The 110,283-nt window shown below is 39.9% G+C and overlaps 4 protein-coding genes across 5 annotated transcripts; 2 read left to right on the top strand and 2 right to left on the bottom strand.

Annotated features, from left to right (window-relative positions):
- Window positions 1-17,753: 17,753 nt before the first annotated feature.
- On the top strand, window positions 17,754-39,336 carry CTBS (chitobiase). Its single transcript, XM_004622715.3, has 7 exons — window positions 17,754-18,185; window positions 26,392-26,530; window positions 27,234-27,442; window positions 29,278-29,449; window positions 31,557-31,654; window positions 32,809-32,970; window positions 35,490-39,336. Exons 1-7 carry the CDS (start codon window positions 18,018-18,020, stop codon window positions 35,679-35,681), a joined length of 1,140 nt encoding a protein of 379 aa, XP_004622772.3. The 5' UTR covers window positions 17,754-18,017; the 3' UTR covers window positions 35,682-39,336.
- On the bottom strand, window positions 34,849-78,869 carry SPATA1 (spermatogenesis associated 1). Of its 2 annotated transcripts, none has more exons than XM_055138550.1 (14): window positions 78,744-78,869; window positions 74,684-74,851; window positions 72,724-72,830; window positions 71,148-71,265; window positions 66,392-66,445; window positions 66,076-66,307; window positions 62,203-62,326; window positions 61,068-61,134; window positions 53,588-53,693; window positions 52,244-52,369; window positions 49,021-49,199; window positions 44,303-44,401; window positions 36,660-36,744; window positions 34,849-34,983 (listed from the first exon to the last, which is right to left on the bottom strand). In XM_055138550.1, exons 2-13 carry the CDS (start codon window positions 74,735-74,737, stop codon window positions 36,670-36,672), a joined length of 1,341 nt encoding a protein of 446 aa, XP_054994525.1. In that variant the 5' UTR covers window positions 74,738-74,851; window positions 78,744-78,869; the 3' UTR covers window positions 34,849-34,983; window positions 36,660-36,669. The 2 variants fall into 2 exon arrangements, with proteins under 2 accessions (XP_054994525.1, XP_054994524.1); XM_055138549.1 differs by having other exon boundaries at window positions 78,667-78,792.
- A 24-nt stretch (window positions 78,870-78,893) lies between these two features.
- On the top strand, window positions 78,894-86,360 carry GNG5 (G protein subunit gamma 5). Its single transcript, XM_055138551.1, has 3 exons — window positions 78,894-79,115; window positions 82,597-82,738; window positions 85,552-86,360. The coding sequence occupies exons 1-2, from the start codon at window positions 79,035-79,037 to the stop codon at window positions 82,720-82,722; spliced, it is 207 nt and encodes a 68-aa protein (XP_054994526.1). The 5' UTR covers window positions 78,894-79,034; the 3' UTR covers window positions 82,723-82,738; window positions 85,552-86,360.
- Window positions 86,361-86,509: 149 nt separating this feature from the next.
- Window positions 86,510-105,810, bottom strand: RPF1 (ribosome production factor 1 homolog). Its single transcript, XM_004603320.2, has 9 exons — window positions 105,568-105,810; window positions 103,633-103,689; window positions 101,675-101,755; window positions 93,027-93,122; window positions 92,117-92,270; window positions 90,037-90,119; window positions 89,490-89,671; window positions 87,509-87,635; window positions 86,510-86,774 (listed from the first exon to the last, which is right to left on the bottom strand). The coding sequence occupies exons 1-9, from the start codon at window positions 105,793-105,795 to the stop codon at window positions 86,733-86,735; spliced, it is 1,050 nt and encodes a 349-aa protein (XP_004603377.2). The 5' UTR covers window positions 105,796-105,810; the 3' UTR covers window positions 86,510-86,732.
- Window positions 105,811-110,283: the final 4,473 nt, after the last annotated feature.

Here is a 110,283-nt window from a genome sequence, read left to right as displayed (position 1 = left end):
ATGATTATTCCTGCTTAGTCACATTTGTCTTGGTCTCAAGACAGAAAATATCACAAATTGCCCCCTTCTAAGCCATCAAATTGCATCCTGAATGGGAAAGTAGGAATATCTGGTGCCTGTTGCTAACAAATACTTCCAAAACTGACTCCGACTACACCCATGAACATGAAAGAAACACACCACTGAGACTACTGGTCCCATACCTCACTCAACTCAGTGTCACCACGGAGTAGGTTCAAACAGTCACATCTTCCAGCCCCGGGCCCATGGCTCTGCAGCTTACCACCATCAGTGATACGTATTCACAGAGTCTCCTTCATATAGTCCAGGGAGCTGTTTTCTCAAGCTGAATATACCAAGCACTAGTCTGGGCAGCAGCCCCACTGTGGTAGTTCCAAGGAAGCCCGCAGGGGAGATGACCAGCCCAGAGATTTTGCTCAGCACAGCAAGAAACTTCAACTATCTACCCTTGAAGCTCAGTTCCTCGCAAGCTCTTGACCTTGGTCGTGGCTGCTCCAAGAGGAGAAACGAAGCCTCTCAACCCCCTGCTAAAGCTGATCACTTGTGCTTCATGGTCACAGAATAGTCTTGAGACTTGGCAGATGTTATCCAAAGTTTTTCTCCTGACTGCTGAAGTTCCTTGGCTTCAGCAGTTGTTGCCTGCCACTGACAGATGAGGGGGATCAGAAGATGAGGCCTCCCCAGCCAGGAGATTGGGAGTATTTATTTCATTGAGTATTTACTTTCAGGAATCTGCCTTTTAAGTTCTGGAAAACTGTCCAGGGTTCCCCAGCAAAGCAAGTGAGAAAAATGAGGTAGTGGTGCTTGAAGTGTTCAATGTAGTTCCCATGGAAAACGTCTGGCCTGTTTGCTCTGGTTTGTGTATGAAAGGTCTCCTGGAAACCGTCTTTGTCGGGCATGTCCAGAAATGCACTGCACTTTGTCTTACACTCCCTCCTGTCTGGCTCGCTCCCCACCTCTCTCACCTAGTTCCCAAGGCTGTTTTCCTTTCACAGGACAATGGCATAACTAACCCAGCCTTCCTTCCCTAAGAACTCAGCCTTTCTTAGGCCCTTGGGAGACATCTAAGCAAGATGAGAGGCAGGACTGTGAGGTAGTTTAGGAGATAAAGCACTTGCCTTACCCTTGGCCAACCTGAGGTTCAATCCTGGCACTATTTATGGTCCCTTGAGCACTGACAGGAGTGATTCCTAAGCACAGAGCCAGGAGTAAATCCTGAGCACAGGTGGGCCCTAAAACAAGAAAATAGGATTGGAGGGAAGGAAAGGGAAGGAGGGAAGGAAGGAAGGAAGGAAGGAAGGAAGGAAGGAAGGAAGGAAGGAAGGAAGGAAGGAAGGAAGGAAGGAAGGAAGGAAGGAAGGAAGGGAGGGAGGGAGGGAGGGAGGGAGGGAGGGAGGGAGGGAGGGAGGGAGGGAGAGGGAGGGAGGGAGAGAAGGAGAGAGGGAGGGAGGGAGGAAGAGAGAGAGGGAGGGAGGGAGAGAGAGGGAGGGGGAGAGAGAAAGGTCTGTGTTGAGTAGCTCTACCTCCCCCGACTCCCAAGTTCTCCCCTGTGTTTTTTTGGCCAGTATATTCTTTGATCTGGTTATGAAGGTATATATCCAGCAGTGCTCAAGGACTATTCCTGGCATTATGTTAATGGATCACATGGGCAGGGGTTCATATAAAACCAAGACTGGCTATAGACAAGGCAAGTGCTAGTGCCTCACCATTGTATTATCTCTCTAGCTGGCCAGTAAATTCTTTAATACACTACTATGGCTTTGTTCCTATCTCCATAACTCGCTTTGGGTGAGAGGTCTTTTACCATATCACTGGAGTCCCTCTGGATCTGGGTGCCAGTAACCCCTTCAGTGCTGATGTGGAGTGACAACAGCAGTCCCAGTAGTGGGCAGAAGGGGGCGCTCTTCTCCAGTGATCACCCATGCAGAATCCCTGACTCCTGATCCACCCAGCTGAATACTATTCTTGATGTAATTGGCTCAATTTTATATCTGGTGAAAGGGAAGAAGCACTTCTCGGCTCCATTGGAATGGGTCTGTTCTAGTCACCTCATTATTTAAGTGCCTTAGGGCAGCCTAAGCTAGAGTACACTTATGGTGCATCTATCTGCTTTGCCAACTTCTCTCTCTGTAACCAACTGCACTTCAAAAGGAACTCAGGAGAGGGCTTTTCCAGAAACCAACAGCAGAAAGGCTAAGCCCAGTGCCCCTGCAGGGTTTCCAGTGGCAATAAGTGGGGACCCAAACAGGACCTTGACTCTGCAGGCTTAGGGGCAGAGAACAGCAGAGCCTGCAAGACTCACCCTGGACACTTGTTAGGGGTGTAAGGAAGCTGATGACCCTCCTCTGTGAACCTGGCTTACACTTATATCTTTTATTTCATTTTTGCAATTCTGGGGATCAGATCCATAATCCAGGCCTGACACATGAGAGCATGCTCTCCACTGTTGAGCTGGAACCCCAGCTCATGTCTTTTTCTCTTAAGGGAAGGCTCATTTCTAATGTGAAAACTCTCACTTTAGGTAAACTACTGAAGTAAACAGGCAAGTTAAAATTCCTAACAGGATATTTTAAAAAAAAATTTGGGTCACACCTGGCAGTGCTTAAGGCTTACTCCTGACTCTATATGTGGGGATCACTCCTGGCAGGCTAAGGGGATAATTTGGGGTGCAGGGATCAAACCCAGGTTAATCACATGTGAATCTAGCTCCCTACCCACTATACTATCACTTTGGCTTCCCCAACAAAATGTTTTTAAAGATCATTTCTAGGATCTATTTCCTCCCTGGCACATTTTTTCACTTTGTCAAGTGTGGAGGCCTACCTCCCTTTTCCTCTGTACCCTCTGGAGGAATTTGGGCATAAGGGAAGGGGCAGACGACAGGTGCCCTGGCAGTTTGTTGAATCCCTGAAAGGGCTTAATCTGCCCTTTTACAACAGTCTGATCAGATGATGTTTAACGGATGCAATTCTCTTATGCTTGAGTGCATATTGTATGAATAGCCAACATATACACAAATAAGAAAAAAAACTACCTAAGTTCATGGAAAAAAAAATCTGAATATTCAGCCAACTCAAAGCTAGATGTCTGTTTTCTTGGTGCCCCATTATGTGTAAATATATGTGTGTTACAGATTGCTTCTGTGTGCTAACCAATTCAGGACTTGGCTTCTGAAATTGATCAGGAGTGTCTGTCTGGTCACTTAATATTTATAAAGGTTTAGGAAAGAATCTCTACAAATCATCCTCTGGAGAGATAACCATTACACCACTTCTGAGAAATGTAGGAAGAATGTTAATTTTAAGTGACTCATTTAACATACAAGTAACAACAATGGGCCTCAGTCCCCTGACCTTGGGAGAGCCCCCAATACGGCAGCATTAAGAAGGACAAACAAGGAGAGACTGATAAAATCTCAGGGCCGAACTAGGCTGCCAAAACAAAGAAGGACTAAAATGACTGTTTTCACTTTTAATGTACGTACACTGGCATCAGAAACATCCATCAAGGACCTGATGGAAGGTCAAGCACAACGTCATTGGATTGACTGAGAGGAGAAGGCATCGATCACATCATGCCGTTTTTTTTGTTGTTTTTTTTTTTTTTTCTTTTTGGGTCACACCCAGCGATGCTCAGGGGTTACTCCTGGCTTTGCACTCAGGAGTTACTCCTGGCGGTGCTTGGGGGACCATATGGGATGCCGGGGATCGAACCCGGGTCGGCCGCGTGCAAGGCAAACGCCCTACCCGCTGTGCTATCGCTCCGGCCCCATCATGCCGTTTTTGACACTGGAGAAGAACTCTTCCTCGGAACATGCGATAGTAGAGGTGTCGGTGGTATCTGTGTCCTTGTCAATACGAACTTTGCCATGAGCATTAATTCATTCAAATGCCTAACAATCCGAATCAGATACTTATGCTTGAATTGATGTGGCTCATTGCCAGCAGTTTCTATCTTGTCTACACACCAACATCCAACTACAACGAAGAAGAAATTGAGAAGTTCTACATGGGACGGGAGAAGTCCTATAAAAAAGACCACACCTTCTACAAGGTCATTGTCAGTGATTTTAATGCCAAGATAGGATCTAAAAGTCACCCGAAGAACTCCACATTGGGACCCATAGCCTAGAATGGAACAAATAGGAACTGTCTGAGTTCATCATGTTAACCAAGACCATGCATGGTAACGGCAGATCCGGGAGGCTGAATCTAAACACTGGACATGGGAGTCTCCCTGGGGACAGTTCCACAATGAAATTGACCACATCATATTCAATCGACAGTTTTGCCCTACCAATGTTGCTGTTGTCCCAAAATTTCAAATGGGATCAGATCACTGTCTCCTTCATGCGAAATTCTGTTTCACAGAATGGGGAGAAAGGGCTGCAAAGTTTGAGAACTCCCAGAACAACCACCAACTGGGAGCTCTTTAGTACTACTGCAGCAATATGGGAAGATGCCGTTGTTGACAACATCGACGAGGAATATGATCGACTGGTTCAGCACCTCCATGATTGTGTGAGGAATGCAGAGAGAGAGAGAGAGAGAGAGAGAGAGAGAGAGAGAGAGAGAGAGAGAACCACAAAAAGTCGCCTGTCTTCAGAAATTCTCAAGTTCATTCGCCAATGTGGTCTGGCGCAAGCCTCAGGCAATCCCAAGCTAATGTCCAAGCTCACAAAGCTGTGCAAAGAAGCAATAAAGGAAGACCTCAAAGAAAGAAGAGCAGCAGAGTTGGCTGATGTGGCAGAAGCTGGGAAAAGTATTCACAACACCAACCTGTCCTTCACCAACTATAAGACCAAGATAACTGCCCTCTGACATCCTGGTGGATATATCGCATCTTCCAGAAGGGCAATGGAAGAGGTTATCCATGACTTCTACTTGGATCTCTTTGATAGCCACATTCACCTGCCCACATACTCAATTCCACAGGATGGGAATGTCGTTCCCAGCGTTCTCCCTTTCAAAATCCAACACACCATTTCTTCAGTAAAGAAGTGTATAGCACCCACTCCAGACAAGGTCAGACCCGAACACCTGAAGAATCTCCTGCCAGTACTTGTCATTACACTGGATCAGCTCTTCACATGCTACCTGTCTGAATGCAAGGTTCCATCCTTATGGAATGCCAGCAGAATCATCTGTTGTACAAGAAGGGAGACCAATGACATCGGCAACTATCACCCTATCTGCCTGTTGTCTGTCTTCTACAAGTTATTCACTCCAGTCATCGTGAATAGGATTAGCAGAACACTAGACGAAGGACAACCATGTGAGCAAGCCAGGTTTCAAAAAGGATACAGCACAATTGACCATATCCACCTGGTGAACAAGCTCATTGAGGTTTCACGAGAGTTCAAGAAGCCGCTCTGTCTAACGTTCATTGATTTAAATAAGGCCTTTGATTCTGTTGAGACTGAAGTGGTCATCGAAGCCCTAGCCAAACAGGGCGTTCAAACTCAGTACATCAGGATCCTCTGTGAGCTCTATTATGGATTCACCACCAGGATCTCACCATTCTACAAAGAAGTGATGATCGACGTAAAGAGAGGGGTTCGTCAGGGTGATACCATTTCACCGAAACTCTTTAGTGCCACCCTCCAGAACATCATGTGATGACTGGAATGGGAAGGAATGGGAGTGAAGATAGACGGTCAGCAACAACACCACCTCCGCTTTGCTGATGACATCGTTCTCATAACACCAAATATCAGCCAAGCGGCACGAATTCTGGCCGACTTTGACCGTGAGTGTGGAAAGGTTATATTGCAGCTGAATCTCATGAAGACAATGTTCATGAGAAACAGACTAGTTACTGATGTTCCATTTGCCCTCGATAGAATGAACATCTCTGAAGTCACCAGTTATTATGTGTACCTAGGTCGAGGACTCAACATGACAAATGACCCAGCATCTGAACTACACAGGAGGAAGAGAGCAGCATGGAACACCCTCAAGAGCATTGAAGAAGTGGTTAAGAGGACAAAGAACCTCCAGCTCTAGGCACATCTTTTCGACTCCACTATTCTTCCTGACTAACATATGCCTCAGAGACCTGGGCCCTATGAAAACAGGATGAGAATGCTATTCCGGTATCCCAAAAAGGAATTGAAAAAGCTGTGCTTGGAGTATCATGTTTCAAGCAAGTGAGAGAAGGAATCCAGAGTTCCAACCTCTGTCGACGATCAAGAATCAGGGACACTGTCTCATTTGCCAAGGCATCAAAAATCAGATGTGATTTAGAGATGATCGCTGGACTAGAGCTGTTACCGACTGGATTCCATGGGACGTCAAAAGACCACATGGCTGCCCACCTACGAGATGATCAAACTTCTTTGTCAAGACCCTGAATGAACCGTTTGATGCTCTTCGTGTTCCTGGAGGGAGCAGATGCCATTGGGCTACACTAGCATGTGACAGGGACGAATAGAGACATTACTGGCGCCTGCTTGAACAATTCAACGGACAACAGGATGACAAGTGATACATGTGATTTAACATACAAACAGCTTATTGTCTATTTTGAAATTCCAGGATATAACATTTCCAAACAGTTTCTAAATTCAACTCTCTGGTAGGATGTGAAAAGCATCATGAAAAAGAAAGATTCTAAATACATAAAGGAGAATGAGCATGTTCTCCACTCGAGACATTTAGAGCTCACTGAAAGGGTATCTCTCTCTCCTCTCTCCCTTTCTCTCTCTCTCTCCCTCTCTTCTCTCTCTTTCTCCCCCTCTCTCTCTTTCTCACATGGGGAACAGTCACACCTTTGAGTAAATACTCCTCTCTCATTTCCTATTAGCGATGGTGCAAGGACAGGGAGGTGAAAATTCTTCTAGTCTACATTCCAGTCCTGGCCTTTTCATGACCAAGCTGGCAACCCTTGGGTAGGTTGTTCAATTTCTATAAGCCTCAGTTTTTCTTTTATTTATTTATTTATTTATTTATTTGGAGGGTGAGGTGGGCTACACCCAGCAGTCCTCTGAGGCTATTCCTGGCTCTGTGGTCAGGAGTGACCCACAGCTATTCTTGGGGGAACATATGTGGAACTAGGGTTGGCCACACGCAAGGCAAGTGTCTTTTTTTTTTTAATTTTTTATTGAGTCACCATGTGGAAAGTTACAAAGTTTTCAGGTTTAAATCTCAGTTATACAATGCTCGAATACCCATCCCTTCACCAGTGCTCATATTCCACCACCAAGAATCCCAGTATAGCTCCACCCCGCCCCCTCACACCCCAAACCCCCCCACGCCCCTAGCCCCCCCACCCTAAGCCCCCCTGGCCTGTGTAACTAATAAATTTCACTTTACTTTCATTTTGATTGCATACAATATTTCAACAAAACTCACTATTATTGTTTGGAGAGTCTCTCCCCTAAAGTCAGACCTGCTGAAAAGGAAGCATTAGATAATTTGTTTTCCATTGCTGAGGATGAAGAGGTATGAGGTCAAGTGACCACACTTAGCGGCCTCTCAGTTTTGGGTTTCTGTAATTTAGTATTTTAGTAACTAAGTCCAGAGAGATATCTGCCAGAAGTTGCATCGTTGCCAACTTGTACTTCTCAGTTACATTATATTCCACATATGAGTGCAATCTTTCTATGTCTGTCTCTTTCTTTCTGACTCATTTCACTCAACATGATGCTTTCCATGTTGATCCACTTATATGCAAATTTCATGACTTCATGTTTCCTGACAGCTACATAGTATTCCATTGTGTAAATATACCAGAGTTTCTTTAGCCAATCATCTGTTTTCGGGCACTCTGGTTTTTTCCATATTGTGGCTATTGAGAACAGAGCAGCAATGAACATGGAAATGCAGATGTCATCTCTACTATACCTTTTTAAGGCAAGTGTCTTAACCCTCTACTATCTCTCCAGTCTCTGCATCACCGTTTTTCAACTACAAAGACCACTCCAGCTCAAGTCTTTGATTGGCAAGTGTAAAAGTGCCACTATATTTTGAAGACATTGACAAATTCAGTGTTCTGTCACATCACCATCAAGCTGTTCCTGGAACTAGCTCTGAGGTTTCAGCAGTGATATTAAAAAAACAAAAACAAAAAACCAAAAAAAAACATTAAGAGCTTTTAATGAAAAAATCTAGAATCTGTGTACATACACAGCTTCTAGATTCAGATGAGTCCCATAAGCACGGTGAAACCAGCAGGAATGGTGTTTAAAAGTGGGTTTAATAGCAAATTCTTCTAAGCCTGTTTCCTAAATTCATATGACCTCACAAAAAAGGAAGAAAAGAGGGCAGGAAGGGAAGGTAGGAAGGAAGCAAGGAAGGAAGGAAGGAAGGAAGGAAGGAAGGAAGGAAGGAAGGAAGGAAGGAAGGAAGGAAGGAAGGAAGGAAGGAAGGAAGGAAGGGAGGGAGGGAGGGGGGGAGGGAGGGAGGGAGGAAAGGAAGGAAGGAAGGAAGGAAGGAAGGAAGGAAGGAAGGAAGGAAGGAAGGAAGGAAGGAAGGAAGGAAGGAAGGAAGGAAGGAAGGAAGGAGGAATTCGTTCTGTATTTCTGGCCAGATATCAGCAGTAGGAAAACAGCCAAGGATTAACAATAACTTTGTGGACAATAAAGGAGAAATGAGAGCTGCCTAGGAGACCCACTCATCCAGAAACCTCCCTTTAAGATTTCTCAAATGGGTATGCAAGATAGCATGCTTCAGAGGACTAGGTCCCACAGACCTCATATCCAGATTTCTAGCATCCCCCAGAGTACATGTCTTGTCTAAACAAAATGCTTCCCTTCCCTTTTTTTCCAAGTTGCTTTGGATGCAGTGGCAGTACAATGGTTCACTAGGAAAGCCTGACTTCTTATTAATGTCCTAGCAATAGACTCTAATTTATATTGAAAACAAGCAAGCAAACAAACAAAAAATTCCAAGTAGGGGTAGTTTGGAAAAGAGGCCTGTCTATAAAAATCCACTTTACAGAAAAGCAAGTGGCACAAAACTTCGCTTCTGGGCTTGCCAGCATCCCAAATGGGCATAGACTTAATTTGATGGTCTGCATTCTCCCTTACGAGGAGTGTATCGCCGGAAGTTATGAAGGAAACAAAATGGCCTGGGGGACAATTGGAACCGGTTTCCTAAAGGAAGTAGTAAATGCACAATCTGAGACTTAAGTGTCTTGCTAGGTTTGGGTTGGGGGCCGGACATTCTCAGTTCAAGGGACATCCACAAAATATAGGATTGCTTTGTGTTAGTTTTGTTTATATATACTCATAGTGTAGTAGTTTTCATAGCAGAGAATATTTAATGCTTTATATAGGTTCAATTTATACTTGAAATGTTAGCTCATTGCTTCAAGTATGGCGTTCTTTTTTTTTTCTTCTTCTTTTTGGGTCACACCTGATGATCTTGGCTCTGCACTCAGGAATTACTCCTGCCGATACTCAGGGGACCATATGGGATGCTGGGAATCAAACCTGGGTTCGGTCATGTGCAAGGCAAACGCCCTACCTGCTGTACTACAGTTCCAGCCCCCAAGTATGGCATTCTTCACTGTCACTGTCACTGTCATCCCGTTGCTCATTGATTTGCTCGAGCGGGCACCAGTAACGTCTCCATTTTGAGACTTGTTACTGTTTTTGGCATACTGAATATGCCACAGGTAGCTTGCCAGGCTCTGCTGTGCGGGTGAGATGCTCTTGGTAGCTTGCCGGGCTCTCCAAGAAGGGTGGAGGAACTGAACCCAGGTTGGCTGCATGCAAGGCAAACGCACTACCTCTGTGCTATAGCTCCAGCCCATGGCATTCTTATATACTAGAAATACAGCATTTGAACAGCATCTGTAAATTTTTTTTTTTTTTTTTGCTTTTTGGGTCACACCTGGCAATGCACAGGGGTTAATCCTGGCTGTGCACTCAGGAATTACCCCTGGCGGTGCTTAGGGGACCATATGGGATGCAGGGAATCGAACCTGGGTCAGCCGCATGCAAGGCAAACGCCCTACCCTCTGTGCTATCGCTCCAGCCCCCTGCATCTGTAAATTTAAGATGTAAAATTAAATAAATGAGATCAATGGAGAATATTTCTTAAAATTAAATTTAACATATGTTTGTGTTAATTGTTTTGGATTTGGCATGTGCAACCTTTTAACACGATTGATTGCAAAGCAAATTAGTGTACTTTAATTCTCTTATTTATAATTCATTTGACATGATACTTCTGTCATTTCTTCTAATGATCTATAGATATAGATCTATACATGATCTATATATACTACTTCTGTCATTTCTTCTAGTGATCTATAGAAATAAATGCAAAAAATAATTCATGTTTTCCTCCTGGTAATGTGACCTCATCAAAATTCCAGAATTCTCACCAGATTCCTGCCAATTGGAATTCATATTCTCACACAAACAGAAGGTAGGTCCTAATCTTTAAGTGAGTTGTAATTCTGCAAGGAGCTGATCTTCCATCAATGAAGAGAGCAATCTTTAGCTAGGATCACCCTGGCAAAATAGAACAGGAATGTAAGGAATGAACAATCAGAGCTATTCAATCTTGTTTCTCTTTCACACCAGAGCAACTCGTGGTTCTTCCCCCCCCACTTTTTCTACTGGATGGGAATATGAGAAAACAAAAAACAGCTACAAGCCCGTGGAGAGTAACATTTTTTGGTAAAGAATTTTCAGGTAGTATTTAGAGAGTATCATGGTGAGTGAAGTTAGAAGGAGAGGAACAAATACAGAATGGTCTCTCTCAGAAGCGGGATATAAAGAAACAGAGCAGTAGAATAACAAATGTCCAAAGGCAACAGAAATTTGGAACTGACTTTTCAGTAAGAAGCTTACCATGGGGGGATGAGGATTAGAATGGGGGAAGGGAATACTGGGATAATGTAAGAAGGAAGAGGACTCTGAGAAAGCGTGCTGCCGGAATGATCTGGAATGATGCATGCAAGAAACCCCACCATCAACAGTATTGTAAACCATAGTGTCTAAAGTAAAATCAATTTTTTTTCAGGTACTAAAAAATAAAATTCCACAAATTTTTGAGGCTGGCAGAATGGATAAATGGTAACACTCAAGAGTCCCCAAGAGAACTTCAAGAAGTGTGAAATAAATCTGGCTTCCTATAAGAATTGATATTTAAAATAACCTTTTCAAATATGAGAAAGTAGAAATATACTATTTTTGTTTCAACTTCAGCATCTTCTCTTGAAAGAGCTGGATGGAGATCTTTGGATTATATTTTGGTTCTAGAACATATATTTACATCATTTAAAATTTTATGGGCAGGACAAGAAAAAAACATCCAATCCCATAAGAAAATGGGGTGAAGAACAGAAACTTTCTCAAAGAAGAGATTCGAATGGCTAAAAGGCACATGAAAAAATGCTCTTCATCACAATCATCAGAGAGATGCAGATCAAAACAACAATGAGATATTATCTCACACCACCAAGACTGGCCCACATCCAAAAGAACAAAACAACCAGTGTTGGCATGGATGTGGGGAGAAAGGGACTCTCCTTCATTGTTGGTGGAAATGCTTACTGGTCCTATAATGACAAATAAGAAATTGCAAATAAGAAACTGTATGCAATGAGAATTATGGAACTGTAATGAGAACTGAGACACTGAAACCAAACCCAAGGTCAGCCAGAGAAGGGAGGAAGAGTTTTGGGTGTTTTTTTTGCTTTGTATGACCCTAATCAGGTAGGATAAAGGCTCACCAGATGAATGGAAAAACATGAAGCCCACCAGACTTAGGGGAATGCATGGAAGGTGACACATGAAGATCACACCAAATGGGCAAGAGGTACTGACACAGATGTTTTTTGTTTGTTTTGGGGAGAGCACCTGAAGGCTGGGAAAGACGCTTCATTGTTTTCTTTTTTGTAGATTATAGCTCACTCCTGGAAATAAAAAAAGAGACCCTCTCAGCAGACGGGGCTCCAAGTCTTTTTCTTTTTTGACTTGGGGTTCTCAGCGTTGAGCCTCTAATAAACTCTTTTTTTTTTGGCTTTTTGGGTCACACCTGGCGATGCACAAGGGTTACTCCTGGCTCTGCACTCAGGAATTACTCCTGGCAGTGCTCAGGAGACCATATGGGATGCTGGGAATCGAACCCGGGTCGGCAGTGTGCAAGGCAAATGCCCTACCTGCTGTGCTATCGCTCCAGCCCCCTAAACTCATTATCTTTCTTAAAAAATTAATTTTTTTTTTTGCTTTTTGGGTCACACCCAGCAATGCTTAGGGGCTACCCCTGGCTCTGTACTCAGGAAGGAATTGCTCCTGGTGGTGCTTGGGGGACCATATGGGATGCCAGGGATTGAATACGGGTTAGCCACGTGCAAGGGATATGCTGTACCTGCTGTACTATTGCTCCAGCCCCTTTTTGTAATTTTTAAATTTTATTTTATAAAGTTGTTCACATTAAATGATTACATTCACTATTTCAACAGCAATCCCACCACTATTACATCTTCCCACCATTATTATGTTGAATTTTCCTACAACCATTCAAGCCTGCCTGCCACAGGCAGATGCTAGATAATTTATTTTCTATTGCTTATTATGAATATGTTGAGAGGTTGCGGGGCTGCAAAAGTGGCCGTGCACTCCTGGAATTCTAAAATTATAAATGATTGGGGTTTGGAGACATCTCTGTAGGGAGCCAATCCATTCTGAGATTCACTTGGGAGTCTTTGGATCAAGGCCAATGACAGGCTTATAAGGCACCTGGAGGCAGTCCATGGGCATGACAGCCAGGACCCTGAAGGGGCAGGGAGATGGGAAGGGACAGTCCATCCCAGCTGCAATGTGACCTGGAGTCGTCAGTCCCTGGTCCCTTGTACCTGGGTTTTTTTTTCTGGAAGTTTGTGGCTGTCTGGGGTTCATTTGTAGTAGGTGGAGAGAGAATATCTGCTCCATCTGAGCTGCCCCCATGAAATTGGCTAGGCACGAGGTCTAGAGAAATCTCTGGTGAGCTGCTGTCTCCTGGAATTCATTGCTGTAAACTCACTATCTTATTCTGAGCTGTCTCTCTCTCTCTCTGTTCATTCATGTCTCTCACCAGCACAACAACCCAGTCTTTCTGGAAAACAATACGAACGTTTCTAAAAAATCTACAAATTGAGCTCCCATTTTGACCCAGCAATATCACTTCTGGGAATATGCCCTGGGGGCCCAAAACCACACAGTAGAAACACTACCTGCACTCTTATATTCACTGCAGCACTATTAACCATAGCCAGAATCTGGAAACAACCTGAGTGCCCAAGAAGATGAATGGATAAAGAAACTATGGTACATCTACACAATAGAATACCACGCAGCTGTTAGGAAAAATGAAGTCATGAAATTTTCCTCTAAATGGATGGATATGGAGAGTATCATGCTGAGTGAATGAGTCAGGAGGAGAGGGACCGGTATAGAATGACTGCATTACTTTGTGGTATACAAAAAGTCTATATAGTAGAAGACTAATATCGATGGCCAGGGAAAACGGGTTAATCATACTGGTCAATGGTTGGATCTAAAAAGTGTGTGTGGAGCTGAGGGTAGGTAAGATAGAGAAGAGACCAGTATACAGTATGACAATAATAGCTGGGAATCATCATGCTGAACAAGAACTGAGTGTTAAAAGTAAGTAAAGGGTTATTCTTGATATGACAACCTTTCAGTATCTATATTGTAAACCACAATGCCCAAAAAGGGAGGAGAGAGAGAGAGAGAGAGAGTGTGTGTGTGTGTGTGTGAGAGAGAGAGAGAGAGAGAGAGAGAGAGAGAGAGAGAGAGAGAGAGAGAGAGAGAGAGAGAGGAAAAGTAAAGTGTCTGCCATAGAGGTAGGCAGGGGGTGGGGAATAGGGGTGATGGGAGGGAGCCTGGGGACACTGGTGCTGGGAAATGTACACTGGTGGAGGGATGGGTGTTGAAATACTGTATGACTGAAATTCAGTCATGAACAGCTTTGTTAGGGTTTACCTCACAGTGATTCAATAAAAAAGTTAAAAAATAAAAAGAAAATTGGGAAAGAAAACTTGCTAAGGATAATTGAATTTATGAGTCTCAAAATTGACAGTAATAAAATGACTTTTATAAACATCAAAAATAAATAAATAAGTCAAATTTTGTGGGTAGGTAGGGTATTTAAAATAAACCTAATCTCATATGCTGTAATTAGTAACTTAATTGTTATTATTTTATTGGGTCTATGGTATTACATTTCTTTTTTTGGGGGGGGTTCTTTTTGGGTCACACCTGGTGATGCACAGGGGTTACTCCTGGCTCTGCATTCAGGAATTATCCCTGGCGGTGCTCAGGGGACCATATGGGATGCTGGGAACTGAACCCAAGTCTGTCTCGTGCAAGGCAAACGCCCTATCCACTGCGCTACTGCTCTACCCCCAGTTATTACATTTCTTTTATAGTCATCAAAGGAATTTATTTTTAATTTTTTAATTGAGTCACAAGATAGACCCATGCATCAAGAAAACAAAACCGAAACAACACGTGAAGATCCAACACTTTCAGATCAGGAGAAAGGAACCAAAATATTTTCCCCTGACAAACTTGTAACAACAACAAAAAAGTACCTCTGCTCCCTCTCACCCCCCCTTACCATTTTGCAAAGAAAAACAAGAAAAACAAACAACAAAATTAAGTGAATACTTCATCACTTGAAGCTGTTTGGAATAAAGTTTTTACCATTTTATAGCTTTTTTTTAGGCACCAACACCATCCTTGGCAAAATAAATAAATAAATAAATAAATAAATAAATAAATAAATAACGTGTATTTTTCTTTTTAAAAAAGAAATTTTGAATTTTGTGACTTTGTGAAGGTTTCTTTAAGATGTGCATTCCTTTCTGCTTGCTCAAGTAAATGTTTTACTACTGGGACCTTGGAACATTTGTCATTTCTTCTCACAATGACAGAGCACACAGTTAAATATAATTTGTTAATAATATACTACATAACATAATGCTTTAATGTTCTGTGAGTTGGCACCTTATGGGAGCTTTCCCATAAAAAAAAAAATATAACCCTCATTTTATTCAGGTAATAGCAAAGCGAATGGTGAAGAGGTTTGAGGTACACTTGCCTCAAAATATATCCTGTGAACGCCATTCTTGTGCTCTCCCTCCAGTTTGTCATATAGTAACTCCACGTTCTCACAGAAGGGTTTGTTAGGTTTCTTAAGTTGCGGCTTGTGACCCTAACTGGGGTTGGGGGAGTGAAGGGTCCACAAAAAAATCTTAGCAGCCATAAATGATTACTGAATACACAATGATCAAAAATTAAACATGACGAATCTTAAGTGTGTCACCAAATGCGCACCTGGGCTGCATTTCTCAGTCAATTGGGAAGTTTTAAGCAGACCTGCGTTAGGCCTGAGAAGACAATTCAGTTGTGCTTACAGGGATTTCCTTTGGACTAGAGGATATCCCGCCACTCAGGACCACCATAAGAACTCTGGCTTGCCTGTCACCTTCGACACTGATGCAATAAAAGAGAAGTACTGTTTAAGCATCATCAAATCCTCCTCCACCTCCAACTATTATCTTGGATCCCCTAAGTTTTCCTTTACCTGTCTCCTTTCTACTCTTCTTTTATTGCTAATTTTCCCATTCCATGAAACATTTCCCAGTAGCTTTATAAAGAGTAGATCACGATTCACGAATCACGAAATCCCGTTGATCATTGAGTTGCTCGAGCAGTCTCAGTAACCTCTACATTCGTACTATCCACAGGGTCAGGGGAATGAAATTCAGCTGGTTACTGGCTTTGGCATATGGATACACCATGGGAAGCTTGGGAGGCTGTCCCATGTGGGCAGGAAGCTCTCAGTAGCATGGTAGTTTCTCCCAGAGGGAAAGGTATGTTATGAGATATGGGAGCCGGCTTTTAAGTCTCTGGATGTTGGCCCTTGATGGGATTACACACACCTGGGTTCCTCTGCAGGCACCTTCATGCGTGAGGCTCATCTGAACGTGTGGAGAGCGGCCTTGAGCATGGCTGTGGTTAGGTTCTGGTGGTCTTTGGCCGCCAGGAGCTCTGCTCAGGGTGGGGAGGGAAGCTGGAGCCCCTCCCCTCCGAGGGGACCCAGGGAAGACAGCCAGGTGTGCGGGCAAGAGACTCTCTGCTCAGAGATCTCAAAGAGCAGATAAGAGGTAAATATTATCAAATATTTTTATGACTTTACCACTTGACTTATTTGGCAGAATTTTACAGACTAACTGCATTCCTTTAGAATTCCAAATGCATTGCTTCAATGTCACTAAACTTACTGTAAAGAAATCTGATTAACAGTTTGATTCTTGAATTTTCTTTGACTTTTTCTTTCTTTTACTCTGAAAGCTTTAGTTTAGGCTCTTTGTATTTACATTCTGAAAATGATGTCTTTCAGTCCTGGAATTTTTTAATTGTTTAATTCCCCTCTGGACTGCTCCTCCAGCTTTTTAACCTTTCTTTTTGAGGAATATTTTTGTTTTGCTTTCCTCAAATCTGTTGTTCTTCATTTGTTTTCTTAGTTCCAATTTCCAAGAACCATTATACCTCTTCTTATTACCTCCCCTACTTTTTTCTTTTCTTTTCTTTTTTTCATTGTTATGGCTCCATCATGTTTTGGTTTTGGTTTTCTAAAGCATTCTCCCTGTGGTGAATGTTTCCTCCATACTCCTTTTGCTTTTGTTGAAGGCTCCTTGTTTTCTATTACTGGATTTTTATTGTTTGCGGTCCATGATTAAAAGAAGATAGAAATCAGAAAGAGGAAGTTCTGAGCGGGATGGTGCTTTCGAGTATGAATTTCCTTGCAGGTCCCCCTGATTGGTCAAGAAAGCCTTTACTTCAGTTATCTTTGGTTAGGTGCAAAGTCACATACTTCCCGTATAGATGTATTACTCAAACACAGAATTTATCCGATGCAGAGAATTGAAACTCCAAAACTGGGTGTGTCTTGTTGGGGAGTGTGTGTGTGTGTGTGTGTGTGTGTGTGTGTGTGTGTGTGTAAGCAATTGCCCAAGCTCTCTAAGTCTTCTCAGGTAAATATTATTAAATATTTACCCAACCCCCGAGTCCTAAGGCTCTTGTAACCCCTAAACTTTTTAATTTAAATTGGTTCACTTGGCTTTACTTCACAGTTTTTCCCACCGCTGAACCTTGGGGCATTAACTGCACACTTGCTTTCCAGCGCCAAATTTTTATTGCTGGCACTTCCTTGTCACCGAGAGTTTAGGGGTTTTACTGGAATTTAAACGTGGAAGAGCAATCAGAAGATTGTGTTCAGACCAGCACCTGAAGAACGGAATCATATGACTGTCGCGATCAGGCTGTTGAGTCATCCAAGATTTGGCTTCTTCATTTTTGGGGTCTTTCAATCTTCAGACTCCACGAAACTAACCACGCTGGGGAAGGTGGGGGTATAGGTGAAGTCTTCCGACTACTACAAGTGGTTCGTTGCGCGTCAGCGGCTCTAGTTAGCTGGGGAACACGTGACCTTCTCTTTGATTTACCCGCCAGGTCCCCGGCCGCGCCGCGAGGACGCCACTCGATCCGACTCGCTTCCGTGAGCCAGACCCCGCCCCTTTGGCTATGCCCCGCCCCGCCTCGTCCCGCCCGCCTCTTTCATTTCCGCGGCAGGCCCCGCCCAGTCCCGCCCCGCCTCTTATTTCCATGGCAGGCCCCGCCCCGCTCGCCCCGCCTCCTCGATCTCCTTGGCAGGCCCCGCCCCTCCCCGCTCATTACGTGACAAGCCCCGCCTCACCTCGTCGATCTCCTTGGCCGACCCCGCTCTGCCCCGCGCCCTGTTTCGTCCGGATGATTCCCGGTCCCTGTCCGCCGTAACTAACTCTGTAGGTCCCGCCCCGTCCTGTCCGACTTCGCCCAGCAGCAGGCCCCAGCCCAGGAGCATCCCGCTCCGCCCCTCCCTAGTCCTGGCCGGAGGCGCCCGCTCTGCCGAGCACTAGCCACGCGGCTGTCTTCCGCTTTCTCTTGCCAACCGAAGGCCGCTGGAAGACCGCTGCGGTGGCCTGCTGCCATGGCCCGGCCGTCTCCCGGACCCGGGCTGCTCCAGGGCGCTTCAGGGCTCGCCCCTCTGCTGCTGGCCGTGCTGCTGGCGCTGGCGCTGCGGGCCGGGAGCGGGGCCGACTGCCCGTGCCAGGACCCCGCGCTGTGCCGCCCGATCACCCACCGCCCAGACTTCGAGGTCAGCGCCGCTCCCTCCCCTCCGGGTCAGGCTCTCTTGGCCCGACGCGAGCCCCGAAAAGGGTGGTGTAGGTGCCGGAAAGAGCTCGGATTCTCCCTGAGGCTCCTTTTGCTCCCGGGTTTCTTCTTGCAAACGTGGGAGCTCTGGTTTGGAGAGGCGCAGTCAGGTGCTCCTGGGCTTACTGTAACGAACGGGTTGGCGAGGGGGCGACGTAGTAGTCGGGCAGCACCTCCCAAAGCAAGCCCCTTTCGTGACCCGCACGCTCCTCGGGTTACGGAGATGGAACACGAGTGAGCCCAGGTGGATGAAGACCCACTGGTTTCCAAGAGAATGAGGGTTTAATCTGAAACCCAGCGGTGGCTTGGAAGACTTTTTCACCCCTGCCAGTTCTTGCAGCACCTGAAACGACCCAAGGACGGTGGCAGAATCCGTATGTCCACAAAATGTTCTTTTACCTGCTTAACACTTCGTAAGACCTTTACAGCTTTGATCAGACACACCTTGAGAGGCAAAATGAAAACTCCTTTATTGCCAAGAATTTGGCAGCGACTGGATGCTGTTAGGGAGTGGGAATGGAATGGCTGGCTTAATCCAAAAAGCTATTCTTTTATGTAAATAGGGGCAGTTTCCAATTCTTAACCTACATTATCTTTAAGGTAAGGGATACAAAAATGCACGTTGCTTAAGAGAAGAAACGTGATCCAAGTGTTTATGTAGAACCTGCCTAGTTCTACATAAATGATCAATATCTGAAAGTTTGATATGATTCTCACTTCTTGCTCCCTTAATGCCATCTCCTTGGCAGTTTCAAAGTCCGCCATGCAAGGAAGGAGAGTTTGTTCACTATACATGGTTAATGGCCCTTTTCTCTAGTCTAGTGATCTTTTCTTTCGTTTTTTTTCTTTCTTGGCTTTTTTTGGGTCACACCCGGCGATGCTCAGGGCTGACTCCTGGCTCTGCACTCAGGAATCACTCCAGTGGATGCTCGGGGGACCATATGGGATGCTGGGAATCGAACCCCGGTCGGCTGCGTGCAAGGCAAATGCCCTACTCGCTATACTATCACACCAGCCCACTAGTGATTTTTTTCTGTACTTTTGCAACACAAAGACTAAATCACATTGCTTTTTCTCCCTTATATGGTCAATTGGTTGATGCAGCTTTTAAAAAATTCGATTGCGTTGCAAGTTCACTATTTTTTGTAACACATTTGATTGCAGTTATGAGTTCAAATATAATTGCGTGTAAAAACTATGGCCCACTCTATTTACTGTAAATTTTAATTTTTGGATTTGGGGCCACACCCAGCAGTGCTCCGGGTTTACTCCTGGCTCTGTGCTCAGGTATCACTCTTGGCAGGCTCAAGTAAACATATGGGATGCCTGAGAACTCAGTCGGCAGCGTGTTAAGTCAAATGACCTAGCTCCTGTCACCCTACATGCTGTACTATTGCTCTGGCCCAGTTTTACTCTAATTTTTATTATTTCAGTGGGCAATTTCCTGGAAGTCTGCTCCAAATTTCTAATTTCTAACCTCTAAGCACAGTTTCCCAGGTAAAAGTTAATTTTATAACACTGGACTTAAGAAATAAAATACTATCTAAACATTCGTTGTTTCTTAATCGTCAGTTGGTCCATAAAATATTTTGCCTATTCCTCCCCCCTCCAACCACCACCTTCAGATTTAAAATGGTCAAAGATCAAAGATCAAGGAACACTGATCAAAGATAAGTTACCTGATAACATAGTAGTAATGTTTTCAGTTGTATAAAGCTTATTGCATCACCACCAAAATGCGCATGACCCCCACACCGCTGTACTCAAGAAATTACTCTAATTTAGATTACATATTTATAATAAAGTTGACATTTATAGGTTTGGCGGACATAGTTACCTCACTTTACAACCACTGAAGTGCCCAAGACTGCCCCAGACCTTTTAGCAATGCTTTTTTTTTTATTAGTTTATTTTTAATTAGAGAGTCATCGTGAGGGTACAGTTACTGATCCATACATCTTTGTGCTCATGTTTCCCCCATACAAAGTTTGATAACCCATCCCTTCACCAGTGCCCATTCTCCACCACCAGTAAACCCAGCATCCCTCCCATCCTCCCCAGTCCCATCTCCCCCCACCCCACCCTGCCACTATGGCAGGGAATTCCCCTTTGTTCTCTCTCTCTGATTAGGTGTTGTGGCTTGCAATAAAGGTGTTGAGTGGCCATTGTGTTCAGTCTCTAGTCTGTATTAGGCCTGCATCACCCTTCCCCCACATGACCTCCAACCACATCAAAATAACTTTTTAAGGTTGTGCCGGTGCTGGCTCTCTGAGGTTACACAGGGCTGGCTCTCTGAGGTTACTCAGGTGCTGGCTCTCGGAGGTTGCAAAGGGTTGGCTCTCGGAGGTTACACTGGTGCTGGCTCTCGAAGGTTACACAGGGCTGGCTCTCTGAGGTTACACAGGTGCTGGCTCTCAGAGGTTACTCAGGTGCTGGCTCTCGGAGGTTACACAGATGCTGGCTCTCTGAGGTTACACAGGGCTGGCTCTCTGAGGTTACACAGTGCTGGCTCTCTGAGGTTACTCAGGTGCTGGCTCTCTGAGGTTACACCGGTGCTGGCTCTCTGAGGTTACACAGGACTGGCTCTCTGAGGTTACACAGGGCTGGCTCTCTGAGGTTACACAGGGCTGGCTCTCTGAGGTTACACAGGGCTGGCTCTCTGAGGTTACGCAGGTGCTGGCTCTCTGAGGTTACTCAGGTGCTGGCTCTCGGAGGTTGCACAGGTGCTGGCTCTGAGGTTACTCTGGTGCTGGCTCTCGGAGGTTGCACAGGTGCTGGCTCTCTGAGGTTACTCAGGTGCTGGATCTCTGAGGTTACACAGGGCTGGCTCTCTGAGAGAAAAGGTCGCGGCCGCGCGGCTCGGATCTGTCCCAGTCCCGAATCCTGGAGCCGTGTTAGTAGCTGCTCAGTGTCGCCGGGGTTCCATCCAGAGAAGGTGTGCAGGCGGCACCTCCTCCCTCCGGCTCCCCGGTGTTGCTGGCTCCAATTCGGGTCCGGAGCATTGTCCGGGCCGCGTTGCTCACCAGAATGCCTGCCGCTTCTCTCCCTTTTAGCAATGCTTTTATGTTACTTCCAGTCCACTTAATCATGACGCTCTTTGCGCTCCACACTAGTCCCCGCAACCTGGTATTTTCAGTTCTGTAATCCAGTGCCCAGGGTTTGTCATCACATGGTATTATCCATATCCTTTGTTTCTCTATATACAACAATAAGTGAGACTACCCAGTACTTGCCCTCCTTGTCTTATTTTGCTCAGCATGAAAATGCCTGATTTAATTTTTCTCTTGTGGCTGCATAGTATTCCATTGTGCTTACGTACCATAATTTCTTTCATTTTTTTCTCTTTTGGGCCACACCGAGCGATGCTCGGGTTACTCCTGGCTTTGCACTCAGGAATTACTCCTGGCGGTGCTCGGGGGACCATATGTAATGCTGGGAATCTAACCCGGGTCGGCCGCGTGCAAGGACGCCCTACCTACTGTGCTATCCCTCCAGTCCCATATACCATAATTTCTTTATCCATTTTTTTGCTGTTGGACATTTAGAACTATTTTCATACGCTGGCTATTGAACTAAGTTCTGTTATGAACATAGGTGTTCACATACCATTTCAAATTAATGTGCTTTTTTTTTTTAATTTGGGGGGTAAGTGCCAAGATGGTCACACTCCTACCAACACCTCTTATAGCCTAGTTCTCCCTCCCAGAGAACCTGGCAAGGTACCGAGAACATCCTGCCCACATGGCAGAGCCTGGCAAGCTCTCCATGGTGTATTCGATATGCCAAAAACAGTAACAATGATGGGTCTTATTCCCCTTACCCTGAAAGAGCCTCCAATGTGGCACTGCTGGGCAGAATGAGTAAAGAGAGGCTGCTAAAATCTTAGGGCTAGGACGAATGGAGACATTACTGGCACCCGCTCGAGTAAATCGATGATTGATGGTATTACAGTGATACCGTGATATAGTGAAGTGCCAAGACGTGGAATCACTGGGCTAAATAAGAGTGCTTTTTTTTTTTTTTTTGAGTAATCTGTATACAGTTTCCCAGAGACTGAAGCAGACAACATTCCCAGTTATTTTCTGTGGTGACTACCAACTTATTTTTTTAAAATCAGAATGGTTTTGGCTATTTGGGGAGTATATTTTATGATTCCAACATTCCCAGAAACACTGCATGTTTCTTTTTTAACCACACTCCCACTTGCACACACCAGTTGTTTGCAGCCTTTCTGATATATGCCGTTCTCACTGATGCCAGATGATATTTCACTGACGTTATGATTTGCTTGACCTTAATAAATGAAGGACATACCCTTATTAGCCATCTCTCTGTCCTCTTCATGGAGGTTTGTGTTCATCATCTCTCTTCATTTTTTGATGGGGTTATTGATTTCCTTGTATTAAGCTTTGTAAGTGCTTAATATACTTTGGATATTAGTCCCTTTTTTTATGTACTGTGTGCAAATATCTTCTCCCATTCAGTAGGGTATCTTTTTGTTTTAGCCTATTTCTTTTTTCATGTGAAAAATTTTAATTTGATGTAATCTTACTTTTTGTTTTTGCCAATGGAAGCCAATCATTTAAAACGGCATTGAGTTCCAGAAGGCTGGAGCGATAGCATAGTGGTTGGGCATTCGCCTTTCACGCGGCCGACCTGTGTTCGATTCCTCCGCCCCTCTCGGAGAGCCGGGCAAGCTACCGAGAGTATCGAGCCCACACGGCAGAGCCTGGCAAGCTACCCATGCGTATTGGATATGCCAAAAACAGTAACAATAAGTCTTTCAAGGAGAGACATTACTGGTGCCCGCTTGAACAAATTGATGAGCAACGGGATGACAGTGATTGAGCTCCAGTTCCTGGAAAGTAAGAGCTGTTTTTTGTTTTTTTTTTTTAATTCTGTGGGTTCTGGTGTAATCTTGAGGTTTGTTATCCACTTTGAATTAACTTTTGTGATTGGTGACAGATTACCAATGTATATATACACACATATATGTATGTATATATTTTTTGCATGTAGTTATTCTTTTTCTCAACACCATTTGAAGAGGCTTTCCTTGTTCTACTTTATGCACATAGCTCCTTTGTCATAGAATAACTGCTTATAGGTTTGAGGGTTTATCTTTGGGCACTCGATTTTAATCTACTGGTCTGATAGTCTGTTCTTCCAGTACCATTTTGGGTTTGTTTATTTTTTGCTTGGGGTCCACACTTGATGATACTCAGGACTTCCTCCTGACTCTGCACTCAGGAATTAATCCTGGTGGTACTCAGAGGACAATACAAGATGCCAGTGGTCAAACCTGGGTTGGCTGTATGCAAGGCAAAGTGACTTTCCCACTTTATTATCGCTATGGCCCCTAAAATATCATGTTGTTTGGATTAAAATAGCTTTATAGTATAAAATCAGGAAATGTGATACCTCCCAACTCCTTTTTTAAAAATCAGAATGGTTTTGGCTATTTGGTGAGTTTATGATTCCATGCAAATTTTAACTCCCTGTAATTTAATAACTAAGAGGCACCTGTCTGGTCTCTGTTTTAACCTCAGTGTCACTATTGCCTAATGATATACAAACTGCATATGTTAATGCAATTCAATCAGTTTTTACCAAATCAATTAATTGATATCTTATTTGAATTATTGAATCTGCTTCTAGAATTATTGGTGGGGGAATCAATGCATCAACCACCTTAGAATTTCACGAGTCCTTCTGTAAATTAGGTTTGCCAAGAATCACTTAGTTAATGTAGCATCTATGATTCCAACTGAGTGTCAAGACATTTAAAATTATCTACCGCCTGCCTGTCCTTAGTCTTACATATTCACCTAGTCACAATGTCCTATTACTGCTTCTCTACTATTTTAGTTCAGGTCGCCTCCATCTCTTTACTGGATTTTCCAATAATTTCCTTATTCTCTCTCTAGCTTTAGCATCTCTTAATTAGTTTTTTACTTTAGAAGGGATTTTTCTAAAATGCGTATGTTCTCTTTTTAAAATTTCTCAAGAGGTTTACAAGGCTTTTCATAATTTACCTGTGCCTACCACTCTTTGGTTGTTCACTGCTAAGTCCCTCCAAATTCTAGGTGTTGGCCAAATTCATTGTTTACTTATATAACCACCAAGTCTCTCTCTGCATCCAGGCTCTGACTCTACTGACACTCTTTCTTCCTTGCCAACTTTTCCCTGTTTTTTAGGTCTGGTTAATTTTCCCTGGTGTTGGGGAACAGTTTTTCCCCAATGTGGCCAGACACATTGTGCACAGGGTCCGAGCAGACATGGGCAAAGGATGATGGGCCTTTGGGGAAACCACTTTGGGAGACAGCGGATGGCCGTTCACTTTACTTCCAAATACAAACATATTTTATAGAGGGTCTCCGCTTACGAGGATAGCCCAGTCACATAAAATTTAGCATTATTGACTTACCACCTTTCCAACTCTGCTTTGCCCTGGCCCAGTCCCAATTAGGGCTCGAAGCTGCAGTTAGGAATGACTCACTAAGTGTAGGTGACAATTCCTGGGGGGGGGGTGTGGGATAGTGGGGGGTTCTTGGCTGATACTTGATGATACAAGGTCGGATGTAGGAGAACATGGGGTTTGTCCTTTTAGCCTTGCCACAGGGAGCTTAGGTTTAGACACTCCCGGAGACACTCCCATTCCTTTGTTTATCTGTAAACTCTTCTCTGCACCCTCCTTCCCAACCAGTTAATCACCTTTTCCTAATCAGACTCTGTTATCTTGTAAGATCAGATTCTTCTAAGGACTCTGAATTTGTATTGTAAGTGTCTTTTGCATAGTTTACCTTAAAGCAATGGCCTTTCTGTATGAACACAGGAAGACACTTAATATTACGCTTTGTAACTTGGGAGTCTAGACTCCAATAATATTTACTCCTGGGCATCTGCTTTTTCGACTTAGTTGCCCTTAGTTCCTAGCACCCCAAAAGCAGGGTCCCGACGAGGGACTGACGAGGGACGGAATGGACCCAGGGCAAGCTGTGAGCTACCGTGACATTGAAATGGGCCAGGCCAAAGCGCCACAATACTCAACTATAAGTTGAGGACATGATCATGGACAATGCTGTCATGATTCAAAAGTAATGACGAGATTAGGATCCTGCTGGGGTTAGGAAGACTAACCTGGCCTGAGGACTGTGGTCTGAATTATATAGTGAATGTCCTCAGGAAGAACCAAACCTTAAGGTTATATCTCTTACTGTGCTCATACAGAATAACATTGCTAGAAATATTAGAAGTAGATTTACTACAACTATTTAAGTTGATTACTAGCTCACACCTGACACACCCTTGTTTGGACCCCAACCCTTGAGTGGATTTTCTTAGATGAGATTTCCTTAGATGAGATTTTGTTAATCTCTTCGAGAAATGGTTTTACCCTTCTTTGTTGATTTGTTAATGTCCAACACACCTTTGTGTCACCACCCTATGTAATTTGCTATATAAACTAAGACTGTGGGGCACTGGGGGGGCAGAAGAAGAAGACAGAGGAAGAAGACAGAAGACACAGAAGACACAGAAGTGAAGGAGACAACACAGACAGAAGAAGACACAGAGAGACAGACACAGAGAGACAGAAGAGAGCACAGTGGCACACACATAAGCAGAGCTCAAGGTGAAAGAAGTGAGAGCGAGCAGGGCAGAAAGGGGGATATAGGAAGATCCAGAGAGAGATCGAGAACTGGGAGAGAAGCAGAGAGAAATAAACTGATCGAGCAACCAGTTTGGCCTTCTTCCTTCACCTGCCTCATCATCACCATCAACCTTCCCTGGAGTGGGGAAGCAGCGTGAGAACGCAGGCAGCGGGAGAGATAGAGCCCCGTTGGCCCTCTTCTTTTTTGTGTTTTTACACAGTCGGATACTTGGTGCTTGTCAAATGTGCCCAGACACTCCCTACTGTGTCGCTATGCAGGGACAGGTCCTATTTGCTATCCAGGGACAGATCTTATCTGCTCTGGCACCTGTTGCCATGCTCCACACCCTGGTATCTATTACCGAGACCTTTATTCACTGCTGTACTCTCGGGGCCTACCAGTATTGGACATATGGGTGTTCAGTTAATGTTCTTTTGGGTGACCAGCATGCTTCCTTCTTAGTTTAGTGATGGTACTTACATGCTGTTGTTCTGGCAGATCTTTGTATTTGATGTTGGAAAAAAAACTTGGAAATCTTATGACTGGTCACAGATTACAACTGTGGCAATGTTTGGAAAATATGATCCAGAACTTATGTGCTACGCTCATTCAAAAGGAGTAAGAGTTGTGCTAAAAGGTGAGTTATTTTACCATGTATGTCCAATCAGTTAAGTCCTATATAATTTACTATGCTGACTTTCCAAAAAGTTCCCTTTTCATGTATAGCTGGTGAATATTTCACTATTCACTATAATTATTAATTCACTATATGGTTTTGAGCAAATGTTACTCCTAATTAGCAGGATGACCACTAGTCATAGTGCATAATTTTTTGCTAATTCAAGAATGGTTTTACTAACTATTCATAATTTTCAAAATATTGGAATATTAAAACTAGCATTTTTTTTTCTTTTTGGGGCACACCTGGCTCATGCACTCAGAAATTACTCCTGGCAGTGCTTGGGGGACCATATGTGATGCTGCAAATCGAACCTGGGTCATGCAAATAAAACGTCCTACCCACTGTGCTATCGCTCCAGCCCCTAAAACTAGCATCTTTAATATTCTAATATGAGACAAACTTATGTTTTGTTTCTGGGACACTCTTAGCAGGGCTCAGGGTTTATTCCAGGCTCTGTGTTCGGGGATCACTCTTTCGGGGACCATAGAAAGCGCTAGGGATCAAACCCAGGTTGGTTGCATACAAGAGAAGTTCTATCTCTTCAGCTTGAATGAGACATTTTAAAGACATTTTTATTTCTTTGGACCGTGTTTGTGAAACAATGTTGTTAAACTGTGAATTGCACAAATGTGTACAAAAAAGCTTATTTCTTATATAGGTGCTGTATCTCCAAAGGATATCATTGACCCTATTTTTAGAGCATCCTGGATAAGTCAAAAGCTTGCGTTGGCCAAAATCCAATATATGGATGGAATTAACATAGACATAGAAGAAGAAGTTGATTGTTCATCACCTGAATATGATGCATTAACTGCTTTAGTTAAAGAAACCACAGATTCTTTCCATCAGGAAATTGAGGGATCACAGGTAAAACTTCATTTGCTATTTTTGAAACCTCTTATTTTACTTATAAAAACATGTTTATTAAAGTTAACTAATCAAATCTTAGTTTTATAGTAAAGGGACAGAAAATGATTTTAGTACATTAAATCCTAAAAAAAATTCTTATGGAACTTTTGCTGTTATCATTAAAAAAATTTAAAGAAATTTGTCATGCTAAATCTGTTTTCTATTCAGTCAAAACACAGTACTGGGATAGCTCCATCTACTTGCCTTTTAGCAGCGTTAAAAAATATTAGATAACAGAAACAGCAAGAATAAGCAAGGGCTTAGCAGATCACATACTGCTTTTTAGGAGGATGAAACACTCTTAAGAGTAGAGTGAAATTTGGGGAAACTTTCATTTACTTCACAGACTGAGTTACTTGCAAAGCATCTGAGGCCCAATAAGGCTAAAGTTTAATAGCATCAAGCTAGTCAGAACTATGAAAAAAGGTAACATGCTTCTCTAGTACTACAATGAGCCTAGTTACAGTAGATTATACCAGGATATGAGTTACAAAGAATAAAGTAGTCCCAGGTCAGTGATTCTCTCCCAAATCCAAATCACTTAAGAACCAGGAGTCTTATAAAGAAAAAGAATATTTATGTATGCACTTTTGCACTGTTGTGAACAAACACCCTATGTTCATTGATTTGCTCGAGCGGGCACCAGTAATGTCTCCATTGTGAGACTTGTTGTTACTGTTTTTGGCATATCGAATACGCTATGGGTAGCTTGCCAGGCTCTGCCGTGAGAGCGGGATACTCTCGGTAGCTTGCTAGGCTCTCTAAGAGGGATGGAGGAATTGAACCCAGGTCGGCGGCGTGAAAGGTAAACGCCTTACCCGCTGTGCTATGGTTCCAGTCCTAGAGCTTCATATTTAGTGATAGAAAAATAGATATAGATCTGTTAATAGATATAGTCATAGTTATAATAGACTAGATTATAATCAGTTTTTTATCTTAGAGATTAATAATGGCTTCTCAGAAATATAAGATTAACTATGACAGGAAATATTCATGCCTAGGAGATAAAGACTTATAAAAAGGTTTGAAACTTACCTATGTAGAGCTAATATTTCTCTATTACTATAATATAGCTCCTTTTATAATGGGAAGGATGAATAATGGTGATCAATATGTTAAAACTTCCCTTCATAACCTATTTTGCTGGAAAGCTATTGAAGGAAGCTTTTGTTTATAGTTTCCTCTATCGGAGGATGAAACATTCTTTTTTTTTACTTTTTGGGTCACACCCCTCAATGCTCAGGGGTTACTCCTGGTTCTGCACTCAGGAATCACTCCTGGCGGTGCTCAGGGGAACATGTGGGATGCTGGGAATCGAACCCGGGTCGGCCGTGTGCAAGGCAAACGCCCTACCCGATGTGCTATTGTTCCAGCCCGGAGAATGAAACATTCTTGTTTAAGAGTAGAGTGATTCTCAGGCTGGAGCGATGGAGGAATGTGGGATGCTGGGAATCGAATCCGGGTCCGCCTCGAGTAAGGCAAATGCCCTACCTGCTGTGCTATTGCTCCAGTCCTCCTGGTTATTATATATGTTCAAATATGTCTGGGTGAAAATATATGCCCATTATATAAGTATACATTCAAAATATCTTCCAAATAAATGACAGGTTAGTTCATGAAGGCACAATATATTTCTGAGGAGAGTTCTAGTACTCTGTCATGTGTATATACATTCATGTATGTCAGTTGTTATTTTTTCTTGGATAGTATGAGACATGAGAATATATAATTAATAAAATATGGAATAATATGGATATTTGTTTATTTTTCACAAATTGGTCTGATTGCCACAGGTGACCTTTGATGTGGCTTGGTCTCCAAAAAACATTGACAGAAGGTGCTATAATTATACCGGAATTGCAGATGCTTGTGACTTTCTTTTTGTGATGTCTTATGATGAACAAAGTCAAATCTGGTCAGAATGTATTGCAGCAGCCAATGCTCCATATAATCAGACATTGAGTGGTAAGAATTCACAAATGATCATTCATTCATTAATTCTAAAACCTTTCCAAAACTTAAAAATTATTTAAACATTTCTAAGATATTTGTATAATCTTTACTTTTCTTTTTTTGGGTCACACGTGAAATGTTCAGGGGTTAGTCCTGGCTCTGCACTCAGGAATCATTCCTGGTGGTGCTCTTGGGGACCATATGGGATGCTGGGAATTGAACCTGGGTCAGCTGTATGCCAGTTAAGCATCTTACCTGCTGTACTAGCTCTTGAGCCCCTTGCTTGTATAATCATTTACATCTGAAGAGCTTTCTTAAGACATAAAAATTAATTTGGAGAGATTTTAAAGTTTAAAAAATTCTTGGTCATTTTTACGTAATTCTTCAAAGATCTTGTGGATAGTATATTACAATTAACCTTCTACATCAGATGAAATGCTCATGATTACACAATTAGGACTAAAACATATTATGCAATGGAAATATTTATTTAGGTAGAGTTTCAAGACTTTAAAAAATAACCAATTCAATTTAATAGCAAACACAATTATTAATAATACATAATAATAATATGACTGACTTTGTTGTATATGGTATTTAATATTACACATGATAAATTAAAAATTAATAGTCCTGTTAGATTAAGAGATTCCTCTCATTCATATCTCAACTTTTCATTATTCTTTTAAAAGTTTATATCTTACATTAGTCAGTTGAATAAAAAACTGCTTCCTTTCTTTTGCACTCAGCTGAAAAATTCTAGGGTGGTTGGTGGTGATATACCAATCACCCTAGAATGGTGTTTGATTAATAAATATAAAATTTTTTTCATATAAAGGTAAAATTTTAGAACCTTGTCTCATTTTTATCAAATGTTCGACTAGAGTAGTTTGATCATAAGTATATACTAATTAAAACAAAAAATTATTTGTTATAATTAGAAAGTAATTATTTAAATAAATAAAATTAGTTATTTATTCTCAAATTATGTCTCATGGTATAATTCATATTATACATATAAGTATGATTCATACTATGTTTGAGAAATGATGCATAGTCCACCCATCTCTTAAATATTTAACAACACGAAATAACTTTAATGGCTTTCAAAAAGAAGAAAACTTGGGGCTAGAGTGATAGATAGCACAGTGGTTAGGGCATTTGCCTTGCATGCAGCCGAACAGAGTTTGATTCCCAGCATGCCATATGGTCCCCTGAGCACCGCCAAGAGTAATTCCTGAGTGCAGAGTCATAAGTAACCCCTGTGCATCACCAGGTGTGACCCAAAAAGCCAAACAAAAAAATTAATAATAATAATAAAAAAGAGGAAAACTTAAGCTCAACTTTCTGGATAATCTTGGATCATCTCTTGCTAAGAAACCATTCTGTATCATTGAGCTAGTAAAAAGGACGATAACCAGGAATTTGTTTATTTTTCTTTGTTTCCTATATCTATAGAATATAGAAGATCTCCTACAGAGTAAGGAGGGAACATTCCTTATCCCCAGCTGTAAATCACATGTAAAGGATATTTATAAAATATGGAACAGGTCTTCCTATAAGAATTTCAGAAACCATCCTTGCAAGAAAGTCTAAGACTTACAGAACATTTTTGAAAGTTTAGAATATAGGATATGAAATATACCATATATTCAAAGTTTACACACAGTTGCATGCTTTTCTTATGTGTCCTTGAATACTATACTTTGAATTAAAATGTGGAGTTTTGACTTTAATGTGATCAAATGTTTCTTAATATTTCTTTAATACAAAAAATGGGCCAGAAAGAGATAAGGAATTGTTTTTGTTTTGTTCTTTGGGCCACAACTGGCAAAATCAGGATGTTACTCCTGGCAGCACTTGGGGGACCATATGATCAAACCTGAGTCAGCCAGGTGCAAGGCAAGTGCCTTACCTGCTGAGCTATTGCTCCAGCCCCAAGGAACTGCTAGTTCTTAGAGGATGCCTTTTATCAGAAAAGAGAAATGCTATGTATTATTTTGTATAAATAAGCCTGATTTTATTAACTAAGATTTTGAATGATTGCATAACTTGCCTGAACATATTATTAGATATATAAAAAAGAAAAATTAAGCTTTTTCTGTCCCTGTTTGATTAGGATACGATGACTACATCAAGATGGGCATTGACCCTAAGAAACTTGTTATGGGTGTCCCCTGGTATGGTTATGATTATACCTGCTTGAATCTATCAGAAGTAAGAACAGATAATTTATGTTATTCTTCTTCTTTCTTTGTATTTTGAAAAGGTGTTTAATTTATATAAGTTTTACTTAAAATTTGGACTGGAAGGGCTGGAGTGATAGCACAGCAGGTAGGACGTTTGCCTTGCACGCAGCTGACCTAGGTTCGATTCCCAGCATCCCATATGGTCCCCTGAGCACGGCCAGGGGTAATTCTTGAGTGCAGAGCCAGGAGTGACCCCTGAGCATCGCTGGGTGTGACCCAAAAAAAAGCAAAAAAAAAAAATTTGTACTGGAGCAGTAGCACAGCGGGTAGGGCATTTGCCTTGCACGTGGGCGACCCGGGTTCGATTTTTCCGTCCCTCTCAGAGAGCCCAGCAAGCTACTGAGAGTATTTGATATGCCAAAAACGGTAACAACAAGTCTCACAATGGAGATGTTACTGGTGCCCGCTAGAGCAAATTGATGAACAATGGGACGATAGTGACAGTGCTACAATACTATTTAAAATTAATAAATGTGTGTATTTAACATATGAGCTGTTGTTGTTGTTGTTGTTGTTGTTCCGTTATTCATTGATTTGCTTAAGCAGGCACCAGTAATGTCTCCATTGTGAGACTTGTTACTGTTTTTGGCATATCGAATATGCCATGGGTAGCTTGCCAGGCTCTACCGTGGGAGCTGGATACTCTTGGTAGCTTGCCGAACTCTCCAAGAGGGATCGAGGAATTGAACCCGGGTTGGCCACGTGCAAGGCAAACGCCCTACCCGCTGTGCTATCGCTCCAGCCCTCTGAAATATATTTTGAGACTAAAAATGTGTATTTTTAATTATTAATACTGTTGAAGATTTAAATGTATATCTCCACTTATTAATGAAACTTAAATTTTTATCTCATAAGCTTTATTTAAAATTTATAAATGTGTATTTAACATATGAATTAAAATTTCTGAAATATATTTTGAGATGGAAAAATAGGTTTATTTTTAATTAGTAAATACTATGAAAGGATTTAAATGTATATCTCCACTTATTAATGAAACTTAAATTTTTAGATTAACTATTCATATTTAAAATAGTGTGCATTTTATGTCTAATAGCTCATTACTTTTCTGATTTTTTATGTCTAATTAATCACTTGTAACATGAAGATTCTTTTCATTTTTAGGATCATGTTTGTACCATTGCAAAAGTGCCTTTCCGGGGGGCACCTTGTAGCGATGCTGCAGGATATCAGGTGCCCTATAAAGTGATTATGAAGCAAGTAAATAGTTCTGTTTCTGGGAGCCAGTGGAATACAGACCAGCAGGCTCCTTATTATAATTATAAAGTAAGACTTTTCACAATTTATAAACATTCAATTTTTACAATTACATCTCTGCAATTACACATTTGATATGAAGAATTTCCATCAGTTTTCTTTTAAGTACAACATAGAGAGTTCTGTTTAGATGCACTAACTTGCCTTTGAATACAAATCTCCAGGACCTTTACTTCCCTGGTGAGTAGTTCAAGTAATGCTAATAATGGAACTGCTACACACAGGCCACTTGTCATTTTACATGGTGTTATAGAAACATAGCAATCATAAACAGGATTTCCTTAATATTTTACTATTATGTTTAATGACTCTGGCTTTTGAAAGAGCTTTGGGTAAATAGGTGTCTAGCTCTAAAATTCCCTATTATTTCAAATTTCAAAACTCAGACAACCTATGTGACATGCGACAAATTATAAATAATGTTAAAAAATAAAAACAAGGATAAGAGATAGTATAATGGTTAGAGTGCTTGCCTTACAGGTAGTTGTCCTGGATTCAATCCCAGGTATCACATATGGTTCCCACCAAGAACACCAGAAATGATCCCTGTATCCATAGGTAGGGGTATACCTTGAGCACAGCTGGGTGTTCTCCCCCCAAAAAAAAACCCAATACATTTAAAAGTATTACTAATACAAACTTGAAAAGATAGAATAAATGATTTGCAATTCTCCCAGCTAGTGTTTGTTGTATAGGAAATGTAATGCCAAAGAGGCAAAGAAAAGTTACATTTCTTACACTAACATTCAGTATAATAAAAAATTTTTTTTGAGAAGCAAACTTAATGTTGGTATGGGCTACTTCTAGCAGTGCTGGAAAATCATGTGATGCCAGGGATGGAACCTGGACTCCTGTATGCAAAGCATGCACTCAGCCCTCTGAGCTCTGTGTGTGTGTGTGTGTGTGTGTGTGTGTGTGTGTGTGTGTATACACACATATATTTTTTGGGGGCAGGGGGCTACGTTTTGGTCATACTTGGCAGTGCTCAGGCTTACTACCCATAAATTTTTTTTTTAAGGAACTGGGAAAATAGTTCAAAGGACTAAAGTGTATACCTTACATGCATGTAGCCCAAGTTCACTAACTCCCTGACTACATATGCCCCAATTCCTGCCCCCAGCACCACCATATGTGGCATTGGTGGCTTCTGCTCCTCTACTGGGCATTAGTAATAATGTATCATGGGCCAGAGCACCAAGTGCCCTGTGCCTGCTAAGCACTACTTGTCACCTCCCCAAAAGGACCCCAAACATTTTATAACACAAAAATGTAAGTACATACTATCTTTGAATTTACTTTGGATGATCATTACTATAAAAGGAATCTGGATGATCATTACTATAAAAGGAATCCTAAGGTGGTATTTTATAAATTAATTTGAACAATTGCTTATATTTCTTATTAATGGCATGGTATTATTTTAAAATGGCTAGAATCTACATATTTAATAAATTTAATAAAGTTTCATGGGTATATATAAATGTCAGTAAATTGTTATTAGTTTGGTTTTGGGCCGCCACACCCGATGACACTGGGGGCTTCCTCCTGGCTGTGTGCTCTGTGCTCAGGGATCATTCCTGGTGAGGCTTAGGGGATCATCTGGTGTCCCAGCAATCCTCCCTACAAACTGTACTATCATTCACTCCAGCCCCAAGTCAATTATTTTTAAGCATAAGTCATTCAGTTTTAGCTTCCGCTACTCCCTTTCTGCTTCTTTCCTCTTTTACTTCTTATTTAATAACTTGTAAGCTTTCTAAAGGAGAGACAGGAAATCATAGGGAGAAGTGCTTTACAGGGTAGAAGATGAGAGTAAAATTATATTCAAGTGGTCTAGTGTAAAGTTCTTGATTAGGGTATGCAAAAATTAACCACAGAGTCCAGTTCTGATAGGTTCTTGGAATCATTTATTTAAGACATACAAAAGGACATATTTTTCTCTTCCAATGTTACTCTTTTTTTTTTAATCTGGCTGTCATCAGAAACAAAATCACATGTTGACCTAATAAGGAGCATTTCCAGGTGCTGTAAGGAATACAAAGAAGTATATAAGTTGGTTTTAGAAAACTAAGAGTAGTAATCCTTTTTAACTTTGGGGCATAACAAAATTATCTAATGAAACACGATGCCCAGAGCAAACAAATATACTAGCCTGAAAAATTCTAATTTAGTAGGCTTCATGTAGTATGAGTGCCAGGAATCTATTTTTAAAAGCCCCATAAGTGATGTGGATATACATCTTAGGTAATAATCAGAGCAAGAGAAGAACCTTAGGACAAGAGAACAGCCTTAATTAGAGCATAATAGTAGACTCTAGTGCATAGTCTCTTCTGTTGTAAAAGTGCCACAAGCAATGATATTTAGAAAGTATCATATACTGATACTGATAGAATCATGGAGCCAGAGAGTCATTTGCCCTAAAATTTTTATGTCATTGAATCCTTTTTCTAGTTGTTAGATTTAAGAAGCTTTTCCCCCTATTACTGTAGGTAATATTTTAAAATTTTCATCTTTCATCTTTATTTATATAGGATCATTCCGGCCATTTTCATCAAGTATGGTATGATAATCCTCAAAGTATTTCTTTAAAGGTAGCATACATAAAGAATCATGGCTTACGGGGCATTGGCATGTGGAATGCAAACTGTCTTGACTACTCTGGAGATGCTACAGCCAAACAGCAAACTGAAGAAATGTGGCAAGTCTTAAAACCAAAACTGTGACAGAGATGAGCATCTTTTGTCAAACTACTGGAATTTTTAAAATTTACAATTTATACAAGTGTATATAGTTTCATATTGCTACATACTAGTATACTCAAAAGCAGATGAAAAATACTTTGAACCTGAAAATAAATTTTACTTAAATATACATTTTATATAGAAATATAAGCTTAGGATACATTAAATATTATAATTATGTTTGGATTATGTGTACTGGAGCGATAGCATTTGATTATGTAATTATAAAACCTAGTTAATTGTGTATGTATTTCAAGGTATAGTTACACAATTATATAATTGTACAACTATACATGAATGTATATAATTATGAGTATTAATATATAATTAGGAAAAATTGTCCTCAGAATGTTGTGCAAAAACATTTACCCCTGGTATTAAAATATATGCTTAAAATAATATACTATTTGAAAATATATATGAAATTTGAAGTGAAAACTTGTTTATAATCAGTTTTTTTAAAAATAAAATCTGAAGAAACAGTTTGCTCTATACTATAAAAAAAAAACAACAACTCTAAATTTATTTTTAGGGGCTTCTTAAGCATTGTTCAGGGTGCCTGATAGTGCTTGAGAGCAGAACGTGGTGGTATTCATCCAATGATGTCAGAGAACCATATGTGAAGCTGGGGTCAGGTGCAATTTCGGCATGCACCTTAACCCCTCTACTAGCTTTCCAGTTCACTATCTCTAAATTCAAGCCTGTAATTTAGTCTATTACAGTTTTACATCTAAGTTTCTAAATCTAAATTTCCTGAAACACTTTTTTAATATCCACATGAAAAGTGAAATATGAAAGATTTATAAAGTATATTTATAAATATAAAATATAACATCTAAGGATGAATGGAGAGGTTATATTTTATAAAACATAAAATATATACTCTCTTAAGAACAATAGTGAAACAAATATGTTCTGTTATTTAGTATTTTTGACAATAAAAGTTTTGAATTAGCATACCTGGTTGAAATTATGAAAGAGTATTTGTCTTCTGTGCCAGTTCAGCTTTTAAGTTGCGTAAATTGGAAACTCCTTGTTTTCTCATCTACAGAAAGAATTACCTTTCAAAAATGCATTTTCATCTTCCCTTCTAAAATTACATAATTGTCATGCAAATATGTACTTATTGAAACTCCTTTAACTATCTTCTCCCATTTGCCTCCAATGTCTTCATTCCCACTGAATTACTATAATTAATATGTAAGTTATAAATCTGGTTAAATAAGCAGATTTATTTACTGAGAAGTGGTCTATCTAATAATTTCATTGATTTAGCATATAGGCATAATAAAATTAAACTTCTGAAAAATTAGAGTGAGAAAGAACTTTAATTTTTGCTAAAGCATCAGAATCTGTTGTGATTAAGAAATAAAGAGGAAAAATCACCCCCCAAACCCTTATTTCCCAGGCTTTAGAAACTGAGGAGGTAGTTAAATATACTGTTTACTATGTAGCAAGCGCTCTTACAAGTGTAGAAACCCTTTGATTGTTAAAAAAAAAACCACTTTTGAGGAAGTGATATATATTTGAGCAAATATAAATATACATTTATATTTGCTATTTGGGTGACACCCAGCGATGCTCAGAGGTTACTCCTGACTCTGGACTCAGGAATTACTCCTGGCGGTGTTCGGGGGACCATATGGGATGCTGGGAATCGAACCTGGGTCGGCTGTGTGCAAGGCAAACGCCCTCCCCACTGCACTATATCTCCAGCCCCGAGGAAGACATTTTTGATACCATTTTTTATCTCCATTTTAGAGCTGATGGGCTAGCCTAGAGGAAACTGCTCAAGGTATAAAATTTGCACAGCCAGGATCCAAAATGAAACCATCTACTACCAGATCCCTTATTATTCCAAGTACTGTCTAAGAAAACTTAGCTTCATGGAGGAATTTGTTAGGAATGAGGATTTGTAGGCTTCACCCTTGACCTAGAATAATATCCTAATTTAACAGAATCTTCAAATTTCATTAATTTTGCAATGCACTGCTTAGCTGTACTATGTTGGATGTCCCACATCTGAGTCAGGATAGCTTTTTTGCCCCTTAATTTCTAATCTTATAGGTAGTTTTGGACTAACCACTGGAAGTTAATACTAATATCTATCATTTTTACTACGTATCAGTTAGGCAATATGGTTAAATTTTTTTTTCTCAATCTATAAGCAGAAAACTTGACTGAAAATTTTGTCTTGGGTTTCCATTTTTGTAGTAATATTTTAATGGATCACAACCTTTCAAGTCTTACTTCTAAGGCTATTTATGGTAAGACCTAATATATACACAATACAGAAGAACATTGAGCAAGTCATAACTGAAGACTCTGGGAGTATTTATTACTTATTGTACCAACACAACTATACTTAAGTATGCAAGTTTTCAGGTGTCTATTTAGTTTGTTTGGATTTTTCTTATTTATTTATTTATTTATTTATTGATTGATTGATTAATTTTGGGGTCACTCCCAGCGATGCTCAGGACTTATTCCTGGCTCTGCACTCAGGAAGTACTCCTGGTGGTACTCGGGGGACCATATGGGATGCCCAAGATCGAATCTGAGTTGGCCGCATGCAAAGCAACACCCTACCCCCCTGTACTATATCTCCAGCCTGTCTCTAGGTTTTTGTTTTGTTTTTCTTTTTAGGTCACACCTGGCAATGCACTGGGGTTTCTCCTGGCTCATGCACTCAGGAATTACTCCTGGCGGTGCTCAGGGGACCACATGGGATGCTGGAATCGAACCCGGCAAGGCAAATGCCCTACCTGCTGTGCTATCACTCCAGCCCCCGTCTCTAGTTTTTGAAAACATAAATTTATTCACAAAAACAATTATTTGGGTTCACACTAAACTATATTAAATAATTTATATTTTGTTCAAAAATTGACTTGTGTCCTTCCCAGTTTAAGTATCTCAGAGTTGAGCCAGAGCTCACCCATGAGGATGCCAGTTAATAAGACTCTAGAGCGCCACTGTTCAGTACAATAATCATTTCTCACCTGCAGCTATTTAAACCGAAAAAAAAAATGTTCTAAATAAAAATTCAACACCTCTGCTGTGCAACAGGCTATACTTCAAGTGCTCAAAATCCTTCTAGTTGCTGCTGTGTCAGACAATGAAGGTAAGCAGCATGTTAAAGAATATTGTAGAAAGTTGTACTAGCATGTTCTGATTCCAGAAAGAGATCATTAATCTGCATTATAAAACTATTTTGATAAAGAGTGAATTAAAGCATTCATATAATTACCGGTATTATTTACTGTTTGATGTGAAAATATAAAATCCCACTGGAAATGGAAATTTTCTCTATAGAACTGAGTTTATATGGATGGGGAGGTTTTGGGAGGGGCCCCGTGAGATACTGGTGGAGGGAGGCAGGCATTCTGGTGGTGGGTGTGGTGTTGGAATGATGTATGCATTTTAGGTAGAATTAACAGTATTGGAAATCCTTGTGCCTCAATAAAAATGGCAAATAGTTGTTTGGTTTTTTTTTTTTTTGCTTTTTGGGTCACACCCGGCAATGCTCAGGGCTGAATCCTGGTTCTGCACTCAGGAATCACTCCTAACGGTGCTCGGTGGACCATATGCAGTGCTGGGAATCGAACCGGGTTGGCTGCGTGCAAGGCAAACGCCCAACTTGCTGTACTATCACTCCAGCCCCAGCAAATAGTTTTTTTAAAAGTGTAATTCTCCTCTGTACTCTTAAACAAAAGAGCTGTTTAAGACATCTTCAGTGATTACCCCTGTGTGATAATTACTAGGTGATCATCCAACAAGTAAAGCATTCCCAGTATTCTTACTATACAGAAAATCCTATAGGAGAAACAAAGTTATCTAAGACAGGCTTTGTTCTGAGCAAAATTGTTCTAACATCCAGTGAAAAACCTATTATTCATATGTAAATAAATACATAGGGGCTGGAGCAATAGCACAACGGGTAGGGCACTTGCCTTGAACACTGCCGACCAGGGTTCAATTCCCAGCATCCCATATGGTTCCCGAGAGGCACTGCCAGGAGTAATTCCTAGTGCAGAGCCAGGAGTAACCCCTGAGCATCACCAGGTATGACCCAAAAAGCAAAGAAAAAAAAAAAGGAAAACACACACACACATATATATATACACATACATACATACATACATACATACATATATGAAATATACAAGAGGATAAGAGGAAGAAAAGCACAGTGATTTGTCTATTAATGAATAGCTCTAATCTAGGAAAACAATTTCTTTTAAAACATATATTATTTGTTGTTTTTTTTTGGGGGGGAAAGGCCACACTGAAGCAGTGCCTAGAGAGCTGTTCCCAGCTCATTGTGCTTGGCTACTCTGGGAAGATCCTGCAAGGTGGGCTCTCATGAGCTACATTTATACTGATTCATAGTGCCATTTTCCTTAGTTCCTTAGTAGAACTTCCTCATTAAATCCTTAGTAAAAATTTTCAAAAATTTTATTCCTTGAACTCCCATTTGATTCAGCAATGCCATTTCTGGAATATATGCTGGGGGCCCAAAAACACACAGCAGAAACACCATCTGCACTCCTATGTTCATTGTAGCACTACTGACCATAGCCAGAATCTGGAAACAACCTGAGTGCCCCAAAACAGAGGAATGGATAAAGAAACTATGGCACATCTATACAATACCATGTGTACTGGTAATCCATGAATACCATGCAGCTGTTAGGTAAAACAAAGTCATGAAATTTGCCTCTAAATGGATGGACATGGAGAGTATCATGCTGAGTGAAATGAGTCAGGAGGAGAGGGACAGATATAGAATGACTTCATTCATTTGTGATATTCATTTGGGGAGGGGAGAGAGAGACAGACAGACAGACAGAGACACAGAGAGAGAGAGAGAGAAGAGAGAGAGGTCCCTGCCTGCCTCTATGGCATGGAATGGAATATGGAATGGGGAGTTGGGGGGTGATGGGAGGGAACCTGGGGACACTGGTGCTGGGAAATGTACACTGGTGGAGGGATGCTGTTGGAATACTGTTGAAATATGTACTTAAGTATATATATATATAAAATATATGTATGTATGTATATATATATCACTTCACTTGTATCACTTGTAGCACCGTTGATCTTCAATTTGCTCGAACGGGAGCCAGTTATGTCTCCATTTGTCCCTGTCGCAAACTAGTGTAGCCCAATGAAATCTGCTCGCTCCAGGAACAGGAAGAGCCCCAAATCATTCATTCAGAGATTTGACGAAGAAATCTGACCATCTAGTTGGTGGGCGGCCACGAGGTCTTCTGATGTCCTGTGGAATCCAGTTGGTAAGAGCTCTTGTCCAGTGGTCGTCTCTGAATCGCATTGCATGACTGGCCTATCTGATTTCTGATGCCTTGGCAAACGAGAAGCATCCCTAATTTTTGACCGTCGACGGAGGTCAGAACTCCGGATTCCTTCTCTCACTTGAGTGAGACATGATATTCCCAGCATAGCTCTTTCGATTCCTCTTTGGGATACCCTAATAGCATTCTCATCCTGTTTTCGGAGGGCCCAGGTCTCTGAGGCATATGTTAGTGCAGGAAGAATGGTGAAATTGAAAAGATATGCCCGGAGTCAGAAGTTCTTCGTTCTCTTAACTACCTCTTCGATGCTCTTGAATGCATTCCACTCTGCTCTCTTCCTCCTGTGCAGTTCTGGCACCAAGTCGTTCCTCATGTTGATTTCTCGACCCAGGTACACATAGCTGCTGCATTCAGAGATGTTTGTTCCATTGAGAGCTAATGGAGCTTCAGGGACCAGTTTGTTTTTCATGAACATCGTCTTGTTGAGATTCAGCTGCAATCCGACCTTCCCATACTCATGGTTGAAGTTGGTCAGCATTTGTGCCATAGAAGACCTGATGGTGCAAGCGCAGAAGATCAAGTACGACATCATTGGTCTGACCGAAACGAGGAGATATCAATCATATCACGCCATTTTCGACACTCGAAAAGAATTGTTCCTCAGAACATGCGACAACAGAGGCGTTGGTGTGTTGGTGTCCTTGTCAACACGAACTTGGCCATGAGCATTGATTCATTCGAATACCTAACAACCTGAATTGGACGATTCACACTTGAATAGATGTGGCTCCCTGCCTGCAGTTTCTGTCTTCATCGTCTATGCACCAACTTCCAACTACGATGAAGAAGAAATTGAGAGGTTCTACATGGAACTGGAGAAGTTCTATAAAGAAGACCACACCTTCTACAAGATCATTGTTGGTGATTTTAATGCCAAGATAGGTCCGAGAAGGTCGCCCAAAGAACTCCGCATTGGGACACATGGCCTAGAATGGAATGGTCAGAGTGAGTGACTGTTTGAATTCATCATGTCGACCAAGACCATCCATGGTAACTCATAGTTCCAGAAGGCTGAATCTAAACGCTGGACATGGGAGTCTCCTGGTGGACAGTTCCACAATGAAATTGACCACATCATATTTAATCAAAGGTTTTGCCTGACCAATGTCGCTGTTGTCCCAAAATTCCAAACGGGATCAGACCACCGTCTCCTTTGTGCGAAATTCTACTTCACAGAGTGGGGAGAAAGGTCTGCAAAATTTAAGTCTAAGAAGACAACTCCCAGAATGACCACCAACTGGGAGCTCTTTGGCACTATTGTAGCAACGTGGGAAGATGCCGTCCTTGACAACATCGATGAGGAATACGATCGACTGGTTCAGCATCTCCATGTCTGTGCGAAGAATGCCGAGAGTGAGAAAGCCACAAACAGACGCCTGTCTTCAGAAACTCTCGAGCTCATTCGTCAATGTGGTTTGGCACGAGCTTCAGGCAACCACAAGCTAACATCCGAGCTCACAAAGCTGTGCAGACATTCGATTAAGGAACACCTCAAAGAGAGAAGAGCAGCAGTGTCGGCCAGTGCAGCAGAAGCCAGGAAAAGTATTCGCAATGCTCGCCTGTCCTTCGCCAACTACAAGACCAAAATGACTGCCCTCTGACGTCCCGATGGATCTATCACATCCTTCAGAAAGGAAATGGAGAAAATTATTCACGACTTCTACTCAGATCTCTTTGACAGCATGTCCATCTGCCCACATACCAAATTGTGCAGGATGGATATGTCGTTCCCAACTTTCTCCCTTCTGAAATCCGACACGCCATTTCGCTGGTAAAGACGCGAACAGCACCTGGTCCGGACAAGGTCAGACCCGAACACCTGAAGAATCTGCCGCCAGTACTCATCAATACACTGGCCCAACTCTTCACACGCTACCTGTCTGAATGCAAGGTTCCGTCCCAGTGGAAAACCAGTAAAACCGTTCTGTTGTACAAGAAGGGAGACATCCACGACATCGGCAACTATCGCCCAATCTGCCTGCTGTCTGTCGTCTACAAGTTATTCACTCGTGTCATTCTGAATAGAATAGGCAGAACACTAGACGAAGGACAACCATGCGAGCAAGCCAGGTTCCGAAGGGGATCCAGCATGATAGACCATATCCACACAGTGACCTGACTCATTGAAGTTTCGCGAGAGTTCAGGATGCTGCTATGTCTAACATTCATCGACTTAAAGAAGGTCTTCGATTCTATTGAGACTGAGGCGGTCATCGAAGTCCTGGTCAAACAGGGCGTTCAAACTGAGTATATCAAAATCCTCTGCGAGCTGTTTTGTGGATTCACCACCAGGATCTCACCATTCTACAAGGAAGTGATCATTGATGTAAAGAGAGGGGTGCGGCAGGGTGATACCATTTCACCAAAACTCTTCAGTGCCGCCCCTGAGAACATCATGCAACTACTGGAATGGGAAGGAATGGGAGTGAAGATAGATGGTCGGCAACAACACCACCTCCGCTTCGCTGATGACATCGTTCTCATAACACCAAATATATATATATATGTATATACATACACATACATATATACATATACATATATATGTGTATATATATATATATATATAAAGACTAATATCCATGGCCAGGGAAAACAGGAGCTAGGAGGACTGGTCAATGGTTGGGACTAACTAAAAGTGGGGGGTGGGCTGAGGGTAGGTAGGTAAGTTAGAGAAGAGGCTAGTATGACAATAGCTGGGAATGATCATGCTGAATAAGATCTGGGGTTTTTAAGCAGGTAAAGGGATTTTCTTGATAACCTTTCAGTACCAATACTGCAAACCACAATGCCCCAAAGGGGTGTGGCATTGGGGTGGGGGGTAGAGAGACAGAGACAGAGAGAGAGACAGACACACAGAGAGGCAGAGACAGAGAGAGAAATGTCCCTGCCATAGAGGCAGGCAGGGGGTGGGAAGTTGGGGGTGATGGGAGGGAACTTGGGGACACTGGTGCTGGGAAATGGACACTGGTGGAGGGATGCTGTTGGAATACGGTATGACTGAAATCTAATCATCAACAGCTTTGTAAGGATCTATCTCACAGTCATTCTATGAAAAAGTTAAAAAGAACTTTTATTCTTGCATTTGGTTTCATGTATGCTCTTTCTTGCTAGGGTTGTTTTAGAAATAATTCCTACTACACTTATGCTATTAATACCCCAAATTAGAATTCCAAAATATTTTATTTCAAGATAAATTTTATAAATATAATAAAAATAAATTTAAATTACCTTTGTTTCTATTATAAGTTTCATTTTGTCAGTATCCAATTTTCTCTTAAGCTGGTCAATTGCATGTTGTAACTCAGTGATCTTGATTATAAAATAATTCTGTGTGGGATATGTAAAGATATCTTTATTTAGAATAATTCTATAATTTAAATTTATTTTCTATTTATTTTACTCCCTGCCCCCCATTTTTTGGCACCACCCTGCTGTGCCCAGGACTTATTCCTGGTTTTGCGCTCAGGGCTCATCCCTGATGGTATTTGGGGAACCATATGCAGTGCCAGAGACTGAATCAGGTCCACTGTTGGCAAAGCAAGCACCTAAACCCTGTACAATCTTTCCGACTCCCCATTTTTATTTTTAACTGCCTATTGAAACAAACTATGAAAAAAAGATACAAACTATGATAAGTATTATATGAATAAATCATAAATATAACTTATTCCATTAAAATCAGCATATTGCTTTGGAGTAAATTATATTTATTTCATTGATTTTTTTTTTTTTTTTTTTTTTGCATTTTGGGTCACACCCGGTGATGCACAGGGGTTACTCCTGGCTCTGCACTCAGGAATTACTCCTGGCGGTGCTCGGAGCCATATGGGATTCGGGGAATCAAACTCGTGCAAGGCAAATACCTTACCTGCTGTGCTATTACTCCAGCCCCTCAATTGGAAAATGGCACTGTGGCACTGTCATCCCGTTATTAATCAATTTGCTCGAGTGGGTACCAGTAATGTCTCCATTGTGAGACTTGTTACTGTTTTTGGCATATCCAATATGTCACAGGTAGCTTGCCAGGCTCTGCCGTGTGCCGGGATACTCTCAGCAGCTTGACCAGCTCTCTGAGAGGGATGAAGCAATCGAACCCAGGTTGGCCATGTGCAAGGCAAACACCCTACCCGCTGTGCTATCGCTCCAGTCCCAATTGGAAAATATTTTTTAAAAAAAGGTTAAGTAAGTCAAGCAGAGGCTTAAGGTTAATTCAGCTGATGTTTATCAAATAGCACCTACAGACCAGGTAGTCACCTGAGTAGAAATGGTGTTGACATTTTGTAAGAGTTGGAGAAGGATAGGTGTGAAATGTAGCTCTCTTCTTTAATTGCTGAAAAACCCAAGCTAGAAATGTTTTCCTAAGTCTCTTGTTTAGAATACTTGGAGCAATACTCTCCTCACAACTCTCAGAAGTTATTTTCAGAGATGCTTTTGTAAGCCTCCTAGCATCTCAAGGAAAGGAGGATGTAGCATATAAAAGGGTCACTGTCACAGTCACTGTCATCCCGTTGCTCATCGATTTGCTCGAGCGGGCACCAGTAACGTCTCCATGACGTGAGACTTGTTACTGTTTTTGGCATATCAAATACACCACAGGTAGCTTGCCAGGCTCTGCCATGCGGGCGAGATACTCTCAGTAGCTTGCCGGGCTCTCCGAGAGGGGCAGAGGAATTGAACCTGGGTCAGCTGTGTGCAAGGCAAACGCCCTACTGCTGTGCTATTGCTCCAGCCCATAATAAAGGGTAGAATAATAAAAATGATAAAAGAAGCTTTAGATTTGAAAGGCTTTACAAATTGATGTAATGCTTTATGTGCTGAATCAGATAAGAATTACTTTGAAATACATAACAGGGGCTGGAGTCATAGCACAGCGTGTAGGGCGTTTGCCTTTCACATGGCCGACCCGTGTTAGATTCCCAGCATCCCATATGGTCCTCCGAGCACCGCCAGGAGTTATTCCTGAGTGCAAGAGCCAGGAGTAACCCCTGTGCATTGCCGGGTGTGACCTAAAAAGCAAAAAATAAATAAACAAACAATTAAATAAATAAATAAAATAAAATACATAACAAACAGTATTTTTATGAGAAAACCTAGTTAATACTAGAAAACCTATTTAATACATAAAGGCTTTTTAGGTTGTTTGTGTTCAGAAAAGTTTATAAGGTAAAATGGTCAATACAGAAATATTTTAAAACTTAAGCTACCTCTGTGAACTTGATAAAACAAGATTTTTTAAAAAGTATAATTTATGTTAAAAACTGTACCAGTCAATATGGGCAAACTATAACAAGCCTATTTGGGTTTTATATAAAATTTATGTAAAACAACACAAGTGTTACTCTTCGTAACAGATTAATAGTTATTAGAAGTAGGAAGGACTGGAGTGATAGCACAGTGGTAGGGCTTTTGCCTTGCACGTGGACAACCTGTGTTCGATTCCTCTGCCCCTCTCGGAGTGCCCGGCAAGCTACCGAGAGTATTGCGCCCGCACGACAGAGCCTGGCATGCTACCCGTGGTGTATTCAATATGCCAAAAACAGTAACAACAAGTCTCACAAGGAGAGACACTACTGGTTCCCGCTTGAGCAAATTGATGAGCAACGGGATGACAGTGACAGTGACAGAAGTAGGAACTGTGGGTAGGTATGGAGGAAATGGGTTAAAAGGCACCGACTTCCAGTTATAAGGACAGTAAATTATGGGTACATATGATTTACTATGTCAATTATAATTGAAAATACTAGGATATATATTTGAGGCTTTGTTAGAAGGTATATCTTAAAAGTTTTTACCTGAGGATCTCATTTATCTGTTGTATACAGAAAAATAACAGGTGAGAATGCATATTATCAAAGAGGGGCTATCCAAATTACCCTTGACCCTGATCACAAAAATTATAGGAACACGTAGGAAAAGAAATGGAGGCGGAGGAGAAGAAGAGATGGATGGGAGGTAAGAGGGATAGGGGTCAGAGGCCTTGAGCATACTGATGGTGCAGAGGTGTGGTGTTTGTGTACATCTAAACTACAGTGCCAACAATACTGTGAACATGGAATTCAAACTTAAAAATGTGCCTGTCAAGGAGGCAGGATGGGGGATGAAGGGAAACTGGCAACACTGGATGTGGAGTGGTGTTGGAACATTGTATGCCTGAAACTCAACTATGAATAACTGTGGATCATCCCTGTCATCATCACTGTCATCCCATTGTTCGTCGATTTACTCGAGCAGGCACCAGTATTGTCTCTATTCCTCCCAGCCCTGAGATTTTAGTAGCCTCTCCTTACTCGTCTTTCCCAATGATTGGAAGCTCTTTCAGGGTCAGGGGAATGAGACCTATTGTAATTGTTTTTGGCATATCGAATACACCACAGGTAGCTTGCCAGGCTCTGCCTGTGCGGGCGGGAGACTCTCAGTAGCTTGCCAGGTTTGAGAGAGAGAGAGAGAGAGAGAGAGAGAGAGAGAGAGAGAGAGAGAGAGAGAGAGAGAGAGAGAGAGAGAGAGAGAGAGAGAGAGAGAGAGAGAGAGACATGTATATGTATGTATATGTATATATACATATACATATATTGATATATATGTGTGTGTATATATATATGTATTACTCTCTGATTTGTTGCCTACTATCTGAACTCCATCAAATATGGTGTGGTAATTATGGAAAATGGGTAGGAAGTGTCTTATAATGTGTCTGGAAAGCAGCCTGGGCCTGCAGTGTGGCTGTGGTTGGGTAGTGGAGGTTGGCTGCCAGGGCTGGGTCCCTTGGGGCAGGGAGGCTTCTCACCCACCCCTCTTTGGGGCACCCTGAGTGAAAACAGCCTGGCGCGGAATCCGGTGGCATGGCTATGGGGGCCTCATTTTATACTCCTGTCTGGGAGGAGCAGACTGTGGATCAAGGTTCCTTAATATTTAATTTAAAAAGTTCTAATTCATTATAAGAACTAATTTTATAACTGTGTAATATGAATTAAACTTATTGTGGTAATTATTTAACATATACATATACCAAGTCATTATGTTGTATACCTTAAACTAATATGTAAGTTAAATATCAATAAAATCAGAAAAATAGAATAGTAAGACTTTAATATTTCAAGGTGCCCAAAGTTAAAGTAATACTATCACTTATAGGTGACTTCTGGAATTTTTATTATTTATAATTATTAATCAATATACTATAATTGTTAATTATGCGATGGAATTACTCAAAAATAAACTTTCATGTTTCTGAACCTGTTAAGATTCAAAACTATATGAAAAAAATCTTAGTATGATTTAAACTTTATTTAAAATAATAATGCCTTGAAATTTTCTAAGTGTTTTAGCCTCCACCCTCAACTAAAAGAAAGAATGTAGAGAGTGACCACTGTTAGTCCTAGGCCATAGCACACTGGATCAGGCATTCAATCTCTTTCACAGGACAAAAGTGATCTGTCCCCGGTACAGAACAGATCCTAATTTGTCTACATTAGTTAGTACACAGAATTTCCCAATATAACGACTATCAATCCAGTGATAAGCCTACTTGGTCTTTATCCAGAAAGGAAAATGTTATCTATTCTAGGACAGTGTTTTTCAACCTGTGTATAGCTGTGAACCAGCATCGGTTCACAAACTAGTGGTTAAAAATGACTATTCTCAGAGTTTAAGAGAGATTCTTCCATAGTTTTGGAGGTATATAGCTTTACTAATCATTGGTAACTATTGCTCCTGTGAAGAAAAAGTTTTATAATAATATTAACACCAAAAAACAAGGACTAGGAATATCAGACTTACTTCTGCAAATATCAGAAGTACCTTAGTATGCTTTGCATAAATTTTCCTAAGGATTAAGCCAGTTTAAATAGGCTGAAGCGTCCAACATATGATAATGCTAAACATTATAAAACATGTATTTTCAGTCATTCAGTCAGACTTCTCTAATTGAATAACACATTTAGTAGTACCTTGGAGTCTGTAGTGTTTGCCAGATTCTTTGGTCTCATCTTGATCTCCCGGGCTTCAAGCTGCATTAGCAATTTTTTGTAGAAAAGTTCCAGATCTTCTCGAAGTTTTGTTACGATCTCTTCCAATGATGCCGTCACTTTCTTTGTTTCAAAGTACTTTTTTTTCCAATCATCAGAGTCTACCGGTCCCCCCAAAATTAAATGCTATAGTTTGTATCTGATAAAAGGACAACTTTGTTTTTAAGATGAAAGGATTCTGAAGGGTCTGGAGTGATAGTATAGGCTCTTGCCTTGCAAGCGGCCTACCTGGATTTGATCCTGGCACCTCCCCATATGGTCCCCCAAGTACCACCAGGAGTAAATCCTGAGTGCAGAGCTAGTTGGAAGCCCTGAGCATCGCTAGGTGTAACCCCAAAACAAAAAGAAAGAAAGAAAGAAAGAAAGAAAGAAAGAAAGAAAGAAAGAAAGAAAGAAAGAAAGAAAGAAAGAAAGAAAGAAAAGAAAGGATTCTGGAGTTAAACATTTATCTTCTTACTTTCTTATATGCTGAAGAAATTAGAGATAAAAAAAGAAATATTTTTTGTATAATAAAAGATCCTGCCTAAAAATACAGTAAAATAGATTGTTCTAGGAAGCATGACCATGTAAAATAGTGATGGATCCAGGAAGCACAACCATGTTCTCCTTTAAGCTTGGAATTTAGTCATAAAAAATACTACTTAAAAAATACTTCTGCTACCAGAAAGACAGTACAGGAGTTTTATCTTATTGACCCTCATTTGAATCCCAAAAACCATATATGGTCTCCAGCGCAAAGAGCCAGAATTCGTCCCTTGAGCACCACTGGGTATAACCCAAAAAACAAAACATAACACCACCTGAGTCTACTTAAACCAAGGTTTTGAATTTTTGTTTAAGGCAGTTCCATATGGCCCTTCTAATTTTGGAGGAGTTTATAAATGGTATATTTAATTTCATTTCTAAATTAAATTTTATATTAATTTAATTTTATATACTGATAATATCTCATTTCTCTTTTTCCTTTTGTTAGTCCTGTTAGAGGTTTATTAATTTTACTAAAATTTAAAAAAATATTGTATTTTCATATTTTGTTTCCAATTTTGTTGACTTCTGCTCTTTTCTATTTAATTTTTCTCTTTAGTAGGGTTTATTTTGTTATTTCTTTTCTAGTTTTTTTTGGGTAAAATCTTAAATAATTTGAGAACAGTCCTTTTTAATAAAGTATAAAATTTAACACTATAATACTGCTCTAAAAAGTTTAAAATATTTCTTTTTGCTTTTTGAGGCACATCTGGGCTATGCTCAGAGATTACTCCTGGCTCTGCACTCAGGAATTACTCCTGGCGGTGCTTAGGGGGCCATATGAGATGCCCGGGATTGAACTTGGGTTGGCCGAATGCAAGGCAAATGCCTTACCCGCTGTACTAATTGCTCGGGCCCCAAAAGTTTAAAATATTTCTAATGCTGGCATTGGAGAGATAGTACAGTGGGTAGGGTGCTTGCCTTGCATGTGTCCGTTCCTGATTTGATATCCATTATCCCTGAGCACAGAGCCAGAAGTAAGCTGCTGGGTGCGGTTCCAAAACAAATACAAAATTCTAATTCTTCTTGGGAAGCTTTTGTCCTCCTTTACCCTTGGAACATATTATATTGTTTAATATTTTTTTTCCTGCAATTTGTTTACAGTTTAATTCTAGTATGGTAGAGTTAAATTCTACCATATATAGAATTTTTCTAAATAAAATTATCTAAAGATTTAAAAAGAAAACTTGAAAATAAAACCAAATAACTAGAGTAGATAAGTTGTTTTATTTACTTGTTTATTTTTTTCATTACACAGTTCATAATAGTGTTGTATGTTTGGTGCTCAACGTTACTGCACCATTGCCATCAAACTGCTCCAAATCCTCCACCACTGTCCCTAGGTTCCTTCTTATCACACCATCACTACCCATCCCCTTGACTATTGTTACAGTTCAGAGGTTTGCTTTCATTTAACCTATCCACTTCTTTTCCTTATATATGAGTGAGATCACCGAGGATTTGTCCTTCTCCTGCCTTGTTTTGTTTTACATGACTCCTCTAGTTGTAGCTAAAGCAGGTATTTCACTAGGTGCATGCATATATGTATATACATTTGAGTATGTATATGTATGTATGTTGCAATTTATTCACTCATCTGTTGTTGGGTTGTTTCCACATTTTGGCTATTTTAACTAGTGCTGCAGTGACCATAGCTGAGTAAATAACTTTGTAAATTGATTGCTTGTTTTGTTTTTCGGAGAGATACCAAAGGTGGATTAGTTGGATCACATGAAGGTTTTTTTGTTGTTGTTATTTTTTCCTTTTTTTATAAAGTCTCCTTACTGTTTTTCATAGAGGTTAAACTAGTCTACAATCATCCCATCAATAGTAAATGAGTTTTCCTTTTTCATTATCCCTACCAGTAAAGGCTGTTACTGATTTAGATAGGCCATTCTAACTGGTGTAAGAAGACATCTTATTATCATTTTAATTAGTATTTCCTTGATAGTGATGATAAATTATTTTTTCATATACCTATCGACCACCTCTATGTCTTCTTTTAGAGAATGTGTCAGCAATTCTGCCCCCTTTTTTATGATTTGGTTCTTTTTGTTGTTGAGTTTTTTTGAGTAATTTGTATCTTGGATTATTAGCCCTCTGTTCAATGTTTTCGCTCATTCGGTTCTGTGTCTATTTTAACTATTGTTTCTTTGGGTAGAAATGTTTTAGTTTGATTAAGTCCCATTTGTTTATTTTTTGCTTTTATTTTTTTTGCAAATGGAGTTGAATCTCTTAAGTCAGAAACTTGATTTTTAAAATACACTTTTTATGTGGTTGGGGAGATGCCTCAAAGGGCAAGAGCACATGCCTTGTCCACAAGCCTGCACTAGATAGCCAAGTATCACCCCCAGGTGCACAGAGCACTCTTTGGGAGCTCCTCCCCTCCCCAAAGAAACACAATCAAAAGGAAATAAAGTACACTGTGTGATATTTCTTTTAAAACCATTTCTTTTGATCATTAAGCCTAGCAATTATACCAAGTAAACAGTATATCACTTAATTATTATAAAGTAGCAAATATTCCTTAATTTTATTATGTATTCAGAAAATGAATTATGTAAATAAGTTCTTTAAAACTTTAGTTTTCTTTATAGTGATAATATATAATAAACTTTACCAAGAAGTTGTTTCAATGTGCTTTGTTCAAATAGTTTTTCAACTTTCTTTATTAGTTCTTCTTTAATTCTCTCCAGTTGTAGTCTTTCTTCCTTTAACTGATTAATTTGTTCAATAATATTCTCTCCTAAAACAATTATATAACCCACACTCATCAAAGTCTGACTGCTAAAATGGTTTATTTAAATACAAAGTGCAAACTTAAAAATGCCTAAAATGGCAAGAATAAGCTTTACCTAAAACTCTGCTTTGTCACAATATAACATTTGACATTATGGAAAATGAGGGCACATTTTATTTTCTAAAAGTGGATATATATAAAGTAATTTAAATATACGTAAATAATATAGTAATTCTTTTCTATATTTATACATATGTATAGAAATTGATTAAAATTCAAATATTTAAACTTTGTGGGTTAGTGTTTTTTGTAAACTTGTCAATGGGCCCATAATTGCTATACTTAAGTCTTACATGAAATGTATATTTAAAATTTTTTTTTTCTGGGGTGTGTGTGTGTGTGTTGGGTGGAGTGTTTCCCACACACAGGGAACACTTCTGGTGTGATGGTATGGGAACATGAGGTGCTAAGGATAAAATCTAAGTCTTTGGTATACAAAGTATGTTCTCTAGACCTCTGAATTACCTCCTGGCTTGAAAATATACATTTTAAGGTATGGCTATTATCAGATATGATATTCGTGATTAAGCATACATACTAATCACACAAAATACATGCACTTAAATATTTACTTTTGTGGCTGAAGAAATAGTACAGCAGGTAGGACACTTCCTTTTTATGCATTAAACTCTGGCTTCTATCTATGGCAAGCCTGAATTCTACCAGGAGTGATTCTTTTTCTTTTCCTGCTTTTTGGGTCATACCCGGTGATGCACAGTGGTTACTCCTGGCTCATGCACTCAGGAATCATTCCAGGTGGTGCTCATGGGACTATATGGGATGCTGGGAATTGAACCTCGGTTGGCCAAGTGCAAGGCAAACACCCTACCTTCTGTGCTGTTGCTCCAGTCCCCCAGGAGTGATTCTTGAGTGCAGAGTCAGGAATAAACCCTGAGTACACCAGGTATAGCCCCAAAACAAAAATAAACAAAATAAATAATTCACCTTTATGGTAAAATATACATAAAGTCTATCATTATAATCATTTGTATGTCATGTATAATTCAATGGCATTACATGCATTAATAATGTTGAACAAATATTACTACCATCCATTTCCAGAACTTTTAAAGTCCTTTTTTTAAATCAAAATTGAAACCCTCTACCCATTAAATAATCACTATCTATTAACATTATTTAACTCATACACTCATCTGTACTTACTTGAACTCTGTGATAAAGAGTTATCTCCTGGAATAGAAATATGTACAGAAGGAAGTGAAGGAAAATCAGTAACATCTGGTAGGACGACACACTCTTGTTTACTTATCTGTAAAACATGAAAATCAATAAAATTTAGTAAGGTGACACATTAAAATTCATCTATCTAAAGGCATTTGGTAGAGTACAACAGTTTTACACTAAAAAAAATTATATGGTGATGAATTCCTAAGTCTGTACTTTTTGTTTGTTTGTTTGTTTGTTTGTTTTGTGTCACACCTGGCATTGCACAGGGGTTACTCCTGGCTCATGCACTCAGGAATTACTCCTGGCAGGGCTAGGGGAACCATGTGGGAATTGAACCTGGGTCGACCACGTGCAAGGCAAATGCTCTACCTGCTGTGCTATCACTCCAGCCCCCTAAGATTATATTTTTAACTATAACTCTTGTTTCATAGTCTTCACTATTATTTGGGCATTATTACAGGAACTTTAAATTGAAAATAAATAATAATTCATTACTCTTTTTGAAATACAATTCCCTCTTTAAGAAAATTCTTTCTAAGATTTTATTTTTGGTTTTGGGGCCACACCCAGGGGTTCTCAGGCTTATCCCTGGCTCTGCACTAGGGATCACTCTGGGCGACCTCAAAGACCATACAGAGTGTGAGGGATCAAGCCCAGGTTGGCTGCATGCAAGGCAAATGCTCTACTCGCTGTACTATCTCTCCAGCCCTGTCTAAAGATTTTAGATCTTAGTTACTAAGTATAACATTTAAAACTTTTTGAGCAATATTGATCACTTATATTTGTTCAGAAAATGGAAATTTTCCATTCTCAAAATACGTATTTCATTCTCCTAGACTTTATCTACTTATCTCCTCTGTATTTGCATCTATATCAACTTCATATCTCTTTGTATTATTTCTTTTTAAATAAATGGCCTTGATATTTTTATATTAATACTTTATAGATCTGAAATTGTTTTATTTATTTATTTATTTTTTGCTTTTTCCAACACACCCGGTGATGCCTAGGGGTTACTCCTGGCTCTGCACTCAGGAATTACCCATGGCCGTGCTCAGGGGACCATATGGGATGCTGGGAATCGAACCCGGGTCGGCTGCATGCAAAACAAGCGCCCTACCTGCTATGCTATTGCTCCAGCCCCTGAAATTGTTAATTATGTTAGTTTTCACTTCTGTAATGTTATTCTCACTACTGTAATATATTACTTTACATCTATCACCAAGTCCTTAATCTTAACTTTATTACTATTTCTAAGTTTACCTTACTTTTCTAACTTATATGGTCAGATTCCAACAGACAATGGCAACCTCCTCAATTAGAGTTTCTTCACATGTTCTCCCAACTATTATAAAATAAATAGCCACCAATTATTTATGTCTACAGAATACCTAGAATATAGAATCCTTAATTTATACATACTTTCATTTACATTAAAGTGGAGGAAATGAACAGTGAGACTAGCAGAGTGTGCTCAGAAGTCCGTATCTGAGAAAAGTCAGATGTTATTATGATGTAGAGAGCATAAGAAGTAGATAAAATACAGACAATATCAGCTACTATTTACTATATGAGAGGGCCTTGCATGCTTTGAAGAAATTCTAAGACTACAGGCCCAAGATCTGGTAAATCAGAGCACTTCCTATGAGGGATCCAAAAGAAAGGGTTTGTAAAAGGTAGGGGTGAAAAGGACTAATTGGGAATTTATGGGAGTTTATGGGAGAAAAAAAGTGTGGAAAGTGAGAGGTGTTTATTCAGCATTTTAAAGAAAAAAGTGGCCAATATATTTCATAACTGCTGGATTTCTAGTAGATAAGAATCCAAAGAAAACAAGCTACTCCCCCATTTATTAATATAAGGGGCCAGAAATATGGTTCAAGTGCAGAGTACATGCTCAGTATGTACAGGGCTTCAGTTGGTCCCTGGCACCACATGCCCATTTCTCCTCTTCAAGCACTACTCGGAGTGGCCCTGCTGGACCCCAAACACCTTTGATGCAAGCACTACTAGATGTGGGTGAGACTAATAAAATGACATGTAATAACATACATATGCACAATATATAATTATCATCATCATTCTATTGATTGTCAATTTTCTCGAGAGGTCTCAGTAAGTCTCCATTCATCCTAACCCTGAGATTTTAGAAGCTTCTCTTTACTCATCCTTTCCAACAGCGCCGCATTGGAGGCTCTTTCAGGGTAAGGGGAATGAGACCCATCATTGTTATTGGTTTTAGCATATGAATATGCCATGGGGAGCTTGCCAGTCTCTCCCATGCAGGCAGGAAACTCTCGGTAGCTTGCCAGGTTCTCCAAGAGGGAGAACAAGGCTATAAGATGTCTAGCTTTATAACATATATGTCTGCATTTCACCGTAGCAGCAGGAGAGGGTGCTCCTCATCTAAGAAACAGATGAGACACCAAAACACCAGTCTTCTTATGTAAGGTTGCCAATTACTGCTGAAGAGAAAAATCCAACACAAATAAACATGGACAACATCTATAATATTATACACTAGCATGCAAACAAAGTTACTTAAAATAAAACCCTCAAAGTTGAGAACTAAAAGCAAAATAAAACAAAGAGGCGATCATAAAGTAGGGGATAGCTTAACAATATTCCCAACATAGATCACATAGATCAGATATAAATAATCAACATTTGTTGTTGAAAATTTCAAGGCCTCAGAATAAATTCTACAAATAAGAATTTAAAAGTTTCAGAATAAAGATGGAATGACTGGCATTGTACAGATGGTTCAAGGGGCTAGAATGAATGTTTTGCATGCAGGAGCCCTAGATTCAATCTCTGTCACTCTATGGCTTCCCAGCACTGCTGGTTATTTCCCAAGAACCAAAAGGAAAAACCAAAATGAAGATGTGAAATGGAAACTACCAAACTAAGAAGTTTTTTTTGAAATAAAATCATAAAAAATTAACAATGTATCAGGCATTCAAGAAGGAACAGATATTAAAAAATAGAAAACTAAGAGAAACAAAAAATAAAATAATGAAGTAAATAGCTGACAAATTATGAAAGGTAAAGAAGATATAAGGTAAGAGCAATCATGCTACCTGAAAAACAAAACAATGAAAAACATCAGCTAATAATTTACATAGAAAATTATAATTTTAGAAGGTACTTTTAAAGTAAGAACAGTCTTTTTTTTTAATTAGTGAATCACTGTGAGGGTACAGTTACAGATTTATACATTTTTGTGCTCATGTTTTCCCCACACAAAGTTCGAGAACCCATCCCTTCACCAGTGCCCATTCTCCACCACCAGTAAACCCAGCATCCCTCCCATCCTCCCCAGTCCAGTCTCCCCCCACCCCACACTGCCACTATGGCAGCGTATTCCCTTTTGTTCTCTCTCTCTTATTAGGTGTTGTGGTTTGCAATAAAGGTGTTGAATGGCCACTGTGTTCAGTCCCTAGTCTACATTCGGCACGCGTCACCCTTCCCCCACATGACCTCCGACCACATTTTACTTGGTGCTCCCTTCTCTGAGTTGCCCAGAATGAGAGACCAGCCTCCAAGCCATGGAGACAGCCTCCTGGTACTTATTTCTACTATTCTTGGGTGTTAGACTCCTATTGTATTATTCTATATTCCACAGATGAGCGCAATCTTTCTATGTCTGTCTCTCTCTTTCTAACTCATTTCACTTAGCATGATACTTTCCATGCTGATCCACTTATATGCAAACTTCATGACCTCATTTTTTCTAACAGCTGCATAGTATTCCATTGTATAGATGTACCAAAGTTTCTTCAGCCAGTCATCTGTTCTAGGGCACTCAGGTTTTTTCCAGATTCTGGCTATTGTAAACAGTGCTGCAATGAACATAGAAGTGCAGATGTCATTTCGACTATACTGTTTTGCTCCTCTGGGATATATTCCCAGCAGTGGTATTGCTGGGTCAAATGGAAGCTCAACCACTAGTTTTTTGAGAATCATCCGTATTGTTTTCCAAAAGGGCTGAACTAGTCGGCATTCCCACCAGCAGTGTAGAAGGGTCCCTTTCTCGCCATATCCTCTCCAACAGTGGTTGCTTTTGTTCTTTTGGATGTGTGCTAGTCTCTGTGGTGTGAGGTGGTATCTCGTGGTTGTTTTGATCTGCATCTCTCTGATGATTAGTGATGTAGAGCACTTTTTCATGTGCCTTTTGGCCATTCATATCTCTTCCTTGGGAAAGTTTCTGTTCATTTCTTCGCCCCATTTTCTGATGGGGTTGGATGTTTTCTTCTTGTAGAGTTCAACCAGTGCTTTATACACCATTGATATCAACCCCTTATCTGATGGGTATTGTGTAAATATCCTTTCCCATTCTGTAGATAGTCTTTGTATTTTGGTCACTGTATCTTTTGTGGTGCAGAAGCTTTTTAGTTTAATGTAGTCCCATTTGTTGATCTCTGTTTCTACTAGTTTGCTTAGTTCTGTGTCATCTTTGAAGATACCTTTATCTTCAATATCGTGGAGGGTTTTGCCGACCTTGTCTTCAATGTACCTTATGGTTTGTGGTCTGATGTTGAAGTCTTTGATCCATTTTGATCTGACTTTTGTGCATGGTGTCAGGTCGAGGTCTATGCCCATTCTTTTGCATGTGGTTGTCCAGTTGTGCCAGCACCATTTGTTAAAAGGCTTTCCTTGCTCCACTTCACATCTCTTGCTCCCTTATCAAAGATTAGATGATCGTACATTTGGGGTTGTGTGTAGGGATATTCCACCCTGTTCCATTGGTCTGCGGGTCTGCCTTTGTTCCAGGGAGTATTGCCATTTTGACAATATTGATTCTCGCTATCAATGAGCAAGGTATATGTTTCCATTTCCTCATGTCTTCTTTTATTTCATGGAGTAGCGTTTTATAGTTTTCTTTGTAGAGGTCTTTTTAAAGTAAGAACAGTCTTGATTTCCATAGTGAAAGGGCCCATTGTGGATATAGAAAAACCTAGCCTACAATACCGACAAAGATAGCCTGATAAAATGACTACACATTAAAGGAACTTTTTGGTCAGCCCTTCAAAATATCCAAATCAGTTTTTAACAGAACACATTGGCATTATAATTTTAAAGAATAATATGAAAACTAATTATTGTTTTAAATAAATATGAACCAAGAGGATCATTTAAAGAGACTCAAGGGGAGAAAAATCTCAGATAAGGATGTTATAACCAATTAAACGAACCTATCGGGTATCTAGGTTTTCAAACCAGAAATAGCACATTTTTTCTACAATGGGCCAGAAAGAAAGTCAGCTAGGCTTTGTGAACTAATTATGATCTCTCTGATAATTCTTTTCAAGCACAGATGAAATTAAACAGTTTTACTTAATGAAATTCACTTACTGTAATAAGAGAAGAAAAACTGATAATTCATACACTAAAAAAATAATTTACAAAATGTAGAAGCATCAAAGAACTATCCTCCAAAATAGCACTGTTGCACTGTTGTCCCGTTGTTCATCGATTTGCTGAGTGGGCACCAGTAATGTCTCCATTGTGAGACTTGTTGTTACTGTTTTTGGCATATCGAATATGCCACGGGTAACTTGCCAGGCTCTGCTATGCGGGCAGGATACTCCGGATTGGCTGCGTGTAAGGCAAGTGCCCTACCCACTGTGGTATCTCTCCAGTATCTCTCCAAAATAAAAAAACAAAACACAAAACACTCCTGCTATTCAAAAAGCTACGAAAGCAACCCAATTATAAATGCTAAAAAAAGCATTTATAATGCTTAATAAATCATTTAAAATAAGGGTGGGGTCAATAAAATACATAAACCATAACCAATTATATCATTAATCATGGAAATTAAACCCAAACCACAGCGAAATAGCATTAAGCATATATATGACAAGTTTTAAAAATAGATAAAATTATTGAATTCAGCAACAAAAGAACAATTACTTGCCAAAGATAGAGTGCTTCTACTTCAAAAACCAATGACTGAGATATAACTGAACTATAATTACAAGTCCTGGTAGTTATTCTCCTACCAGGAGAATACTCCAATCAACAGATTTCAATATTCCAATCAACTACACATCAATTGCATTTGATCAGCTATACATTAAAACACATGTAGTAATACCCATCATAATATTACTTTGATCACCTATGAGCTTTTTACTTTGCACCCAACTCAAAAGTTGGTGGTCATTTAGATTATTTGATTTTTTTAAAAAATGAAGTAACATATTAAAATCTCTCCCAATAACCAAGAAATCTATCAAGTGATTAATTCTAAATGGCAGCTGAGGCACAACACCAAAACCTGGTTTTAATGTTCACTTTCATGTTCTGGATCATGAAGATCATGTTCTGGATCATGAAATTTCACTGAAATGACAGCATCCTGAAATTTTTTTAATATATCTTTTATTATTTAACTTTTAAATTGCAAGTTAGTAGGCTTTGAGCCATACTTGGTGGTTGGTCAGGTCTTACTCCTGGCCCTATGGTTAGGAATGACCATGGCTGTGCTTGGGGACTAAAACTGCCACATGCAAGGCAAGAACCCTTTCCTTTAATTTTCTCTCTCTCCCTCTCTCCCTCCCTTCGAAACAGCACATGCAATGCAAGAACCCTTTCCTTTTATTTCTTTTTCTTTCTTCTCTCCTTCCTTCCTTCCTTCCTTCCTTCCTTCCTTCCTTCCTTCCTTCCTTCCTTCCTTCCTTCCTTCCTTCCTTCCTTCTTCCCTCCCTCCTTCCCTCCCTCCCTCCTTCCTTCCTTCCTGAAACAGCCACATGTAAGGCAAGAACTCTTTCCTTTAATTTTTCTTCCTTCCTTCTTTCTCTTCCTCTCTCCCTTCCTCCCTCCCTTCCTCTCTCCCTCCCTCCCTCCCTTCCTTCCTTCCTCCCGTCCTCCCTCCCTTCCCCCCTTCCCTCCTTCCTTCCTTCCTTCCTTCCTTCCTCCCTCCCGTTCTTCCTTTCTTCCTCCCTCCCTCCCGTACTTCCTCCCTCCCTCCCTCCCTCCCTCCCTCCCTCCCTCCCTCCCTCCCTCCCTCCCTCCCTCCCTCCTTCCCTTCCTTCCTTCCTTCCTTCCTTCCTTCCTTCCTTCCTTCCTTCCTTCCTTCCTTCCTTCCTTCCTTCCTTCCTTCCTTCCCTTTCCTTCCCTTCCCTTCCTTTCCCTTCCTTTCCCTCCCTCCCGTCCTCCTGGGTCACACCCAGCAATGCTTAGGGATTACTCCCAGCTCTGCACTCAGAAATTACCCCCTGGCAGTGCCAGGGGACCATATGGGATGCCAAGGTTTGAACCTGGGTCGGCTGTGTGCAAAGCAAATGCCCTACCTGCTGTACTATCACTCCAGCTCCTTTTTTAATTTCTTGAAGTATATCTCCCACATGATTACCTCTAAGATTAGAAAACTTAGACATTACTCATTAATGAGTTATTTCAAAATCAGTATAATTATTTCTTGCAATGCAAAACTTAATGTTTCTTATCATACCTGGTTGTCTTCTTTGTCTTCTCTAATGACACAAAGTCTATCATCTTCATTCTTCAAAAAAGAAGCACTTCAAAGAAAGGATAGATTTATAAGTGATATTAAAACAAAAAATCATGAATATTAGCTCTTTCTATTTTATATATCACTTACTATTTTGTCAACACAAAAAATTAACAATTATAAGGAATCCTGAGACCATCATATTATCTTTTAGAATCATTGATTAGCATAAGCTGTATTTAGTATAGATAATAAAATTAAATTTTCTTATAGTTAAAATCAAATCAACGTCCCATTATCTTTAGCAAGATGAAATAACTGATATTTTAATTTTAATTTTTTAATTTTTTTACCATTTTGGTCACACTTGAATTTACTCCTGGCTCATGCACTCAGGAATTACTCCTGGCAGCAGTCGGGTGACCAGATGGGATGCTGGGAACCGAACCTGGGTTGGTTGTGTGCAAGGCAAATGCCCTACCCACTGTATTATTGCTCCAGCCCAACTGATATTTTTATAAGCATGTTTTGTTTACAGTTATTTTGTGAATAACTATTTTTAGAATCCCTTAATTTCAAAGACTTATTTTGTCTAAGTACTAATTATAATAGACAGTATCCAAATGTGAAAGTCAAGCATACTGATTAGTTTATTTATAATGAAGAATTGGAGACAGAAAAATAAGTTCCAAGAAAAGCAAAAACAAATAATTTTCTGTTATGAGGCTGCCCTTGGAGGAAAAAAGAATTACAGCAGAATAAAGTAAAGCAATAAACTAAACCTCATTTATGCTGAAGAAGATAGACCAGAGATAAATCAAAGGGCTAGTACATAAACTCTTCATTTAGGGCAGACCTTAGTTTGATCTCTAGCACGACCTGCCCCCTGCAACACTACTAAGAGTGTTCTTCTCAGAGCTGGCAGAAGTCCACAAGCACTGCTGGGTGTGTCCCCAAATGAAAAATTTACTAGCTGTTATACTGAAGAAGACTACTGGTATAGATCAGAAAAATGTAGTTTTAATGAAGCAATCACTAGCTTCACTCTTGTCTTTGTCTAATGAGGTATCTTTACAATTATTAATATCTCACTTTTGATGATAGTTTATGACATTTGGAAAGAGTATCAAATTACCTGTTTTCATTGCTATCATTTTCATCTTTTGAATCTTCCAGTGATCCGAGCAATTCAGAATTTTCACTTTGATTTTCTCCAGCCTTGTTTTCTTTTGAATTATCTTTCCCCTCAGCAGATTCTTCTGTACATTCATGTACATGCAAAAAAATTTCATGGCATTAAGAAAACACTAAAACAAATATTTTATTACATATTATAACCTTGCCTTCTGGTTCAGAATCTCTACAATTTTTACTATATGTGCCATCAGCCAACAATTCACAAAGTGAATATTATGAAACATTAAGGTTACAAGAAAGGAGAATTCTTGTTATAATTCAGTTTGCGAAAATCTAGTTTAAGTCACCCTAACAGGAATAAAACACATAAACACCCAAAGGATGTCTCTGTTTTTATGTATAATGTGAATCTACAAGATAGGAATAAATAGGGCTTTACTCAAACTTACGAACTTCAGAGTTTCTGCCAAAAGCATCTTTTGAAATAGTATTTTGAGAAACCTTCTTTGAAAAGTGATGAAATAAATATGTAGCATTTCCTATCATTTTCTATTTCAGTTCACAAATATCCCTTCATTATTTCAGGGGGCACACACAATGGTGCTTGGGCATACTTTTGGCTGTGTGCTCAGGGGTTGCTCCTGGAAATTCCTGACAGACCAAGGATTGAACCCACGTCTCCCACATCAAAACCATGAGCTCAACCCACTGAACTACTTCTCTGGCTATTCCTTTATTTTAATGGAACTTTCAAAATTACAGAATCTGTCTTTAAAACATTAATGCTGGGCTGGAGCAATAGCACAGCGGGTAGGGCGTTTGCCTTGCACGCGGCCGACCCGGGTTCGATTCCCAACATCCCATATGGTCCCCTGAGCACTGCCAGGAGTAATTCCTGAGTGCAGAGCCAGGAGTAACCCCTGTACATTGCCGGGTGTGACCCAAAAATTAAAGAAAAAAAACCATTAATGCTAAGACACTAATGTTCTACAGGTGATATACAAGCAAAAGATTATCAAGCTTGATGATGTTAATGCATTGGTTTTTCTCTCCTTTATCCCACTGGAGAAAGTTTTTACTTAGACAAAAACAAAGTACTATTTGAAAAGCCATGTCACAAAGCTTGTGACAATCTTTTACAAAGTGAAGTCCATACAGTTTAGTTTTAGATAGATTACTACCTCTGAAATTATGACATAGTTGGCACTGTATCATACTCTCACATGAAAATCTGAGAACAATGCAAAAAAAATAAAACAAAGTAGTAATTATCTCTATTAGGAACTGAAGAGGATATTAGGACCAGAGAAGAGAGAGACAGCTTAGGACCAGAGAAGACAGAGACAGCTTAGAAAATTCTGATAACAAAAAAGCATGATCTTAAAAACAATTATTAAGCTTCTATGAAAATAACAGGACAAATGTATAAAATTGAGAAAAATATTACAATTCTATTCATAATGACATAAACATAATACAGGAACAAATAAATTATACAAAGGAATTATTACAAAGGAATTGTATAACGATGTAGCTCTATATTTATTAATATTAAATGCCTGATATATTCTAAACTGATTTTACAAGCAAATTTCATTTCTTTGTGTATTCTTTTTCACATTTTATATGTCTTCATTTAAAGAAATAGCATTATGAATAAGAACTAAAAAATAAAAACTGGACTAGTATATACCAAAATTCTAATAAATTATATCTGTTTTTTTTTTTTGGGGTCACACCCAGCGATGCACAGGGGTCACTCCTGGCTCTTCACTCAGGAATTACCCCTGGCGGTGCTCAGGGGACCATATGGGATGCTGGGATTAGAACCCGGGTCGGCTGTGTGCAAGGCAAACTCCCTACCCGCTGTGCTATCGCTCCAGCCCCCTAATAAATTATATCTGAATGGTGGAATTATTGACAATATTTATCTTATCCCTCTGAAGGCAGAGGAGAAGGGCCTTCTAAGTAGCATTTAGAGAGCCTTGGGGAACACTGTCACTCATGCTCATCCAGTCTTTGTGGTCTGAGAGTTCAGTGCTTGGCCAGACACTGCAATGCTGGTTAGACCAGTCCACCTAGTGGTTCTCAGCAAGTCATGTAGCTCTTAAGAATTGAACTCAGGAACTGGTTCATGCAAAGCACTCACTCAAGTCCGTTGAGTTATTTTCTTTCCTTATTTTCTTTTTCATACTTTCTAATGTCTCTAGAACAATTTTTATAGGGCTACTACTACCTGGGTAGAGAGGAGGGTAGGGCTCCTGCCTAGCAATTCTCAGCAGGGCCCTGGGTGCAGGTCAGTTTGGTCTTCTGACGCAGAGAAGTTCTGGTCCAGTAGTGCTTGAGGATATCTGAGCTAGAACGAGCAGTGCTCAGAGAGTGAGACAGCCATAAGGTGCCCAGGATCAAACTCAGGGTTCCCATATCCTAGCCATGTGTTCAATCCGTGGCCTGTGTGGTCCCCTTAGCATCTTCAGGAGTGACTGCCAAATCTGAGTATGGAGTAGCCCCTAAATCCCCTGATTTATGGCCAAAAAAACCCCACTTCAGCCGCTCACTTACTTATTTTGTGTTTAATAAACCATGCCACTCCTGAGCGGCAGGAGTGGCATGGTCTCTCTCTCTCTCCTGTCATGTGCGTTCGGTGGCCATGAGTGGCTTACCCCACCCTGGCCTACAGTGGCCACCAGCAGACGCATGAAGGAGGGAACAGGACTGGTCAGTTGCCATTTATTCCATTCTCCCCACCGCCTGTTCCAGTCTCCCTAAGCTCCCCATTCCAGTCTCACACTGCCCCTCATTTCCATCTCCTTGGGTCCCCCATGCTAGTCTCTCTGTGCTCCATCTCGCCGCCTTAGTCTAGTACTCAACCTCCAAGCATTGAGGGTAGCAACTACACCCCAGTGAGGTACCACAATCAACATATGAAAGCCCTTCCTTCTGAGGGAAGATCTCCTGCAGCCAGGATATCCATTCAAGGGTGAAATACCACCTACGGGTGTGTTTCTCCTTTCCTTAGTTCAACAATCATTTAAACATTCATCTTAATTCTACTTTGTAATAATATTAGTCATTTCGTATGGACACAATTAAGAGATACATTAAACTTGTAGGGTGGCTCTCCTGGGGACACCTCGCTCAGATGCCCAGGAGTAAATATTATTCGGAGACAATTAATTCCCAAGTTACAAAAGCATAGCATTAACTGTCTTCCTGTGTCTATACAAAAAGGATATTGCTCTGAAGTAAACTATACAAAGAACATAAGGGAAAGAGAAAAGCAATAGTTTACTTACAAATATAAAATCAGAGATTTCTAAGGAATTTGACTTTACAAGTCATAGGTATTGCTTAGGGGAAAATGGTGATTTACTGGTTGGGGAAGCAGAGCACAGAGAAGAGGTTAAAGATAAACAGAGGAATTGGAGTGCCTCAGGAGCACTGTGATGGGTATAACGCAATAAACCTAAGCTCTCTGTGGCCAAGGAAAAATGACAAACCAATGTTATCCTACAGTTTTGGTTTGACATTATTTTCCTGAATAAGATATTTCTGGATACATGATCATGAATACCAATGTTAGTGCAATAATCTCCTTTAGACATAATTTTATCTGGAACTATTATAAAACAAGTAAAAATAGTAGAGTTCATAAAGTGTTGTATTTTGATTTGGCTTTTATGTTAGAATAACACTTAATTCTATTTCTCCCCCTAGGCAAGAACATTATTTTAAGCTCCAGACTGAACTGTAGTTTTTCTTTTCTACTGTCCATAATTGTAAAATTAGATTTGCCCAGAATTTGCTAACAGATCTGGATACTACAATGTACTATAATAAACTCTGTCTTCCCAATTGCAGTTGAAGTCACCTTCTTCCCAATTCTCGTGAAGAAGTTCTTTCACAATACTTTCTAAAAGACTGGGCTCTGTTCCAGGTTCTTCATTTGACAAAATTAGGTTAAATGGTTCCTGGATTATTCCATCATCTTCGGCAACATTATTATTGAGCTGCTGGTCATCTAAAGAAACTGTTGTTGATGCTGAAAAAACGTTTCCTAAATGATCCACTATAGGAAGCAAATATAACTCTGGTTGAAGAGCCTAAAACACATAGGAAATTGTTTTGTAATTTGAAATACAGTAACTTGAAAAATCAGCATAAACTTAAAATCATACATTACATACATGTGGAGGAGCAAATGATTTAAGTTTCAGTTCAGACTCCTGCTTTGTCTTCACCTAGAAATAAATGAATAAAAAAAGTATGAAAACTTTCACATTTTAAAATTGCTTTTACCCCTATTGTTTTCCTGAAGAATGTATATGTAATTTGATGTGATAATTAATTCTAAAAGCTGATACTAAGTCTAGATTCTAAAAAACATAAAATGAATTCTATTTCCATTCATTGTACTAAAAATAATGCTACCATATACTTTAATAATAATTACTGTTTTTGCTGGCATGGACTATGTAAAGACACTGTTCTAAAATATATAGACTATATTAATCCTCACAATTTCATGTGATAAGCACAAAAATATTAGTTCAAAATAGTAAGACTGAGGTAACTAGAAGTTAAATGATGGGTCTAAGATTTTAAAACTAGAGGTTTCCAAAGTGGTAGCCTGGCAAGCTACCGAGAGTATCCCGCCCGCATGGCAGAGCCTGGCAAGCTACCTGTGGTATATTTGATATGCCAAAACCAGTAAAACAAGTCTCACAATGGAGATGTTACTGGTGCCCTGTCGAGCAAATCAATGAGCAACGCGATGACAGTGACAGTGATTTAAAATCAGGTAATCTGACTCAAGTATCCAATCTTATAATTGTCTGAGATTGATATTTAATAATTTTACATATAATACAAAAGAACAAAATGCTGATATGTTTAATTTTTCCCCCCAATTACAAATAACTAAGTTGAAGACCAGCAAATAAATATTTGTATTGTGCCATACTAGAGTTCAATGAAAAAAGTTCAAATTTGCTAGTTGTTACCAAAAAAATCTCACAAAACACTCTCAGTACTAAACAGCATTATTTAGTACCGGGGTTGTACTTAGTATAAAATAAATGGCATTTAGAAAAAAAAAATAAACATTCCACTCCAAAATAGTACTATTGCAGTTACAGTAAATATCACCTTGGGGTGAACTGCTTTGTTTTCCACTATCATTATTTAACTTTTCAGTAAGTATTTACATGATGCTAAGCACCTAGTCAGACGCTAGTTATAACATAAAGTTCTTGCACATGGAGGCTACAGTCTAATGGCAGATCTTAAACAAATAATTAGTAGATAATTAGTACATTTATAACAATATACTAATTATTAGCACAACATTAATTAGAAAAAAATAATGACACAGTATCTTAACTAAAGTGGAGGAGAAAGTACTACCTGTTAAAGAATTTAAAAATGGAAACTCTAGTGGCTGGTGATATAGTATTGGGATTAAGATGTTTGCTTTGAATATAGCTGGGCCAAGTTTGATTCCCGACACAGCATATAGTTCCCTGAGCACTACCAGGAGTGATCCCTGAGCACAGAGCCAGGCAGGAGTAAGCCCTGACTACTTTTGGCTATGGCTCAAATTCTCCCTCAAAATTAAAAAAATTTTTTTTTTTCTTTTTGGGTGACACCCGATGATGATCATGAGTTATTCCTGGCACTGCTCTCAGAAATTACTTCTGACAGTGTTCGGGGTGGGGACCATATGGGATGCTGGGGATTGAACCTGGATCAGCCACATGCAAGGCAAATGCCCTACCCATTTTACTATTACTCAGGCCCCCTCAAAATAAAAAATTTTAATTAAAGAAATAAACTTTCCGTTAAAATGCAACAATAGAAACCTTGGGCCCAGAGAACTAGTGCTCTGGTTACAGTGCATGCTTTTAAATGTATAGTCATGAGTTCAAATCACTGATGAGCACTGCAGTAATCCCCAGCAAGTACAAAACCATAATTTACATGTTTCACGTAAGAGTACAAGTCTTAGAGAACACATGTGCACATACTACAACTGAATGAGTGTAAATCTTGGTGAGCACCTCGCCAAGTGTGTAAGCAGTGGGACCTTATCTGTGACCTGCAGTGAACAACTTTAAAAAGATATAAAACACCACTGCCAGACATGTGTAATCCACTGCTCATTGCATTACCACCACCGACAACAAAGGGGTGGGAAGAAGAGAACAAATATAACTAAAAAAAAAATACCATCTCCTATCTCTCTGCCCCTAAACTCTTAAGATCTGAAGACTTGTTAAATTAAGAATTCCAGCTAAGAAATCTCCCTACGTAGGGAGCTGGTGCGATAGCACAGCGGGCAGGGTGTTTGCCTTGCATGCAGCCAACCCGGGTTCGATTCCTAGCATCCCATATGGTCCCCTGAGCACTGCCAGGAATAATTCCTGAGTGCAGAGCCAGGAGTAACCCCTGAACATAACCGGGTGTGACCCAAAAAGCTAAAAAAGAAAAAAAAAATCTCCCTACTTAAAAAAGCCTTCTAGTAGGTTATAGAAACTACAAATTGAAGGGTTCAATAAATACCAAAGAGATGCCAGCATCTGCCGGGAGCCAAAATGTCAGTATAGCCTGACCTGCAATTAAGGACCTAACTCTTTTTTTGAAAAATGTCCTTACATTAAGAAATTAACCTCTTCGGTGTGGTGTCCGCTATTTTATGGGACTTTTTAGCAGGTATGAAGTTGGTGGCGCGGGAAAAAAATTATGTGCTTTGAACTTGAAACAGTGGGACGCCTGGGTAGTCTCGGGCCCAGGGCCGGTGCCGGTGCCTGCTCGAGTTCCGCCGAGATTCGACCCGGGTGGCCATGCCTTTGCACGGCCGCTTTGCTGCTGAACGAGCAGGATCCAGAGCCAGCTATATGACTTGGGGTTCCAGCGAGTGCTTGCAGCCATGTCTCCAGACTGTGAACTAAGCTTTTGCCCCACGCCGGCTAATGGAGGAAATATTCTTCTTCCTTGTTTTTTCTTCCCTCCGGGAGGAAGAGGTGTGGTGTCCGCCATTTTATGGGACTTTTAAGCAGGTATGAACTTGGTGGCGTGGGAAAAAAAAAAGTGCTTTGAACTTGAAACAGCGAGATGCCTGGGCAGTCTCGGGCTGGGGCCGGTGCCGGCTCGAGCTCCGCCAAGATTCGACCCAGGTGGCCATGCCTTTGCACAGCCGCTTTGCTGCTGAACAAGCAGGATCCAGAGCCAGCTATATGACTTGAGGTTCCAGCGAGTGCTTGCAGCCATGTCTCCAGACTGTGAACTAAGCTTTTGCTCCATGCTGCCCCAGGAAGGGAAAAGATTCAATTTCCAACTTAAATCTCCCCGGACTTAATTACTAAAATACAGAAATCTTAAAACCGCACGGCTGCTACTGCGGCCGCACAACTTCATATCTCTTTATTCTCATCAGTGGAAAACTAATTATCAAATATTTCCCTGTCAATAGGGCCGTATTCTTGGGGGATAAATTCAACAAGAATAGTGAGTTCTGTGTTGAAACTCCAACAACAATAGTGAGAATTGTGTTGAAATATGGAATGTAATCAAGGTAAAGAGAAAAGGAAGTGAAATTTTTCAGTTATGCAGGGGGGGTGGTTGGGAGGTGGGGCGTGGGATGTATACTGGGTTTTTTTTTCTTTTTTTTTTGGTGGTGGAATATGGGCACTGGTGAAAGGACGGGTGTTTGAGCATTGTATAACTGAGACATAAGCCTGAGAACTTTGTAACTTTCCACATGGTGATTCAATAAAATAAATTATAAATAAATAAATAAATAAATAAATAAATAAATAAATAAGAAATTAACCTCTTCTCGGAAAAATGTTAGAACACATTGTGTAATGTTTCTGAGCAACACCCGAGATAACTGTCATGCACCCCTTGTTAGGGTCATGTACCCTGTATCACTGAAAATGTGCATGTATTGTTACTTCCCCATTTTGCCTACTTCCTCATGGAATCAATTATAAAAAAGTAGCTTGAGAGAAATAAAGAGCCTTTGCTTGCTTGCTTGATCAAAGACTCGTCTTGCTCCCATTCTTCTCTCTCTCTCTTTTACCACTCGAGCACCCTCTCCCGGTTACCCACGTTCACTAGTCCCGAGGGACAGGACAAGCATCAAATAATTTCACACCAAAAATGACTTGTTGCACCTGATTCAAAGAAATCTATTTCCCCCATAACACAAATACATATTAAAAAACATTAAAAGATCATCCCTTAAATTAAATTACATACATACATGAAATTACACAAAATAAATATATACATACTTGGCCTGGAGCTATAGCATAGCAGGTAGGGCGTTTGTTTGCCTTGCACTTGGCCGACCCGGGTTCAACTCCTCCACCCCTCTGGGAGAGCCTAGCAAGCTACTGAGAGTATCCCACCCGCATGGCAGAGCCTGGCAAGCTACCCGTGGTGTATCCAATATGCAAAAAACAGTAACAAGTCTCACAATGGAGATATTACTGGTGCCTGCTCGAGCAAATCAATGAGCAATGGGATGACAGTGATTCAGTGATATACATACTTAAAATTTCTGTATTTTTTTCCTAAGGAAATGTACATGTAAAACACCCCACCCCAGGTTGGAGCAGTAGAACAGTGGGTAGGACATTTGCCTTGTATGTGGCCAACCTGGGTTCTACTCCCAGCATCCCATATGGTCCCCTGAGCACCACCAGGAGTAATTCCTGAGTACAGCGCCAGGAGTAACCCTTGTGCATCGCCAGGTGTCACCCCCCCAAAAAAAATACCCACCCCAAAATATGCCAAATACGATCTATATACTCTTCTAGATCTATTTATTGAGTAATATTTTCACTATGATTGAATCTGAGTAAATAAGTATTTAGAAAAACACAATTTATTAAGGTATGCTTTTGTTTAATCAAAAGGGAAAAATAAGAAACTTACCACAGCCAGATTATTTCCAATGCATTTCAGAAATAAAAATTTTTCTGCAATAGCATCTTCACCAAGAAACTCAACAAGTCTTTCCCTCAGGGCTTGTAGAGTAAGGTCAGGAGATATTCTGAAATATCATGACATTATGTTGTAAGGTAAAACAAAATCAATTTCGTTTTATTCTTGTATAAATTGTTACAATATTCTTGTAACAATAAAGTTACAAGATTGAGTAACTTTAGCCAATTACAGTGCTCAGGGGTCACTTCAGGCAGAGCTCATGAACCCTACAATATTAGGGCTCAAACCAGAGCTCACTGCATGCAGAGAATGCACTTGGCCTTTTGAACTCTCTAGCCATGAAAGTCCTTTTTGTACTAAACTGGAAAATGCTTCTCCACTTTTTCATCTAACCCCAAACATTACTGTAAAAAGAATGCTTTGCTAAGAAGTTTTATAACTAATTTTATACACATGTTAAAAGAATGATTTCGCCATAGATATTTATTTTAGAAGTTGATAGACAATGCTTAAATTTCTTTGCTGATTAAACATCAGATTCCACATCTTTGTTCATAAGGAATATTTCATTCTTTAATGTCTAAAATTTAAAGTTGTCACTTTTGGGATTCTTCTGAGTTCTGTTTTATGAGGATCTTGTCGAAGACATTATAATTTAAATAATCAACAAATTGTTTAAGTATCTGATTCAAATTATCAGGCGAATTCTAAGAGATGGGAACACAGCAGTTAACAAAACTGAGATAAACGTCTGCTCTTACTGACCTTACAAGGAAGTGGTGGGGAGAAAAAAGAACAAACAAAATAGGAAATATATATAATTAATGATATACTTCTAAGTATTTTAGAAAATATAGAGCAGGGAAGGAAATAAGTTACAATAGCTGTATTTTAAAATACAGTGATCAGAAATGATCTGAACAAAAAAGTAATAGCTGAGTAATGAGATCTAAATGAGCAGAATAAAGCAGTCTAGCAAAAAGAAAGTACAAGAGTCCTAAAGGCAAGTTTGTTGTGTTCCAGAACAGAAAGAAGTCTAGTGTTCTTTAAGAAAACTAATGGGAAATATGAGGTGTTTAAAGTATGTTCAAGAGAAATACCATCAGGTCACAGAGTGTTATGTAATTCAGTGAATGCAGACACATGTGTGTATACATATATGTACGTGTATATACAAATGTAAATGTGTGTGCACATACATAACATTTACACATGTACCTGTACCGTGTCTTAATTTTTACACAGGTTAGAAAGAAGTCATTGTGGAAATGCTGGTGTTATTCATTACTCAGTTTTCAATAGATACTACTCAGTAACTCAGTTTTCAATAGATACCTAATTCAGAAATTTCTTAATTTCCTTTGTGTATTGGCATAACAATACACAGGTTATTTTCTTGGTGGCAGTATTTTTACTAAGTGAAATCTGTTTCTGTAGCACTGTCTAATTTATTAAATAGTACTATTTAGTATTATAATTTATATTTCCAGAAAACATTTTATTTGTAAGAAAAATTACTCTTTTCTTTGTTAGGAACATTTTCATATAACTATAAAATACTTGCCTTATAAATCCAGCTGAAATGAATTTGTTAATAACATTCATTGAAACAGTATTTAACTTATAGTTCCATGATCCTTCAGGGACATAAAAAATATGAAGTTCCACCAACTGAATAAAATAAGAAGAATATTTATTAAAATATTTTTCAAGTAGAAAAAGATTGATGTTATCTAGAATTTTAACAATCATAGCTGAAATAAACATGAATATATGCATCCTTTTGGTAAACAAAAAATAGAAGAAGCAAACATCTATTCTTAAATTAGCCACTTGGCACTTTTCCCTGGAAATAATGTTATGCATATATTCTAGATTACTCTAACATCTTTGAAATACAGGATTCTTTTCGTGGTCTTAATTTTATAACACCAACATCAGTTTTCTTACAATCATTCTTTCCCTTACATTAATTAATATCCTGCTAATTCCATTCAAGTAATCTTGTGAGTCTTTATACTTATATATTTTTTCCTCTGTCATAGTGTAATGATTGATATATCTCAGCACCTGAAAAAGGAATAAGCACTGTATCTTGAGGAGTATTTGTTTCTCAAAACTCCAGAAAGTACTTAATCTTGACAAGTGATGAGAAAAAGAATGGTGGTTTTTACCTAGCACATGTCTCTAAGATTGTCTGTATTTGTATATTCAATCTTTTTCCAATTAATATTTTTATAATCTCAACAAGAATCATGTATTTATAAGAATATTTAACAACAAAGCATAAAGCAAATATTATTATATTTTAGTTTAATAAATTTTAACTAAATTTTAAAAATCAAAGCATTACAATAATTATTAATGTATATATTTGACATAAACATTTTAAACATTTGAAAGAACTTTAAAAATTTTTGGGGGTGCTGGGGAGGTGGGGGGAAGGGGGGAGGTATATCGTGATTCTTGGTGGTAGAATATGTGCACTGGTGAAGGGATGGGTGTTTGAGCATTGTATAACTGAGACTTTAACCTGAAAGCTTTGTAACTTTCCACATGGTGAATTAATAAAAGAATTTAAAAAAAATTAAAAAAAATTTTAGCAAATATGACTTAGTAATTAATGATTTTATAGGATGATTCTTAAACTGAATGTCTGACTCAAATTCTTTTAAAATAGACTAAAATTGCTCCACCGAGATTCGACCTGGGTGGCCACACATTTGTTCGGCCGCTCTGCTGCTGATCGACCATGATCCGGAGGCCAGCTAGACTACTTTTGGTTCCCAGCAACTGCTTGCAGTCATGTTTCTAGACTGTGAACTAAGACATTGCCCCATGCTGCCCCGGGAAGGGGAAATGATGCAATTTCTAACATAAATCTCCCTGGACTTAACTACTAAATTACTAAAATACAGAAATCCTAAACCCAAACTTCATATCTCCTCATTCTCAGCAATGGAAAACTAATTATCAAATGCTTCCTTGTCAGTAGGGCTGTTTTTTTTGGGGGTGAAACTCCAACAACAATAGTGAGTTTTGTGTTGAAATATAGAACGTAATCAAGGTAAAGAGAAAATGAAGTGAAATTTATCAGCTATGGAGGTGGGTGTGTGGGGTGGGGGGGGGGTGGTAGGTATACTGGGGTTTTTGGTGATGGAATATGGGCACTGGTGAAGGGATGGGTGTTCTGGCATTGTATAACTGAGACATAAGCCTGAGAACTTTGCAACTTTCCACATGGTGATTCAATAAAATAAATTAATTTTAAAAATAAAATAAAATAGACTAAAATTAAGTTAAGTACACATCTCCGGTTGATGCCTTATTTTTATACTTTTCAGTGAAAAAGTACTAGTCAACAATTTAAGACATGTGCATAGAGCTGATAGTGAAGTTTTCATAAGCTAATTAAAAAAAGATAAATCCCTGGTTATACTGTATGACAATCAACACTACGCTTTACTGAACCTTTTCAAAAAGAATAAGCGTTTTTATATTTTAGTACAAAAAGATTTTCTTACCTCTGATGAGGATGACTGACCAGGATCAATGGACATATTCACTAATGTCTCCATAGTATAACTGTCAGTTGAAATAGTGTATATTCATATCTTTCTTTTAATTTCAGTAGCAGTTAATAAAAGTTATAACAGATGTTTGGCTCCTTGAAAATAGTATTCCATTCATTTCTTGTCTCCAAAATTGTTCAAAAAGTGAAAAGAAAACCATAAAGACTTACAATTTTGAATGAAATCTTAGGAATGTATATAATATTATTCTAATTTAAAAAGATATACTACCAGTAAATAGTTTGTTTCAATAATAATTACATTGACATGAACATGCATACTATAAAATTAAGTAGTAAATTCATTATAATGGACTATGATTAAGCATATTTTATTATTCTAAATAATCCATTTTCTCTTAGTCAAAAAGTTAAGGACAAATTTATGTGACATTCAACATATAGTCCAATAAGCATTTTTTTCTTTTTGGGTCACATCCGGCGATGCACAGGTGTGACTCGCTGTATCCTGGCTTATACACTCAGGAATTACTCCTGGTGGTGCTCGGGGGACCATATGGGATGCTGGGAATCGAACCCAGGTCAGCCACATGGATGGCAAATGCCCTGCCTGCTCTGCTATCGGTCCAGGCCATGAACAGTTTTATCATTAGTAATTCTCCTGGGATTGGATTAACTCAGTAGTAAAAACTGTCAACAATAGCTCTACATAAAAATACCAATCTATATCAGGCAATATTTTGGTAGTGATGATAGGATTTGAAATAATTTATAAGAATAGACAACAAATTAAAAATATACAATAAATCAAAGAATAATGTGAATATGAATTACCCTAAGAACTTTATCAAAATGAAATAATCCTTAATATCTCAACACCACCAGAGCAGAAAATTTTTCAAGATTTCAAGCACTGTTCTATCCTGATTTAAACTGAAATGGTAATTTAAATCCAACAAAAATTAAAATTCAGGGCTGGGAAGGTAGCTCAAAAGTCTGGAGCACAGGCTTTGCACACAGGAGCTCTGCGTTCAATCATAACACCACGTGATCCATTCCCCATCTTTCCTGACCTGAACTAACATGTGATCCAAAACCCAAAACCAACCAAATCCCATTCACATCCCAAATAACCTGAATATGTCTGTGATCTGGTACTGATTATATCTGTATAAAATCCTACCAGACCACTAACTGTTTTTAATATTGTGAAAATTAAAAGATCATACTCTGGAGACCACATTTTTCTAAAACACTTTTATATAATGGTATAATTATTAAAATGATTAAAACTTAAAATGAAATTTGTCATTTGATTTTAATTTAATGTTATTTTATTTTTGCTTTTTGGGTCACACCCAGTGATGCTCAGGGGTCACTCCTGGCTCTGCACTTAGGAATTACCCCTGGTCGTGCTCAGGGAACCATATGGGATGCTGGGAATTGAACCCGGGTCGACCGTGTGCAAGGCAAATGCCCTACCCGCTGTGCTATCGCTCCAGCCCTGAAATTTGTCATTTTAACACTCTGGGATGGAGCGATAGCACAGCGGGTAGGGCGTTCACCTTGCACATGGCCGACCCAGGTTCGATTCCTCCATCCCTCTTGGAGATCCCGGCAAGCTACCGAGAGTATCTTGCCCGCATGGCAGAGCCTGGCAAGCTACTCATGGCATATTCGATATGCCATAAACAGTAACAAGTGTCATAATGGAGACATTACTGGTGCCCCCTTGAGCAAATCAATGAGCAAAGGGATGACAGTGATATAGTTACATTAAGAACACTTGACCTATTTCATTTCTATCCATTCAAAGGTTCTTTCTGCCACAGTACTAATTTAGTCTTTTATCAAAGCACAACCAGCCACATATAGTATACATCTAATGATGCATTTATGGTAAATTCTCTATCACATAAAAATTTACAATAATTACATGGGCATTCTTAACAGGTATGCAAATTGGGAGGCTGAATTTTTTTATTTCTGTAGATGTATAAGAACAAACTTATAAATTCAGAACAAATTTCTTTTCTGGGGCTTGGTGGTTGTGCATAACTGGATGTGCTCAGGGCTTACTTCTGACTCTGTACTCAGGGATCACTTCTGACTGTGCTGAGGGTCCAATGAACCCGGGTTAGCCACAGGTGAGCCAAGTGCCTTACCCACAAGTACCATCTTTCTAGCCTCTCAGAAGAAATTACGGGGTCAGAGCCTGTCATGTTAGGGTCTTACTTCTGACGCTGCACTCAGGGATCATTCATGGCAGGCTCAGGGAACCATATGGGGTGCCAGGGATCCAACCTGGGTCAGGTACAAGGCAAGTACCTTACCCACTGTACTAGCTCTCCCAACCCCAAAAGCCATTTGAATTATACCTGCCTTTATGATCGCTCACTGAATCAGTACTAAGATGACCTACTCTCATGGGGCCCAGAGACAAATACATGGTCTGGCATGAATCAGAATTAGGAATTGAAATTGTGAGAACTAAAGCCTCAAAAACACATAGTAAATATTGAAATATAAAAGAATGTAGAAATCAGGAAGCAGTACGAAAGTCATAAGGTAAGCAAATATGACAAAGTTGTGATAATTTGTTAACAAAATAAGGAGGGAATCAGTACAGAGAGATAGTATAGCAGATAGGGTGCTTGCCTTGCATGCAGCTGAGTCCTCAGTCCCTGGCACTTCGTATGGTCCCCCAAGCACAGCCTGAATAGAATCAGGACTAAAGAACGGGAGAGTTTTAGGGTTGAATTCCTTTTCTCACCTTGGCTTATCAGTCCAATAATTCCTCTTACCACTGTTTTCTTTACAATAATCTCATTATTTGTAGTAATTTGCTCTCAAAACCCAAGATATTGATTAGCTTCTCCAGAAATTCTTAAAATGTGTAGTTAATCATAACCAAATCACATGTCACATAGCGTCTATCTTGTAACATACAATCTTTAGAACTTCCAAAATCTTCACTTATTACCAATAAAACACAAAATTTCAAAGAAGACTGGCAGCTCTAAAGCCAAAGATAAAGATTACCATAGTGCTCTAGTCTCGTCTCTCATTTACTGTACAATTTTGCTTTAGCTTCCTTACCAGGATTGAAAGATCGGCTTTTTATCTTGCATATTCAATCCCATCTATTGGTATTGACTACATAAAAGAAAACTGCCGAAAAGGATCCCAAGTTCACATCTGGCCTCAGGAAGAAAGGGGACAGAAATGGATGATCATAGTCTACTGTGGTTCTAACTATTGGTAGATATATCCCCTCTCTGCCTTCTGTTCTTAATATTGACTCGAAATTTAGAGAAATGACACGGGTGAAGGGGAAGGGTTGTGTTGAAACATTATATGCCCGAAAACCTAATCATGAACAATTTTGCAACTGTGCTACCTGTGATTCTATATATGTATATATGTACACACACACACACACACAGTGGCTCAGAGCCACTGGAACCAACTTTGCAACTGTGTTATGTGATTCTATGTATGTATGTACACACACACAGTGGCTCAGAGCCACCGGAACCAACTTTGCAACTGTGCTGTGATTTTATAAATGTACATACACACACACACACACACACACACACACACACACAGAGTGGCTCAGTCAGTGGAACCCGGAGCGGTTCACACACACACACACACACACACACAGTGGCTCACAGCTGGTACACACACACACACACACACACAGAGTGGCTCAGTCAGTGGAACCCCGGAGCGGTTCACACACACACACACACACACACACACACACACACAGTGGCTCAGAGCTGGTTCTCACACACACACACACACACACACACACACACACACACACACACTCACACACACAGTGGCTCACAGCCAGCGGAACAGGGAGCGGTTGACCCCTCCACCCACGCTCCTCTCCATCCCCCAACTCCAACTCCGTCGGGAAAACACTGGGCGGGGTTGGGGGGATTTCTCCGCCCACCACACCTTTGACAAACTCCCTCCAGGGCCTGACTGCCCCCGTTCGTCCGCTTCCGAGCAGTCCTCGCGGGTCCCTTTCTCACCTCTCCTCAGAGAGGGATGTGGGGGGAGGGGGAGGGGCGTCAGAGCGCGCCCCTACGCGCGCTCCGCTCGCCGCCGCCTTCCGGCTCGGGGTCCCGCCAGGGCGCGCCGGGAACCGCCACGGCGCGTGGCTACGGGTGACGCATGCGCGCAGCGCGCGGCGCCGCCCGGCCAAGAACCGGAAACTTCGAGACAAAGTTCTGAGCCCCGCCCCCCCCGCCCCGCCGTGGAACTGCAGACGGCCAGACCCGACCCGTCCGGAACGACGTTCCGGCCCGGCTCTCGCGTGCGCCATGTCTGGTTCCTCCAGTGTCGCCGCTATGAAGAAAGTGGTGCAGCAGCTCCGGCTGGAGGCCGGGCTCAACCGCGTGAAGGTGAGCGGGAGCGGGCGGGTGGGGCCCGGAGTCGTTGGCGTCGGGCACGAGCGGGCCCCGAGGAGCCCAGAGCGCGTGCGTCGGCCCGGGCCGCCCGGGGAGGGAGCCGCGCGGCGCCGTGGGGCCCCGCTGCGCGCGCCTCTTCCGCCCCGCCGAAGGCTTCGCCGGGCGGGCAGGCCCGGGGCTCGGCCGCGGCTCGTCCTGCTCCGCCTCCCGCGGCCGCCGCCGCCCCTCCTCGGCCCGCCGCGCCCTTCCCGCCTGCGACTCTCGCCGCGGAGGAACCTTTTTTGGTTTCTGTTTCCACTTCGGGGCGGACATTCCTACCCCCCGTCCCCTTCTCTAGCCTGTTTCCCCGGGCCCACCCCCTCCGCCCCCCTGACGTCGCTTGACTTCAGCCGGGCTTCACAAAGTCGTTCTGTGTCCGGGGTGACCCGGGTGCCTTGCACAAGCCTGCACTTGGGAGCGGCTTGGCGCGGACGGGCGCGCGCTCTGCTGACCTTGGGCCCGCCAGCCCGAGGAGGCACGGCGCCCCCCCCCCCCCCCCCCCCGCTCTGTTAACGCGGGGCCCGGCAGTGTGGGCGTGAAAACAGCCAAGCTGACGTCCCAGCGCTGCTCCAAGTGCCTCCACGACGGGGCGGGGGCCGGGGACCCGCCCCGGAGGAGGAAACGGAGCCGCCCGGTGCCCTTAGTTGCAAGAGACTGGCTGGTGGCCCCTTGGGAAGCCCCTGTCTCCGTGGGAGGGGCCCCTCCCGTGCGGTGTCCCCAGATTCCAGAGTTTCACTTGTGGCACTCTGTCGTCCATCCTTGGCTCAGTCTAATGCAGACTTTGAAATCGTGAGGCTCCTAACACCCGCCCCTGTCACAGCGTGCGTTTCGTGATGCAGTGAAGTGGCTCCGGACAGAAAAAGGGGAAGGAGCGGGGGTCCTCCAAAGAAGCTGAAAGATAAGTGTAAGCTGCAGTGCCTAACTCTTGTCTCCAAAGAAAATGAGCTGAAGCTCTCAGTGGCTTGTACCCTGAGCACACTAGACAACTCCCTTCTGGCCCCCCTCCAGACTCCTGCCTTGTGCACCCACTTCTTAGGAGGGTCAGGGCTGGGATCATGAAGGCCACCAGTAGTGATTGGGTTTTAAGTTTTCAGTTGGGGGCTGGAGGGAGTACAGCGGGCAGGGCGTTTGCCTTGCATGCAACCCACCCAGTTTCAAACCCCCACATCGCATTTGGTCTCCTAAGCACCACCAGGAGTAATACCTGAGTGCTGAACTAGGAGTAACCCCAGAGCATCGCTGGGTGGGTACCCCAAAGCGAGAAAAAAAAGTTTTCAATTTGATAGTAGGGTGGCAGTGCAAATGGGAAAGGACATCTCGTCATCTCGTCTGGCGACTTTCAGTGAGATATTTTTGAATTAGGGTTGCAAAATGTTTTATTTTGGGGCATCTGTTGCAGTTCTGATAAATGCATACTTGTAACTTTTGTTTTCTGCCCAAACTCCTATATTTACTGTTTAAACTTTTGAGTGCTTGAATGTAGGGTTGCCATTTGCTTCATTGCCAAAAGGGCACTTTTGAGAGTGAAAGAGGACACTAATAATGCCAGGATTATAGGCTTTCAGCTTCTTGGATGGCAGTTCATACAGTGCCTGGAAGCTAGCAGCATGTTCCGGGTTCAGAGCCTTTGTCTAAGCTCTTTCTCCTGCCCAGAATTCTCTTAACAGATTGGTTTCTTAGTGAAGGTTACTTGGCTGCATCTCTTGCCATTGAGATGGCAGTTTGAATGTCACCTCAGAAACACTTTCCCTACGGTCACATGGCACATCACTTTTTTTCTGCGTAGCACCTACATTATTTTTCGTTTCCCCTGAACCATCAAGCTCTGTAATACCAGGAATAAGGAACCTGACTGTTCTTAAGTATCCTCAGTGCTTACAAGTTTTTTTGGCAACAAGTGACCCTTGAGATAAGAGGACATTAAGTTGGAACCTACTCTCTAGGCAGAAAATTAAAGCTACTTTACCAGAGTGCTACTCAGGTGAATAACAGCAAGTTAGGCAATTTTGTGAAAAAATAATTAACACCCACATTCTCACCTTAGCCACACCTTTTGTCAAAGCATTTCTTTATACTAAGATTTTAAAAGTGCTTCTTTACATGGGACCTGTGGATTTTTACTGTAAGCCAAATATACAGGTAGATTTCAGAAAGTTTTTATTCATCTCAGCATGATGAATCCTTTTCTCTGGTTAATATTTGTGTTGCAGGCATTAACTAGAGAAGCTAAATGGATTGGTACTGGTCTGTGGGTGTAGAAGGTTAAAACTAATGCACTAACGCTGTGGTTATAATTGCACGTCCTTGTGCTAGTATGCAGACAGGCATCTATCTTCGGGCATGTAAAAAGGTTGAGGAAAACTTCATAGGAGAATATTAAACTTAAACTTCCTTTCAAAGGCCAGATATTCAGCTGCAGGTGGATTGGACACCTAATCTGACTCTCCTTAGGTAGTTAAAACTGGAAAGATTACGTTTTCCATCTTCCTAAATCTCAGTTTTCTTATAATATTATCACATGGAGCATCTTTTGATTGCTCATGTTCTTTAATTGAACCATTGGATCTATTTTATTAGTATACCATCAGCTGTTCAAATGGACAAAACTGGACAAAGCTTTTTCCTGAGTTTCGTGTGATGGAAGGGCTGATAGCAAATTGTTAAACATCTCCTATAAGACTCTTTAAGCATTGGTATTTGCCTTAAAGGTAATTTAGTAGTTTTCATATATGTAAGCAGTGCCACTAAACAGGACTGAAGAAACTTTGTTTGCTTTATAGTTAGTTTATACTCTGTCACCTTATAAGAAAAAGTAAACAGGTGAATGCATATTTTTAATTTATTTTAAATAGGGGCTGCTCCCGTAAGCTTCTTAAAGGGAAAAATGCTTAGTAATAATGCTTGCATGACAAAGTGAAAAGTTGCTACAATTGTAGTGTTGTTTTTAAATTATGTGCTGCTTTTAATGAAAAGCAAGAGGACACTGGAAGGCTGAACAGCCTGTCGGTAAACTAGCAAGATATTATGCTTTGCAGTTAAACAGAACTGTATCATTTGCTGTTTCTAAGCAAGTAAAGGAAAACGTACTATAAACTGCAGATCTTTCTCAACTTATAAACTCATCATACACTGAAAATATCGTATGCTGAAAATGCATTTAATTCACCTAACCTACTAAATGTTAGACTTGTCTTTAATAAGTATATTTAAAGTACTTAAGATTAGCATCATTGGAAAGTTTGAAAAGGCCTCCCCCCTCAAATGTTGACAAGTCTACCAAGGAACACTGATAAATAGAGGACTGTCTATTTACAAGTAGCATTTTAAATTGAGTTCAGTATATAACTTCACCTTTAATCTTTTAAGAGTAGTATTTATTGCAGGCATGTAATGAAATGGTCATTAAGGCATTTTTACCACTCCCTTGCCCTTACAGGTTTCCCAGGCTGCTGCAGATTTGAAACAGTTCTGTCTGCAGAATGCTCAGCATGACCCCCTGCTGACTGGAGTGTCTTCAAGTACGAATCCCTTCAGACCCCAGAAAGTTTGTTCCTTTTTGTAGATAAAATCTTTGGAAGGTAAGTTTCCTTAAAACAAAATCCCACAGAGTAGAAATAAGCTAGTCAAATCTTTTTGCAGCATTTATAGATAGACCAGTTTCAATCATCCTGGTCACTTTTGTTTGGCATTTCATTCCCAGTCTTGGTTTTTGTGAAGAAAGGATTGATGAAACCTGTGATTGTAGCCACAATGACTCATTTTTCTATATTACAATAAAAAAAAGATTGTTACTAGCAAATTCAATGCTGGTGTGACAAGACCTGTTACTTTACATAGTTTTCTTCTAATAGTGTGCTATGGGCCCATAAATACTGGTTTGTTTTTTGCATACCTAGAAGTAGGCATGCAAAATATTTTTAATTTTTCTTCAGTGTTCATAGTAGGACTGGAGTGATAGCACAGAGGGTAAAGCGTTTGCCTTGCACGCAACCAACCCGGGTTCGATTTCTCCACCTGTCTCAGAGAGCCTGGCAAGCTACCGAGAGTATCCCATCCGCACGGCAGAGCCTGGCAAGCTCCCCGTGGCATATTCAATATGCCAAAAACAGTAACAACAAGTCTCACAATGGAGATGTTACTGGTGCCTGCTCAAGCAAATTGATGAACAATGGGACAACAGCGCTGTAGTGCTACAGTTTATAGTAATGACCTCTTTGGTTTTGGGGCTGCACCCAAGGCTTTCTCCTGGCATAGTGCTCAGGACCATATGCCACATCAGGGAGTAGCACTGTAGCAATGACTTAAATTACCACTAATTTCTTTGATATTGCTCTAATATGATCTGGCTACAGGGCAGAATAGCAAATTCTTGGGATATGTGAATTCATAAGAAAAACAAATAGTTGAATAGACTGATTTGGAATGGGGAATAACTGGTTTTTATTCTTATTAAAGATAAGATGATTTCTTGGTAACATAATTGGATTAAGGAACTAAAAGGATGGTTTAAAAGTATGTGTATTACATATTAATCTGAACTTTTCTAGACCAGGTGTTGGGGTGCAAAAACAAAGTTCAATTAATGTGACCAAAACAATTCTTTAGATTTAGTCCAAGGGTACTACATTTTAAAAGATCTGTAGTACTTTAGCCAGGGCATGTAGTCACTATTAGCAACCGAATGTAATGCTTACCAGCATTTTTTAAAAAATGATGACTGATGGGGCCGGCGTGATAGCACAGCAGGTAGGGCATTTGCCTTGCACGCGGCTGACCTGGGTTCGATCCCTGGCATCCCATATGGTCCCCCAAGCACCACCAGGAGTAATTCCTGAGTGCAAAGCCAGGAATAACCCCTGCGCATCGCTGGGTGTGACCCAAAAAGCAAAAAAAAAAAAAAAAGACTGAATGGTACACACCCTTTACAAACATTCTAACTCCTCAAAGTCCAGGAAACTGCTTCCTAAAATACCGTGTTACATAGCTGTGCCCTAATTAAGCTTTGTAGGCTTGGGAGTGTTCGGTAAGTATGTGTAAGTCTTTGCAATGTTTCCAGTAAATAGAAAGAATGGCAAATTGGTTAAAAATATTAAGGCATTGTTTGAGGGACATCTTTTATCATCAAGTATCAGATTTTCCTTGAGGAAGTGATATGGGTGAATCATTGTATTCAGTTATTTGATACGTTAATTTGGGAGTCTTGGCTCTTTCTTGGCAGTACTGGGGTGGACCCTTTTCTGGGGACAGTGCAGTGTAGTATCCTTCATCCCTTTGAGTTCTCTTTGGCCCTTTAGTAAAGATCCATTAGGGACTGGTAGATGACTGGTAGGGTTGGAATCATCTATACTTTGTATGCAGGAGCCTGGCTTCAGTCCATTACCTCATGATCCCCAAGCACAGCCAGAGGCAGTCTCCTCATTGCTGGTTGGACTCCCCCACCTCACGACCAAACAAATGTGTTACAGGATACAGAGATACCTATATCTAGGTTTAATCATTCTGCTGTTAAGTTCCTGGTCAGTAACACTATTACAGTAAAAAATAGCGATCTACATGATTCTCACTGTATATAAGGTTATTGGGATCAAAAGAAATAGATATGTGATTATACATTCTACCTCAGCAGATAATGCCAAACTGCTCTTAATACAGTTACTGTTTTTCTAAGGATGTTCTATTTTTCTCAGTTGCAGTATTTGAAAAAAACTATATGAATCAGTTATATTTGGCACTGGTCTTAGCAAGTTAGTCTAAAGAAGATAGTCTAAAGTATGCCTACCTTTAGATTACTACTTTCATACCCATCTACTTAAGGTGGGTATGAAAATTAAGTTACTGAAACTGTACCCCATAGACATTTCCCATCTGAGTCTTTTTTTCGGGGGTGTGGGGGACACGGTGGTGCTCAGGGCTTGCTTCAAAGAGCCTTTGGGAGACTATAGGATGCTAGGGATGAAATCTGGCCACGTTGGCCATGTGCAAGATAAGAATCTTACTTGCTATTCTATAGCTCTGGCTCTTCATCTGACTTTTTATCTTATCCTTAGCAAACACTGTCATGATATAGCTATGACCATTTTATTACTACAGATAAGGAGCCAGAGAGTAAGTGAGCTCAGTTCATGCTTTGCATATGGGCAGACAGGACTTTTTTTTTTTTTTAATGAATCACTGTGAGATAGACTTACAAACTTTCGTGATTTGTTTCAGTCGATTAACATCCCTAGCACCACTGGGTGTGTGTGACTCAAAAACAAAACAGACAAGTAGTCTTGGTTTAATTGAAATTATAAATTGACGTTCAGATGAATGCCCTAAAAGCAAAAGATGCTGTTTAGAAAAACCTACATTGAATTTTACCTTAATGCAGTTTTCCCCCCCACTATTTCAGATTCCCCCGTTTTCATGAAGCAGAATATTCAGCGGAATTAAAGCCTGTACAGAAGCTTATCCATAACGTGTGCCATACTATAAACTTAAACTTTTGTGCTTTAACATCTACCTCTGAATTTTCATGAATTTCTATTTCAAAAGGGTAATTATTTTATATACAGCAGCATACAATAAAATACTTAAATTGTTTTGCATATTGTTACTAAATACCCATTATTTGTTTTGATAAGATACATGTTAATTTGGAATTAAGTTTTTGTTCCTCTTACAACATGTCAAACACTTAGAAGGTGCTAGAAAATTAAAGGTAAATTGCAAATTTTTTTTTTAAAGTCAGGGAGAGGTTGCTAATAATCTCTTCACAAGTTACAGAGTTCACTTTTATTATTTCTGATAAAAAGTTCTATCAAGGACAGTAGTAGAAAGTGGATGTATGATGCATTGAGATACTAATTAATAATATAAGGAACCAAATTTAATAATTTCCAACTTGGTTTCATCAGTTTTACATTTCTGTGCTCAAGGATCACTTTTGGCAGGCTCTGGGGATTATATGGGGTGATAGGGATGGAAGGCAGGTGGGCCACATGTAAAAGCAAGTGCCCTAACTGCTGTAGCCCCAGCTTCTGAAAGATTTAAGGGAATTTTTGAAGCCTGACCTCTGTTATATATTTAAGGAACAACAAACAGTGCCTTACTCAAGATCTGTTTTGTATAAAACCAGTGGGTTACATAAAATTTACCAAGCACTTAAAATCTCTAGCCCAAATAGTCTCTTAAAGTCTTGATTTTGTGTGCCTGCCAAGGGGTGGGGGAGGGCAGGGTGGTGGTGGTGGGAGGAACACCAGTGGTGGAGAACAGGCACTGGTGGAGGGATGGGTATACTCGACCACTGTATGATGAAACAAAAGCACAAGAGTTTGTAACAGTCTGTAACTATTTCATGATGATTCATTAAAAAATAAAAAATGTTAAAGTCTTGATTCTAATTTATTCACAGGATAATTAAATTTTAGGAAATCACAATTTCTGAACTTTCACCAAAAATGACTTTTATTTGCTACACGAACAAATATTAGTAATGAACCATGGTAATTTGTCCAGACAGTAAAACTTACAAATATTAAATTGAAAAAGATCTTCTTTCACAAATTCAAAATAGCACTTTTTCTTGACATCTTATAAATGGAATTTTCTTCTACTTGTATCCATTTCTTTGGGCTGAAAATTACGGGGGGTGGGGAGAAGTTAAACTCTTAACACCAAGTGCTAATAAACTGTCTCTAAGAATGATCAAGTCTTTAGGTCTGATATAAAAAGCATTGCAAGTTACTAATATATAAACACATGTATATACGCATGTAATATACATTTTTCATTTTACATTTTTTGGGGGGGCCACATTTGGCAGTGCTCTGGGCTTACTCCTGGCTTTGCATTCAGGGATTATCCCTGGCAGGGCTTGCGGGCAATAGAGACCTTATGGGATGCCTGAGATTGAACCCAGTCAGCTGCAAATGCTGTATATACTATATCTCTCCGGTGCCAATAAAATTTTAAAGTAAAAATGAGGTATATGAAATACTGCTTTTCAGAATTTTAAGATATATATCCCAAATGTCTACTATAGCAATCATTTTAAAAAGCAAGCAATAATGGTATATGTTGCAGGCTTATAAACAAATAGTTGGACCCCATTCCCTGATGTCTTTGACCAAGAATTTGCCTTCCTAAGTCCTAGGTGGTGCTACTTGGTCCCATTCTGAGAACCACTTGGTCTTTAGGATCTTCAAGCGAAGCATAGTTAATCAACAGACTGAATCAGATATGGGTTCTGGTCTGGGAGGAGATTCAGAAGCATAATTTGAAATACCCAAAGCTAAAGTTTATCATTTTATTTTTGTCCCCCTACTTTTTAAGTATCCTAAATGGCATATCAAAGAGTAAGCACATACCTTATGGACCCATTCATATTCTCCGTATTTGGAATCAAAGGTTCCTTTCTGAAGAGATCTTAATTTTAAGGTAAAACGTGGTCCAAGTTCCTGAATTCCCACTTTTTTTTCACTCTTGAATATGTACCTTTAAAGATAAAAGAAGTTCAGAGGCCAATAAACAGTCAGGTATGGGCAGTGTGGAGACATGAGGGGCCTCACGAGATGGGGGTGGAGCAGGCCCTTTCATTCCCCCCTCCCATGAGACCCTGAGTCGCCGCCCACAAATGGCCTCTCTGGCTCCTCAAGCTTTGCAATCCCAGAGACTCAAACAAATCTTGGAACCCAGTGGCTTTGGCAGAAATCCCTCCAGATTTTAATTATTAAAATTTCAGAATTCCAAACATCATATGCTATTCATAATCAGCGATAGAAAACAAATTGTCTAAAATTGCCTTTTTGGCAGATCTGAGTGTTGGGGTAAAATCCCAAATAATAATGGTGGGTCTACATCAGATAAGGAGTTGATATCAAGGGTATATAAAGCACTGGTTGAACTTTACAAGAAGAAAACATCCAACCCCATCAGAAAATGGAGCGAAGAAATGAACAGAAACTTTCCCAAGGAAGAGATACGAATGGCCAAAAGGCACATGAAAAAGTGCTCTACATAACTAATCATCAGGGAGATGCAGATCAAAACAACCATGAGATACCAACTCACACCACAGAAACTGGCACACATCCAAAAGAACAAAAGCAACCACTGTTGGAGAGGATGTGGGGAGAAAGGGACTCTTCTACACTGCTGGTGGGAATGCTGACTGGTTCAGCCCTTTTGGAAAACAATATAGACGATTCTCAAAAAACTAGAGGTTGAGCTTCCATTTGACCCAGCAATACCACTGCTGGGAATATATTCCAGAGAAGCAATAAAGTATAGTCGAAATGACATCTGCACTCATGTTCATCGCAGTGCTATTTACAATAGCCAGAATCTGGAAAAAACCCGAGTGCCCTGGAACAGATGATTGGTTGAAGAAACTTTGGTACATCTATACAATGGAATACTATGCAGCTGTTAGGAAAAATGAGGTCATGAACTTTGCATATAAATGGATCAACATGGAAAGTATCATGCTGAGTGAAATGAGTCAGAAAGAGACAGACATAGAAAGATTGCACTCATCTGTGGAATATAGAATAACAGAGTAGGAGACTAACACCCAAGAATAGTAGAAATAAGTACCAGGAGGTTGACTCCGTGGCTTGGAAGCTGGCCTCACGTTCTGGGGAGAGGGCAACTCAGAGAAGGGAACACCAAGTAAAACGTGGTTGGAGGCCACTTGGGGGAAGGGTGATGCGTACTGAATGTAGACTACAGACTGAACACAATGGCCACTCAACACCTTTATTGCAAACCACAACACCTAATTAGAGAGAGAGAACAAAAGGGAATACCCTGCCACAGTGGTGGGGTGGGCGGAGGGATGCTGGGTTTATTTGGTGGAGAATGGGCACTAGTGAAGGGATGGATTCTCGAACTTTGTATGAGGGGAAACAGAACAAAAATGTACAAATCTGTAACTGTACCCTCATTGTGACTCACTAATTAAAAAATAAATTAAAAAAAATAATGGTGGGTCTGGTGTCAAAATATTGAATGTAATCAAAGTAGAGACAGAATGTGGAAATCATCTGCCACACGGGGAGGGTGTGGGATGGGAGGTATACTGGGGGTTTTGGTGGTGGAAAATGTGCACTGGTGAAGGGATGGGTGTTTCATCATTGTATGACCGAGACTTAAACCTGAAAGCATTGTAACTGCTTTCACGGTTATTCAATAAATAAATTTATTAAAAAAATAAACCTATTGTTATATAAAAAAAGGAAGTTATTCTCAACGAACACAAGGATTTTTTTAAAAAAATATGACAGTTCAGAAGCTTATGTGTCATATATGTCACAGTAAAGCTCAACGAGTTAAAAGTACTCCCCTCACCTGTGAAATCTGAAGAAGATATAATCCCGTTGATTGTGGAATGTGGCAACCTGCCTTCCAATAAATTGAGGATTATGGGGAAAAAGAGATGCAAACATACGTCCAATAGAATGACCCAGGCGTGTTGTAAAATTGTTCAAAATTATTTCAGGTACGTGTTCTGTGGGGTCTTTGCCTCTTCTCTAGAAATAAGACAAAATCAAAGTAATGAAATAAGCTAGTTTACAAAATTAGGTTTCATTGCAATTTTGTTTCAGAATTTATAAAATGTTTAAATTTTGGTATTTCTGAATAAAAACTTTTTTTATCAAACTCATGAAAGTATATCTAAAGTAATTTTAATACATAGTGAATACACCAAAGAGAAAGGAGTAAAGGCTTATTTGCTTAAACAAATATGATCTAGGATGAAAGATCCATTGGATAGTTGTTTTAACTAGGAAAGCAAGTGCTATTATTAAAATCATAAAGGTCTATTAGCAAGAACATCTAATCAAATACTGTGAAAAGACAAATGTGGTCAACCAAGGAAAGCATTAAAACTTACCTTAATTTCTTTACGTAGACGAACACTGCTCATTTTAAAATGGGCAGTTGGACCACTTGGCAAGTGACTCAAAATTAATCCATCTGTTCATAAGGCTAAGAACACAATAAACTCTTTAATGAAAAATATTTATTTAAATATCAGTACTTTCTCCAAAGGTTCCTCAAGTCTGTAGTTAGGTGAATAAGTGGGTAATTCTCTTAGAAAACTTCTCGCCACAATAAAAATGCCAGACATGAATGTCAACCTAAGTGTCTGAGAAAAATAGATTAAGCGACAGTAGTTCTACTTTGTCTCTTTTATAATTAACTTTCGTTATCCTCTAGAGTGTTGAGCCAAGGGAAAGAGCTATTAAATGTCCATTACTCTTAACAGATTTTAGGATCCTAGAATAAAAGTAGTATACAAATTTACTTCCATGTTCAGAGACCTAATATAATCCTAAAATGTGCAAAGCTTTTCTACATTTGTAAGGACAGAGTATGCTGTGTCTAAATTGAGTCCCACAAGAGACATCTAAGCTCTCAAAATCAAAGTCATTAGTGTTTCTCAAGAGATAAGATCTTTCCTTTGGGAAGACTGCACCGTACATTATAATCAACCGACCAATTAATCATTTACTGATTATTTACCACTAATAGAATTGTGCTAGTTACCAAACTGCAAATAATGTTATGAGCCACCAATAGTCCTCAGGGTTGGCAACCCAAGGGCTTTTATGTCCTAGATGTAGGAAACTACTACCTATACAACACTCCTACATCCTTGTAACAGTTGAAACTTTAAGAGGAGGTCAGAATGGGACTGTTGCAAGTCTGTTTTCACATAATTAGTTTTATAAGACATGCGATGTTTTTGTAGTGACACATGCTGATGTTTCTGTAGTGACATTAATACTCCCATTCATAATAGAAGCTGTGTTTGTCTCCTATTCCTTCCCTGCCCACCAAATCTTTTACCTTCATAAAATCCTTGCCTCTACGGCCCCCTCTACTTCTACTGGCTGTTGGTTAAGGTCCTTTAAGTTTTTTACCTAGATTATGCTGGAAGGGAGGTGTCACACTAGAGCCACCCTAGCAATGCTGAGGGATCAAATCCATTGACTTGCACGTTCTAGGCATGCTCTACCCCAGTCTCTGAATTAATCATCCTTTCAAGTTAGAATTCATAAGTCATTGTTCTTTAAATAAAGAAACAGCAAAAATAAGTTGGAGGCATTCTTTTTAAGATCTCATCTGAAATCAAGCAGAAATACCGTAGGCTCAGGTGACCCATTAACCTCAGAATGTAGTAAAATAAAAACAATCCACAAAAGGGATTATTCTCAGCATCTGAAACACCAGAATCTATATAACACAGGTTTAAATTCCTATGCAGAACAATTAAAAATAATCCAATGATAGACACCACCCCTGGCCACATGAAATCCAGCCCCAAATGGTTAAGCCCCCCAAAAGGGAAACTCCTTTATGACTTTATCTTTCAGTACTTATCTATATAAGGTACCCTTCCTCTGACTCATTTTCCTCATTATTCTACTCCCTTATCTAAGCATCTGTGTCAAGTTCCATCTCCTTGACATTTCCTTAATTTCACCCAAGTCTGCAATATATGCTATAGCTATCCTCCCCAAACCATGTTTTCATTAATGTTTATTTTCCCTGCTACATTATGAATTCCTTAAACTTGTCTCGTTTATTTATGCATCTTTTTCTAAGGATTAAAATGTTTTACCTGTACTATGTGCTTTACGGATGAAAAGAAAAAATTAGTTCATAGAATATTGGAATAGATATCTAACGTGATTTAAAAATCACATTCTGAAAATTATCTCAGTTATTTCCTTATCTTTTAAGTGCATTTTATTTTATTTATTTTTTGCTTTTTGGGTCACGCCCGATGTTGCACAGGAATTACTCCTGGCGGTGCTCGGGGGACCATATGGGATGCTAGGAATCGAACCCAGGTCGGCCGCGTGCAAGGCAAACGCCCTATCTGCTGTGCTCTCACTTCAGCCCCTTAAGTGCATTTTAAAATATGAAGGTGAAACAGGAAAACTGCATTAAAGAAGAAAGGATACTTGGTGTTTTACGATCTTCGTTAATAACAATTAGATCTGTGAAATCTCTGGAGATGCACTGTGGAATAATTTTTTTCAGAGCCAGTCCTCTTCTGTAATAAACATGTGAGTTTGGTATAACAGTAGAGAGCTGATCGCAGAGTCGTACGGTTCTCTGTTTAAAAAAATAGAACAAAAATCCTCTAAAGTAAAAACTTCATGGCATAATAATAATAAAGGAAAGGATAATGATGATGATGATGATGATGATTACTATTATTATTATTTTTTGCTTTTTGGGTCACACCTGGTGATGCACAGGGGTCACTCCTGACTCTGCACTCAGGAATTACCCCTGGTGGGGCTCAGGGGACCTTATGGGATGCTGGGAACCAAAGGTGGGTTGGCCGAGTGCAAGGGAAACGCCCTACCCGCTGTGCTATTGCTCCAGCCCCCATTATTAACAGCATTATAAATAGAGAGCAAGGCCTGGAAACAAAATTTGAAATAGGAAATGTTATCCTTTATCAAAAGTCAATCATCTTAAAACTGTTTTCAACAAGAGGTTATTTCATCTCCAACAGTATATGTCTGACAATTTCTGGAAACAGTTTTGGTGATTCTGTTATTGGGGGTGAAAAGCTGAGGATGGGGGGAAAGGCTGCTATTGATCTGCAGTGTTATGTGAGGGGTACTGCTAAATACCCTATAATGAATAGGACAACCCCATAAAAAAATTCTCCAGGCCAAACTTTAACAAAAACCTTATCATGAAGAATCATGCTTAGTGAACTTAAATCATGTCACCAGTACTAAACTTCAACAGCAAATGAATAAGGCAATTATTAACATAAATCTTCTGAATGAATTGTTAGTCAAGCAATATAAGTAAAGAAAAAAATTCAAGAGTTACACCACTAAATGTGTTTACCCCATGAGGTCTATCTGATGTTGTGATGAGGATCTTGGGAGAAGTTTGTCTGTTGAAGTAAGAAGCAAATTCATCTGTAGCTTCGTCAAAAGCAACCTAGGAAAATATACCAAGAGATAATTTTACATCAATACTCTATTTGATATTTGGTCAGTATTTTAAGAGTAGTTCCAGCAGATATCTATGACACTACCTGACAGGAGATTGAAAAAAAAAAAAAAGTCTAAGAATGGCTTATGTTAATGACACATGAAGAGGCTCAGTGATTTCTCTATGGAGTGCACGTAAAACACTGGAAAGCAATTGTTAAAAACCACAAAAAGAAACTGAAGTTTACCTAATGTTGAGAACATGAAGAATTTTCCCTAGAATGAGAGAGAGAGAGAGAGAGAGAGAGAGAGAGAGAGAGAGAGAGAGCGCTCATATATATAGGCAAGCATCTAGCACAGAGCTTCCCAGTCTACACATAACATAGGCAAGAGACTCAAGACTTGAGAACTGCCGGCATCTGTTAATGCATTGCCCAACCAATAAACAGCTTAACTGGCAGAAGTTTTGTCTGAGGAGCTGAAGATTTTTCAACATAATCTGTCTAAATACTGGCTGATCATTATCATGACACAATCTGACAAACCTAGAGAAGCAGATAAGAGTAACAAAATACCAACTAGTGAGGTAGTGTTTCTGTCATAGTCATTTCTGGAAGCCTAAACAAACAAAAACCCTAAAAAAAACATTTCTGGTCTGGATGATGGTAGGTAGTCCGGGTCCAGATTCAATCCCTGGCATCAACCCATGGCTTTCTAGAGGATCACTTAGGCCCCTGGACTCTCCCCTGGGCAATCCCAAGGCCTGAGCAACAGCATATTCTTGATGCCTAACACTGCCTGCCAACTGGGTAGAGTGGGTTGAATATTCCTGGCAGTGGCCCTGTGCCCCTGAGTGTGGCTGTAAGTTCCTCCACCCTCAAAAAGACTGTATGTCTGTGTGCACTCTTTTTTTTAAAAGACTAAAATGGTAATTATGAAAGTTCCTCCACCCTCAAAAAGGCTATCTGTGTGTGCACATCATTTTTTAAAAAGGGGTTAAAACTGTAATTATAATACTGAGTTTATAATAGATACATGTACAATGCACATGAAATAGCACCAAAAATAAGATTGGAGGAAGTGAAGCTACATACACTGATGCAACTTGCTTTATTTTTACATGATGTAGGCTGTATTTAATTGAAGGTGCATACTATGATTTTAGAACCACTAAAAAAAGTAACTGAAATATAGCTTATAAGATCAAGAGAAATTTTAACACTATCTGTTTAAAAGGAAAGAAAGTTGTCAAGGAGAAATACAAAATATAGAAAAAAGATGATTAAGAAAGCAAAATGGGAGCAGTTAAATATTTAAGGAGTAGATAGGACATATGTGAGGCCCTGAGTTTGATAATCTGGTACCATGTAGCTTATGCAACCCTGAAAACTGCTGGGTGTGGCCCCCAAGCTTCACAACAATAATGACAACCAAAACACAAAATGTAAAACATTAAATCCAAAGACCCATCTGGGGAGAGATAGTACATAGTACATGGGTAAGGTGCTTGCCTTGCATGTGGCAGACCCAGGTTCAATCCCCAGCATCCCACGTGGTTCCCCAATCCATTCCAAGAGTAATTTCTCAGCACAGAGCTAGGAGTAAGCCTGGAGCACAGCAGTGTGGCAAAAAAAAAAAAAAAAAACCAAACAAAAAACCACACAAAATACCAACCCCCAAATAAATTCAAAGATACTAACTTTTTGAATGAAAAACCACAGAAGTATATACAATGCAAATGAAACAATAAGAAAATTTAATGGGTATATAGATTTCCAAAAAATTAAACACTTCAGGTTTATTTAAAGGGACATTTTACATTTGATTGAGTCAACACATCAATAAGCTTAATATGCAATTAAGAAAAGAATCTCCCAAGAGACATTAAGCAGAACTAAAAAAATGAAAAATTATTGTCAGCAATCAGGATATTTCAGTATTTCTTTCAGTGACTGCAGCAATCCACCTGTTGGCTGGTAACCTTAAGTAGCTTCACAGGTATAATATAAATTCAGCTCCTTACAGAGAGGGCAGAGAGACTCAAGAAAACAGCATGACTTCAGGCTAGTGGGTGGGAATTTAATCAGCATGGGAACTTAATTAAGACTGTCTTGGGTGTGGCTGTGTAAGACAAGATCCCCCCACCCCCATGTACTGCCAAATCTCGGAAGTTTATGTACAGGCTTTAACTGTGTTCACTCTTGTTCAGCCTTGACAACATACTGCACATTACATTTTCTCAGAGCTATATTCTTGGAGCAGCTTCCGAAGCGCACAGTCAAGGGGCAGGTCACAATGTAAATGCCAACAAGAGGAGGCATGGAACCTAATTGCTTTGGACGATCACATTCTCTTGATCACATTTCCAGTACTCCATTCCTCATGTCTGACTCTTTAAGAATCTCCTGAGTCCCCCTCTTCTGCAAAGTGCCTTGTCAAGAAGCTGTATTAGCATGGAGAAAGCTTAGTTGGAGGCTGTCTGCATTGGAGGTAGATGCCACAGCCACAATAAAGACACATGCAGGAGAAAACTCAGTTTAAGACAATGATTTATTTTTTTTTTTAAATTAGAACAGCTATTCCTATCAAGAGTCCCATGAGCCATAGCACTGAATTACTAGTCTCCTAGGCTAAGAGTAAGATCACCTAAGGCACTGGCTTATATCCAAATGTAAAGACATAAAGACATAACATTAGCTGACTCACCAGGTTTTATCTAAATAGGTGAGCATTCTCTTTAGATAAAGGCATACATGCCTCTTTGTGCAGCAGTAGTAATAATGTCCAAGGCTATCTATGTAGACAAAAGCTTTTTTTTATCAGAGCCATATCTATATCAACAAGTACAGGCTTTGTTGAGTATCACTGAAGGTTTGCTAGATTAATATAAAACAGTCCTCTGTGTGTGAAAATTATGTTCCCATTAACCTCAACAGAGAAAACATCTATTTTCAAGGAAATACACAACATTCTCCTAAATAGATTATATGTTAAGAAAGAAGAGACCTCTTTTAGCTGAAAAGGAATAATTTAAGGGAGGCAAGGGAGAAGGAATAAAATATGTTCTACAACTATATAAAATTAAACTACATATCTAGAGCTATTTAGAAAATCTTCAAATATCCGGAGATTAAGCAAGCTTAATTATTGTTTTAATAAACCAACAATTTATTCATTTGTTTTTGTGTCATACCAGCAGTGCTCGAGGAACCACGTACTCCCAGGCACTGAACTTGGGTCTCTTGCATGAGAGCAAACTCGAGCTTAATCCCTCAACATCTTCCAAGGTGGTTAACAAACAAAGACTTACCCCTCAGCACAGCAAGGACACTAGAAAACCAATGGGGAAAACCCATCTTACTCAATAAGTGAAAAAAGTTATCACCAAAGATATAAACAAACCAGTAAATTCTCGATCAGTGTCTTTAGTGACACTATGATGAGGATGTTCAATGAGTTCAAAGAAATAATAGCACAGGTAGCCAGCAAAAAGTATGAAAGCTGAAATGAAAAGACTTATCACAAATGACAGAAATGAAGAACATTTAAAAAATACATAAAAGTCATATAAAAAGTCAACAAAAGCAAAAAAAAAAAAAGGGGGGTCCGGAGCGATAGCACAGCGGTAGGGCGTCTGCCTCGCACGCGGCCGACCTGGGTTCGATCCCCGGCATCCCATATGGTCCCCCGAGCACCGCCAGGGGTAATTCCTGAGTGCAAAGCCAGGAGTAACCCCTGAGCATCACTGGGTGTGACCCAAAAAGCAAAAAAAAAAAAAAAAAAAAAAAAAAAGTCAACAAAAGCTCTGAAGAGCAAGTAACAGAAGCTGAGCAAAAAGATTGAAGAGCTCCAAGATGAGAAGGAGGAAACTGCTCAGAAACAGCAGAATGTGGAAAATAGTTTGAAAAACGAACAGCATACTAGAGGAATAATTAAGAATCATCAGTCTCTAAAAACAGGAAGGCACATATTATGGCGAAAAAATAAAGAATTTATCAGTAAAAATTTCCCAAAGTTGAGGATTACAAGCACTGAGATCCAGAGGCCAGAGGGATCCAATTAAAATCTACCCAATTATGAAAACTCCAAGATACATTATACTCAAAATGACAAAGATCCAAAGATAGACTACTGAAAGTAGCAAGATCAAAAAAGAAACTTACATACAAAATAAAGTCTATAAGATGTATCTAATGACACTCTACATTAGAGACTTTATTTACATATAGTACAAAAACTCAATGAAATGAACACCTGACCAAGAATACTCTATCTAGCTAGATTATCATTCAGATATGAAGAAAATACTCAGAGCTTCATGGGCAGAGAATAGCATAGGGAATTCATAACCTTGAAACCAGCTTTTTAAGAAGCACTGAAAAAGCTCCTTTAAAGGACAGGAGAGGGGCTGGAGCGATACACCGGGTAGGGCGTTTGCCTTGCACGTGGCCGACCCAGGTTCGATTCCCAGCATCCCATATGGTCCCCTGAGCACTGCCAGGAGTAATTTCTGAGTGCAGAGCCAGGAGTAACCCCTGTGCATTGCCAGGTGTGACCCAAAAAGCAAAAAAAAAAAAAAAAAAGGACAGGAGAAACTTCCCATTATGTGGCACTGCGTTTGGCACTCACTACTGGTTGTCCTCTATTAGATTAAGAAAGGTTAAAATTATTTATCAATTAATTAGCACAAATTGACTTTCATTGACTTATTTCTGTTAATTCTACTTGCCATTCTTTTAATTTTTTTGGACCAAATAATATGAAATGAATTTGTTATATGCCTAGCAAAGGGGGAAAAAGGCTTCATTTATGACAGGGAAGATATAATGATTACTGCACTAAGATCCAAGTACAAAATAAAATTGAATGCAATATATTTTAGATGCCAGAGTGAAAACTTAGTTATGGAAATGAGAATACAATATTATATTGTATTAAATTATTTGAATTTCTTTATTTAGATAGGCTAGAAATCATAATAGCAATCAATCACTACGATTTACTTGTCGATTTATTTTCTGATTATTCCATTTGCCATTTCTTTTAAGTTTTGTTAGAGAAAGTAATATGAAATGTTATATTTCTGCCGATCAGCAAGACTGGCGGGGGGTGGGGGGGCAGGAAAGTAATGACAGGGAACAATGACAGTTAAACTGGGGATACTGGTGGAGGTAACGCTGGTGGTGGGACTGATGTTGGAACATTGTATGCCTGAAATAACTCTATTATGAATAACTTTATTATGAATAACTTTGTAAATCATGGAGTCTTAATATTTTTTTAAAAAAACCTGCACAGTCAAATGTTAAAAAATGAGTAAATATAGTTAAAATGCTGTCTAGAAAAATCACCATCTAAAAGATCAATTTCATTTTAAAAAAATCAACAAGTCAAACAACTTAAACAATTTTCAGAGACAATTTAGTTTTTAGTTTAGTTTTTCTTTTTTTTCCAGGTCACACCCGGCAATGCACAGGGGTTACTCCTGGCTCTGCACTCAGGAATTACTCCTGGCAGTGCTCAGAAGACCGTATGGGATGCTGGGAATCGAACTGGGGTCAGCCACGTGCAAGGCCAACGCCCTACCTGCTGTGCTATCGCTCCAACCCCTTCAGAGACAATTTAGATAATAAGAATGACATACCTAGAAATAACTGTAACAAGATTTAATGTGTAAAATTTGTGTGAAGAAAATTAAGAAATTGAATGAATTATATTTTCATTAGTTACAAAACAATGAAATAACGTATGATCATCAAACTGATCTCATTTAGAGACCTCTGTGATCTGATATTAAAGATCAAAGGTTGAGGAAGAGAACATGTCAGGAGAGAGGGCATATTTGAAGACAGTGATGGGGAGGGGCATTTAGCCAGAGATAACAAAACATATTATGAAGAGAAATAACTAAGAAAGAACTAATACAAACTGATTCAACAAACAGTCCAGAAAAAGGCCAATTGCTAAATGCTCATGTTTAATAACAGGGTGTTATACTTAAGAGGACAGGCTACTCCTGCTTCTGAATGGCACTGAGAAAGCTGGAGATTTTTGTTGGGGGTGGAAGGCATGGGAAGAAATAACCCTTTTTTCTTTTTTTCATACCAAAATAAGAAATTACTTCCAGATAATCAAGTAAATGTGAAAGGCAGCGCTCATATTCTTTTATAAAAAAAACCAAAAAAACACATAAGGAAAGACTTCTTAAATATGACCAAAAATGCACTAATAACAGCTTTAAAAACTCATTCATATTAAGACCTTTTGCTCACCAAAATACACCTTCAAAGAGTAAAAAGAGAATCCACAAAATGGAAGATACCGGTAAACACCTAAAGGGTTAGTAGCAAACTATAGGAAGAAGTCCTATGAGTCAGTAAAATACTGGATAGAGCTAATATATATATCTACTGAAATAACACTAAGTACATAAATGCAAAGATGTTCAACCACACTAGAAATCAAGGAAAAGTAAATTCCTATTAAAATTACATAGCATTTTATCACTAGTTTGAATATAGTAAACATTGATCAGAATGTGGGTAAACAGAAGTTTTATTTATCATTAAGTACTGCAGTGTAGTATGGTATTTGCAGTGCTTTGGACAACTTATTTTTTGTGGGGGCTGGGGTGGAGTCAGGCCACTCTCAGCAATTGCTCTTTACTATCTCTCTAGCCCAACTTTGGGCAACTTTTTTATTACACTCACATACATAATATTTACACATCCCAGAATTTGTGTCTTAACAGGTTCTCCCCTAGGTAAATATTTTGGGAAACAAGAATATTGAGCTTAATTCTATGCCTGTGATCTCCAATTAATCAGCCAAATGCCCTTATAGCTTGTCAATGACAATTCCAGCCTTCAACATGCAAGTTATAAAAATCTCAATACCATCTTTATTAGTCCTCTTTTCCTTACACTCTATATCCAATCTATCAATAAATTCCAGAGGTTCTAATTTAGAAACACACCCAGGATGGAAAACAACCAATAAAAACACTTAGAATCATATCATATCTAATACACAATTTAACCACCTTGGTCCAAGTCATAATCTTCACTTAACTAGCCTGGCCTCCTTAATTATATCTTCCCTATAGCAGCCAATTAGTCTTTAAATTAAGTTCTATTACACCATTCCTCTCTTTAAAATCATCTAATAGCTCCTAATTTCAATTAGTGTAAAAGCCAAAGTTTTCACAATGGCTAACAAAATCTGAATGAAGGACAGCAACTCCTATTTTACTATAGTGTCTAAAATTATGTAAAAATGAATCAAACATGTACAACTCTGCACCTACCCCATTTATAAAAAAATTGCAAACTCTACTCCAAGCAGTCCCTAATCTCCTCTACCCTTCCTTTAATCTATCACTATTAAACATATATTATGTAATTAATTTTATTATGCTTATTATCTCTGTTCTTGGAATATAACCCCTGGTTTCGCAGAAATTATCTGTTGAATGTATTATGATCTGGTAAAAGAATGTTCATATGGTAAAAAATGTTCATCATTGTTTGAAAGTAAAAAAAAAAGGTAATTAACAAGTTTTCTGCACAGAAATTTAAAAAATAAATACAATGAAAACTGTGATTCTTTCACATATTTTAAGTAGAAAATACCAAAAATAGTCTTGAATTTCTATGAGAAAACAAGAAGTCATTAAATGTTATCCATAGGTACTAAAATATCTTTTAAGACTACAAAATTCACAGTAAAATCTATCACATAAGTGGGAGAATTAAAATTATCAAAATAAAATTGTCACTATGGCAATACTCCCAAAGCATCATACAGATTCAATAGTTTCTATAAGGATACCCATAACATTTTTCAAAGAACTAGACCAATATTCCTGACACTCATATGGAATAATAAAACCCCACGAATAGCAAAAGCAATCCTTGGAAGAAGATGGGAGGCATCATGTTCTCCAACTTCAAACTGTACTACAAAATGGAAGTAATTAAAACAGCATGGTATTGGTATAAAGACAGACCCACAGACCAATGGGACAGAGTGAATACCCTGACATAGATCATTTAATCTTTTATAAAGGAACAAGAAATATGATGTAGAGCAAGGACAGCCTCTCCAACAAGTGGTGCTGGGAAAACTGGGCAGCTACATGTAAAAAAATTAACTCAGACCTCTTTCTAATGCCATGCACAAAAGTCAGATCAAGATAGATTAAAGATCTCAACATCAGATTTGAATCCATAAGGTACATGGAAGAAAACGTAGGCAAAACCCTCCATGACACTGAAGCTAAAATCTATCATATAGTGAATATTTTTCAAATGATGCTAAAAAATAAATCCATTCCGATATTAAGTAGCAAATATAAAAGAAATGAAATACATCTCTAGAAAATATAGTTTTTTAACATTATTAAAAATTTTAATCATTAAATAATCTACAATCAGTAAGACATCATGGTTGAACAAATTCATCCTATAACCTCACCAGCCACCACTTTAAACATCAATTTATAGACAGATAATTTATCAAATGTGACCATCCAAACTAATTTAAGACTCCTAGCATTACCTCTTCATCATTAGGGTCTACTACAGTTTCATCAAAGACTCGCTGATTGTCAATAGTCTTCGGAACAGGCTTTGGTGGAGCCTAAATAAAAGAAAAAGGATGAATTTTAGGAACATTTTCAACTATTAATTTTTTAAAAATTACATTTAGGCAGAAGTTCTCAACCTTATCTGGCCTACTACTCCCTGTTCTTTAAAAATAAAAGGTTCTGCAGCTTGCTACCCCACCCTCCCACCCCTTACCATCTTTGCCAGAATACTCAAACAGAAAGCAGTTCCCAATTAATTGCATCAGAGATTACTACTTCATCCCTGGATCAACCACCTGCCCCCACACTCATCTTTCAGTACCCCTTTTTCAGGGGTAGTTCAGGAACAGTCTCTCTCACTTTAGGAAATAATGAATTAGAGGGAAGTAAACAGAAATTAAAGTAAACTCATTACACTTCTCACTTCAAGTCCAATATATCAATCCTAACAACAAAGCATATTCACTAAGAGGCCTTTTCACTCTGTGAGCATACTAGAACTGCTAAGACCAAAGGAGGAAATGTCTAATACCCAATTCCCAATTCAGATAGAAGAAACTGGAATCTAAAGAACTACCCTCTAAGGAAAAAAATAAAAACAGAAAAAAAAATTTTTTTAAGTACATATATGTGTATCTTTGTTCTAATTCTGAAAAAAAGTACAGAAAGGTATCCATTCAGATGTGAATTCTAGTTTGGCTGATTAATGGACAGGAATGGAAAACAGGAACAATTTACACAAAGAAATACATAACATTCCATCATTAACAGAAACAAATAGCAAATAGAGCAAGTGCTGAACTGTGAGGGCCCCGCCCTGTCCAGCAGGTAGGACCCTTTGTGGGGCTGAGGAGGGGACGCAGCCGAATGAACAGACGCAGAGACAGAAGAAGGAGGAGAAAAAGAGAGAAGGCTTTATTCACTGGCAGCTACAGCATTTTATACTTGCCTGCTGGGAGGCAGGTAGTGGTATGCGTGCCCGGACCCCGTCTATCATGTCAGGCACGGGTGTCGGCTAGTGGGATGGTAAGGTCAGTCAGGTCAGTAACGGCGACCTTGTTAGAGAAGTTTTAATTAGGCCCCTGTTGGAGAAGTGCCAGGCTCTGCCTTACTTGAAGATAAGAGCCAGGATTGAAATATGGCCTCCTACATCTGGCTTCCTACACTGAACTTATAAGGTAGTAACACCAACGTGATGGAATACTGATAAAACCCGCAATCATACATACTCAGCTTAAACCAAGAAAATGTTATGAGGTGCTGGGGAGATGGTTCAAGGAGCTGAAGCACATGCTTTTTACAGAGAACCCACAGGTTCTGTTCCCTGTGCTGCATGGTCCCCCAAGCACTGCTGGGTGACCTTCAAATTGAGGAATAGCCCCTGAGCATCATCAGTTTGGTCCAGAAACCAAAATATAATAATGATAACAATAATTAAAAAGAGTCATAAATGCTATGTTCAGAAGGAATATAACTGTAAACACATTGCCTTTTCTTAAAGTCACAGACACTATAACTACAGGCCGCCTTCTCTCAGGGAGAAGTGTCTCAAACTCCAAAACATAAAGTTATACAAACAAGGGAAGGGGAAGAATACTTCTGATGTGACATTTTGAAAACATCCCAACCACCACCATTATATCTATTGTTTAGGGACACAAACATGCAAAGGAAAGATAATAAATAAGAGTATGGGAACAATAAAGAGAGATTTCCTGAGTGGTTATCTTTGGAAAGGAAAGTAACCAGGATGTAGCACACCAGGTCTTGTGCTACACCATTATTTCTTAAGCTAGGGAAAAGAATGGAAAAAGGGTTGACATACTTGTTTTATATCTTTCAATACATCTAGATCTTTCATAATAAACTTAAAATGTGATTCAACATAAATACAATGTAAAACAATGTAGATGTGACTGAATTTTTTTACCTTATCACCAAGGGCCTCTCTCTCTTTTTTAAGTTTCTTCTTAGCTGCCAACTTTTCCTAAGGGGATTAAAAAGCAACATTGAGAAAACTACTAGTAAATCACAAGCACCCACACAAACTACAAATTACTAATGGAATGAATACCTAACCAAACAACTTGGTGAATTATTAAAATAAGCATTCCAACACAGGTTTTCATACCCAAATTATTACAAACCAAATGAGCTGGCCATTTAATATGGCTTAACAAAACTTTTGTGCCTTCAAAAAGTAATAATAATAATAACCTCAGAATAAGGAAGTTTGTGTTTCTCAAGTAAGTGGATATGCAAAACGTATACTAAATAAATCAGCAAGTCTTTGTTGTTTTGCATTCTTAATTAGTTACAACTTAAGGAAGTTTACAACTGATGGCTGCTTCTCAGAGAAAACAACAAAGGAATAGGAGATGAGTTGTGACTATATCACTGTCATCCTGTTGATCATCAATTCGCTCCTGGGGGCACCAGTAATGTCTGCATTTGTCCTAGCCCTGAGATTTTAGCTGCCTCTTTTTACTCATTCTTCCCAGCAATGTCACATTGGAGGCTTTCTCAGGGTAAGGGGAATGAGACCCATCATTGTTACTGTATTTGGCATATTGAATACGCTAGGGGGAGCTTGCCAGGCTCTGCCTCTGTAGAAATCCACATGAAGGATACTTAGACATTTTAAATATTAAGTGAAAGAAGTCCATCTGAAAAGGCTACCTGACATAGCTCCCAGTGCATGACATTGTAACAGTAAATGAGTTATCAGTCTGTTTTCAATAAAAACAATCAGCAGTTATCTGTTTTTTAACCAAAACGCTTAAAATTGAGGACTTAACTCTTAAAATTAAGAGGACTGTCTACTGTAAATCTGCATTCTGAGTACCTCGTAACAGAATGCTTGATAAACAACAGAAAATACATTTTCCCTGTTAACACTGACCTGTGATCAGATACAATATTAGAATCGACTGTCTCCCAATATTCTTGAAGGACTGACAATAATCCGGGCAGATTATTACATGGTACATCTGGATGAGGTAGCAATACTACTATAAATACAAGTACACACTCATTATTAATGGCTTTATTGTTTGCGTTGAGACCCGAAAATATTTCCATTTTCAATGGCAAGAATAAACAGGTTAAAAACCACAGCTGTAGAACACCATTTCCCCAAGATGCACACAGGAGGGGGGGATCAGTGGATCCTCCTCGTTATCCCAATAGTATTTTAGCATTTGTGATGAATAAGAAAACAGTCCACATCCTAAAAATTCTAGTGAGTGGAGGTAGGTACCAAAAGGCACTTCTATTTTATGCACCTGAGTTTTTCCATTGCTGGCTCTCGACAGCAATGCAGTCACAGACCAACCTTGGCCTTGCTCTTTCACCTAAACTGCTCAGCCTCGGTTCACCTCCTCTAATCCGTTGCCCTCCTAGAACTGTAGGCAGATAACTCCATGCTGAAGAGCAAACACCTAGCGCACCAGAAGTAGGTGCAGGCATCATAGCGGCAAGATGCAAGGCCCCCGGATTAATACAAATTCTCGGAATTCATGTGACAGCAGGTGGGCGGGGCGAAACGTAAAGCCAGGCTTTTGCCTTTTTCAGTCAGGAGGATGTATTTTTCACTATTAAGAGAGGAACATTTCTTGCTTTTCTTCTCCGCCAAAGCCCCAAGATGTCGCTAGTAAGGAGGCACATTCCAGCGGCCCAGGGATTGAGTTGAACCACGAGGCCGGCGCCTCCCCACTGCCGGGAGAAGAATCCCGCGGCTGGTTCCTCCTCCTGCCCAATCACAGCCGTGGGACGGCAGCAGGAGGGACCGCGCATGCGCATCGCCGCCCACTACGCGGAAAAAAAACACCACGCACGCGCCCAGTCAGCTCCGCCCCTCTCCTACCTTCCGCTGCTGCTGTTTCCACCGTGTGAACATTACGTGTCGCCTCTGTTTGTTCTTAATCTCCGAAATGCTAAAGCCTGGGGGGAAAGCCGGTGCTTTCGAGGGTTGCTCCCCGCTCTCCGTGACTCCATCCTCAGCGGCTGCGCTTGCTTGAGCCTGCTCGGGAACGGCTTTCCGTTTCACGCCTTTCTTTCCGCTGCCGCCGCCTTTATCCCCGGCCCGCGCCATAGCGTTTGCGAGGAAGCGGAAGTGGCTTCCTCCTCTGACCCTTTTCCTTCGACTTTTGCTTCCGGGTCGGGAAGTTCTTAAAGCGGAAGGTGGCGTGCAGGTGGGCGTTCCCTGTAATGGGACTCAAAACTTCTTGGGGCTAGGAGAACGGTTAGGGACGTTTGAGTTTACTGGGCACCTGCTGTGTGCCGAGTCTAAATACTGAATCTTTGCAGTGTCGAATCTTTTCAACTTGGGGGCTGAAGAGAGAGGTAGTAGAGCTGGTAAGGCGCTTGCCTTGGATACTGCCCATCCTGGTTAGACCCCCGGCCCCCAATATGTCGTCGTCCTCCTCCCCCCCACCCCCACCCCCCGCCTTGTCCCTGCAGTGGCCCCTGAGTGGACTCTGTGTGTGTGTTTGTGGTTCCTCCTTCGCAAAGAAACCGAAAAATGAGCGCACAGATAATACCAGGCTGGGGGGAAGCCGCGTATAAGAAAGTGCGGAGGGTCTCAGTATGGCCGTGATGGAAATGTTAGCGGTCGTGGGTTGGGGGGCGGCGATAGTGATGCAGGATCGGTGACTGCAGTTCTCTGTTCGTCCAGGGTTCCCAAGTTCTTCAGTATTATTAAGAATGAAAATACTGGGGCTGGAGTGATAGATAGCACAGCGGGTAGGGCGTTTGCCTTGCAGGCAGCTGACCTGGGTTCGATTCCCAGCAACCCATATGGCCCCCCAAGCACCGCCCGGAGTAATTCCTGAGTGCAGAGCCAGGAGAAACCCCTGTGCATCGCCGGCTGTGACCCAAAAAGAAAAAAAAAATGAAAATACTGAGTCGCAAATATGTTTAGGCTCAGTCAGCAAAGTTTGTTGGTGAGTCAGAGGGAAAAACTCCCCAGCTGGAGAGGAATTTAGGACTAAGTTGAAAGTAAAGGTCTCTTGTGTAGGGCCTTATAATGAGAACTGGGTTCTTTGTTTTTCTTACGGAGTAACAATGTTTACAGATAACGCAAGGATTATGCAGGTGATCTGACTCACATCAGATCAGGTGAGTCAGATCGGGCTTTTAGGATTATCGATTTGAGCATTGGTTTTAGGGATTAGCCATTGTCTGTTAGTCTCTAGTGTCTGAGGCTTGGGGCAATATCTGTGATCTTGGGGAATTGTTACTTTCCATTCATCAGAAAGATTCCAGGAATTCACTGAAATGTTACAAATATAGGAAGGGGACGGTCCAAAGGTGAGACTGTTCCCAGCAGTTGGTAAGAGGAAACAGGCTTCCCCTTTCAGTGTGTGTGCACAACTTCCTAAGGGGGCACTACTAATGTAAAGAGATAGTTGCATAGAGAAGAGATGTGCACGGAAAGGAAATGAGAAGTAAGGGGGCCCTGTCTAGAGGGATCAGAAAAACAAGGGGAGTAGAGGGTGAAGGGGCTGCAGTGACAGCCTCACAGGACCTGCAGGAATTTGGGCTTTTTTTTTTTTTTTTCTCCGAGGTGCAGCTTTCTAGGAGGATGGTAAGGAGTGACATGCTGTGACTCACTCCTTTGAAGCATCACCCAGAGTAGCATGTGGGGGAGCGGGGAAAAGATTGGGGTGTGCAGTGACAGTGGCGCCAAGTTCGGAGATTTTCGTGGAATTTCGCAAGTGCTATGATTTGTTGGGAAGTTCCTGGCAATCGAACGAAGGGCAGGGGAGAAAGGGGGGATTGTATGAGGACTCCAGGACCTTGGAACTAGCAGCTGGGAGGATGGGTTGGGAAAAGACTGCAGATGGAGCAGAGTTGGAAGGTAAAATCAGGATTTCATTTCTGGAAATGTGACACTTGAAACACTAGTGCCTGGTAGTCATTGGAGTATATGCAGAAGATGCGAGGTGTGGATGGAAGAGCAGAATTGGGGAGTTATTTGCGCTTAGGTTTTCTGAACATTATAGTGTGCAGCTAGAGAAGGGAACAAGCCAAGACTGGGAGGTGTCTGGCAGGAATGCCTAGAGACTGACGAAGACCCAGTAAAGGAGAATGAGAAGGGAAGATTATGAGGCCTCAGAAGCCAAGTAAGAACCGTTTCTCTAGTGATTTTATAAAAATGCCCTCCAAAAGCACTCCTTTTTTTGCTGTTAATCAGTTTCCCAGAAACTTAGTTCCAAATTTTATATCTCGTTGGTATTGATGTTTTTTTTTTTTTCCCTTTCTTTTTGGGCCACACCCAGCGATGCTTGGGTTACTCCTGGCTCCGCACTCAGGAATTACCCCTTCCGGTACTTGGGGGACCATATAGGATGCTAGGGATTGAACCTAGGTTGCCTAGGGCAAGGCAAAAACGCCATACCCGCGAACTGTATTGTTCCTGTCTCAAAGTGTTCTTGTTTTGGATGGGTGCAAAGCATGTGCTATAGCCCATTTTATTATCTTCCACATCCAGCATTGCATGTTTTGAGAACCTAATATTTTGGCATTCATGTTGTATTTTTTATTCTTTAAAATTCTTTCCAATAGGGTATTAAAAATATAACTATTTTACAGACTACATAATCCACTATTAGGACACAAACTCAAAGTTGAATTAGGAAACAAAAACTACTTTTCGAACCTGGATTTGAATTATACTGTAGCACTGCCATCCCATTGTTCATCGATTTGCTCGAGTGGGCACCAGTAACATCTCCATTGTGAAACTTGAACGGCAGAGCCTGGCAAGCATATCCATGGCATATTTGATTTGCCAAAAACAGTGACAACAAGTCTCATAATTGAATTATGCGTACAACATAAAGGATAACACATAGTTTAGCTTCAAAATCACTTTCTACTTGGGAGACATAGTACAATAGATACTTGCCTTGCTTTCGGCTGACCTAAGATCCACCCCAGCATGACATATGGTGCCCTGAACCCCACCAGAAATGATCCCTGAGCAAAGGGCCAAGAGTAAGTCTTGAGTACTGCGATGTGTGGCAAAAGGAAGAAGAGAGAAAGAGGGAAGAAGGGAAAAAAGAATGAGAAGAGGGAACACTCATACAGGCTTGGCTTTAATAAGTCATAAATTTTTCTATCACTTAAGAGATAGAAAACAAAGAATTTAGATGGACAGAGGGACAAGAAGGAGGAGACAAAACTATTTTCTGAAAAGTTTCAGACTGAAAAAATACTTTGGAAGCCTCTTCTAGCTTTAATGTGTTAGCTTGACATACTCATTTTCTCCTAAGAATACAAAATAATGCAAAAATGGATTTTAAAAAATTTACTCAAAATGGCATAGTAATGAGAACATAACTGCTTAACATTAGGTGTTTATGGCTTTTGGGGGGGTAATAACTGATTTGAATGAGAATTTCCATTAGAACAAAATTCTTATTCTGATGAAGTAAAAAAATTTCATAGATATACATTCAAGTATATGTGTACATATAGATGGGTTAATCATATTGGGTGCTCTGTTCAGATCATTGTTCACATCTTGATTCAAGTCACTTAAGATGCTATGAAATCTCAATTAAATCACACAATCTCGGTGAGCCTCAATTTCGTCACTTATAAATTAGGACTAATTACGCTGCCACATGGGTTGTTAAGATGATGTATGTTAAGGAAATACACCTCATAAATGCCAACTAGCTATTTTTATTCTGTCTAGGTCTTTAAAAATGCTATTTATTGTAAAAAATAAAGATATCATGCTTGATCCTCAAGTAGCTTCTAGTATAAAAGTTGAGATACTGTTTAATGTGTTTAATATTAAACTTAAAAAATAAAGTGATACTTAGTAGATTTTGCTAACTTGTTTTAGTTCTGACATTTTGGGATCTGAAAGACAACTAAATACTGGATGATTTCTCATATCTAAATAAATACATGATAAAAATTCTGGAATTTCAGCCTGTTTTTTGCAATATGACTTCAATTATATGTATCACAGAAACTATTTCAAAGGCTATTCCAAAACTATTCCAAAATGTGAATCAAATGTGTACAAATGAAGGATACCAGTTTGGGAGTAGAAAGGTTTTTGTTTTTGTTTTATTTGCAAAGCGTGTAACCTTTGTAAACACAAAGTAAATTAGTACTTCTTTTTTTTTTTTTTTTATCACACATTTTATTTTGCCTTTCTCATTTTTGTCAACCAAAATCACAATATAGGCAGAATCTCTTGCCTCTTTCAAGCTGAATAATCATGAACAAACATTTTATTGGTCTAATGCCTTCCCTCCCTTTGTATGCTACATGCTAATCACTTATTAATCATTCTCTTCATCCCAGGAGCCTCTCCAGAGTTTTCGGTTCATAAATCCAATTTTCTGCTGGCATCTCTGCTATAGTATTTCACTTGCGTGTAGATCTCTACATGATGGAATCCTTACACTGTGCTATGACACTGGTTTTGCTTCCATCATTCTCTGTAGAGCCTTGGTGAGTCTTTTACCTTGTATGCTGGACTCTAGGTTTTTAAATTAGTACTTCTTGAACTTGAATTATACAATATAGTTTATGGGTAAGAACTGTTAAAGAAGGA

This window comes from Sorex araneus, chromosome 5, assembly GCF_027595985.1.
Source record: "Sorex araneus isolate mSorAra2 chromosome 5, mSorAra2.pri, whole genome shotgun sequence".
Classification (NCBI taxonomy): domain Eukaryota; kingdom Metazoa; phylum Chordata; class Mammalia; order Eulipotyphla; family Soricidae; genus Sorex; species Sorex araneus.
This window is presented reverse-complemented; position numbering and strand designations above follow the sequence as displayed.

Coding starts and splice junctions, on each gene's coding strand:
- GNG5 (XM_055138551.1), top strand. CDS start 79,035: ATGTCTGGTTCCTCCAGTGTCGCCGCTATGAAGAAAGTGGTGCAGCAG. Junction 79,116..82,596: donor CCGGGCTCAACCGCGTGAAG/GTGAGCGGGAGC, acceptor TTGCCCTTACAG/GTTTCCCAGGCTGCTGCAGA.
- CTBS (XM_004622715.3), top strand. CDS start 18,018: ATGGCCCGGCCGTCTCCCGGACCCGGGCTGCTCCAGGGCGCTTCAGGG. Junction 27,443..29,277: donor AGGAAATTGAGGGATCACAG/GTAAAACTTCAT, acceptor TGATTGCCACAG/GTGACCTTTGATGTGGCTTG. Junction 32,971..35,489: donor CTCCTTATTATAATTATAAA/GTAAGACTTTTC, acceptor TTATTTATATAG/GATCATTCCGGCCATTTTCA.
- SPATA1 (XM_055138550.1), bottom strand. CDS start 74,737: ATGGAGACATTAGTGAATATGTCCATTGATCCTGGTCAGTCATCCTCA. Junction 61,135..62,202: donor AATGATAGCAATGAAAACAG/GTAATTTGATAC, acceptor CTTTCTTTGAAG/TGCTTCTTTTTTGAAGAATG. Junction 49,200..52,243: donor CACATTGAAACAACTTCTTG/GTAAAGTTTATT, acceptor GGGGACCGGTAG/ACTCTGATGATTGGAAAAAA.
- RPF1 (XM_004603320.2), bottom strand. CDS start 105,795: ATGGCGCGGGCCGGGGATAAAGGCGGCGGCAGCGGAAAGAAAGGCGTG. Junction 103,690..105,567: donor GGAAACAGCAGCAGCGGAAG/GTAGGAGAGGGG, acceptor TAATCCCCTTAG/GAAAAGTTGGCAGCTAAGAA. Junction 90,120..92,116: donor CGAAGATCGTAAAACACCAA/GTATCCTTTCTT, acceptor CCTTATGAACAG/ATGGATTAATTTTGAGTCAC.